This window comes from Lethenteron reissneri, chromosome 31 (assembly GCF_015708825.2).
Source record: "Lethenteron reissneri isolate LAM-NWPU_2019-01 chromosome 31, ASM1570882v1, whole genome shotgun sequence".
Lineage (NCBI taxonomy): Eukaryota > Metazoa > Chordata > Hyperoartia > Petromyzontiformes > Petromyzontidae > Lethenteron > Lethenteron reissneri.
The window spans coordinates 2,744,986-2,889,164 of NC_083809.1; the positions used below are offsets into that span (position 1 = coordinate 2,744,986).

The window sequence follows — 144,179 nt, forward strand, 5'->3', positions numbered from 1 at the left end:
GTTGACTCAGCCCATCGTCCCTCCCTCCGGGGTCGATAAAATCGGGGGAACCAATTTGTGGGGAAGTCAACTCGCCCCCCCCCTCCCCGCTGCGATGCGAATCGCTTGGACTGATTTATACATTTTTAAAAGCCTCCACACGAGCACGTGGGTTAGAATCGTGCAAGCAAAGCGTTAAACGCACGACCGAGACTGTTGTTGTTATTGTCCATTAATTTATATTTGTGGGGGGGGGCGGGGGGGGCGGTTTGGAAAGAAAATGCCGTGACCGATGCCTCGAGTCAGAACTTGGATCAATTTTTGGGCGCAGCGTTGACAATGGCAGGTATTTATCAGGCCCGGCTCGCATTGTACAACAACCGAGAGCTTCGCAGGAGGAGTTTAAGCGTGGACGAGAGGCCACTTTAGCATCGCTCAATGGCGCGCCGGGATTGATTGACTCTTTTTCTTGCTCCGCTTGCAGGCAACCGGGTCTCGTCGGCGTGGGAGGCAGAAATGTATTGCCGATCTGACTTGCGAGAGTATTGTCCCGGTCATAAGATGCTTCCGGATGGTAAGACGCACCCAAAACTTTTTTTTTGCCGGTGTCCGTTAAAGTTATACAACTTTGGGCTCTCACACATACACACACACAAGTAAAGACAAAGATCCCCTTGTATAGCCTAAACAGACTGTTGGGGCAAGTGCTGTTAGATGGTGCCTATGAAGGCAGGCAGGGCACACGAGGGGGTGGGTGGACAGCACCACGCCCGGCTGCCTTCATCTCCCGCGTGGCGATGTTTACACACCGCAACAACCTAAGGGAGGTCCATTACCGGTTCAAATTATGTTATCGTCACTGGTGTTGGCCGTGAGCGGGAATCGAACTCGGGTGGCCGGGGTTCGTAGCGCTAACCGCCACACGACACACACACGCGCGCGCGCACACATTATGCTTGTGTATATATCGCTGTTGTTACCGCATTGTTCCCGATTGTAAGATGCTCGGGAAATTCGACATGTGCAACCGGCGTCAATGAAGTTGTACAATTTACACTATGAGACCTCCTTTACCAGTGGCAAAATATAGTAATAGGTTTTTACCCTTTCATCTGGTACAAAAACTGACACCTTTATACAAGGGATCATATTTGCAATAACCACAACACAAGCAGTCAAAATGCAAACAAAAAGAAACAACTCTGATAATGATAGGTTTTTTCGGTAAAGTCACGTAGGTAAAAAATAAAAATAAAATTAATAAAAGTAATAATAAAAATAAAATTAAGTAATATTTATTTCTATATTTATTTCTATTATTACTTTTATTAAATTTAATTATATTTTTTACCTACGTAAAAAAACCTAAGAGTATGAATCCTTGCAGTCACGAAAGCTTCAAATCTAAAACTGTCCTTTAAGTTGATTGGTCCACACCCGAGACAGCTTTTCTTAGAGCCTCGTCTCCATTGGTGTTGGACCAGATGACTGCTTGTGTTGTGGTTATTGCAAACATGATCCCTTGTATAAAGGTGTCAGTTTTTGTACCAGATGACAGGGTAAAAACCTATGACTATACTGGAGTAGTACAAGTTTTGGTCTCCACGCGCCGACCGGATTCATAAGACGCGCCGCCAATCTTTCAAACACCAGCGCTCGTCTCTCAACCAATCAGGCGGCTCGCTCCGACAGTCGCCTCTCGCGAGATTATGATGACAATGAATACGCAAAGACGACTGTTGCTGCTGCTGATGATGGTGATGATGATCACGGTGTTTATTGTAATGTGTTTGTTGTTGCGGCGTTCTGAACCCATCTGTGGAAAATAAGAGCTTCACAGCTCATCGGATTCCTCCTCCAGAATATTCTCTGCACCGCATAAGGGGCCGAACATAAATGATGTCACGCGATTTTGGACGATGTTTGACCCCCCCCCCTCGTCACACGGCGTCACAAAAAGTCAGACCCCCCACTCAAATATGACGTCACAAAGCTCTGCCCCCCCCCCCCCCAAAAAAAAGAAACATGCTTCCACTCGCTTTAAACTATTGTCATTGTAGTGCGTATTTAATGTGGCGCTGCACTCTGATGTGGTAGGAGAAAAAAATCATTAAAAAGTCTATTTAATTAAGTAGAACGTGTTGTCTATATTTATTTAAAGTTGCGCATTTTGATATTTCTCACCCCCCCCCACCTCGTCACACATCGTCACAAATGTCTGACCCCCCCCCCTCCCCTAGGTGCGTGACGTCATTTATGAACGGCCCCTAAGCTATACGACGGCTCAACCTGAGATATGTGTCGGTCGTGCTCGCTACAAACCCGGCCATCGGAGTTCAATTCCCGCGTGCGACCCAACAGACGAACACTACATCTGTCTTGGTAGCTGCGTCAGGTCTACTCAGCCGACACACCGCACCCGGAGCGGCTGTGCGAACAGCAGCATTGGAGCGATATAGGCGACCGGGGCGTGTTGTGTTGGCCACACTTCATAGGCGCCACTCGCTAACAGCACTCGCTGAACGCACGTGGTATCTTTGTCTTTGTATGCTCGCCGCTCTCTCTCTTTCTCTCTCCCCGCGAGAGCTCAACAACACTCGTCACCGAAACCAGATGCCGACGCAGATTCCGTTTGAGTGAAAAGGTCCACTCCGTGCGAGACATTGCGCCGCGTGCCAACAGCCACGCACGGAGAATGGTCTCACACGAGCGAGAGAGAGAGATGTGGGGGAGGGAGAGATGGAGAGTGTCAGCCGCATGTCACGAGCCCTTTAAAGGACGCCAATTAAAGTGCGAGAGAGAGAGAGCGAGTCTCAGATTTACTTCACCCGTCGGCCCTGGGTCTATAGTCACCGATTGCCATGTTGCCTTCATGCTCCGCTCAATAACTCTCCGTGTGTCCCGCACGTGCGTGTGTATGTCTTTGTCTATGCGGGGAGCGGTGGCGTAGCGGTTAGCGCTACGCTGCACTACGAACCTTGGTGACCCGAGTTCGATTCCCGCTCACGGCCAACACAAGTGACGGTTATCTGAACCGGTCCTGGGTCTCCCCAAGGTCGACTCAGCCTCAAATGCGTAGCCTGCGTACGATGTGTAAACATTGCCACTAGGGAGACAAAGGCGGTCGGGCGTGGTGCTGGCCACCCAACCCCAACAGTCTGTTACATGCTAGACGGGGGATCTTTGTCTTGCTTGTCTATGCGTGCGCATAGGGTATATTTTTTAAGACTATTGGGCAAGTGCTGTTAAGCGGCACCTATGAAGGCCGGTACGGCACACAAGGAGATGGGTGGCCAACACCGCGCCCGGCCGCCTTTGTCTCCCCAGTGCTGCAATTTAAGACTGAGTAGACCTAGCGGAGGCCCAGTACCGATTAAGGTATTCGTCACGAAATGTTGATCGTGAGCTGCAATCGAACTGCGGTTGCCGCATTCGTAGCGCAGTTCGATAAGCACTCGGCTACCGCTCCCCACGTAGACACACACGCACACACGCACGCACGCTCACACGCGCGCACACACACACGCGTGTGCAACAGCAATATTCAAAAACGCGTGCGCACGCATACACACACACACACGTGCGCACGCATACACACACGCATACACACACAAACGCGTGCGCACGCATACACACACACACGCACGCGCACGCTCACACGCGCGCAAATACACGCTCGTGTGCAACAGGAATATTCAAACACGCGTGCGCACGCACATACACACACACGCGTGCGCACGTTTGCACGCACGCACGCATACACACACACACGCGCAGTGGCACGCAGAGCCCGTGGCTCGTGCCCACCGCGCGTGACGTAGTTGATCGCTGCGCGGCTCTCGTCAGTCCGCGTCTCGCCGGATCCGAGCCGAGAGGAGCCGATCCCGACTCGGCGTGTGATTGGGGCGGGGGGATTTATTGAACCATTAACATTTCCCAGCCGCCACGTGAGCGCCGCGACGACCTTAAGCCAGATCCCGCAGGGCACGCGGGCGACGTGAGAGGGAGACACGGCGGGAGTGTTGAGCCACCAGCCTGGGAGCCACCAACGTGGGAAATAGCAGTATGGGAATATAACAGTATGGTAAATATCAGTATGGTGAATACGAGCATGGTGAAGTATGGTCAACCCCCCTCCCTAGGAGAGCATTCAATCCAGCAGTAGATCCAATTCCTATATACACATCGTAATAATCAATTATTATGAAATGGTTACTGATTGGACGAGGATGCACATGATGGTCACACACGCGCGCACAGCACATCCCCATAAACAAATTACAAAGATCCCCCTAATAGCCTTAACAGACTTTTGAGGCAAGTGCTGTTAGCGCGAACCTATAAAGGCCTTCCGTGCACGGCACACGAGGGGCTAGGTGGCCAGCACCACGCCCGACCGCCTTTGTCTCCCCAGTAGCGATGTGTACACATGACACCAGGTAGTCATTTGAGGCTGTGCCGACCTAGGGGTGGCCCCGGGACCGGTTCAGATAATCGTCACCGGTGTTGGTGGGCACGAGCGAAACATCACAGAAATAAACTCCGCTGCTCCCGAATCGGTTGTCCGGCTTGAACACTTTCATGTGAGATCACCAGGTGAGGCCCATCGAGCCACGGAGCTCTCTTTCAGAAGCGACTTGGCCACAAACGATAGCTCGCTGCAGTGGCTCACCACGTGGACATCGATAGCAGCCAAATACTCTGAACGCGTGTTCATTCAAAATGTGGAGAGGAAAACCGAAGAACCCGGAGAAAAATCCTCGCGACCGCGGGGAGAGAGACACGCAAACTCGAAATATACAGCGGCAGGCGTCAGGGTCGGGATCGAACCCACGGCCTCCTGTACACCAGGCGAGGTAGTTAACATCTCCTAGCCACCGTGATGATGAGAGAGACGCAAACTTGAAATATACAGCAGCAGGCGTCAGGGTCGGGATCGAACCCACGGCCTCCTGTACACCAGGTGAGGTAGTTAACATCTCCTAGCCACCGTAATGATGACAGAGAGAGAAACGCAAACTTGAAATATACAGCAGGCGTTAGGATCGGGATCGAACCCACGGCCTCCTGTACACCGCGCGAGGTAGTTAACATCTCCCAGCCACCGTGGCGAGAGCGAGACTCGAACTTGGGTCGCCGCGATTCGTATCGCAGCTTGCGAACCGCTACGCGACCGCTCCCCGCACATCCTCATGGGCCCCCCTCCACACGCGCAATTAGGGGCCTTGGCGCTTGGCACAGATATCAATGGAGGTGGTGGGGGTGATGCGTCATTAAATGCGCTTCTTCCAGCCTCCCCCCCCCCTCTCCTCCGATCAATGCTCGCTCCTCGCCAGGCGCTTCACCTGCAGGACGAGAGAGCGAGCGAGCGAGCGACGTGCATTTCCCAAGTCGCATAGAAAAATAAAATAAAAAAATAAAAACGACTTCTACTCGCGTGCGCTCCACCTCGTACCCCTCCTTCTTTTGGGGGGAGGGGGGGTGGGGGTCACCGTTTCATCGATTTGGCACAATTGCAATGGACGCGCGTTTTCCATTAAAGTCGCCGCCGCCGCCGCTAACGCGATGGCGTGCAATATGTATGTGCGCGAATGCAATGTATTCCCCATCGCCGCCCTCTTTAATCATCCACTCATCCTCGCCGCGCGTCGCCCCCACGCTTTGTCGCCTCGCTAAAGCTGCCCCCGTTTCGCTTTAATTAAAAGGGTTTTAGAGAAATGCCAATTCCCCCTGCGGCTGCAAAGCATATTGGGTTCTACATGCGCATTGTATTGACTCTTATAGGTGCAGGGGGGAGGTGGAGGGGGGAGGTGGGGGGAGGTGAGAGGTGGGGGGAGCGGTGGCGGAGGGGGGGTAAGGCAAAATGCGGCGCGTGCCGCGCTGCTTCGCACGACGTCCGACGCGTCGCTCCCACGTGCTTCTGCAGGAAGGAGCCGTCGGAAGGTGGAGCGAAACGTCGGACGTAGTGCCGAGCAACACGCGGTAGAAGTCGAAAACGTATCGCTGGGCCGTACGGCACAACCGCGAATGGCGACTCAGGAGGGTCAGCGGCGAGTGGCGTCTGTACCAACCGGCGCTGGCGAGCGTGGTGAAGTGTGGTCAATCAATCCTCATTCAGCAGGCGACTGCTAACGGGTGTGTACATGAGCTCGACTGCTACGTTTGCTCAGCGCAAAGTGAACATCTGGCGAGGTGGTTGGTGGTGTAATGTAGTCAGCACCCAAGGTAAAGGTGGCTGAGCGTGCTTGGCACTGTCCCGCGTCATCTGTTCCGTCCGTACGGGATCGAGTGTTGCCCCCTCGCACGCGTGGGATTTCTCCAGGCGCCCCGGTTTCCTCCCCGCACGTGAACGCGCATTCATTGTCCGATAACATCCGAACACGTAGAGGGTCGCAGATCTTGGGCGACTGTTGGTAGCTGCGTTTCCGGCTCCTTCTCCTCCTCCTCGTGCCTCTGAATCCTCGAGAGCGAATACTGGGACGCTCGCTACAAGTTGAAATTCATCTTCTTGGTTCTTTCGGTAAAGTCACGTAGAAGGGAAGTAATAAAATAATAAAAATAAAGCATAATAAAATAAAGCAATTTAATTAAATATTTAATTTATTATGTTTTATTTTTATTATTTTATTACTAAATAAAACATAATAAAATTAAATCATTTAATTAAATATTTTATTTTATTATGTTTTATTTTTATTATTTTATTACTTCCCTTCTACGTGACTTTACCGAAAGAACCAAGAAGATGAATTCCTGCAGTCACGAAAGCTTTAAATCGAAAGTTGAAATTCGTTTTTATTATTATTGTACCATTACATATGATCAACTTCTCGCGTGCTGCCTCGGCCCGCTTGAATAGGTGACTCACCAAGTGATGATTAAAACATCCGCATTACCGACTTAAATCGTGTTCCATCGTTTTGAGTTTTTTTGTTTTGCCCGAGGGGTGTTCCGAGGGGAGTGTTGCACGGCTCCTCTTCATTAACGTCTCGGGCACGGGCAACTCTCGCAGCACGACGTTCAAACGTGCTGCGTCGGTGTGCTCCGTGGGCTATGGGCCTACGTTGAACTTCCATCACACCGCACGTAGCCAACCGCGCTAATCGGAGGTGCGGGAGAAATGACAAACTAAACACAAAAAGCAGCCCTCAAGAAATTCGTTTTCAATCGAGATTTGAAAGTGCATCGCTCCAGTGGCTTCTCAATGCTTGAAGGGAGAGCTGTTACCTCCCCGAAAGTGTGCGATGCAGTGACCGGTGGTGTAGCGGGTAGCGCCACGCTGCGCTACGAACCCGGCCACGCGAGTTCAATTCCCGCTCACAGCCAACACCACGGTGACGATTATCTGAAGCGATCCTGGGCCGTCCTTAGGTCGACTCAGCCTCAAATAAGTACCTGGTGCGGTGTGTAAACATCGCTACTGGGGAGACAAAGGCGACCGGGCGTGGTGCGAACCACCCACCCCCTCGTGTGCCGTGCCGGTCTTCATCGGTGCTCGCTAACGGCACTTGCCCAAACAGCCTGTGAAGTCTACACGGGGGATCTTTGCCTTTGCGGTGGGATGCTACTGTGAGCGAGCCTTCGCGCACTTCTGCACGTGGCTTCGGAGTGCACCTGGCCTGGCACAAGCGCCGTGGTGACACCAATACCGCCACTTAGTTGGCGTGTTGTTGTTGTTGTTGTTGGGACGGTGCCGTGGTGTGCCGGCCAACACAGGATTTGCAATGCAAAGCGGTTGCCGGTGCCATCACTCGGCACACGGCAGTTCAAACAACGGCAGCAGTGTGAAACTTGTATGGGCGCCACGGTGGCTTTGAGATGTTAACTACCTCGCTTGGTGTACAGGAGGTCGTGGGTTCGATCTCGGCCCTGACGCCTGCTGTATATTTGGAGTTTGCGTGTCTCTCTCTCCTCGTGGTCGCGTGGATTTTTTTTTATTCGGGCCCTCCGGTATTCCCCTCTACATTTGGCTACGATACATCCCACGTGGTGATGACAAGCCACGCAGTTGAGCTCCCATTTGTGGCCAGGTCGCTTCTGAAAACTGTCTATACACATCAGCGAGCCTTGCCTGGTGGAAAAACTTTCGTTTCGTTTCTAGTTTAACTGTAGACCACAATTAGTCGATCGGCAGATCGCGTGTAAAGTCTGGCCAGTGTGGACGAGTAGGCCAAAAGCTCTCTCTCTGTCGAGTGGGCTCACTACGCCCCCCCCCCGCCCCTCCCCAGTGCAGGTCCCTTCTGCCAGCAGTGGCGTCAGCAACCGCGATTGCAGGGCTGCGCCTTCACCCCATGCAATAGTCGTGATAAAATCAGCGTTACGATCTGCCTCGTGAGCGACGCTTTTCAATAATCCGCGCGCATCACCCGGCGTGGCACGTGGGGTTGGAGACGCGGACATTGACAGCGGATGAGAGATAGTGGCAAAACATAAAATTACGAAAGGTTCGCAAGTGAAGGCGGAGAGACGCACACCTGGAATTCGCATTCGAGAGGCAACGGGACTGGGGAACGCGTGGAGTATCGGAGAAACAGACGCAAATTCGAGAGGCCACATTGTCTGTCATGAAACGGTAAGCGCGGGCTTGGGCAGGAACAGGAACACAACTAGCAGCGTGGGGCAGGCTGGGGGGGGGGGTGCCTTGACCCCCCCACCACCCCCCCGTGGAGGCAAAAGCTACGAGTCGGACACCCCTTGACGACCACCGTGAGATCTGCTTTCAACAACAAGTGTCAAAACACAACAACTTGTTTTTCCACAGCGTTAAATGTTCCAGACTGTAAGCCTAACGATGATGTGATTAGGCCAGAGGAGCTCCGATGTGTATCTATAAGAATTGCCCCGAGGTGCGACCGTGCGAGACAAATCAAATATCGCCGCACCCCCCAGAGCTGACAACGTCGTCACTACGCCAGTGGGCAGGACGCGTCGCTAGAACGAGGAGGAAGAGGAGGCGGCATGACGGCTGAGAGCCAAGAAGGAGATGAACGGAGTGGCAGGGCCAAGGGTCGCGACGCGTGCGAGGAGGAAGACGCGCACCGAGGAGAACGTCTCGCGTGCCGCCCCGGCACCGTCCGTCGTCTCGTCGCCGCCGCCGCCGCGAGGATCGCGAGAAGTGGCGGCGGATTCGGGAGGCCTTCCTTCATCCAGCAGCTGATTGACCACGTCCGACTACTACGATGATGACGATGATGCTAGTGACAATATCAATATTAACTGGGCTTGGGCAGTTCTGGATATGCGATTAAACACACGCGCGCACAAAAAAAAAAATCCCCGTACAATGAAATAAATAATCATCACCATGATGATGTTGTTGATGGATCATTCCATAACCGATATCCGGCAACGACATTCCTCGTTCTGCTTCGACGCGCGTGGAGAATGAGCTCGAGGGCCGTGAGCTCAGGGCCCGCTAATTGAATTAAGAGCGGCAGCCGCCGACGGCGGCGGCACGGCTCCGTAACGACCCCCAACTGCGCCACCTTCACTGCACGGAGGATCTGGTCATCACCACCACCATCACCACCACCGCCGCCGCCGCCACCAGCCCGAAGCAAGTGGTGGAAATTCTACGTTCTCATGGCGGGGAAGGGGGGATGGGGGCGGTGGGGGGGGGGGGCTTGTCCATTCATAGGACAATCACTGCAGACTGCAAACTGCAAACTTCACGCAGCGGTACTCATTGACAACAGAGGAATGCACGGGGTGAGTCAACGCCCCCTGCTCCACTTGTACGTATGTTGAACTTTTTTCTCACCGTACGTTGCCAACCTTGCGAATCGGACAAGGGGGGCGGGGGGGGGGGCAACAAACCAAACACAAACAAAACAGTTCTGAATAAGTTAGTTTTAATGTTAGATCTAAAAGTTCATAGCTCCAGCGGTTTCCAAATATCGGAAGGAAAAGCGTTCCAGACGGCCGCAGCATCGCACCTGAAAAGCGCCGTGAGATGCGGTGACCACCGCCTTTGTTCGATGGCTCTCAAAAAAGCCGCTGCTTTGTCCTCCACTGGTCTCGATCATCTGCAATTTGATTTGCGTAATAACAGCGCGCCGCACACCCGTACAAAATCCCGCCGCTGCTAAGTGTCTCGTGAATGTTGTTTTAACGTCAGCCCACCCCCCCCCCCCCCCCCCCCATTGTCCATCCGCAACACTCCCGCGCGGTGCACGAAGCGGCGAATCAATTCGGTGCACCTCGCACCGATGAGGGCCACGCGTGTGACCTCCAGACGCATCCTGTCAGCACCGGCAGCAATTCCTGCAGCTAATAATAGTGCGCGATGTCTCCCACCCACCCACCCTCACCCCATGTACAGAGAGAACGTGCTGAACTCGCAATTCTGTTCATATGGAGAAGAAAAAAGAAAGTGGTCCGTATCCCAAAAATTCCGCTGCACTCTGCACCAGTTATTGAGCGCGCGTACGAATCGTACGAGTTTCGACTGAATGATGATAATAATAGTGATCTTCTTGGTTCTTTCGGTAAAGTCACGTAGAAGGGAAGTAATAAAATAATAAAAATAAAACTTTATAAAATAATTCTCACGACGTTTCGGCCACAACGCAAGCAGCCGTCCTCAGGTGAAGAAACAGGTCTGTCGAGAAGAAAGCGTCTGACCTGTTTCTTCACCTGAGGACGGCTGCTTGCGTTGTGGCCGAAACGTCGTGAGAATTTTTTTATGTTTTATTTTTATTATTTTATTACTTCCCTTCTACGTGACTTTACCGAAAGAACCAAGAAGATGAATCCCTGCAGTCACGAAAGCTTTAAATCGAAAAATAATGATATCGCTGCAAGAGTTATGCGTACCAAAACAGAAGTGTGTGCGTTTTAATACATGCCCTCTCAAAATGATTACAGTTGACTTGCCAATTCATGACGAAGCAAATTGGCCACTTACTGACACGCCAAGTATTCGCGTGTTTCCCGTCTTGTAAGATTCACCCCCTCATTCCCAGTGTATTTTAAAGAAACGTTTTGGGTTCATCTTGTCATCTGGTAGGTGTGTGTGTGACCGGATTTAAAGAACCTTACTGGCGTCAGAAATAAGTTTTGTGTGCAGCGTCTAACTTGGAGAATACGATAGTCCATAAATGGACTCATACGTACTCCAAAATTCAAAACATCAGTCGCATAATAGGGTTAATTACGTGAATAGGACGAATACAAGCAATCCATGGCTGTACACGTCAACAGAAAATACCCGAAAACGCACATCTCGGTTAAATGTTGGTAAACCTTCGTTTGGATCAGCGCGTGTCGTATTCCCATTACAGGACGTATATTTCGCCAAATTGTTCTTGGCATTGTCCTTACAAAGTGTCATTTTTGGCCTCAAATTGGCTCAAGAGGGGGGGGGGCTGTCACACGAGATGGGATTTAGACCCAGCAGCGCATCCAGAATCAGATTTGTGAGAGGCACGGCACGGGTCGGAAGAGAATCAAAATGACCAATGCTCGCAAGCTCACACGAGTGCGCACACACGCGGACACAAATGTCCACAAAGATCCCCCATGGGGCCTATGGAGGACTGTTGAGGCAGTGCTGTTCGCGAGCTCCCATTAACGGCGGCACGGTGTGTGAGCGGATGACGTGGTTAGCACTATGCCCGGCCGCCTTTGTCTACCCCCAGTGCTGATGTTTACACACTGCAACAGGTGTTGATTGGAAGCCGAGTCGAGCTAGGGGATGCACGGAAACAGTTCTCATACAACTAATCGCCGATGTTGGGTGCTGCCAAGAATTAAACTCGGGTGACGGGTGAGTTTCTGGCTCAAGCGCATACAGATAAAGATACCCGGTACAGCCTTGGGACAAGTGCGATCAGTGAGCACCTATGAAGGCCAGCATGGCACACGAGAGGGTGTTGGCCAACACCACGTCCGGCCGAGTTTGTCTCTGCATTGCTGATGTTTATTACACACTGCAACAGGTACTCATTGAAAGCTGAGTAGACCTAGGGGAGACCCAGGACCGATTCAGCTATTCGTCACTGATGTGTGGCTGTGAGCGGGAATCAAAAGGGGGTCCCTTTGGGGTTCGTAGCGCAGTGCGCTAACAACTACGCCACCGTTCCCCACCAAAGACAGAAGCGTTTTACACAGAGGAGTGCAGTTTAAACATTTTAATATACAATTTTACACACATTCTATTATGTATACGCTGAAAGTTATTACAGGCACTGGCATCAGCAAGTGCACCATTGTTTAAGAAACACAGGGAAGCTTTCAAATTAGCCGAACACAATCTGAGAAGCAAACGTCTCGCGTCGATACAAATGAAGTTTGCATTAAAAAGAAAAATGTGGACACAAGAGAGTAAAAACGTTTATCCCAACAGAGATATTTAAAGAAAAATGCATTTTCACAAGGAAAATGTTACACGCTGCAACACATGCACGTTATGTATATGAATTTAGTTTGCACGCCACCAACACACAAAGCCAATGTGCGCCGATCAGATGGAACAAGCACATGACACCGTGCGAGCGATTTCCTTTCCGTTGTTTTGTTAATGCTCCGCTAAAGTTAAAGCAAAGAAAAGGTTATACAATCGATGCCTGCTTTAAAATGTCTGTTGCTTCTTATTGATTACCATTTCATTAAATTATTATTATTACTTTTTACCCGCTACACGCTGCCAAAAGTTTGTTGTATTCAGCGACACGGGTTTCAGAAGGCGCAATTTGAGTCAAAAACCCACCAGCTGGGCCCCTGACCTTTCAAGCTCTTACCGAAATACAAGGCCTTTGTTTTTTTGTTATATATAATTTTTGTTTAAAGGAGCACCGTATGAGTACAGTATAAACGCGCGGAGGAATCTCAGCCGTGAACATCGACGGTATTGGATTCCCCCCCCCCACCTCCCATAGGGTGAGAAAGAAAAACCCGGAGTAAATAAGAGGGCGTCTCTCTTTTAATCCAATATATAATAAATAACAAGTTACAGGTTATAAATAAACTCAACGAGGAAATAAACACGTGAATAAAATGCTACACGTAATCCCTAAAACGTCATGGGGTTATTGGACGTGTTACTAGTATGGGTGGCGACAGGGCTGTAAGGCAGAACGATTCGGGGTTTTTTGTTTTAAATCCGGGAGTACACTTCTTCGCTAGTTCATTGTGCCGAGCAATCAGACGGACGCAGGTGCAGACCCAAAACAATTCACCACCAGCACCACCACCACCGTCGTCACTTTCAACAGTTTCCATCAAGTGAAATGGGCCGATGGCCAAGCTATTCATGACTCTGTGGTTTTTCATTCGAAGTGAATTTCAGTGACGATGGTGGTGCCGTGTTTTTTTTATTCTCCAGGCTTTACTTTGCGAGACAAAAATATTAAATTTATGCAGCCAATATCCAAAATACTGTCGGAACGCTCCCGATGCCATCAGTTCTCGTAAGCCGAGCAGCGTTGGGCCCGGATCGTGCTTGGATGGGTGACCACCACGCATTAAACAAGTGCTGTAAGCCGCTGCCTGGCTACGTTGTCAGCATAGGGCTCAGCTCCAACCTTCACCAACAACCGGCAATGACCAGCGTGGCCAAGTCAAATAAGGCCCACGACCCACAGGGCATTGAGGCTACCCTCATCCAGCAGCGGCGGACTGACAGAACGGGCTGTGCACGCACACACACGTTAGCGCGCTTCCAGATGAGAACGTTTGCATTTGCATTCGGAACGCTATGTAAATCCAAACTCAAATCTACCGCATTGCTTGGTCTGCTTTAAATTGAATGGGGGGGGGGGGGGGAGGCTACAGACAGAAGATTTGGGTGGAGAATGGCGGAAGTGGGTGGTGGGCTTGGGGGAGGAAACAGCGCCGTCCGCTTGTCCGAGGCGAGCGCCGCCACCCTCTTAATGGGCCTGGGAGTGCCCGTGTTGGACGACGACCTCCGCAGGGCACACGCATCGATGCGTGAAAGGCAAGTGCCAGTCGGCGTTCGCCGCGAGCGGATCAATTGGCGGCGTTCGACCAAACTCGATGCAGACAGCTCTGTCCCCCCCCCCCCCAACCGCCTTTCGCTTTGCCGTGCGGCGGGGCTCTTGTCCCTCTGCCTGCGTCTGTGTCGACCAGGCGGCCGGCCTTCACCTGTCCGTTCGTGTAAACAACACGAGCAGTTTCGTCTGTAAGCGCGTGTCGATCATTGAATGTTTGTACGTCTGCGCGTCTCGCTCGGCCCGTGCGAGATTCTAGACTTTGACGGTAATGAGCCAACTTTGGCAAACGGCATTCCCATTTTTGAAACCGAAAGATCGTCGGAAGGTAATAAGACAAAGAAACTGGTTGCTTGATAATAAAAGTTCAAGAAACAATACGCGTTTGTAAGAAAATGCATGGCGTTAACCTAATTTCAAGCTTATAACAAAGCAATCAGTGGCTTATTTCTCTTCATTAACTACTTCGTTACCCATAGAGCTGGCATTTCCTGTGTACACTGTCAATTCAGTATGTGTATCAGTCACTCATGCTGAAGCTTCTACACAGCATGGTATTGTATAAAAGATAAAGAAATTCATTTTTTGTCAATGTAAGGGGCCCAAACTTTGACACTTCCCAGAAATTTACAAGGAAATGGTTTTTTTTTGTCTCATGAAATTGTGTACATTCACAGAAGTGGTAGGTTCCAATATACACTGCATATATACACACACCGTACATAAGAAGAAAGTCTAAATATTGACTAGCCAAAAAAAATTATGCAAGCCTAATATGCTAGGCATATTTGCATAAAATTAACATAATTTAAATCATAGCAGAGATGAGCGTTCTGGAAAAGTAAAAATACAAGCCAGCCCTGTGCCGACATTGTATATTCAAATGAAGAGACAAGACTCGTATTGTGTCTTTCAACGAAACGTATTGTATGTATCGCAACACGTCAAATGTGCTCGTGTCAAGCCCTTTCTGTCCCCCATTTAATGACCAAGGAATAAACTAGAGGCTGCGCCGAGTGGTGCTGCTTGTTGGTGTCAGCCGAGTCCTCCGACGAATCAGGCGAGAGCCCAAAAAAATTCGTTATTTTATTTTACACGACAAACCTCGGTAAATCATCGTCGCGTAGAAGCGATTTTTTTTTTCCTCTCTCTCCTTTAAAGTTTACTTAAGGGTCATTTTCAAATGAACGGGCCGGCCATGACAAACCCTGCATTTCATGAAGTGAAAATCGATGGCAGAAAGAGGTTTCACTTTGCTCTTCCACTTGTGTACACACTTCACGGTTCAAATTACCCCCGCATAGCGTTTCGACAGCGCCTACACGCACCTCGCGAGCATGCCGCCTGACGACCATTCAACGCGCCACACTAATCCCCTATCCTCTCTCTCTCTCCTGCGACAAGACCGACGTTCCCAGCCTCATCCACGTGCTAGAGCCTTCTCCCCCCTCCCCCCCCCCGCAAACCGCCAACAGCCGACGTTTCTTCGTAAATCATGACGGACGCCGCGGCCGTCTTTGCGTCTGCGCCGACTCGCCCAGCGAGAAGCCACGTCGCACGCGCGCTACCCAAGTGGTCCCACCGGACTGCTGCCGCGATGTGACCCACTGGCAGGATGCGCTGGAGCTGAAATCAATCTCCCGGCGAAAGGCGAAACGGCACTCGCTCCTAGCGTTGCAAGGATTCAACATCAATTGTGCACGCGTGTCTAGGGCAGGCAGCTTTCGCCAGGTGTCCTCTGACAAGTAACCAATGCATTGCTGCTCTGTGAAACCGAGTCGCGGCACTAATTTTAGTCCCCAATGCACTTAGCGTTCCGGGTTTGGTTTGCACAACACAAGCGAAAACAACAAGAAATGTATATGGCACATCTGCAAGCCCAGGACGATATGTTCACCAGTGAGTTTTGTTTTGCTGATGTAAAATGCGCCCAGACATGAGCAGTTCACTTCAAGAGAACGTCAGCAAAGCTTGCGTTTCGCTGTACTGCGGGCCAAGAGGCTATTTTTTTGTGCTTTAAGACTTTTCATGACCAAGTGAAATTTGCAATGTAGTTGAGTCAATATTGTCATGACGAACATATACATAAACTAAACAAACGCTATCACGGTGGAGCCCACTGCGCAAAAGTGCACGGCGCCTCCACAGAAGCCTGGCTAAAGCTCATGCCGGCACTGTTATGCTGTGGTTGGACACACCCGCATATCACCATTAATTTCAATGACCAAGAAGCAGAAATAACATTAAAAAATCACCTACTTCAAGTGACTCGCAAATTGCTAAAGTATTTGGAACGTTGCCGCAATAAAACGTGTAATGTTATTAAACCAATTTTCGTTTTCGTTGTATTACGTTAAAAGCCTTCATTGCACCACCGAACGAATCCCGACAAAGTCACTGCCGGCTGACGCACCCCGCAGACAGCAAAGTCCGATTTTTCTCAACGCCCCCCGCGCCGACCTACAAGTTCTCCCATCGATGAGCGACGCACCGACCCCCGAAGTCGGTGGAGCAAGTGAAACACTGGTGAGCACCGCCACACCTGGCCAAGTGCATGGCTCTTATTAAAGAAAGAAAAAAAACTACTTTAAAAATCTAATCGCCCCCCCCCCAGCCACAACGGTGGAAAAATCCAAGCCGTTAAATAATGCCCTAAACTGTGCCAGGGTTGCCGAGATGATGAGGACATCGTGCACTGGAAACAAAAAGTAAAAAAATTCTTACATGATCCCTTGTGTTTACGAGGACCCCTTGTGTTTGTTCCATCAAGTAAATGCCACATCCACGTTTTCCCATTGCATAACAATTCAGTTAAGATGCTGCATCACTTGCCAAACCTAAGTAATCAATAAGTTAAAACTTTCAAAGTCTGTTACGCCAGTTATAATTGGACGCAAAATTGATGCAACGGGTTCCCTCGTTTGTCGTAAGCGACAAATACATCTTAAAATGTTTGTACTTTGTGGCCTATGACCTGACCACTTCAATGGATGCCATCAACAACACGACGTGACCAACAAACATAACAAAATCTGCATACGTTTCATCTCATTTCAAACCTATTCTGCTTCTTTCTGACTATGAAAGTGGAAGGCAAGGGAAAAAAAAATCCACTCATCTCACATCTCATTTTTCACTTCAATATGTAATGAGATGTGCAATGTAAATAAATGAGGCTTCCCAGAATTACCAAACGGGTCAATCCAAGATAAATACAAAACGATCGTGAAATAAATGACAAGACTTGTCAATATGATGCTACAAAGGGAGAGTGGGGGACCTCATCATAGCGGTGCTCTCCAAAACGGGCCACACCAAAGCCTTGAACACTCCAATCAAAACGACGCCATGCAATCGGAGCTCAGTAAGAATTGTGGAAGATATAGAAGACGGGGAGGGTTATCCATCCGGATGGCCGGCCCAGGAGGAATATCCTAGCTGAACTCTCACGGGTGGAACGCTGCAGGTAGGAAGTTAAAAAAAAAAGACGCATGTCATCGACAAGGGCGCAAAACAGGCAGGCAGCGTTCGCTTTGAAATGAAACTACGCGGACATTCGTGACAGATGTGAGCCGAAAGCTTCCAACGGAGGGGGAGGGCACGATGAATATTGAGCAGCAGCAGTGGCATTGATAGCGCTTGACCACTTTGAGTAAATGCAGGGCCCATATCTACTGTTGAGGTGTTAACCAGATTCTAAAGCCCTGTTGAGTAAAAATTTAGCACGTTTTCATTTTCGTCAATTTTTTTTTCAAATCATATCCGCCTCCACTCCACGATGGCGGCAATGAAACACATTGTAAAAGTGCAATTTTATTAACAGCGTCCGGAGTTATAAACAGCGTCCTGTTAGCCCCTCACCTATAACGCAATTCGGATGGGCGATTTCTCGTCTCTTTTGCCATATTCTTGACTTAATAAGACGTTCTGAACGAGGGTAAAACATGTTGTAGTTGCTTCTATTTGTTTGTTCCTCTCTCTGCGGCCTTTTAAACTCAGTAATAACCGATGCAGCATGTGTAGAAACGCACGCGCAAAGTCAAGGATCCATTCGAAAAGCAACGTCCGACACGCATGCAGAGAGAAGGCGGTGGCGAGCGGTCACGGAGTGAGCTGAGCTGCACACGGGGCGACAGGCGCCCGTGTCCGGAGATGAAACCGCTTCCCGAGACGTGCTTTGGTGGATGTCGAGCCGGCACAGCAGGGAAGAGCAGACAAACTAAATGGATGGCCACACGTGGAAAAAAGGGTGTTCTTGCGAGGCCAAGAACACCTCGCGCTCTCTCTCGGAACACTTGCAGGATCCTAGAGTTCCACTTGCTGCACGTTTGGACTTGGTGGTCCCGTTTGTTTCGCAGACTGCTTCGCACCCCCCCCTCCGCCCCACTGCTGCTCACGCATGCGTTACAATGAGGCAATCCCGGAGTCAACTTTACCTTCGTTGTGGATTCCTCACGTAGATTCGCATTGCTCACTTGGCTCCACTGGCCGACAATGACCGCCGAATGCGAGCTCCGCTGCTTTTCTCACCGGGCTCCACCACCACGACCGGATGACCACAACCGTGACGGCAGTTCAGGGGGCTCGATGCGAACGCGGCCAGGGCCATGAAGCGAAGCATTTGTCCTCAGTTCGACGCGGCTTCCTCTTTTCTCCTTGCTTATCTTCAGCAATGTTAATACATCTTTAAAAAAAACATACGCTATCGTAGTAATAACAATTTCATGACGAACGAAATTTTAATAACAAAATCCCAGTGAAGCTTTTGTGTCGGGGGAGGGGGGGGGGAAGGGGACACGACGGAGACGACGGAGACGACGGAGGGAGGGAGGAGGAGGAGGAAGGCACGGGCTGAGAGAGCGGGCTCATGCCGCCCTCTCACGACTGCTTTAAGCGCTTGCGAGGGAAGCCGAGCGGCGGGCACTGCGCCGTGGCAAGCGCCCGGAAGGCATCAGCCACCAGGTGCGGGTGAGAGCGGATCATGGCCTTCCAGCCCGGAGTCTCCATCACGTCGGCCGCGTGGCTGCGGGTGGAGGAACAGGCAAGGGAGGGGTGGGGGGGGTCAGGAAAATAAATAACAGCGACCACCTATACGGCCAACTCTTAATGCTTCCCGTGAACGAAAAGGAGCTCATCAAGAAGGCAATCATCATCCAAGTAAGTCAAACGTAATATTGTCACTTCAACGGTGCACCCTGCGATAACTGTCACTTCAAGCGTAATATTACAACACGCAAAAGGTGATCGAGACACCGAAAGTGCCATTGTAACCACCAGATCCGTTCTCCCATAATGCTTTGCATGGCAAGTGACGTCATCGCTATGTGTGTATATAAAAAACACCCGGACTTTTCTTAGGCCACAAAACTCAAGAATAAAATAAAAAGTTATTATTATGGCCAAAACATCGAGACAGGATGGTAATGTCGTGCAACAACAAAGGCACAATGGGAGGACTTATCTTACAGTAACAACTGCTCCTTCAGCTCTCTGGAAATAACCTCTTGCATGTGTTATTATTACTCTTAAAAGGGACAGCTCACACGTGGCACAACAACTTAGCTAAAGGGACCACGAGCCGACTGATCGGTTCCCCAATAACAGTGCTGTTACTTTTCAAGTGAATGTGTAACTCATCGGTTACGCCTATAATGTGCGACATTTAGTTAAGGGGATCACGGCTTCCGATCGCGAATTCAGGTTACAGGCATGGTAGATCATCGTCACCACCACCATCATCATCATCGCTGCAAAACCTCTGGTGGGGCAAAAAAACAATGATCGCCAACTGCCGAGGTTGCTCCACTGCATGGGAAATCAACAGCCGTTATCCTCGACACGGCAAAACATTTTCACCCCGTAATTAATGCACAGCAGCGACGCTCACCAGGCACTAAATGAAGCCGACCGAATAGGGATTAAAGGGTTACTGGCGACGGCGAGAGGCAAATTAAATTGAGACGGCGCGACGCTGAGTGAGCTCAGCACATCGGGGGCGCAACGATGAAAAAGGGAGGGGGGCACAAACACTGGGAAATCGGGCTCCCTGGGGAGCATTCCTCGCGCGACGGTCATCGATCGTGCGTGAGCTATGGACTGCATCCCCGCCGGTCTCCGCACGCACATCAATCGGCAGCGCAAGCTCCACAACGCGGGCGGACAAACGCGCTGCGCTGCTCGCACGCCAAATATAGCCACCGATACCAGGCACCCTGCTGTGAGCAGATGCTGCTCATGAAACAATACAATTACAAGGCGATGCTCCGCGGGTTTGTGTAGCGTCTCGATGCGACGATATCCTCGAGATGCCGTGCAGGAAGAGGGCTTGCATGTTTACATTGTGAGCTTTCATTATTTACCCAGGAAAGTTTCGCAATGTTAAGAGTTGAGCGAGGGTCTTTGCCCGACATGTTGTGCTAGAAACAGACGGAACCATTACGTTTGACAACGTGACAGCCCATTAACGCTCAGGCAAGTGTCTCTGGCACAAATATAGAAATGCCACCGCACAACGGAAAATGTAACCGAAATTTCAATCCATAAGCAAATCATGCGATTGTAAAGAATGAAGAGAGGGAAACACGTTCAACATAACACAAATCAAATGCGATGAAGACTATGTAAGGCCGATTGCGATTGCAGGCATCTGCGTGTGGGAGGGATCTGGAGTGCCTGGAGAAAGCGACATGAATGAGCGACTAACCACACAGGCGCAAGGGTCGGCAAACCTTGCTGCTGCTACGCTCGTCCCGGCCGACACCTTGCCAGTGTGCGTCTCACACACAGTGGCGGCGGCCCAAAGATCCCCACACGATCCACCAACAGCACACCTCAAAGTCACTCGATTACAGGCATGCGCGCCATCGCATGCAGCAAATACATTTACATTTTTGTTATGCACGCAGAGATAATGACGTGACTAATTAGCTGTAACAATTCATTAGCGTGGCTTGCTTAGTGTGGTAACCGCTACGGCCGTTTGCCCTCAAGCATACGCAGCGCATTTATAAAATGTGACGGTATACACTTGTTTGCGGGTGGGTTTTTTTTTTGGTTCCCTTGAAACGTGCTCATCACTGCAGTCTCGCGTTTATGCTCGGAAATAAGTTTCGCGACCTATCAAACTTTCCCAGAGTTTAAACTCTTTGCCTAACGGGTCAGCACGTACCACTCGAGTATCTCTGCATGCCGATTTCGCTGTTATTGCGCATGGAGCGACAGGTCAGCGACATCAACTATCCGCGGCACTTCACTCCGCCCCTTCCCCGCAACAAAATAATAAAAAGACTCGGGGCACATAACCACACAACAACATGCTAGACACGAGCCTCCCACTCACTCTTCATCACAAATTGTAATTCGCGATCCCTTCAGCTCAACTGTTTAACAGTTCCAGAGCTGGCACGGAGTCTCGACGCGACGGACACAATGCACAGCGGAGACCGAACAAGTCGGCACTGCTGGTCAATGTGCTCCTCCAGCTGGGAAAAGAGCGTGGTGGATTTTATAAATGAACCTAATTATTTTTGACCGTGCGCTAATTCATTTTTTTTTTTCACCGACTGCCTTTGAATTATGGAGCTGGGGTGAGCGCGCATTTGTTGTTTTGAGGGGCGTGCGTGAACAGTTTCACGAGTGAAGCGATAAAAACTTGGGGCCAGAAAAGCATGTCCAACGAGGAAACACCGGCCCGGGAAATAAAGATTCACACGTTATTTGTTCACTCAACCGCGCGCATGAAAGACGGCCTTAGTGGTGACACACATGTGCCGGACAAACGCAAAGAGTGGCTATATTAAAACGCCCAGAGGCTACAACTTACACGCACTCTCACCCATGCCCCTCTCGAAAAGGCGCACCACTCCGAGAGTGAGCAATAAGCGCTTTTAATAGACGTCATCATGACACAAATGGCACGGCTTGTTTGCGCAGTGTCATCAAGTTCGCCGCCAATATGCCACGTCGGCAGATTCCAGTCACTAAACAGGGCACACGTTTTGCTGGTCTTCACTGCGGCTCATTAACAAGTAACACCTTCACCACGTCGCTGCATAGAAAGGCGCCTTTTGTTAGACTCCTGTTATTTTTAAAGGATGCAACTCAGAGAACAAATAGGTCTCTTGGATATGTACTCAGGCTCTATGTCCTGGGCTGTCCATCCCAAATGAGACAAAAAAATACTTAAAAATCACAGAAATTAACGATCGTATGCCAGACAAGTCAACGATGTCACTCCCATGCGTTTTAATACGACCATGCAGTGATGTTACTAGAGTGCTACAATGAAGCGCACGATTGCCATTTAAAATCTTCACATTCGTATTCTATTGGGCAGCCTTTATAACAGACAGTCAAGGTAGGAATCCACCGGATAAGTGCTATTTATTCTTTGCGTTGCGTCGCCCTTTGCATCATCGTACCCCCTGTACGAAAACGCTGAAAGGCAACACACTTAACAGACCGTGATGGCAACAAACGCATTTCAAACCCTTACGGCAAAATAAAGCCAAGCTGCCCAAGTCCATCTTTGAGTCAAAGAGCGGCAATATCCTTAATTGCCTGGAATGGGCCCGATCTTAACAGATCTTGCAAGCTAAGCAGGGCAGAGCGTGCATATGGATTGGATGGGCGACCAACACCCTGCACGAAACAGGTGTTCGCAGGGTCACATTGTCAGAATTCTGACAAATGTGCAGGGCCACATTGTCAGAATTCAGCGCGTCAAAATCCATTGTTTTACTGTATTACGCTCCCAAGTCTACAATCCCCGCGACTTCACCAATCTGCACAAACCAACGCGGTGAAGTGTGGTCAAGCAAAACCTCACGAATGGCACGGCATGGGGAGGAGAACCCCCCCCCCCCCCCATCCAGCATTGGATCGCTGCATCGTTACCCGTAAATTTCTGCTCCCAAAGTTGACAAAACGCTGAACAAAATGACGTGAGCGTCTCGGGTTTTTTTCGGGGACACAGCGGCCCCGTCACCCGCGGGGGTTCTAGCGAGCGCGGCGGCGACGACGTCGCTGCTTCTTCACCTGTTGATGAACTCGATGGCCTGGGCCTTGAGCTGCTCGGCGCTGTGCAGGTCGGCGAGGATCAGCGTGTCGGCCACGTTGTCCACCGACAGGTTCAAGCAGAGCGCCTCCTCGCACATCACCTTTAGGCGCTCCAGCGCGTACTGCCGTCGGGAGGGTGGGGGGGGGAACAAAAAAACCGGGCGAGCGCACGTAGGCGGGCTCGGCGTCAGGGACGAGACGGCGACGTTAAGGACGACGCAATGATTGAGCGATGTTCGTAAATCGGGAAAGGGCTTTCATCACAATACCACTCATTCTCCCCGCTTCACTTATTCCCCACCCCACCACCCACTGACTCATCATCATTGCCACCACCATCATGAATTAATACTTTGAATGTGCTTCACATGCCATTACAATTTGAAGTGCATGCAAAAACGATGCATCATTATCAGATGCAAATAAGCACGATAGAAACATTCAGTTTCCGTCTATTTCATCGCACAATGCTCGCAAGTCATTGTTCATAGCCTATTTAACAAGAACTGGTCTTGAGGATGTTTCAGAACATATTGGAACTGATCCATGCTGGGGTATGGTAAGCCAGACTGCCCGTTAACTTCAGCGTGGTCATAGCAAAGGCATTGTACTTCACAGTTCTCATTTAAGCAACTGCCACCATTCGGAGTCACAATTCAACTAATAAGCATCAATTCATTCGTATCATCTACCTTGTTTGTGCTGTCTCGTTCGTTGCGTCGCGAGTTCTAACAAGTCACATTTGAAGAGATATTAACTACCTCGCCTGGTATACAGGAGGTCGTGGGTTCCATCCCGACCCTGACTCCTGCTGTATATTTGGAGTTTTCATGTTCTCCCCGTGGTTGCATGGATTTTTCCCCGGGTCCTCCGGTTTTTCCCCTCCACGTTTGGAAACATGCATTTTAGAATATTTGGCTGCTGTAAATTTTCACGCGATAAGCCACTTTGCTGAGCTATCATTTGTGGCCAGGTCACTTCTTAAAAAGAGGTATATAGTTCAATGGACCTTACTTCGTAAAATAAAAAATAATGGTATCGTTAATAACTGCATACATCGAAAGTAACTGATGTATTCCCACAACCACGAATCGATTCACATATCGCGAGTATACGATTCGATTTTAACCATAAAAATTGTTGCATGCTATACCAAATGGTCCACGCTCCCGCCCCCCACCCTCCCTCTGCCCTAATCCTCACAGCACAGCACACATCATTGGAGCAACACTCTCGCCCGCAGGTTGGGAGTTTGATTGCTTCGCTCGAGTTCAGGTCCATTCATTGAGCACCTATTTGAGAGAGAAGTTGGTGGGGGGTGAAACACCGCACACCTTGTCTGCTGCCGCCAAGAGGTCGTCGGCCATCTTGGTGAGGTTTGGGGCTTTGCCCGTGTAGACGAAGCGCATCATCTCAATGAACACCTCAGGTTCCACGTCGTGAATCTCCACGCGGTTCTAAACGTGAAAGCAAGCGGAGCAAAGGCAAAAAACCTAAATACATGTTTCAATAAAATGAAGTCAAAGTAATGCAAGCTTTTGGAAAACTGTTATTCAGGCTTGGCCGGCAGAGGGATTTACAGTAACGTATGATATAGTGGACATTTGTGAAAAATTTACAAAGCAAACTGAATGAAGATATCAATAACAAACCCATCTGTAGATGATGAGGTTCCCTGGTTCCATGGAAAAACAGAAATTTGTCAACATGCACAATGACCTAATTATTTTTTTTCATCATTCAATGACCACTACCAGTCACTATCCACTGCTGGATGAAGGCTACCTGACACCAAAGGCGTTACTCTTAGTTCTGTGTACATTTCTTCGGAAATGTTTTAATGAAATATCTCGAGAAAGCTGGGTGAATAAAAAATGTGAACTGAACCCCGACGAGGAAAGCTCAAGCTAGAAATGTGAAAGCGTTTAAGCAAATACAAGCAATCATTTTTGTGTACTCAACTCGTGAAATGTGAGAATCCAGAATTCCGCTGTCATGGGAAAAAAAGAATGACCCACAGACCGCCGCGCTTGATATCTCCGTCAAAAAATAAAGGTCTCAAAAACGTCCCACGTGTCGTTGTGTTGGTGCATAAGAGTTGCTTCTTACCAGCTTGCTTTCCTCCATTTCGTGTTCAAACATGGCATTGAAGACCGGAGATCGGGCTGTAAAACAGCATTCAGAAAAATGTATAATTGTGTGGGTGTGTTATTCATATCTGGATGGAGGTCAATTTTGTCAAAAGAAACCACCACCCCCCCTCCCCACCCCCCCCCCCCCCCCCAACATCTTGCTGGGTACAGAATTGAATCTCGCAAGCACACGAGCCTTTGAAAGCTTTAAGTTTGTAGAACTGATCTGCATTGCATGCAGTCAAATTGCAACATGGATATTTTGATTAATATTAATGAAAGCCATAATTCATGTCATTGCATCTTTTGAGTATATTGCATACTTTTAACCTATGAAACACGATATGTGCGACCCACTTTTCAAAGCGAACCGAACCCAGATTAGGCTGTGCAGTTTTGCCGCATGGCAGAGAGCAAGAAAACTGGAGATGATTAAAACTGGGAAGAGTGTCTTGCTTGCAGAAACTGCTGCGAGGTCCTTCCCCACGTACAGCCCATACAGACCAATGGGGTAAGCGCTGTTAGTGAGCTCCTATGAAGGCCACCAAGGCACACCCAGGTAGTGGCATGGCAACCATGAATGCCCGGCTGTCTTTGAAACCCTCGCGTCGAGGTTAACACACCTCACCAAGCGCCCATTTAAAGCTGCGTACCTGTACGCCGCCCTATTTCTATCCAGTTCATTGCATGAAACACCTTACATGTTAATTTTCACACAGTCTGGCAAGCCTGTACTGATATAATGGTGCTTGACTCACACTTGATTACAGGTTCAAATCTCAGTCGGAGCACATCTCAATTTAGGTTTATTCCAGGGGTCGGTAAAATGAGTACAGCTCATTGTGAGAGCTCAACAATCCTTGAGGCTGGCCACTGCTTGAGGAATCTGGACTTTCCACTACAGGCTGAGGGACGTGAATAGATGCGAGCTCTAACCTACGCTATCTTCAGCAAAAAGTGAGCATTGTTCATCAGTCAGTCGTCAGTTTATTTCGTAAGACTCACCGAGCTAAGAAATTAGGATTCATCATCCAAAAATGTACTACTTTCAAAATATCACTGAGAAAATAGTGACTCTGATATGGCTGCAGGAGCCACATAAATCAATTACGTGCAACATTTTGTAATGGGCCTCTCTCCGATGACCATCAAAGCTCAGCCCAACAGCCAAGACTCACCTGCAAGGATGGCCTTGTGACCCTTGAACTCTCGTCCGCTCACGCAGAGCGAGCAGTCGGTGAAACGGGAAGCCTCCCACAGCAGGCCGATGTCCTCGCCCAGCTGGCACTCGGGCACCTTGAGCATGGTGCTGCTCGCGTGGCCCGAGATGTTCACCGAGTCCTGCACCACGCTCACCTGCGGCGGGCGGCGGGCAGACACGCGCAACACCCACGCTTTGTCACAGCAGGCCAAGAAGCCCCCCCCGGGGGTGGCTTCTCCCGGTAGTCTTTAAAAGAGAACCTTTTCTGGCCACTGAGTTTATTGCTCATTGACAAAGGCTCTCCAATTATTTCTGTCGTATATCGGAATCAGGATCTTTATTTATCCTGGAGAAATCCCATGAGCTATGAAGCTCTTTTTCACAGATGTCTAGTGTGTGTGCTGCAGCTGACCTATTGCTTACCATGTGCCTCTTTATTTCCATTGCCCGTAACTGAAGCCTTTGATCCGTTTTTCTCTAGGCCTTACCTGCAATCGATTTCCCTATATCATAGTAGCCAACATAAGTGCTGCAAGTCTTTGATGGTGCATTCATCGTACAATGGACAAGTTGGGGGGAAAAATCACGCATATACATGGATTATGCAATGCTTTTCCATCAAGCGTTTGACAGAAAACAAACAAGTGCCTGCATGCAAAATAGTCTCCTTGGATCTGGTTTTGGGAATTCAGGTTTTGGCCAACCTTTTGGATCAATCTGGCCAGTTTTCAATTAGGCAAATCTGTAAAAGCAACGCAATTTTATGCAACGTAGTGAATCATCTCTACGCAAGTTAGTGCCCTGCAAACCCCTCCATTGCGGACGAACAGATAGAGCGTATGCATAAAGGCTTTCAACCTGAGTTGGCAAACATTGGAGACTCTGGAGGCCCAATTACCCTGTTGGTCAAGGTCCGCTTTGGGCCACATTTTGGAAAAATGTGTCCATTACCAATAGTGGAGTAAAATGCTGAGTCCATGTGCTTTGGCTGTTTCGTCAAGTAGTCAATCGATCCTGATGTGTTACCTCGCTCATATGAGCTTGGGATGGTGCTCATTAATAGCCCCGAGACAGTGGTGCCAATTCCACATTCCTATGGCAGATGGATAGATAACCACTGTTTAACTTCCTACAACACGATTCCCATTTTATTACCCTAAAAAATAATGCTATGTCATGACAACGACAATGCTGCTTCAATTATGGTACTACATGCATTTTTTGTTTATAATAAAACGGCCAGATATATTCTGCTCAACTCTGGGATGACAGACCTTTAAAGAAGGTCATCAGGCAGCACTGGGAGAAACCGACGAATTTTGCATTCATAAGATATCATCAGCATGCCAACCCCATCTGTAGACAACATCAGTTCCCCTGATTCCCCAAAATCAGACAATATATACTGTTACATTATATTTATCATTCTTCCCTAATGACCAGCATTATCATTATTGGCCACCGTAAATCCACTGCTGGATGAAGGCCTACCCACCCCACGTCCAATGTTCATGGTTCTCTGGTGCCACAATTAATCTCACTGCTGCACAGGACTAAACGGAACTATTGCTTTATTTGACCAGGTAAGGCCCACTGAGCTAGCTATGTAGCTCTTTTTCAGAAGCAACCTGGCCACAAATGATCGCTCAACGAAGTGGCTTATCATGTGGAAATTTACAGCAGCCAAATACTCTGTTTCTAAATGTGGAGGGAAAACCGGAGGACCCAGAGAAAAATCCACGCGACCACCGGGAGAACATGCAAACTCGAAATATACAACAGGCATCAGGGTCTGGATCAAACCCATGACCTCCAGTATACCAGGCGAGGTAGTTAACATCTCGCCATGATGTCCAGAATTTGCACGTGTTCCCTGAACCATGGATCCCGGTTCCGTTCCAAACATGATAACATAGAAATTGAAGTAATAAAGTTAATTATGAATCTATCTATCTCTATATACATATATATTTTAAAAGGTCATCACTACGATTCGGAGTGCCTTTTTTTTCAACAGCCGTGAAGACGGACTCAAAATATACAACAGGCGTCAAGATCGAGAACGAGCCCACGACCTCCTGCATACCAGGCAAGGTAGTTAACAATTCGTCACTGTGGTGCCCGTCATGCTCTCAGGCTCATTCGTTCCTTTGGATGCCCCTTCCATCATCGCCAGTCTTGACCATCGGCCATCATCTCACCAAGGGATGTCCTGCCCGATCCCACAACTTGTCTTAGCGGTCAATATGACGTCCCTGAGAAGCGTCTGTTTCCAGATCTGATAATAATTTACTTTCATAAACAAATAAACAAGACAATAGTTTTCTATTTACTTAATTCAACAGCCACAGGATTTAATACCCATCAAAAAAAATCCACCAACGTATCTATCACTCCTGCATCCAGGCTCTTTACATGTACAGACAGGGCAGACGCATAAATGTATCGCCGAACAATTCAAAGACCCAAAGGAGTGTGGAAAAAAATCAAGTTGAGTACAGAATCGTTTAGCACATGCTCCTTTGTAAGAGCGTGTTTACAGAAAAAGCACTCGCACACAGGACGCACAGTGCTTTTAAAAAATGTACCGAGTAGGTGCCAAAATGTGCCCTTTGCTAGTAACATCCAACTCGCTGCCAGTGATCAACCAATGTGCACAAAAAAGACGTAGGCTATTCAACAAAAATAAAATACTACTAACATTCTCCCAGTGCGTCACAACACTTTGGCAATGCTATTTCAAGAGTGTGCTTGTAACTTTTAAACGAACATGCTCCAATGGACAAAGCAAAACAAATTACAGCATGTTATACTTTTCCGCATTTGCGCATGAGGATTTTTTAATTATAACTATGAAATATAAATTCTAAAGTAAGTTTTCAGGATAAAGCATAAGGAATACTTTCAAAATATAATCCTATCTGAACATTCTTTTTTTTGCCCGCAGCCATACGCACTTCACAGCTTAATTGCATCAGACTACAGATACTCAATAATGCTGGGCCTGGTCACTATTCGGATGGGTGCCCACAAAAGGACACTTTCCAAAAATACGCAGCGCCTATGGCTCCACCGGCAATGCATTTCCCAATGGATGCCATCAGTGCGAGAGGTGGAGGCATCGCTGTGGTTTTTCGGTATACACATCAATTTAACTTCCTTTTATGTGATGGTCCATAGAGGCTCATTATCTCGTTGGCAAGAAAGGCTTTGCTAAACATATCTACAGAGGCAAATCTTTTTTTTTATTTTAGCAATTTAATTGTGGGTCATTTGTCAAATGCGGTGCTTAGGCTATGACCTGGGTAAATAATAGCACGCTGCTGCCAAATGATATGGCAGGGTCTTTAACATCTGCTTTACACCACACTTTGGTGATTTTTCGAGTCAATTGGTTTGACTCAAATATCTGCTAAAAACAGATCGCGCTGCATGGTTAAACACAACGGTGAACGGTCCACAAGATGAAACCTGGCTTATCTCCTATGTGCACACGCTCAAAAACGGAATGCTCTAAAAATGTATCACAACCCCAGCACTCGTGTCAATGCACGAGATCCAGTGCATGGTACTTCGTTGACTTGATTTTACTCGGTACAAGATGATGAAATAAAGGCAGATAAACATGATACAGAAAACAGGTGCAAAGAGTGCCATGCAAAAAAAATTAATTGTGGGAGTCGCAATTGCGCGCATTCGTTACTTGCGCTGGCGTGTACCATCTGCGCCGTGGAAACAAGATCTCTCCCGGGACCAGCTTCCGTCGCTTACACGCCAACCGCGGTGCTTTATTAGAGAGCTGCGGTTTTAAAAATCCAACGGCAATAATAATGTCCCCTTTAATGTAAAGACTCAAAGCACTGGCAGGTAGTAAGCCGCTGCGCCTGTGGAGGCCGAAATATTTTAATGGTCAAGAGGCAAAGCGAATGAGCGATAACCTGATCTAATTCTCCACTTCCGTCAAACGAAAACACATGGCGGCTTTGATAGCTTCATTGCAATGTGCAATTAAAGCCGAACGTTTGTAAAAAAAAATGTTCGCTAAACAATTATATTATTTGAAACGACGTATGTACAAAGTTAAAGTAATCTGTAATTCAGTGCCCTATGCTTTCATCATACACATGCTGACATGTCTGTGTATGTGTCAGCCTGAGTGAAGGGTCAGATGCAAGCATGGTGTATTTCCTCTCATGATCTCACTCAGACTGCTCATTATTGAGTCACTACAAATAGATGTGTGCATTCCATTGACTCTCCAAAAAAAAAGGGCCATTACTAAATTCATGGCAAATAAAAACACTGCCACAGTATGGATGTGAATGTGCATTGGGACTTGTTCAAATGAATAGGGCCTGTAATAAAATGTTGGTCAAGTGCATTTGCTCAACCCAGAGTGCCTTTTTAGTAACAAAACAAAGCAAATGCAGCGCATGCTAACCGTCGCAAATTACAACATCATTACGGCAGAGGCACACACATTGTTCGCAACAGTACTGCGAGTAGGTGCTCAAACGCTTTGTTATCGTCATGGCAGAAGGTCTGCATTGGTAATTATTTTGATGAGTTACTAGACGGTGTATTTATGTGAAATTTGCTTTCACTGAACAAACATCGATGTAAATTAAAAGCGGTCTGAAAAAATCCAGCAGGTTTCAGTAGAGGCATAAAGAAACGTGTAACTAGTGAGTATAGTTTTCATTTATAATTTTTATTTCAAAGTAAACCTTGACACTGGAAGGCATTTTCCCATGTGCAATAAATCTAAAATTAACAGCAATAATTGCTCCGACAAAAATTAAATGTGAATGCTCAAAGCAAAGAGCAAAGATTTAATATGAATGGATATAGTCAAGTCCGAAGGATATACTGCCAAAATGTATATGTCAACTAAAAAATCTGAAGCTTGGCAACATTTCAGATATTTTTTAATTATATATGGTACCTTTCGATTTAAAGCTTTCGTGACTGCAGGGATTCATCTTCTTGGTTCTTTCGGTAAAGTCACGTAGAAGGGAAGTAATAAAATAATAAAAATAAAACATAATAAAACAATTCTCACGACGTTTCGGCCACAACGCAAGCAGCCGTCCTCAGGTGAAAACCAGGTCCGTCGAGGCGACAGAGTCTGAATGAAACAGCACACGAGCTTGGAGCATATATATAAGCTGGGCGCATTGACAAAGGAATTTGCATATCAAAAGGAATTTAGCATATTTATGGGAAATGCAGGAATGTGATTAGTACTGCATATGCATGTGCATTATGCAGGATTAACAGCATCAAAGGGAGCTGCAGTTACTGCTGCTGCTGCAGTTGCTGCTGCTGCAGTTTCTGCTGCTGCTGCAGTTGCTGCTGCTGCTGCTGTTGCTGCTGCTGCACTTGCTGCTGCTGCTGCAGTTGCTGCCTTATCCATTTTAATATAACACTATGTATTATTCTACCCACCCTAATGTGTATCACACTGCTATATGTTTACTATACAATTACGACACCATACATTACTCTGCACACTGCACCATGCCAGTGAGTGGAACGCGGTCTGAAAGTCACCGTAAACGTACACAATCCGCAAAGCCATCACTCCAACCATCAAGAAGGATCCTGTTGAGGAGCCTTTCAAGACCATCACCTTACCCTACATTGCTGGGGTCACAAAAAAGATCTCCAAAATCCTGATTAAACACAAGATCCAGGTCCGATTCAACACAGTACATAAAATCCGTGATCTGGTCCCGTCTGTAAAAGATGTGGTTCCAGACATACAGTACCCTGGCGTCTACAAACTAAGTTGCCTCTGTGGTAGCAGTTACATTGGAGAAACCAAACGACATGTCTCGGACCGCATCCGTGAACATAAGGCAGACCTGAAACACGGTAGGACAAACACCTCAGCCGTGGCAGATCACTGTTACAACTCAGTGGGCTCACATGACATTGACTTCTCCAAGACAGAGGTTCTCTGCAAGCCATCTGGCTATCATGAGAGATTCGTTCATGAGGCGATCCACATATACAAACACAGAGACAATTTCAACCGAGAAGATGGATTCTGGCTTAGCAATCATTGGAAGGACGTAATAAACCATTTCGGATCTTAACTGATTGTGTTCACGTTTACGGTGACTTTCAGACCGCGTTCCACTCACTGGCATGGTGCAGTGTGCAGAGTAATGTATGGTGTCGTAATTGTATAGTAAACATATAGCAGTGTGATACACATTAGGGTGGGTAGAATAATACATAGTGTTATATTAAAATGGATAAGGCAGCAACTGCAGCAGCAGCAGCAAGTGCAGCAGCAGCAGCAACAGCAGCAGCAGCAGCAACTGCAGCAGCAGCAGAAACTGCAGCAGCAGCAACTGCAGCAGCAGCAGTAACTGCAGCTCCCTTTGATGCTGTTAATCCTGCATAATGCACATGCATATGCAGTACTAATCACATTCCTGCATTTCCCATAAATATGCTAAAATCCTTTTGATATGCAAATTCCTTTGTCAATGCGCCCAGCTTATATATATGCTCCAAGCTCGTGTGCTGTTTCATTCAGACTCTGTCGCCTCGACGGACCTGGTTTTCACCTGAGGACGGCTGCTTGCGTTGTGGCCGAAACGTCGTGAGAATTGTTTTATTATGTTTTATTTTTATTATTTTATTACTTCCCTTCTACGTGACTTTACCGAAAGAACCAAGAAGGATATGGTACCTTGTAAATAAAAGCAGTAGTGATGAAAAACTAAGTCCTTTCATGGCAATTTAAACAAACACATAATTGGTTTTAAAATGTATGCCTTGTTTTGCAATTTATTTATATTTCAAACGTTTGGCACTTTAATGAACATATTTATGATCTCTTATTGAAATAAAACACCAAAAAAGGATTCCATTGCACACAATGAATCAAAGGAATTCAATTAAACCCTGGCAAGTGTTATGCGATACCCATTGTAACGGGGAAATATTTTTCTAGCGTCAAAACAAATTTTCCCCGTTCCTCCGAACAGCAGCCACGTAATCAACGAGCAATTAAGGGCCCTCCTTCTAATTCTACCACAGCTGCCAAAGGAAACCAAATCAATCAGGTGCCCCCAATGGCCAATATTTACCAATTAGCAATGACAAGAGCACAGTCATCCATCGTTAGAAACTTCCAACCCACGCACGCAAACCCGGTTACAGACACCGCTCACATCGGCGCACGAACCACGGCGAGCGCTGCGGACAGCGCACGCGCTCGTTTCAAAACCCTCGCGAAAAAATACACCACGAAGAAATGAGCCGTTGACAGCTTAGGTGTGCTCCTTGAAAAAAATCATCAAGAGTTCAGGGAATGCAGAAGGAATGGTTGCTCGCTTTCTTAAACCTTTATTTACAGCGACTTGTCACGTGTCTGCGATGCTACATGCGTCGCAGGGACTTCAAACCGATGCGGCCAAATTCGGAAAACTAATTGGACAGATTCACACCCGGGCACGCATCCCACAAACTGCCAGTCCGAGCGAGCGCCGGGAGGAACGCAAAAAAAAAACATGCGCGTGGCTTTGGACGATTTTCTCCCACTCTAGAGGCCCACATTTGCTCAGAGTGAACCCTGGCTGGAATATGAAGTGTAACTCTTGATCACATCGCAGTCCATAAACGCATCTGTTCACGACAGATAGTTTTTGCCAATGCTACGCGATGCACAAAGCGGGAGAAACTAAATCCCGATGGCTTGGCAGCTGTAACACTGTGGCTGCTGCGCTTATGCAGCAAGCAAGGCAGGATGGTGCAGAGGGGCACGGCTCACCTCGCAGAAGAGTGTCAGCTTGTCGTCCGGGAGCAGCCCATTGGCCTCGTCCAATAGGAAGTCGCGTCGAATGAACTTCTTGAAGCCCCAGTCTTTGCCCTGAACAAACCGATATGCCCTCTGGCTCTCTGCATCCACAAGAGGGAAAAGTGACAGGCGGAGAGGGAGGGGGAGAATGAGGCATGGACATGGCACGGTCGCAACATGTGCCACTACACTTGCACTCTGCTGGGATGTTTTTTTTAAGTGACCGGGCCATGGGTGGCTTGGCTGTTGTGTGAGCTTTGGCAAAGCAATTCAAGAATCAATGAACAATTTGGTACACAGCCAGCCATGAGCAAAAGAGGTAAAAATAGGGCAGATATTTGGTAAACAAAAAAACTACAAACACACAGTGAGGAAAGGTGGGGAAGAGAAGAGAGTCACGATGCACTTGCACCTGAATAAATATCAATTCTCTTAAAACAAAATAAGTTTTCTACCGACGTTGTTGGCATGCGATGCATGTGGCATGTTCTCCAAAACAAAATTGCAACCAACATGCACTTGTTTAGTTGCAGTTACTCATTCCTCACCACCCCTCCCCCCCACGGATGCATGCATACATTAGAGGTAGTCGGAAAAAGTGGCTGAAAATGAAATATCGCTAAAACTATTTTGAAAATGCCAATATTGCAGTAAAGTTTTTTTTAAACAAAATGTTACATTAAAACAGCAAAAGCGGAACAGCACGACCGAGCTGCCAAATTAAATAACCATCATCGATTTTCTGTAGCAAATTATTTATTTCTAAAGTGTCACGGAGTCGAAACACATGGGCAGTCACAAATCTCAAAGTGTCAAATGGCTTAGGTTAAAAAAAAAATGACAGAGTTATCTCGGGTCATAAAACCACCCCAGGCATGACCAAGGAATGTCACATCATGAAATAATGGAAGCCTACAAGCTGTTTTTTTTACTTTTTTTCTTCCTGGCCAATTGAATTACTGGAGGAAGAAAGACGGATTCCTAACTGCCAGCGTTGGCAGGGCAGTTTTGACAAAGGGGCATTAAGCTTTGCCATAAGCAATGGCAAAAAACTCTATATTAACTTATTCGACGATGAAATTGTTTTAACGCTCTTCCCCTTTCATCATGTATTGCATTTCTGCATTCTCAAACAGATCCAGTGGCATCTCAATTGAATGCCTGTCCATGGCTGTTATTGTTCACTGTGATTTGCATTGTACTCTCAGCATAGAATTATCTACATACGTTGTAAGTGGTGGGATGTGCTCCCACCTTCAAGTAAGCCACATGGCAATAATTTAGACCTCTACCAATAACTGGCTTGGAAAAAAATGCTCTACTGTCAATGATTAACATAAAGTAGCCCATCATTATCATCAGAAGCAGCAGAGGAACAGTAGCTAGCACACTGCAGTATGAACCTGGCGATCTGAGTTAGACAGCCGACCATGACTAACATCAGTGGTGGGTGATCCAAAACACTCTTAAATGCCTCCAAGCTCTCACTTCACCAACACCCACTGACCATCAAGAAATATGGCCAAACAAGCCCCCATGACCGACATGGCTTGGAGAGGCCTTCATCCAGCATTGGATTTTCAAAAGGCTGCCAATTATTGATAATGTAATTTACTCCGATCAACACCCTCGTCTGTCTGTAAAGAGGAAATGTGTGGTGACAGCCCCCACGCCACAGAGTAAAAAAATCCCAAACCTTTCATCAGGCTACAAGCCTCTGTGCTTCACTCAGCAATCCATTAACCCCAAATAATTTTCGTGACTGCAGGAATTCATATTCTTTGGGTTTTTCGGTAAAGTCTCGTGACTTTACCGAAAGAATAATAATTAGCATCCAATTTGAGATGTGAGCATTGCATCACTTAATTAACATACTTCTTTACCCAACGGTTACAAATGCCTAACAGATTTCTTTTGCATGCAATCTCATAGATATGAGGGTAATTTCTGTTCTTTAAGTTTCCACTAACAGAGCAGGCCTCTCTCTCACTTGCATGGCTCCAGGTCATAGAAGCACATTGGATAAAACCATTGGGGAGACCTGACACTCAATTAGATCCCAAACTTGTACCTATCCAGATCACAACCTTCACCCGACTTCGTCGCAGCCCACCAGGGAGCTCTGAGCCACAACCGTTAGAAGCGGCAAAGCCCAAAGGCAGCAGTGTACTTGTATGACAGAGGGAGAGAGACTGGGAGAGTGAGAGAGCGGCGCGATAAAGGATGTGAACAAAGGTGGGAAGGTGGAAAAAGGGGAATAGCAGTGAGAGATCTTGATCTAAGGCAAGTTGAGATGACACTAGACTTGTCATGATTAAATTTCACGCCAATGCACGAGGGCTTTGATGGCACGAGAGTTTTCAAGATAAAAGAACGCAGCCAAGGGTTTTCGTTTACTAAGCTTGAGTGGCATTGTTCTATGGTGCTGGAGACAATGAAAAACACCCCAGTGAGAACACAGTTGGCTCAGCAGAGATGCAACATTTCAACGTGCTTATATTTCCCTTGTTAATTCCGACATCAACTTATGAAACTGAGCAAAGTGCTCTTCCCATTTTACCATTTGCTCTGTATAGACAATCGTAAATCTGTGCGCCAATGCCCAAATTTGTATGCACGTACGTGCTTGACTTTGCGCTACAAAATGCCTCATTATGCAACATGATGGCAGCTCATCGATGATTGCAAATCTGATTATGTGTAAGTTAACATTGGCAGTATTTTCATTTCTGCTTGTGCATGCAAATGCAAGGGTGCGTATGTGTGTGTGTATGTGCTTGTTTTGCATGCAACGCACACCGACTATGGCATTCTGTAACTCCCGGAAAATTAACTGTAAATGAGAACTTGTGTGGTGGTGTAACATCAACACGAGGTAGACAAAAGCTGTTTTGGTGTGGCCGTAACCCCACCACCTTCTCTCATGCAATAGCATCCTTACGGTCCAAATACACTCTGCAATTTCAATGCAATCAATGGGGGCAGGACCAGATGCATTAGGATTGCAAGCAATTGGAGGCAAACACTACCACAAAGGATGGAAGTTTGGGGAAAATAAAGAATCATATACACTTGCACACACCTACATAAGCAAACACAGAACCCATGCATAACCGACACAGACTATCAGAGCAAGTGTTACAAGCGACCACCAGTTAAGGCCGCCACAGAACACGAGGAGGCCATGTGGCCAGCGACACGTAGGGCCACCTTGGTCTCACCAGTGCTCATGTTTAGTCGGCCTGTATAGGCCCAGCTATTAATTTGCTAAGATATTCATTTGCACCGATGGCAATCGTGGCTGGAAATCGAGCTCAGGTCATTGGGATTCATAGAGCAGTGCACTAACCACCATCACCAAGCCATTTGATATGCCTACATTCATATACACAAATAGCCACACACGCCATGTGCACATACATATTACACTGGTCACACCTTTTCTGGCATAAGGTATTCCAACGGTTTCAATGTAATTTTGGGGTGCCGATTCCAAATCTGGCATCAGTTTTTGTCTATCACATCAGGTTTTTGAGATATCAAATATTGCATTTTCAATAAAAACTGAAGAAAAATATTAAATAAGTGTGGATATCTACATAAAATAGTATTATAAACACACTCTCCTAAAAATACAGCACCATATTTTAACACTAAAGCAGTCACTGACTCGCAACAACTTCATAAGTGATAGAGTTAATTTCGGGTAAAATCAATGAAAATGGGGTATGCCGATAACATAAAAATGAGATGTGATGGAGCAAATCTGAGATCAGATTTGGAATCAGCACCCTGAATTAGTCTAGAACAGCTGCAAAAGTCCAGGCCAGATTTTTTGTTTTTGTTGACCAGTGCTATCTGCGTAGTCACGTAACTCTCACTTACTCACTAAATAGGTGAATATTGGATTGCAATCGCGTCCAATCTAAAAAATTAACAACGCAGATCAATCAAGCGTGGCAGTGTGCGACTGCATCACAACCGATTGCATGGCGCAATAGTCACGCAATAGCGCGTTGAGTCGTGCAATCGGCCGCTCGTGATAGGATCGTACCCCCACCGATTGCACCAAAATTGCATTGTGCATCTAAACCCTTTATAGATTATTGCCAACACCATGTGCATTTAGTCTGCCAGGGCTGAACAAGGGTTAATAGGGCATACTCACTACCTGTGTGTTTACATTGCTGCAAATGCAGTTCTCTAAAATTGGTCTTGGCAGTTAAAATGCAGCTAATTCTATGTACGTTTCGGTATGCTACAAAGTAGCTCCTGTCAAAGGCCCCCCATCTTCAGTGACTTCAGATATATTCATTGGGTAATTTTCTAAATCGCAAGTGTCACGTAGCCAATTCAGTCAAATGTAAAATGACACGCTAAAACTTTGTCACCAGTTCAAAGATGCACTCTGTAAGGAAGCTACCAGCGGTCATATGTGATCTTGAAACGCAGCGTCACTAGTTCACTATCGAGGGAGAAACACTCTCAGTGAGGCCGAATTCCCATACACACACACACATTTACATTGCCTCCATTGCAGCTAATGTGAAGAAGGCTTAGTATACAAGTCTAATTCATCTTATTAAAGTACTCCACTTCAAACAAAGATAACTGCATGAACCAGATTAGTTTCACAGTGCATATATCAAATTCACGGGACGGGAGCGACGTCGCAATTAAAGAACACTTGTTGTAGCCCGATTTTAAATTAATGGGGGCGGGACATTTAGCCATTTTTGTTGGTGTCGTTTGGGGAAAATACTAAATAGCTATTGTTTGAACGCGCAGCTCTTTGAAATGCAAATATTCGGTTGGAATACAGTCGGCTGCAGCTCGGCTTCTGTGCCAAATACAGTAAGTGCACCTCTTAACAGGCGCTATTCCCCGCGCGCCCGCAAGCGCACCAAAGCTGCTAATTAGATCTGAACAAGTGAGCAGCATGCGGCCGAGAGCGGAGTGCTATATCGCAGGAGTGTGCCGTGCCAGGGGAGATGGGGGTCGGGGGTGCGCGGGGTGGCGGAGGATGGGAGGGATGGTGCCAAGGATGAGGTGGGGGGAGGCGTGGGGCCACGACAAGAAGAACTGCAGCCGACTAAATCAACATCCCAGTTGCTTGATTAAGTGCGCATGACGGTGTGAAATCCCGAGAGCATGCTTTTCCAAGAGACGCCTTATTACACAAGCTCTAGCGAGGATAACGACAGTGTAAACCCTTCCTTTAACTCCCTGCAACCCCACCTCATCGCCCTTTCGCTAATAAATGCGCCCCCGACGGAATCCCCGTGGAAATAACTTACGTTATTGTAAAATTGTTTAACATCTCAAATCCTGGCTCCCTCTCCCCCATCTATTGCCACTAATGGCCGTAATGTGAGCCTAATTACGATGAGGGATTTGTCGCGCGGTGTGCAGAGCACTTGTTTGTCAGCAGCCCGTCACGTTGGTTGAGCGACGGGTTGTTTTAGCGCAACTCTGACGTGACTGAACCTGGCAGCGGGAAGCGCTGCTCGGAGCAAAGGTTGTCGACGATTTGCTTGTGCAAAATATTACCATGCAGTAAAACCTTGGATTGCGAGCATAATTCGTTCCGGAAACGTGTTTGTAATCCAAAGCACTCGTATATCAAAGCACTCGTATATCAGTTGTGATCACGTAACGCTCGGCAAACAAAGCCTATACACGTACTACTCGTATAGCAAGACCCCGCTCGTTTATCAAATTAATATTAATTTAAAAAATGTGCTCGTCTTGCAAAACACTCGCAGACCAAGTTACTCGCAATCCAAGGTTTTACTGTATTTATAAAAAAAAAAAGATCTGGCTTCGATTGATTAAGGAAGTGTACATACGACGGGGAAAGGCTTGTAGAAAAATAATTTACAATGTAATGATCCAAGCTGGCAAGATTTGCTGGAATCGTGGGACTCTGCTTTCAGTCTCGTTGAGTGGAAGAGTAATGAGTTTGAATGCAGTTCAATTTGGCCTAACTATCTTGAGAAAAGCCAAAAACAATACACATTATGAGTGTACAAATACACCCTTTTGTCAATCCAATAGGGCTACCCCATGTCATGTGGGTGGTGTGATTGTACTTCACGAAGCAGGTTGGTGAATGTGGGGAGCATATATGGAAGAGCATAGAAGTATAGTACAATGGATTATTCTGCACTGCCCTCTCCTGCCCACAATGTATCCCCACCGCAGCCTATAACCTGTTATATGCAGTGGTCACCCATTGAAGCATTATCCAGGCTCAAATTCCACTTAGCTTCTGAGATCAGACAAGTCTGGGTGCACTTCAGGTGATATGATTATAACGATGGGTCTAATTTATGTTAATCATTGACGGTAGAGCATTTTTTGCCAAGCCAGCTATTGCTGGAGGTCTCAATTAATGCCATGTGGCTTGAGGATGGGAGCACATCCCACCACTTGCAAGTACGTAGATATAAAAATGAGTGTGCAGAGGAAAACGTTTGGTCCAAGGATGATTCGCGAATAACTAATTTAATGAAAATATACCTTCAAACATTTCATGTCGGTATCACAGTCATTACGCTGCTTGCGGCAACAGCTGCGGATGTGGAATTTATTACGGTCTCTAGAAAATGTGACAGGCAAGATTTCCTGTGGATTGGGTGCACGGAATTCCCTTTCCATACGCCGCGTGTGGGGAGACGGAGTCGGCACAACGTCGTTACGCGAGCAGGTGGTGCCCGTCTGTGGGTGGTCGATCGTGGGCGTGTGCTCGCTTGCACGGTGTACAACGAACGGTGGAACAGCGGTAAGCGCACTGCGTTAACAAACCCAGCGACCCGATGTTAATTTCCGGGCAACGGCTAACATCAGTGGCGGGTGACATCTGAACCGGTCCTGGGTATCTACGTTCCCCAACCTGCACTGATCAACATGATCAAGTGTGGTCGAACAAACCCCCGTCGTCACTCTCGTGATGTGGGGATACCTTCTTACACCTCAGTCTTAGGCCTCCGCTAGGTTGACTCAGCCTTACACGAGTGAGTACAAGATTGCAGCGTGTATCCTGGAGCACTGGGGGGGAGGGCAAAAATGGCAATGCTTGTGACCCACCCCCTCGTGTGATGTGCCAGACTTAATAGGTGCTCGCTAATAGCACTTGTCCCAACAGTCTGTTAAAGACGATATAGGGGATCTTTGCCTTTGTGTGTAGGTATGCTGCAAAGAGCACTTGCCTCAACAGTCTAAGAGCTATAGGTGGAGGGCGGTCTTTATATCTGCGTACCATGAACATGCATTGCACACGTGTACTCATGTACATGTATGTGCAAAGAGCACATCGTGTGTACTCGGTGTTGTGTATTGCGTGTTTCGTGTGTGCCGTGAGTGGTGCAAGACATGCAGGACATTCCGTGTGCATCGTACCCCAGGTACGGTGATGCATGCACATAATACAGCGTTCTGGAGGCAAGAGTTTGTGGATCGTGCAGATCCTTGAGATTCCCAAACCCTCTGGGGGTGCTCGACGCCAAGGAGTAGGACGTAGGGCAAATGCGTTTGTGAAACCGTCTACGTTCTGGTCATTCTCCAGGCACTCAAGTTTCCTCCCACAGCCAAAACGCTCCTTAAAATAAAACTGGCTAAACGTCCCTATCGCCCGGACTGCAGCTGATCTCGTCAGATCCCAGAGGCTAGGTGGGGTTGAGCCTGGATAGTGCTCCAAATGGTGAGCCCCAAGCGCAAACAAGTTGCCATAGGTGGCCGAGAGGTTACACTGTGAGCGGCAGAGGGAAGCGTCGCAAACGCCGTCGTTAAATAAAATTATACTCGTACGTCGATGCTTGCTGCCTTCACCAACACGCATTGAAGTACGGCCGTTTAACTTCCATGACACGAATGGTATCGTGAAAAACCTCATGCAGCGGTGGAATGAGTAAAACACTTGTACGTCTCAAAGTACGACCGTGGAAAAAAAAAAGTCTTGAGTGTCTGAGAATGTGTGTGAGCATCAGCATACGCACGGGCATGCGCACGGGCATGCGCACGGGCATGCGCACGGGCATGCGCACGGGCATGCGCACGGGCATGCGCACGGGCATGCGCACGGGCATGCGCACGCACGCAAGCACTCGACGCCATCCTCACCCATTGCCTTGGTCTCCTCTCCCTTCGCGTTGAGAATGGAGAACTTGAACTTAGCCCGGACCTCCGACTTAGGGCAGCTGACGAGCAGCAGGTAAAGCGAGAGGTAGTCTTTGCTCTCCTCATCCAGGCCTTTGGGGTTGACGCGCAGGCACCTGTGCGGAGATGACAGCATCGATCGTCACGCGAGCCCTGCAATCCGTCCCCGCCCCCTTGCCCCGACCAAGCTCCCCTGAACGCCCGTGACGTCGACGAGGATTCAAGAGAACAGAAAGCTTTTTATTGACGGATGGATTGATTGATTGGCCGGACATGGGGAATTCCATTAACCTTGGCAGCAAAGCTCACCGTGGGCGCTCGGCGAACAGAACTGCCGGAGTTTGTTAGCCGAGCAAATGCAGCTTTCCACACACCCAATCAATTTTCAATGAAACCGCGCAGGTTCATCACATCAGTGGCAACGTATTAGGAAGGATGCTTGCTTTTTTTTACGCTCTTAGGCTGTCGGCTACATCAATGCATAGTCTCTTAATCTGAATGGCTTCACCAGCCAGCTGTTTAAAAAGCAACAGAAAAAAACATATGGCACCTAATATACCTCCAACGAAGTACACAGTTCATAAATTCAGTGGAAAGATAGTTTAGTGCCTGAAATTAAGTGTTAACCTAATTAAACAAATGTGAACATAAAGTAGAAATTTTTCTTTGTCATTTTTTTATATAAATATTGTCAATTGGGACATTCCTGGCTCGCTGGTTGGGGGAAAAAAAAAGCTATGGGCAAGAGATGAAATCCTATAACAACATACAACCTACACAGTGATATTTACACAGCGAAACCCACACGTGCCAATTCAAGCTAAAGTTTAAACTCACAATACGCGGCAAGAAAGTATCATAGATGTAATCCGGAAAAGGAGGTTGTGATGGGTGGGGCATGTGTGCATGAATGGAGGAGGGCCGGGTTACCACTGGAGGTTGGGAACAAAGGGCAAGTCCAACAGCCAGATAGGGACATACTGTAAGAGCAGGTCTGGGAAGTCGGGTTTCGATTTTACAACAACGACATCTGCAGACAAAGTGCTTGCCACAGATGAACCGCAATACCTTGCTCATCTCGTCAAGAGGTATAAACCAGCACACGAACTCCGTGCTTCCTCGCAGTGGCTTTTGGATAGCCATCGAACAAAAACGATCACTGCATTGTGCGCTTTCAGATGTTCTTCTGCGACCGTCTGGAACGCTCTTACTTCCAAGATTAGGAAGCCACTGGCGCTATGCGCTCTTAAATCTTGATTGAAAAGTAATTTCTTTACAACTGATTTTTGTGTTTAGTTTGTTGTCATTCCCCCGTACCTCTGATGAGCACAGTTGGCTATGTATGGTGCAAAAGAAGATCGACAAACATAAATACATTGCGATGTGTGGCCGATGACCTCTTGATCGAGACCATGACTACGAACATATGAAGGAATTCCAAAGTGTCACTGTGGACGCTCGGCACTTTATCTCCATGAGATTTTAATCACAAAATATTGCAATGAGCGATTTGCTGCCCCGCGTACGTCGACCTACCATTTCAGCTTGTCGTTGGCTCCCGACGAGAAGGTCGAGCTTTTAAGCACCTCGCCCATCTCCTCCCGCGAGAAGCTGAAGTTGTTGATGGTCCACATGTAGGAGAACTTGACCACTTTCACCTGCGGCCAAGCGCAGCGACGCACAAGGTCACTCCGACTCCGTCACCCCCCCCCCCTCACGCATTTGATGACACAGCCGCGCGTTGCATCACTCCCCGCAGACCAACGCGGCCCAAAGAACGCTACTATCTCCGAATGGAATTCGAGATTATTTTTAAACCGTTTTTCGAGAAGGCTACTAATGGAAGACATTCTACAGCACATGGAGTTTGCTGTGGATATTTTGAGTCGGTATGCATGTTCTTCATTGTTCAGCTTGTGTAAGAAAGTTATGAGAACAACAGATTAATGTGCTGCCATTGTGTGAAATTGTATTTAATTACTTTACAAATATAAAGATGAGTCCTTAATTTATGCAATAATTCCCGAGGGACCCTGCTGCGGATGTTTGACCAATTCCTTAAGACAACATTTATTTAAAATAACATGATAATATAGTAATGAGAACAACTCTAGGCAGTGTATTGTAGTTAGGCAGTATATTGTGATGAAATGTAGTCTTCCGAACGAACATAAATGTACCTCTAAACGAAAGACATGTCATTTGTTGACATACAAAAGTACATATCACACGGTCAAGTGTTTGTAACCAAAAGACTTGCTGTGTAAATGTGCTGACCACACTGCACACACACACATACGCTTACACACACGCGTTGGCTCAGCTCTGCCATACACATGACCTTTTGCATTGAGCCCTGCGCTGAGATTCATGAAACGCTGGGTCAACGAAGACCAAAATGCATCGACTGCACAACAACCCAATTCGCAAAACGACACCGTGAAGAACCAATAATGAAAAGGCAACAAACGAGTGAAAAGAGGGTTTATGTTATACACAAGAGGTGGGGGCAGTCAGAATGCGGTTCACGGTGCACAGGGCTCATGCTAGGGGGCTGTTTGGTTAGTTTGTTGGAGTGAAAGGTAGGGTTAGTGTTAAGGTTCACTAGAGTCTTCTGCCCCTCAACAGTTTGCCCTTCACACCCTGCCCCCTCACCCACGCCCAAGTATGGCCTTTTCACGTTTGTTTGATATTCACTAGCCGATGTTCACAGCGGCACAAACTATAATTTTTTTCTTATTTTACCAGGTAAGGCCCACTGAGCTATATATAGCTCTTTTTCAGAAGTGACCCGCCCACAAACGATAGCTCAACGAAGCGGCTCATCGAAACGCATGTTTCTAAATTTGGAGAGAAAACTGGAGGACCCGGACAAACATCCACACGGACACAAAGACAACACGCAAACTCCAAATGCACAGTCGCCGGGGTCGAGATCGAAACCACAACCTCCTGTATACCAGGCAAGGGAGTCAACATCTCGCCACAGTGGCACCCTCAAGAGTTGCAAATGCGGCCGCTGCTTGCGCACTGACTGCATTTGGAAACTGGAGCATGGCAGCGCGAACTACCAAGCACCCGATTGCAGCACCGCTTCCAACATCCAGTGCATGTTCACTCACCACTGTTGCAAAAGCTGCCATTAAAAAAATGCATGTTTGGGCGTAATAAGCTCTTAACATTGCACACTTCCAATTAACACCACGGTACAACAGCAAAGGAAAACAAATAACACTGATGGGGGTGAACCTGCACAAAATGCATTATTATTGCCGATAACATAGCTGCTGCATCGTGTTTAGGCATGCTGTTAGCAAGTGTTAATGCTGATGTTAATAAGTAACAGGATAAAAAACACATCAGATGGCATAAATTGAATGTTCTGTTGGAAATGAGCACACCATTCAGTGCTGTTGTAGGAATGCGTGAGGAACAAGGGCTCTGGCCAATTTCCCTGAACTCAATGCAAAGTCATCTTGACACTATAAAACAGATGGGGAATTTGTATCTTTGCAATAGAAATAAAAGTTTGTGCAAAATTTAAGTCTGGAAATGTTTTAAATCAGGCAAGTTTAGAAAGTCATCTCAGGATTAATATAGGCATCTTAGCAAAAAGCACACGTGTTATTATTCTTACTACCTTTTTTTTTGCAAACAAAAAAATAGACTTGCTGCAATGAATTCACGATGTCACCTCTGCCGGCCACCGTTTGGCATTATATATTTTAATCACGGTAGGGCTCTCTGTATATTCGTGCTTGTATGAACTTTCAAAAAAAATCGTTCAAAATTCTTGTCAAAACATATTGGAGTGTACAACTGAAAGATTACAATGTAAGTAAATGCCATAATGCCATGTAAATAAAGAAATGCTGAACATTTTCTTTTTGGGGGGGGGGGGGAGCTATTGAGTTTCATACATTGTTAAGAGGTTGTTTCCCCAATGGTGGAGAGGTTTTAAGATTCCATAATTATATGAAAGGTTAAATCATATATTGTTGAACAAATTACATTTCTAAACTCATTTTCACTTCCTAAAATTAACTGAATAAAGAGATCAATAAGCAAGGATTGTTTAGGTTTTTTTTACATTTGCAAAGAACAGTGAATACTGTTTAGATTTATGGCGCTTCTTCATTCAACCGCATCTCAAGAACACATTAAATAATCGACTACAGGTTTCCCTCGCTCTACGCAGGTTCGGTTTGTGCAATTTCACGTAAATGCAGCGAACCAATTCTTACCAAAAATTTGCTATCGGCAATTTGAACTCGCTCATATGCGGTTGGACGTGGGACAACGCTGTGTGTACTGTGTCTACTGTGCGTGTACTGTGTGTGCTACTCGGCAAGCAGCTGTCTCGTGCGGTTACGCTTTTGTTGGAACGCATCTACCGCGTAAAATGAAGAAACCTGTATCTCCATTACGAGGAAAAGGTAGGCATTCCATTAGATATAAATACAAAATGTGTGCATGCATCATAGATGTGCTCACAAATTTCGGGATTAAAACCAAAATCGGACATACACATGAAATGTTGCATCCGAAACTGGAATTGGTGTTACGAACACGACTTCACTTCCACTACTTTCCCACAAAAAGTGCGGTCACTATTGTTAGCAAAAATAAATTTTAAATTAGCACGAAATATAATTACATGAACATCTGAAATATTCAAAAGTCTGTTTTCATGGGTAAATAATCCCCTAGATACATATACATCTAAAGAAAAGAAACAGTCGTAGGCAGAAGAGAAAGTGATTCATCAGCTTGGGGCAGGGAGTCGAAAGCATGAATGGCTGGGGGAGTGGCTCAGTGATTTTGAGCCAGGATTAATCTCCCTGGATCATCAAACAGGCTTTGCAGACTGCCTACATCAGGTGTCACTGATTAATGCACAACCTCGGCAGATAGTTCTCACCACGTTCCATTCCTGGAGTTGCACAGGAATGGAGTATTCTGTGAACCTGGCAGCTACTGATAATGAACTTTCAACAGAGCTCAACCTTCGATCGAGAGGTGCACAATGGAGAATAAGAGAGGCTTGGCTCCACAAATAAAGTCTTACTGAACTGCTACGCAGCAACCATTCATATGCTTATGAATAAGACTTAAAATACTAACAGCCCTTTGTTTATCCAGGGAAGCGTCATTCAATCAAGGATTTTGAAATTAAGATATTACTTGGGATATTCAGGCAAAATACTTTATTTTCTTTCTGTGTGTATAGCGTGCAGCGAAAACCCATGCATAGCAGGGCTCATATAAACATACCATATCTGTATGAATAGGTCAACAACCTATTCTCTATCACCTGCAGAGCAATATCTCGCAAACATGACATCGAAAAAAATCGACTAACCCCTCCTGCAAAGCACCCAGTTAAACACCCGCATCACCAAGATGTCCTCTCTTTTGCCTCGTCACATAAACGACAACAACAACAAAAACTCACATTCATCAACAACACTGCCCCCAAAATCAAAAGGATACAACAGGCGACGTCTCAGGACAATGGCCACTCATGTTGTGCTTTATATGGAATGTATGGTGGTTGACTTCAAAGACTTGAGGAAAATATACAGTGTACTTTTGTTGTACGTCCACATGCACGATATGGCATTAACTCGTGGGCACTGGGGGACGTTATCATGTTCCATTTCTCTTCGGGGCATCAGTAATAGGGGACAATCAGTGGGCAGATGCTGGTAATGTTATCGAAAACAACGGTCGTGCTGTTTGCAGCGTACATCTTTCTGGATTTCTTTTGTTGAGTTTAATATTTATTTATATGCAGTAAATGGAAATGCAATATCAATTTTACCCGCAGGGTCAGAAAATGAAATAAAAGACAAATCAGGCAATAAAAGCTATTATGGGCAGGATAAAAAAGGACCATGGTTTGTTTTTTTTAATAGAGCGCATTTATGATGACATTTGATTAGGCCAAAATGCTGTGTTTTTAGCAAAAATACAAAAAGCAAGCAACGTTTTGTATATTTTGTTTGATCTTTTTGTTCCCCAAGGCTATATTTTCATATATCAAAAAAAGCATTCTGGAAGGTAACCATTCCCACCGTATTATTGCCAGCAATGCCTGAGCTCAGCACGCATTTACTGCAAATTACAACGTGCGTACTTAACACATTATGCTAAGCGCAACCCTGTGTGCCCTCTGGTTGTCAAATGCTGAAAAATCCAATAGCAGATTTGCTTCGCAAACATTACAAGTTGAATTTTAAACGACTTCAATAGCTGCCGAAATACAAGCTCTAAGGAAAAGGAATAATAACGTCAGGCATCAAGCACCAACATTACCAAAGCCCTACCGACACTTAGCAGACAAACACTGCCGTTTTCGCTAGCGGGTCTTAATGAGAAATATAAAGTGCCATTGGCCCACAAAGTCAATTTCCTACCAAGGAATGTTTTTTTAAAAACTATAATTCTACACTATCACTGTAGTGGTTTTGTAAGGGTTAGCCATTCACAATGTCTGACACTGCAAGCTTTATTCATATTGCTTTCAAATGCCTCATTTCCGAACGAGCGGTATGCATTGCACACTGGGAGACATTTAGTAACGGGGGTGCGATTTTGCAGACATTGGCGACAGCACAAGCACAAGATGCCATCGTATTGCAAATAACATCATGGAATATTTTGCCAGTCACAGGACATCCTCTGCAGGGAATGGTATGCGTAATGGATCGTTTGCGCACAACTGTTAAAAACAGTGGCTCGAACCAGGTGAAAGTGCATGCGAGGCTTGAAGCTGAGCGAGCAGAGCACAATATAACTGACACCACATTAATCGTCTGAATATCAGAAGTTTACATGTGCACCACACACCACCCGCCACATCCAACATTACTGGAATCCACCAACGATCCTCATTGCGCATCTGTTTCTCCTTTGACCGCATAACCACTTGGATGGAGAACCACAATCACCTTCAGCTGGCATATCATGCATGCCAGGGCACCCCACTCATTCCGGCAAAGCGAGGCAGGACTGTTAGTACGGGATCTCTCAATGGTTAGAGCGCTAGAGAAAACAAAGCTGCACAATTACAATGCATTAGTTGCTGGGAGGGCATATCCTCTTGCTGTTTGTTTGCAGTGAACGCGCATTAATAATGAATGGCGAAACAAACCCTGGTTCTAGACTTTACATTGGGTCATTGAGATCGTGTTCAAATGCCCAGTGTTGTAGTCAGCTGTTGGCGGGCGTGCTGGATAGGGTGAGAGGAAACAATAAATGTGCCTCACTCCATTGGAGCACCCTGAATTGTCATGTTTTTTCGTTATTGTAACGGCATTGTAAGGTCTGACATTTGACGCCATTATTTTAGCACTTGAGTGCAGCTGAGCTGTAAATTAAAACCAGCATGCAGAGGGTGGAGTCGGGGAGGGGAGGGGGTGGCTTTCCCTACTTAAGTGTAACCGATGCTTGGTGCCAGTGCCAATCACAAACGTGGACACGCAATTAAATGGGGCTGCTGCTGCACGGTGTAATCAGCTTAGTTTGCCATGCGGCAGCTCGCAAAGGCCTCATTCTCATGGTGTCCCTAAGCTGATATAGGCCCGTGATTGCCTTTACCCAGGTGGATTTGCTGCCGAGGCAAAGTTGTGTTTGCTTGCCACAGTAAGTACGTGTGCTGAACCAGGATTAAAGGGAGGCCCAAGTGGTGTTAAAGGCCATTACGAGCAATAATATGTACAAAGCGTAGACCTTAATAATGTCCTCTTTTCAAAGCTATGTCGTGATGGCATAACTATCAAAATATTTGGCTCTTCATGCAGGTTGTCTCAGGGCACAATACACAGTACAGGCAGCTTTTGCTGCAAGGTAGCATAAACGCATTCTAAATAACCAATGTTTGAATAAGATGAGACATGGCTTGTGAAAGTAATTTATCTAAACGAATTATTTCACTGTCAGGCAGGTATATACAACCTCATGACATGTTGCAGGCCACCACCAACCCAGCCAACACAAATGACGTCTGTCTTATAACCAACTTGCCCCGACAGATTTCTGGTTTGTTAGTAGATGAAGTCATATTTCAGCAGTTAGTTTTTCTAACTACATTTTCCACCTCCTGGTATATTCCAGTGTATTTTAAATGGTGTCCTCAATTTTTAGGCTTACTCATTCATGTAAAAAAATATTTAAATGTAAGCTCAGAATATTGGTACATCTCTGATGCAATGCAAGCTATGCTTCACTCTGGTTACATTGCCGTTTAATATGAAATATTTCTCTCATGATCATATCCAGAGAATAATTTAAAAAAGGCATTTGACAAATGCTTTATATGTAAAAGAGGTACTTGGAGGGCACGGGTCAGATATTTAGGATAGATTTAGATACACTTTCATCCATATGAAATCCAAAAGGGGATATTGGATTCATAAAGTGATAAAAGACAAGGGGCTTAATAACGTTTTCTCTCTCCCCAACAACTGCACTCAGCTCTTATCCTGCAAATTATTTTCTTACACTCGAATATTCTACACCAGCTGCAGATTGTAAAATAAGAAGCAATCTTCTCACGTGTTCTACATATAAATAGCAGTTACTGCACACCAATTCTCAAGAATTCCGCTCACCCTATCCGACATTAATCTCAAAAAGGTGACCACCAACTCAAAGATGGATAGGCACCCATGCAGCTTGTGTCTTGGGATCAGTGCTAGCAGTGTCACGATAGTATTGAGGCTTGAGCCAATAGCAATAGTAAGTAAATTATTTATCCAGGAAAGCCACAATGAGTATTAAGACTCTTTCAGGAGCATACTGCATGGGACGTCTGGTCAAATCCACATTGAGCATTTACATGTGTGAGAGAAAATCAGAGGGCTCAGGAGAAGTTTTGAACATGAAAGGATAACACTGGAAAATCTGTTTCACAAATAACATAACAAACAGACAAAGATGAATTTTTACCAACGAAACAAAGTGCCAGACAATATTACAGCCTCTCAGCCAATGGGTCAGGCAGTACAATTTTTCTATCAGGGTTCGATTAAGCATGGGAACTCTGAACCAGTCCCCCACTTGCACTACTGCTAACTCCTGGCCACCTTGTGGCCCCGCAGCTTTGAGTTCTACACACATGAGAAGGCCTGCATGATTTACCCATCCCGCCTACACACAAGCGTGGGATTACAGGCGTGTGCCACCACGCCCGGCGCGTTGGTGGTAAATAATCGCGCAGGGGCTGCCTGCCTGCCCCCCCTCCCGTGTGTGTGTTGTGCGTGTGCTGGTGGTGCCCCGAGGGCGTGGTGCCGCACCTGCGTGTAGCACCAGCTCTCGGCAACGGGGCCACTCGACATGTCCGCCGGCGGGGAGGGGCTCGAAGCTCGAGACATCACGGTTGTCGGGGTGTGGGTACCGATTCACACCGTCTGGAAACGTCAGCGCATGAGAGACACACAAACAGATAAAAAAAAACAGTATGTAAAAAGTGGTAAAGATCCGGCTCTGCAATGGTTTGCTTATGCCACTGCTGCTGGAAGGGCCTACACTAGAGGCAGCTCTAGGGAACACCTCTGGTGGGTCTTTGGTTTATTCTCCCATGCTGGCCACAGGTCTCGGAAGAGGTGGGGGTACGCACACTCTACCAGACCACACGAGACCTGCCAATTGGCTAAATATACACAGATAACAGCAAGTAAGAATTAAATGGAACATCGTTGTGTTTTACATAAAAAATGATGTCCTTTGTACAGCCTCTTGTGAATGCACTGTGGGATGGGGAGACTACCCAGCCTGTGCGGGTCATGGGCATACTTCACCACACTGGTCAGTGCACGGTTGGCTACGTACGGTGCGTAAGAAGTGCAACATACTTACATGTTGAGTACAGTACAAAAAAATTATGTACTGCAACTGTCCCCTGCTGACAATGTAGCCTTGTAAAAGCCTGCAACACCTGTTTCTGTGCATGGTGATCATCCGTACAAGCACTATCCAGGCTCAAACCTGCTCGGCTTATAAGACCAGGTGCACGTCATGTGATTTTGTCACAGGCAAATCCTCATTATTTATCATTTATTAAAAAAAACTGCACAAGTCAATTTTTAAAGGATTCTGCTATGGATACTTGGCAAATTCATGATTGAATATTTAAATACACTATACCAAAAAGATTTCAGAATGGTAATTCATTAATTTGGCTTATTCTTTAACAGTCGCATACAGGTAATGTATTATTTATAGCAGTTTGTTGCAAAAATACAAAATGTCTCAAATGTATGGATACATTGTATTTAGTGTTTGTTTACATTAATAAAAAAAAGAGCAATTTTACAACTTGGGATTATAAATTAACACTGGCTGGTATGCAAAGCAAAGACATTCTTTCTGTTTACTGTACCAGTGATCATGTTTCCAGATGGCAACATGCCTTCAAAATCAAGCTGAGAACACACCCGTTAACGTCATCTGGGCCAGAAAAACATCCCCAGTTCAGTCTTTTTTGCTTTCAAGTCATTGGCAGATCAGACGGTTTGCTGTGCCTCATATTTCAAACACAATAAACATGATGAGGATAGGCTGTTTTTAAAAGTATTGCATATTAAAGGCTTTCAAACAGATTTGGAGATTGGTTTGCAGTGATGTATTAATCTGAGTCTGCATCTGTCCATCAAGAAACGCAAATCCGGCTGCAGGGCAACTTTAACACAAGGATAAACATGATTAACAAACCACAGGAATAAATTATGGTTCGGGTTCATGCAAGCCGCCAGCCACATGCAAATTCACCTACCGACCCGAGGCTGTAGCAATAATTTAAAATTTCCTAAATGTAGATCTATAAATTAATCTGAATGATCCCTCATCAGTTATCAAATAAAACACTATCTAACCACCATGTCTGAAATATCCCTCACCAAGAGAAAAAGCCCCTCTGGCTGCAATCATAAACTTGACATTTTTTTCCACCACATCTGAAAGGAGAAAAACATTTCTGGTGTGCCTTTATTTGCCCTATATCTGAAAGGCCTTGAAAAAGTACACTTTCAGCTTCACTAGCATAGCAACAGAATGGCAATCGTGCACAACGTGATACAATGGGCTGTTTCCCCGACAAGTGACCACGGCTGCTCTGTTTAGGCACGCTGACAATTTTACTGACGTCACATAAATGCTGTTTTATTTAGCAGTCTGAGTATAGTGCAATTATACTGCAAAGACATGTGGCCACTTGTCCACTTACGTGGCTATATTAAACCTAACAGCTAACAACTGCACTGGTTGTTAAAAGTCGCTCTCGACTGCGGTGTCATATTCCGGGTGAAAAGTCACACACGTTCAACATTTCACTTTTATTTCACATTCCAGCTGGAGTTCCATATCATTAACAAGTGTGTGTTAATTTCCGATCAAATGTAGACAAACATGGTTAATGTGTTCCATGCATGTAATGTTATTTAAACACGCAACCAGCCTTTACGTATCAATCGAGTATAAAAAAAAAGAATTCCGTGCAAATTTTCAGCAGATAATAACTAGTGTGCCATAAATTATATACACGCTGTGTATCAAAACTTTAAAATCCAAGTTTTGCTTGTCGACAAATATAGCTCAAGCATTTGGCAGAGATGCCTTTTCAGAAAGACATCAGCAGTGTCTGCAGCAGCATGGCAGAACAACGTAGTCACTACAGTTAATCATCACACAAAAGGGAGTCTCTACCACCGGATTAGTCTCTCAACTGTTCTTTTTACGCTATTTGCATCGCGTTCTGCTGTCGAAGCATTATGGAGCTATATGCCAAGCATCGTGTGCCTCTCACATCCAGCTTAAAAGTAGCATTAGAAAACTCTACTCTTCTTCATCTTATCAATACTAGAAGCCCGTACCGTGAATCTACGTACTCTCTTTGTATACGTGGCACGTATTTTCCCATAAAACGTGTTGCGTCTCGGTTCTGTCCTGTTACAAGACCCTTAAGTGGCGCGTATTGAACCTTCATAATCTCAGCTAAAAAGGACATTTACAGCCATTTGTCAATTCACTTTTGGATGAATGCCTCCCCACAGTGTGTCGGACGTGGCAGCCGATTGACCAGACGAGCAGAGTACTTCACTACGCGCTGGTCAGTGACCCTTGCTGGCTGCGGGGTGGGGACATCATCAGAATCCGTTCAAATGTCAGTCGCCACTCACGTTAACCGTGGCCGTGAATCGAACGATCTCCGGTCACCAAGTTCACAGTCACCGCTCCTCCCCCAAAGGATATTACAGATTAATAATATGATTCAGTAAATATCTCACCAATTACATTCCTCCACTACGTTCCGAGTGAATGCGTTGAACAAAAACCACAAAAGCACAAAGCCCTTTTTGGCGTATTCATACAGTGCTGTAGTGCAATCGATTTAACCAATTTAAACCAGGTCAAACATGACTTACTGCTGAAAACGTAAAAAAATGTATAACCCATCCGAAGCAAGGAGCTTAATCTCATGAAACGGTTTAGTTTAAATTAAACAAAATACATTTCGCTATACCACACTGCGTTGGCTGTAGTGGACAAACGCTAATTACAATGGCTATTCATCTCCCTTAAAGGGCCATTGCCCGAAACGTCGCCTCTTATGCATTCCCCCTCACCTCAGCCACCACCTTTAAGCGGTGTTATTGACGAATGTGTTGAGCTTATGTGAAATGAGCTCCATTAGAGGCACCACTTAACATTAAACCTGACGGACGAGGCGCAACACTCGTGGCTTACTCGGCACAATAGTCAATTCCGACTCCCCCCCCTCCACTCACACTACCCGACCAGGGCCTCAGCAAACTTTACCAGACGCGACCAACGACGTCGGCATGATATTTTCACTCGCTCGGCCTCTTCCAAAAGCCTCCAAACATTTCTTACTTTGTGTTTCTACGTTAACGGCGGCGCTTGTCCAGCAAAAGCGAAAAGACCGAGTAGGCCGCCGCGCCTACGGCCTTGCCTGCGTCGTTCTGCCGGCCTCGCTGCGCCCGGGTCCCGCGGGAAGCCGCCGCCGCGGCCGGCGTTGTTGGGGGAGGGGGGGGGGGTTAGGGATGGGAGTCGAGACGCGATCACCTCACCGCCACAAAGCTCTTTAAAGCGCCGGCTGACTGCTGCGATTGTGTCGCGGGCGGCTGTTTGCGCGTGGTTTGGGTACAGACGTAGTAATTGTAGCCGCTGCGATATGAAGCTTATTGAGCACTTATTTTCTATTCCACAGATCCGGGCACTTCGAGCCGCCGAGCGAGCTCGATTCCGGTACGTACGTCACGCGAGGCGGTGACGTCACGCCGCATGAGCTTTGAAAATGACGTCACGCGCGTAAATTGGGAGGTGACGTCAGCGCGCGTTGTTTGTGTCTGGGTTTTTGGCTTGGAGCGGTATTCCTGGGTGTTTTCAGTTTCATTTATTAGTTCAAGTTCATTTATTAGGTATAGCCCTGTGAGCCATTCGGCTCTTGAATCGGGTGCAACCGCAACAAACAAAAAACAAAAACATGAACAAAAAACATCTTAAAGTGAATATGTGACTATGTGCAAACAGAAAATCCAAGGAAAGACAGCAAAATATTGGAGAAAAAGCACCGTACACCAACACTGTGCAAAAATCCCAGTGGGATGCAAGTCAAACAACAACAATAACCACAAGACAACTTAGATTAAGGCCATCAGTCTAACTCCGTACTACAACAAACAAACATGGCCAAACCAAAACACTTTTCGAAATCACCAAAATAAAGCCATAAAAGCAATGAAACAGGTATATATCCCTGTGAGCCATGCGGCTCTTGACTCGGGTGCAACCGCAACAAACAAAAACATGAACAAGAAACATCTTAAAAGTGACTACACGCAACAACAAAAATACAGGAAAAAACAGCAAAGTCTTCAAGAAAAACACCGTATTTCAACGCTGTGTGCAAAAATCACAGTGGGATGCAAGTGAAACAATAACAACCGTAAGACAATTTAGATTAAAGTTATCAAGCTAACTCTGTACTACAGCAAACAAACATAACATAGCTAAACCAAAACTTTTCAAAATCACCAAAATAAAGCTATAAAATCAATGTAACAGTGATCATAGGAACTGTGATTCAAATGTAACAATAAACGATATACATAACATGTACGACCTAAACTTTGTAACCATATCTCGAGTCCCATTGCCCTCCAAGTGCTGCACCGCACGTAGTTTCGCGTTCAGCTAAGACCCATATAAGACGCACAGCACAGCATGACCAGTAAGCTTCCTTGCCGAGAATGTAACAAAATAAGCAGACAATATTTCAAAGAGGCTCCTGGAATATCTGGCGGAACACCATCAGGGTCGAGCCAGTCTGCCTGCTTGATGACACGCTGAATGGGGGGTACGTTTAAAACATGATTATCACCGTGTGGCCGTCATCAACCGGTCCACGCGTGTTCAGCCTCCATGCATTTTCGTAATAATCGGAACGCCGAAACCGACATCAATTCCCCTGCCCCCTATGTGCCCACGGATATTTCGCGGATGTCCAAGTTTGACTGCGGTTCACCGATTTATAAGAATGCACGCAAAAGCGACAGGCGTGCAAAGTAGGGAAAAAGTAAGCAAGTCATGAAAAATAAATATAATAAAATGAATAGAAGTACACATTGCATAATCAGCATCGGAAATAGAATATTTGTTTATACTGGAGGAATCCGATGAGCTATAAAGCTCTATTTTTCGCAGATGTCCAGTATAGCTACGGTTCACCGATTTAAAACAATGCACGCAAAAACGACAGGCGTGAAAAGTAGAGAAATGGTAAGCAAATCGCGAAAAATATTTTAAAAAGAATAGAAGTACACATTGCATAATTAATCGGCCTCAGAAATATAGTATTCATTTATACTGGAAGATTCCGATGAGCTATACAACTCGATGTAAAGCTTTCGTGACTGCAGGGATTCATATTCTTGGTTCTTTCGGCAAAGTCACGTAGAAGGGAAATAATAAAACAATACAAACAATTCAAATAAAACATAATACTGGTAGGAATCTCCTGGTTACACCAGCCAAGAGGGGATTATTGTGTCAGTCCGTCGTGCAGGGAAGGGGCTGGGTGGGAAGGGAGGGGCTGGGTGGGAGGGGAGGGGCTGGGTGGGAGGGGATGGGTGGGGAGGGGCTGGGTGGGGAGGGGCTGGGTGGGGAGGATGTCTCTGGATTGGGGTGGGAGGGGTGGGGCTGGGAGGGGTGGGGCTGGGTTGGGAGGGGCTGTTCACCCCGTGGTGCCCTTAGACAACTCAACGTTTAACCTACTCACGCCGGCTTGTGCCCGCCCTCACAGTCGGGCATATTTTCGGAATACACCACGTCGCCGTTGACCCTGCAGGCCATTGACCGAGCAACCCAACGTTCCTACCAGCTCCCTCCGCATGAATTTGTTAAAAGAAAATTCTCACGACGTTTCGGCCACAACGCAAGCAGCCGTCCTCAGGTGAAGAAACTGAGCTGTCGGAAAGACAGCGTCCTAAATTTGTCTTTCTGACAGCTCCGTTTCTTCACTTGAGGACGGCTGCTTGCGTTGTGGCCGAAACGTCGTGAGAATTTTATTTTATTATTTTTATTATTTTATTATTTCCCTTCTACGTGACTTCACCGAAAGAACCAAGAATATAGCTATAAAGTTCTTTACACAGATATCCAGACTCACCCCTCCCTGCGTGACAGTTTCTATGCCTTCATTTCTTGGGTTTCGCTATCGGTTTCTTCCTGTCTTAGTTCCGTTGGTGGTGTCCGCCAATGTTAGTCAGTCGGAGTTTCACTGATTTTAACCCCTGGTCAGGGTTGACACGGTTATGCTACCCAATCACGCTCTTCTCTCCCCCAAACCAACTTGGCTTTTAGTTGCAAAGCCTCACTGGGGGGGGGGGGGGGGACAAACCTCAACAAACAAACAACAAACCCGCAGCACTGCCTTTTAAAACAAGCCCAAGTGTCCGGAGGAAGGGATTCGGAGCGTGAAGGGAAAATAGAAATAAGAGACTTCCAATTAAAACAGGAACCAAATGCCACGCAAACCATCTTCTTCGTCAGTGTCCATTCTGATCCGTGTGCCAGATCGATATGCCATAGCAGGTAATACGCATTGATTAAAATCCAGCACTCATTTGAACAAAAAAATTAGGACCCCAGCATTTGTACTGTCATGCCTTTTCAAAGTTTCTTTCAATTATGAATTAAACCCCAATGGACAGGGTCTGTGTAATGCATAAAGTCGATTGCGTGGTTAAAGTGATGCAATCAATAACGTTGCTCGGTTAGAGCGCAAGAAATGGAAACCTCATTACCGAGTAGAATGTCAAACAATACTTTGTTATCCCCCCCCCCCCCCCATTTGCTGCATGCATTCTGTCGAATGCCTTTCGGTGTTACGGCATTAATGTGAAACGGAAAATACAGTGCAAATATAAACACACACCGCCAGTTAAGGTAGCGAGGGCGCTTTGCCGCTTTACGTCCAGAACTGTCGCGGGGTTAAAATTGGTCAATGGCCAATTGTGGCAAAAATGAAACTGAGTTAAAAGCAAAGAGAATACACTACTCAAGGCCAACGAGATAACATTGCACGATGCAATTGTGCCCGATTTTTATGCCAAAATGTGGTTCTAAGCCCGCGGTCTGATCTGACCCAGGATTGACCCGGTACGCAGCACACTACTGCACAATCTACCTTTATTACTTAGTAATAACGCGACGTGCTTTTTAACCACTTCCTGATGCAGAAAGATTTATTTTACCATTCGATGGCAATGGATGTCGCACGCAACTCACTGCCAGCACCTGTGGCGTTCTATGAAGAATATTTTGCTCAGATGTCATTTTAAAGCTCAGGAATCGATGCGCATATTCTTCAGGCACACGTGCTTGCTGTTGGCGAACATCTGGTGGCGTTGCCAGCGCTTTGGCAACTGGTTTTGTTTTCAATATTTATTTACACCAATAAGTGATATATGACCGATTAACAGCCGGAAGGGTGGTGGTGCAGTGTATGTGGTGAACTCGCTGACCTGATTTTAGATTCCAGACCACGGCTAAAATAAGTGCTGAGTGATATCTGAACTCCTACAAACCGACACGGCCAGGGGGAGGCCTTTACCCAGCTGTGGGATTGGCAAAGGGCTACCAATGATTAATTGATAATCTTATTATTTGGTAAATGCTGCTGCGTTGGCAGTGGCACACAAGCACGAAGAACAAATATAACCTCAAGGCATTAGCCAATAGCACTGCCTTTAAGGGCAATGGCTCTTCTTCGTAGCACATAAAATCTAGATGAAAGACATGATACACAGAAATACATTTATATGCGAGCTTTGACTAAAATTCACAAAACCCATTTATTTGTAATGAGAAATGGCTTCGTGTCTCTGCTCTGCCTTACAGGCCAATAGAGCTCTGTCTGGACTGGTTGTTTCTGGAAAACTGCCAATTTCCATTCCATCATTAAAAAAAAATCACACAACTGCAAGTAAAAATGAGTGTAGCACACAGGAATGTATTATGTCTTGCAAAAAAAAACACACAAATGTGTTCATTCATTTTGAGCAGCAGCTTTCAGCAAAGTAATTCAACAATCCGTCGTTTTATGTATCAGCTGGACAGAGAGAGAAAAACATCATTCAGTAGTAAAATTATATAGCATTTTAAAACGTTGTTTAACAAGCTTTGCAATCCATGCAGGGACGTGGACATGCAGAGCAGAATGTAGCATGGTGGTCTTTGTATACTGCACTGCGAACTCAGTGGCCTAAGTTCGATTATTGGCTATGGCTAAAATCAGTGGTGAGTTTTATTTGAACCAGTTCTGGATCTTCCCAAACCCCCCTTCACCAACCTGACCAGTGTGGTGAAGTATAGATAAAAATAATACCGTATAATCTGCATGGCTTAGGGAGTCCTTCATCCAGCAGTAGATTGACAAGTAAGTTGCTATTACATTGGTAGTGTATGATGATAATGAACGGGAAGAGTGCCCGCACTTCACCGCACCGCACGTGACCTGCTAACGGATGAACTTTGGTGTACACAGTAAATGTATACTGCCGGCAAGGAAGAGTACAACAAAATACCCTCTGAAGAGCCTCTCCAGAGGTCCCTCTACTAGGAGGTCTTTCTGCCAGCAGTGGCGTGAGAAAGTAATTGCAGGGCGGCACCTTTACCGCGCGATATTAGAAAAAATAAAGTTTTGCTGGCTGGCGTGCGGTCTGGCGGTTACGTCACCACGCACATCTGCGCGATGACCTCACCCACAACGTCGGGGCCAGGTTCATACGGGCTGACGTCAGCCTCGCCCTCACACACGGGTCGTGTGTCCCGCGTAATTGCGTGGTCAGTGTTAGTTCTTACAAACGAATAACAGTACAATAAAGCTCAGCATAAACCCATATTCAGTACTGTGGTAATGCCAAGATATATCTTCTTATAATTAAACGTAAGTGGTTGGTTTATAGGGCAAAGTACTTGACTTATTTTTACGTATTGCTGTAGCTATAATAAGGTCAAGCACCCAGGCCCCCATCGTCCAGAGGAATGTGTCGTCTGGCTTGAGGTCAAGGCAGTCGAGACTTTTTGGCAACATCGTTGTTTGCCCACTGGCAGCAGTGAGCCACTCAGCGGATCGCGTGCGGTGGTGAGGCAAAGTGTGGGTATCCTCTCTAGTCCAATCCAATTTGTCTTGCCCATTGCGAGGGCATCGATCGTGCAAGATAATAAGTGGAAAGATAAAACCGGCAGGTGCACAAACCGCTGCGTGCTGCATTGATAAAACCACAAGCGGGTGGATTGATCGACGGGGAAGGTGCCAAACGAAAATAATCACTTTACCGAACCTAAATGGAGTAAATATATTAGCAATATAGACAAACAGATAAACAAGCAAATGCGCAAACCAGAAGCGAAATTGATTTAGCAATCAACTGCAAAGAGCGTAATGGATTTGTGTTCAGGCAATTCCATGCCCTGCCAACATTTTACCGCCACAAAGTGCCAGAGACATTTTTACAAAGCGATTCCGGGGAACTTTTTGAAACATTTCAAAACAAGGGCAATTGGCTTGGAAAACTGCCGCTATTACCCGGTCCAAACGTTCGCAAACGTTTATCTCTACGTGTTGCATTCATCATCAGTCGCAATTTATCCACTGCTGGATGGATGAAGGCCTGCGCAGGGGATGAAGGCCATGACATCGGGTCCTCGTGTGCGGGTGGCTGGAGAGATGTACTGGACTGGGATTCCAATGCGACAATGTTGCCTAATGTGAGTGAGGTTCATCTTCTTGGTTCTTTCGGTAAAGTCACGTAGAAGGGAAATAATAAAATAATAAAAATAAAACATAATAAAATAATTTTCACGACGTTTCGGCCACAACGCAAGCAGCCGTCCTCAGGTGAAGTGAGTGAGGTTGCTTTGTTTTCGTGAAACAATAGACGTCTCCCCCACCCCCCACCTCGAATTCATTTCAATATATGCCACATCACCACCATTCGTGTCATGAGATGAAGAATCCATTTAATCCATTTGGAAATCTTGGAGGGCAGCGGGCCGCGGTGGTTCAGAGGACAACTGTGGAAAACACGTTTTACTTCTCCTGAACAACTGTGTTAAATTTCGATTTAAAGCTTTCGTGACTGCAGGGATTCATCTTCTTGGTTATTTCGGTAAAGTCACGTAGGAACAGGGCTGTCGGAAAGACAGCCCTGTTCTTCACCTGAAGACGGCTGCTTGCGTTGTGGCCGAAACGTCGTGAGAATTGTATTTTATTATGTTTAGTTTTTATTATTTCATTCTTTCCCTTCTACGTGACGTTACCGAAAGAACCAAGAAGATGAACTGCGTAAAACACGTCTTACTTCTCCTCAACACCGGTCCCCCTTCTATTTGAATGTTCATCCTCCACAGAGTAGGGGGTAGTCTTTCCCACACACCCTACCGTGGGCTTGTTTGCAGCATGACCATCAAACCAAATGTCTAATTCCCAGAGTTGTAATGTAGCCAAATTCAGTGAGAATTTTTTTTTATATTATGGGGTTTTTTTTGAGCTGTCATTGGTGATAAAGCTGAGGACCACCAACTCTGCACTTGAGACCCAGTTTAACCCGCACCTCTGATTAGCACGGTTGGCTACGTAGGGTGCAAAAAAGGTTCACCGTACACACATACATCATCGCTGGCTGCTGAATTTGAAACCCAGGATCTGAGAGCGGTGCATGCTCGGTTCTGTGACCTCTGAGCCACCCTGTAGCCTCATGCGATGTTGCTTTTAAAGTCCATCTATGAACATATACGACAGCTCTTACTGCGTTACAATACAGATTGGATTGTCACTAATGGCACATTAACACAGCGCACGTGGTGTTTTTCTTTGTAGGCTTAATAGGCATTTCTGAGGAAAGTAGGCAATACCCAGGACCGTATCCCGGCAAAAATGATCTCGGGAAGCAAATAAATCAGGTTATTCCGCCAACAGAAGTATTGCAGGAGGTGTAAACAGATAGTGCTGTATCGAGTTGGACGCGCGTGCCGTACGACAGCTGCCGCACTACATAAGCGCACGATAGGATACCCCGCGGTGCAATTCGTTGGCTATATAGCTGTCTGATTCGCCGGCTTTTAGCATGCAAATGACAGCTAATTGCACTATCGCCAGTTCCTGCCTTGAAAAATCCTCCGGCGTTGGCGGCCTTTCGCCGAGGCTCCGGTAGGGCCCGCTTCTGCCGCGCGCCGGAGGGTGAATTTCGACGCGCTGGCCGCGATTCTCGTGACGGAGCCTTCACTGGGGTGGTGTCGTGGGGACGCCTGGGCACAGACGTCGAAACTCGTGTTACTGGAAACGTTATTAAACTCGCAAGCGATGTATATTCGCGTAGAAATTTTAGATTTCTCTAGTAACGCGGTTGTTCCACTGTGATTTTGTTGCATTTTCTGAACTAAATATTTTTGTTGTCATTTTGTGGTGTTGACGACTGTTTTGAGTGTTTTGCTATTTGTGCTTGTACACCACTGTATCACGCAATAATTAATTTTAATCTTGCAAATGCGACGATCTTGCCTTCTCACCTGGTTAAATAAAATAAAGTAATTTTTGTTTACTGTATTGAAATGCAACAAATCGGTCTTATATATTATTTTGAGGTTGCTTTCAATTCTCAACTTAATTACAATGGTGTTGTAGGCATTCAGGCAATGAGATCATGAATCCATTTGGCAATCTCTAAGAGCGGTACCACCATCCATGTGGCACAGAACGTCCGCAGAAAAGACTTCTGAAATAAACCCTTCAAGTTTCCTTTTTACCATCAACGCCGGCGTGATGCAATTCGTGAGCTTTGGAGCTGCCTTCTTTGCCTTATTTCAGCATGCAAATGACAGATAATCGCACTCTCGACAGTTTTTTCCTTCTAAAATCCTCCAGTCTTTGGCGGCTTCGTTGCAATCCGTCCATCCTGCGCCCTCCGTGCCGGAGGGGCAACTGGCAGGAATTTGAAACTCTGGCCGTGTTCCTTTGGACGAGGCCATTAATGCCGGGGTAACGAGAGTGGCGCTGTGGGATTCTGGGGCTGGGTGGAACAGAGGGCAGGGGGGGGGGGGAGTGGGGAGAGGGAGGCGGTGTGGGTTGCTTTGTTGGCAGGGCTTCATAACAGCCAGGTCTGCTCGGATTCGGCGACCAGAAATATATTTCTGCACCATATCCAGTAATATGTCTTGCTGTATCCATGGCTAATATTAGTCATGCGTCACCCAATCCGGTCTGCCAAGGGGGTCCAACGACAAACTTTCCACATCCGGCACACCACGTCCAGTCTGCCTCTCACTATGGCTGTGGTTGCGAGTGGCGTGCGCGCCGCCTTCTCCAGTTGACCAGCGACACAGGAAATATTCCGTGAGAGACACCAAGCCGTGGCTGTTGCGAAAAAAAAGGTCGCTCGCCCACGTCTAAGCGGGTGAACCCCTCGAAGGGACCCGGGTCAATCCCACTTTTTCCCGCTCAACTCGTAAATCCCCTCCTCTCACTTGCTTTGAAAGCCTCTTAATCCAGGCACCTTGAATGTTTAATACGGGCCAAGTGCTATTGACCAGAGCGTGGGCTGCCACGCAAATAGATATCTGCTTAATGCAAGTTAAGTAAGTATGTTTTTCATTCATTTGTTTCTTTCACAAGCAGAATTCTGCACAGTGTTTTGTAACACAGCATCGCCTCTGCTCGCTCGCTCGCTCGCTCTCTCTCTCTCTACCCTCCGTGAACATTTCCACTGTGAAAATATCCCTCTGCTGTGTGTGTAGTAGATCATACCAGAGGCCGACCTTAATGTACATAACTCCCCTGGTTTGCGTTTCAACATTATGACCCCGCTGTATATTTCCCCTTCCTGATCACCCTTTCGTCTAAGTAATGCCTCCCCCGTTGTACACCATCACGAGATACAAATGTATTTAGATGCTTTATAAATCCAAATTATACAGTGTAATTGTAACCAGACATCTGGCCCCATTTGCATTTTTATCAAATGCGTTGTATGGTTTATTTATTCGTGAACTGTGTTTGGTGGTTTTTTGGGGGACTTCTATAAACACATTCCAACGACGCTGTTGGTATAACCAGGAATATATTTCTCACTCGACATTCTCCTAAATACTGCTACATTGACTTGACTTTGGGTTACGATTTATCGGCATAAGGCACTAACTACTAGAGTAAAAGATATGCCCATTCACAATAATGCTATATTGTTGTGCCCTACATTTAAATGACCGAACATGGATTTGTATTTTTTTTTACGGCAAAAACACAGCACCGAAAATTGTTTATTCTCAAAATAGGTCTCGTAAGAGTGCTCCGGACAGTTCCGGCCGAAATGTCAACGCTGGGTAAGACAACAACAACAATCCCCGCCAGTTCTCGAGGCGCGCTGTCGAGAGGGCCCCTTGCTTGGAGATGTGCGGCGAATTCTGTGCCTTTGTGCGGCGTCACATGCGGGAGGAGACCAGAGCCTTCCAGCACGGATGTGTCGTGCGTCTTCATCGTAAAGAACGCGGCTGTATTTTCCGCCGCCTTACAGCTGACATTCCCAACAACAAAAAACCCTGTTGCTGTAATTTGGAATGCGCCAGGCCAGGCTTCGTCATTCACTCGTTCATCCATTCACTTAATTATTCATGCACTCATTCTCAGGGGCTTCATTTTGTTATAAAGGAGGGGATTATGAAGCTTGCGGATGCAAAGCAAAAAAAATAACGTGGAGGAAAAAAAGGTACCGCCGTGACCTCTGACCTTCGAGTGGTTACAAGAGATGACCCTTAGGCTTTATCTCGGTGAGCCAGCTGACCCTATGGACAAAAGGATCTCCGATGGCCTTCGCTAGCCTGCGGCAATTGTCAGGTGTGTGGCACAACCTGCATCGTTGTTTGTCGTCCCTCCCACCCAGCAAAGGCAAATAAACTGCTGCTAGTAATACGAATAATTTGCAGATACAAATGTATTTAGATGCTTTATAAATCCAAATGTAAAGTGTAATTGTAAGGACATCTGGCTCCATTTGCAGTTTCATCAAATGCGTTGTCTGTGCTTTATTTATTCGTGAACTGTGTTTTGTTTTGGGACTTCTATAAACACATTCCAACGATGCTGTTGGCATGACCAGGGATACATTTATCACTCGATATTCTCCAAAATACTGCTACATTGACTTTACTTTGAGTTACGATTTATCGGCATAAGGCACTAACTACCAGAGTACAAATGCTGCATAATTTATAATAATGCCATATTGTCGTGCCCAACATTTATAAGATGGATGTATTTTTTTCACGGCAAAAAAAAACACCAAAATTTGTTTTTATTGTCAAAATAACTCTTGGAAGAATAATCATAAGAAAATAATAAGAAGAATTTACATCCCTTGGACAGTCCACTGCCAGATGACGGCCTCCCCTTGCTCTATGGGTCGTGGGGAGGGGAGTGTGGAGCAATGCGAAAGTTACAAATGGGGACAGTTATTAATCTCACGGCATGGCGAATCATCATCATCATAATCATCCTCAGCCACGATCGATCCACTGCTGGATGAAGGCATCCTCGAATTGTCGCCATCTCTCGCGGTCCAAGCGATGCAGCAAACCCGCCCAGCATGTGCACACGAGCCAATTTCACCGCTCCGTCTCCGCTGTGCGCGGTGCGCAGTCCATTTCCACTTTCCACATGCGCTCTGTACCGTTGTCACGTGATCACATACAAGTATGTATGGTGAACTTCTTTTGGACCGTACGTAGGCAACAGTCCTAGTCGGAGGTGCGGTGGAAGGACAGCAAACTAAACCCAAAAAGCAGTTCCAAAGAAATTAAATTTCCATCACGTGACGCTGATGGTACAATTGAAATACAATTTTCAGAACAAACAAAAATAATTAAGCAAAAAAAAGACCTATAACATTATACTACCGACGACTTGTTTCGGGTGACAGTCCTTTTCTATGGTGGAGAGGGTAGGGCTGGCAGTACAATTGTTGCTACTCAAACCGTCAAGGGCTTCCCAGATCGGTTGGACCGATGCTGACAGTTGGAGATTCAACTCGCTGCCACGGGATTTTTCTCGCCTGAATCTGCAAATGGCAGTGGGCTACATTCCATCATGAAATACTCTGTTTTGCTCAAAAAAGGTATTGTTGATTGAGTTTGGTCATTACGGCCACGTAGCGTAATGGAGTTTGCTGGGCGACACATTTTCATTGTGGTAATAATAATAATCCCCACTTGGTTGGGGCAGTGGGCCCTATTTCACCTCTCCTATGAATGTTCCCGACGTGCCGATGGGAAATTTCCACAGATTTTATTTTTGTACCTCTCCTATTGAACACCGACGCGTTGTACTCGACCCACGTTTTGTTGCAATAGCAACACTATATATATTTTGTTAATACTCATAATATTACGTGACCAGCGTGGTGAAGTATGCTCAAATAACCCCGACGACCCGCACAGGCATGGGGAAGCCCTCACCCAGCAGTGGAAGATAAAGTTACAGCCGCGCAATTATCTCGCCCACGCCACCGCTAGCAGGTCTTGACAAAAGGGCTAAAAATGTCCTCGTGAAATGTTAGTTATCTCCTTAACTGTCATTGTTAACGGTTTAGTAAATGTTATGAAAACAAAAAAAAACATTCCATAATGAAAGTTCCAAACATACCGACTTATGCATGAACGAATGCATGAATGAGAGAAAAATATCACTATTATCCTGTAATTTTATTTTCATTAGCAAAACTGTCTACAGAGAGACACACACGCACACAACAAAATCAATGCAGTTTTGGCTCAAGGACACGAGATAAAAGCGCGTGTGGGAATGGTCAAATATGGCTCAAGCTCGTTTGGGGCAGTGGGAGTAGGCGATGGTGGTGGTGGTGGTTGGGTAGTGTGGGGGTGGAGGTCGTGAGGAGATGAGTCTGAGAGATGGAGTGAGAGAGAGGGAGAAGGGCAAACAGAGGAAAGGGAGGAAGGGGTTGGTGGTGGTGATGGGGGGGGGGGAGGACACTGAGAAGTTTGGTGCCAGAGGCAAGCGGCCCAACCTTCTGAAGCTTCCGTGGCAGATGCATCCTCGCCTTGCCTCCACGCATCAATTATTCAGAGCACTGCGATCCATCCTGGGCCAGCCTCCCTGCCGCGGAGCAAACTGCAGCCACCTCCAGTGGCGAAAACTCTTAACACGAGGCCCCATTTTTCACGGTTTAAACAAAAAAAATGTGTATCTCTCCGATGCCCCTGTGTTGTTGTTGTTGTTCAATTACGTTCATGGAGACGCTCCCGGCACGTGGAACGAAACGTCGGATATCGTTGCCAAACAACACGTGGGACAACCAGAAAAACAGCAGCGCAACTGGCAACAATTACGCGTTGTAAAATGAGTTTACAGCCGTGTGTCGGTTGTCTTCTCTTTTGTTTTTAATTGTATACACCATGCCCATTATTAAGCAATATAATACTAATCATTGACAGCCCTTTGTCAACCCGCCATTGGATGAATGCATTCACATGTCATGTCGGTCACAGGGGTTGCTACACCAAACTTCACCGCGCTGGTCAATTCTGGTTGGTGACGCTGTAGCTGAAGAACCCAGGACCGGTTCAGGCATGCTTCATAGTCCAGTGTGCTAACCACTGCACCACCGCTCCCCTTATCGAACAATACTGCACACATTTACCAACTTGAAAAATGACCCGAAAATTACTAAATTGGGATTATATACAACAATCATCACCTCTTCTTGGCAGACTATTCCCCCAGGGCACTCTTGCAAATTATACTATCCTGGTTTCTTCTATCACCTGGTTAAACAAAAAAAATTAACAATTTTAAATTGTTTCTCACATAATTTTTAACAAATAGTTTTACTTCTATGCTGTTTTATAGGGTTTTCTCTTACGTTATGGTGTAGATTAGTGGCACAGCGGTTAACATACTGCGGTTTATCGCCAGTGCGAGTGATTTATGACTTGGGCTTGGATGCCACTTTTCACCAACCTTCATTGACCACTGTATGGTCAAAATCATTCTTATTACACATGATACAAAGTTATATGTTTCATTCTTGCAGTCTCAGAACTGAAATAAGCCAAATTAAATGACAAACTGAATTTAATTTAATGGTTTTTTTTTACAGTCATTCGTGACCAGGCTGAGACCATCACTACATTTGAGTTTAATCACTCGTGGCTGAAGCTTAGATTAAGATTTTGCCCACTCAGTGTTTTTGACCGCTGAGCCACTCGATCAGTCACATCTCTGACCTGCTCACGATATGAGGGTCTCGCTTCAGGCTTAATACCATTATTGGGCAATGTGTGGGGTGGATTTTTACATCATAGGGTCCTGGGAAATTGCGGTGGCTTTGGGAAGCTCTGGTAAAGCAGTGGATTGACGATGGCTGATTTATGCTGCTGCTCGTGATGATGTATCTGGAGCCAACCGCGCTAATCGGAGGAGATGACGATGATGATGTTAGAGCTCACTTGATGTAAACCGCCTGCATGTCCAGGTGGTGCGTTGTCACGATGACACTTTGCCTGATTGATGTAGTGCCACACATCATCACAAAGGGGCAGATCGAGTCTGTATATATATCAAACAAAACAAGCACAATAAACAAAGGGAAGTTATATTTGTCGGGAAGATGGCCATTTCAGATGTCCCTGAGTGTATTTAATGAGGATTTTTTTTGTTGTATATGAAACAAAGTCACTGTTGGCCTTCATTCAACACATCGTGCAAATGCACCACATTTACATTCAATTTTGGGCCAATCTTTTTTTATATATATCACGCATTCATTTTGTCATATTTTTTAATACAGAGCAATATGTTTTTTTTTAATTCAATTAATTGTTAGATTTTAACAGGCTTTTTGTTGTTGTCGTCTATTAGTTACTCATTGACAACGAGAGTCCCCAACACCGTGTCCAATTAACATTTTCGTGAAAAAATTCCAAGGGGTGGAGTGGCGGCGCAGTGCTCAGCACACTGCGCGTTGAGCCCGGCGACCTGAGTTCGGTTAACATCAGTGGCGAGCAACATTTGAACGAGTCATGGACAATCTCCTTCACTAGCGTGCGTTGACCAGTGTGGTGAAGTATGGTCAAACAAACCCCCATGACGGAGGGGCATGGAGAGGCCTACGACCAGCAGTGGACCGACTCAGCAGTATAGCGAGCGGCTCGCAATCGAAAGGTTGAGAGGGCAAATGCTTACTCATACTCTTTAGTTTTTTGGGTAAAGTCACGTAGGTATAAAATAAATAACTAAATAAATTGCTAATAAAAAAATCTAAATAAATCAAATCACGACGTTTCGGAAGCAACACAAGCTTCCGTCATCAGGTGGGACAGCCACATCAAGAAATAATTTGCTGTTGTGGGCAAAAAGAGCTGCTTGTGACAAGAGATTATATAAGGTAAAGAGGGGGGGAGGAGCCAGGGGAAAGAGATGTAGATGGCTGTGGCTGTCCCACCTGATGACGGAAGCTTGTGTTGCTTCCGAAACGTCGTGATTTGATTTATTTTGATTTAGTTTTAAATGTTTAATTTATTTAATTTTATACCTACGTGACTTTACCGAAATAACTAAAGAGTATGGATCATTGCAGTCACGAAAACTTAAGATATATGGCAAATGCTGTTTGGGTGTTGACTCAGTCCATCATCCCTATGAGGCCAGTAAATGAGTACCACTCTGTGAGGAAGTCAACAGTGGTCGATCTATAACGAGATTCGCCCTCGCCATAGGAAGGGGGAATTTCCACCGCTGTCTCGGGGTTGCAAACAGGAGAGGAGCACTGCCTCACTGCTCATTTGAGCTACTAACGCTGACGACTTATTGACACAGGGAAGAGCGTTTTCTCAGAAACAGATTGCCTGTTGGATTGTTTGGCCGATTCCTATTTGTGTACAAAAAAAAAGTTAAAAGTCAATGTGGTTCCACTCAATTACGCATTCATCGCGTGGTGCTTGCACCAGGGCCCATTCCAACCGTGGTGCACCACTGACTTTTTCGGTGTAGTGTTGTACTCACACTGACACTCTTAGCTTTTCACCTGTCACTTTACTTACCATGCGTCCCGTGTGGATGCTCCTCACATACACACACACCCTTGTTCCGAACTCCCCGACTTTCCCCGAACCACTCTGTCTCCCCCGCACTCTCTCTCTCTCCCACTCTACACTCCGCTATCCTGCCCTGCTTCCCTCACGCCTCTGCCCTCGTCCCTGTCCCCAGCAGGGGATCAGCCAACACCGCTGGGCAGGACGAGGTGAGGAGGGCGAGGTCCCAGGCGTCTTCTCCACGACTCTTATCCCCTTCATCCCTTTGAGCACCAACCACCGTGTTGCTGGGCACACCCCCTTAAACAATCCCTCCTCATTTGGAGTCCTCGATTACCCCCCCTCCCCCCCTATTAAGCTACCGTCTCCACGGCGTCTCCAGCACGCGCCATCTCCCAATTATCCCTCCCATCTCCCACCTCTCCGGCGCCTGCCCCGTGCCCCGGCGCTCACACCTGCTCGTCCCCAGCTGCACCCGCTCAGTCGAGATGCTTTGCTCCCTCCGGCGCCTCTCCCACGTCCACACGCTTGCAGCTGCGTGAGCTCAGTCGCAGTCCCTCCATCCCTGCCTGCCTCGCCCCATAATTGCTGCCACTCCAGTGTCACGTCACATCATCACCCTTTGCTAACCGCGCGCGTTACGCCGCCACATCGGGACCCTTACACCTATATAGAGACTCGCGGGCTTACAGCGAGACACACGCAGGCGAACGCAGACTTGCACCAGGGCTCGTGCCACAAACAAGACTACACCGGCGCCTTACATGAAAACAAAGACAACACCCCCCGTGTAGCCTTAACAGGCTGTAGGGGCAAGTGCTGTTAGCGAGCACCTATGAAAGCTGGAACGGTACACGAGGGGGTGGGTGGCCAGCACCCCAGTGACGATGTTTACACACCGCACCAGGTACTCACTTGAGGCTGAGTCGACCTAGAGGAGGCCCAACACCGGTTCAGATAATCGTCACTGGTGTTAACCGTAAGCGGGAATCGAACCCGGAGTCGCCGGGTTCATAGCGCAGTTCGCTAACCGCTGCACCACCGCTCCCCTCATAGACACCCACAGACCTACATAGAGGCCCGCTACACAAACACAGAGACTCGCATGAAGACGCAAAGGGCCATGCAAGCTTGCACCAGGGCGCGTGCCGCCGAACAGGCTTACTGCACCACTGACTTACGCAGAGACCCACAGACTGCGACACGGAGGAGTTGTCACTCGGGCTTCGTGCCACAAAAAAAATCACGTTTTGCCATCATCGCCTGAAGATGAAATTCAACCCACGTCAGCAAGCAGCGGGGCGGGGGGGGGGGTTGGGGGTTTGGGGGGCGGTGAGTCCCATCTCGCGGCCGCCGGGGAGATTACGAGGGCCCAATGGGCTGAGTGGGAGCCTCTCCAGCCGGTCCGTGTCCCCGCATTCCGAGAGAGTCACGACTTCAAGACCTCCAAACAATTTACGCGATCGTACGATCAAGCCGAGCCCGAGGAAGCCACACGGGGGGGGGGGGAGGGCGCGTCACATTAATGGCGTGTCAAATTAGAAACCTCTTCATCTGTCAAACCACCTTTTCACCTAAGCCAGCGGTAATGCGCTCACATTTTTCATTGCCAGATATGCTAATTGGCCGGCATCCAGCACCGTCCTCGGAGGTTAAACTGACAGTTGAGTTAAGGAATTTTGCGGAGCGGCGCGTTAACCGCTTGTCATCGTTCGCGATGACGACAATCTATTTCCATCACGTTGTTTGCGCTCTAAAGTGTAAACGATCTCGTTCGCTCTCCATCTCTTTTGCTCTCACCCCCCCGTCTCTCTCTCTCTCTCTCTCGCTCTTTATCTCTTTCTCGCGCGCGCGCGCCGTAACGAGCAGATGCGGCAATTACATTGGCGGCCCTTTTTCACCTTGCCAGCGCGACGTGCGTCTCTGATGTCGTCGTGATTCGAGTGTCATCGCTGACAGAGTAGTCGGAGCGATTCAGGCAAGGGGATAAGATTAGGATCATAATCGGCAATACGGGCAGGGGCAATGATTGAGCCCGAGCTAACATTAGGGTCCGCATTGGCGTTAGGGCCACGGACGTTGCTAATGTTCGGGTCAGTGTTAGGTCAGCGTGACTTGCTGCTCGATTAAGTCTTGAGATGGTTGCTCACGTCCCGTTTACAACATCTGAGCCAGAGGTGGAAGTTCCACATTTCTATGGCCGGGGGGAAAGCCTATCCATAGGACAACCGCTGCGGATTTCTCCACAAAGTAGTACTTATATTTCTAGATTTGAAGCTTTCGTGACTGCAAGGATTCATATTCTAAGGTTTTCGGTAAAGTCACGTAGGTAAAAAATAAAAATTAATAAAAGTAAAATAAAATAAAAAATCACGACGTTTTGGAGGCAACACAAGCTTCCGTCTTCAGGTGGAACCGTCACAGCACGATTGCTGTAACAAGTTAACTTGATACAGCTATCGTGCTGTGACGGTTCCACCTGAAGACGGAAGCTGTATCAAGTTAATTTGATACAGCAATCGTGCTGTGACGGTTCCACCTGAAGACGGAAGCTTGTGTTGCCTCCGAAAAGTCGTGATTTTTATTTAATTTTACTTTTATTAATTTTAAATTTTTACCTACGTTACTTTACCGAAAATATTAGCAACATCAGCAAAGATGAGCGTTTTGAATTAGCTCAATTAAAAAAGAGGGATGACATTGTCATCCTCTCAGCCGACAAAGGCAATGCCACTGTCATCATGGACAAAATAGAATACAACAACAAAATTCAAGAACTACTCAACGATGGCAGCTATACAAAAATAAAAAGAGACCCCACCAACAGCCTCGTCTCCAAAACCAACAACATCATTTCTGCTTCAACCGCATTAATTGATCAGACCAAACAGTTCTCGTTGAAACCTTCTGCAGCCAGGCCACCAAGATTGTACGGCTTGCCAAAGATACATAAAGAAGATACACCTCTTCGTCCCATTGTCTCTACTATCAACTCCCCCACTTACAAACTGGCTCGTTTTCTGTCCAAAATCCTACGGCCTTTCACTGGAAAAACCACCTCTGCAGTACTAAACTCTACTGACCTGGTATCGACAATCAAGGGGATTGCCCTGTCCCCAGACGACCTGCTTGTCAGTTTTGATGTGGTTTCCTTGTTCACCAAGGTGCCTGTGCCTGACACCATCGCAATCATTGAAGACTTGGTTCATCAAGGACTGAATGCTGGGGTACCCCCCCCTGGTGAGACACTGCTTAACCAATACATACTTCACCTGGAATGGAACCTTCTACAAGCAAATTGAGGGCACCCCAATGGGCTCCCCCCTATCTCCGGTTGTAGCCAACATCTTCATGGAGAAATTTGAGACGGACGCCATCCAGACTGCCACTCTACGCCCGACCTTATGGAAGAGGTACGTAGACGACACTTTTGTCATCTGGCCACATGGCCAGCCTGCTCTAGACCAATTTCTCGACCACATCAATTCCATACACCCAGCCATCAGATTCACCATGGAAGTCGAAAATGATGGCAAGCTACCCTTTTTGGATGTCCTAATCAAAAGGAGACCTGATGGTTCAATGAGCCACTCTGTCTACAGGAAAGCCACCCACACGGATGCTTATCTAAAACCGGATTCCCACCACCATCCATCCCAGAAGAATTCCCTCATCAAGACTCTATATCATAGAGCCCAATGCATCTCCGACCATGAACACATTTCCAGTGAACTCAAACACGTACGCCAAGCTCTTAAGGCTAATGGTTACTCCGACTACACAATCCGCAAAGCCATCACTCCAACCATCAAGAAGGATCCTGTTGAGGAGCCTTTCAAGACCATCACCTTACCCTACATTACTGGGGTCACAAAAAAGATCTCCAAAATCCTGATTAAACACAAGATCCAGGTCCGATTCAACACAGTACATAAAATCCGTGATCTGGTATACAGTACCCTGGTGTCTACAAACTAAGTTGCCTCTGTGGTAGCAGTTACATTGGGGAAACCAAACGACACGTCTCGGACCGCATCCGTGAACATAAAGCTGACCTGAAACACGGTAGGACAAACACCTCAGCCGTGGCAGATCACTGTTACAACTCAGTGGGCTCACATGACATTGACTTCTCCAAGACAGAGGTTCTCTGCAAGCCATCTGGCTATCATGAGAATTTCGTTCATGAGGCGATCCACATATACAAACACAGAGACAATTTTAACCGAGAAGATGGATTCTGGCTTAGCAATCACTGGAAGGACGTAATAAACCATTTTGATACACATTAGGGTGGGTAGAATAATACATAGTGTTATATTAAAATGTATAAGGTATAGAGTGGTTTATAGCAATACAGTATGTAATTTAATGTTGGGTTTGCCTATGGCAGTATATAGTACGATATAGACGCGTGTGATGTAAGAGAATAAAGTTTAGATGGAAGCATATTATATAATTTTTTTTTTACAACGTAGAAATGTTTTATGTATTACTTACTGTTAGTAACTCAGCTTATTGTAGAGTATAGTAAGTATACTGATGATACTATGTAGTTTATACTTTAGTTTTTTACGTGGTTGTTTAGTAACTGCAGCTACATACTATTAGCATTCCTTTCCTTTGTTAATGCTACCCCCCCCCCCCTTTGATGCTGCTAATCCTGCATAATGCACGGGCATAGTATTGATTTGGAACCCCCCCCGCCCACCTCCTACGCATTTTCCATATGCTGAATTCCTCTTGATATGCAAATTATTTTGTTTAGGCGCTCTTCTTCCCACCTCCCCCCCTCTAACCCAGCTTAAATATACGCTCCAAGCTTGGTGGTGTTTCATTCTTCGCCTGAGGACGGCTGCTTGCGTTGTGGCCGAAACGTCGTGAGAATTGTTTTATTATGTTTTATTTTTATTATTTTATTACTTCCCTTCTACGTGACTTTACCGAAAGAACCAAGAAGATATTAGAATAGTACTTATATTTTAATGGAATCCAGATGAATGATGGACCGAGTCGAGCCCCAACCAGGATTTTTTTTTACTCGAAACCTTCCGATTGCAGACCGTTCGCTGAGCCTCGTGGCCAGGTGAGCCATCGCTAGAATCCACATTTAGAATCGACGTCACGCGTTTCGAGTATTGGGCTGCTGTTATAAATTTCCACACGATGACGATGAGCCACTTTGTTGAGCTATCATCTGTGGCCAGGTCGCTTCTGAAAAAAAGGTGCATAGCTCATTGGGCCTTACCTGGCAAAATAAAAATAGCATAGCATAGAATGTTTGTTGTTGCTGATGTCAATACCAGCATATAAATAGTGTTGAAGCACGGGCTCAGGTTACGTGTAATGGCACAAAATACAAATAAATACCAGGTAAGGCCCAATGAGCTATGTAGCTATTTTTCAGGAGCGACCTGTCCACAAATGATAGCTCAACGAAGTGGCTTATCACGTGGGAATGTATAGCAGCCAAATACTCATAAATCAAGTTTCTAAATGTGGAGGGAAACCCCAGAAGACCCAGAGACAAATCCCGTAACCACAGGGAGAACGTGCAATCTCCAAATTATACAGGCGTCCGGGTCGGGATTGAACCTACGACCTCCTGTATACCAGGTGAGGGAGTTAATATCTCGCCACCGTGGCGTCCTCGATCATGGTTAGACTTCTAGCCACAATCAAGAGTTAAGGTTAGAGTGTGTAGTTGAATTAGTGATGGTGTTGTCAATTCATAAAACCCTCCGGCTATCTATTCATCTACCTCATTGACACAAAGCCAAGGACAAAGGTCCCCTGTAGAGCTATATAGACTGTTGAGGCAAGTGCTGTAAGTGAGCACTCATTTGGGCTGGCACGGCGTACGAGGGGTGATGCATTGCCTGCGCGATGCCCACCGTCTTTGATGATGTTGAAACATCGTATCAGGTACAAATGAAAGGCTGAGTCTGCCTAGGGGAGGTGCCCGGACAATATCTGATAACGCTTTCCACTGATGTTACCTGGGTTTGTAGCTGAGTGTTGCAGTTCCCCACACAACAACTGACAGTCGCCACGAAATGACGGTGACATCACAACAGCTATTGTGCCAGACCAAGTGCACTTTAAGGCCACGTGAAGTGCGGAATGTTCGCTGTCAGGAGGTCACAAAACAGACCCAGTTGTTAGGAGTCAACTGAGTGAGATGACTGACAGATTTAGCACCTGTCCTCCCCAATGGTGCCATCTTGGTATGATTTAACCCACATACACGCCACATAAAAAGATCCCCCCGTCTAGCCTTAACATACTGTTGGGACAAGTGCTGCTCGAGGGGGTGCGTGGAAAGCACCACGCTCGGCCGCCTTTGTCTCCCGAGTGGCGATATTTACACACAGCACCAGATATTCATTCGAAGCTGAGTAGACATAGGAGAGGCCCAGGACCGGTTCAAAAACCCTTCACTGATGTCGTTCGTGACCAGTGGCAAACACCGACACACACGTGCATTATGCCCCGAAAGAAGAAACACTTCCGTTGGGGATTGGAGCCCTGTTGACGCATGTCCCTTACAGATTTAACAATTTTTGAAAGGCATATAAAGGGGCAGCCCTACAATTCCTGGCTCTCGCCTCTGCTGGTGGAAAGGTCATCCACTAGAGGATGCTCTAGATAACCCGTATAGAGAGAGAGAGAGGACATTTGGAGTACCCACAATTTACCCCACTAAAACACGACCCTGCCTTTCGACTAACTCTGGGGCACCCATGCAAACTCCTGTGTGGACAGGGACAGAGTGGGGGGGGGGGGGGCTGTGGGATTGAATCGAGACGCCGACTCGCTTTTATATAGATCCCAATCCCAGTGTGTGCTAACCGCTAATTTAAACGCACTGCACACAAGATGTGCTGGGGCACGTCGCGTTGTACGAGCGAGAGAGCACGTGGTCGCTGCTGGGTCTCGCTTTGCCAAATCGTTACCCACTTAGCTCTGTTCGAGGCGATTAATCCATCCACTCCGCACTCCTCTATCACCGGCACGGCTCGCAAATTAAAAATTGCAAATTCCTCTCCGCTCGTCCCGGTGGAGCGGTTACGCATTGTCAGCCCCGCGTTGCGCACCAAAGCCACGGGATGAGTTAGGAGTCCCGCACATCGCAATAGTTTTGGAGTGCGGCCGTGTTTAAAAACGTATTTCAAAGCAGTTCGACATGTTAGCGTGGCTCCCATGGGGTCCCGTTTGCTCCTACCGTTGCTGTTGTGTTTTTTTATGTTGTTGATTTGTAGCTTTGTTAATGTTCCCTGTGTGTGTTCTCTCACGCCAGCGTAAATTTGATTAATCTGTGCGGAGAGTGCTTTGAAATGTACGGACTGCAGCGAGTTAGAGCACTGGCGGTGACAACGACCCAGCGGGGGCACCGCGTTTAGCCGCTCGTCGCAGAGGTTCGCGGTTCGAATCCAGCGGCCGCCCTCGTTAACCCTGCGGTGTGCACGGTAACCGTACACGTACGACGACTGCTACTACGTGCCGTCCGTCCGCTTCGCGGCAGACGTTAAAGATCCAATGACGTCATGCCGCGAGAGGAGACCATCGCATGCCAGGCGTCGGCCTCCAAAATTTGACAATCCTGCAAATTATTCAATTGAGATAATGCAGAGACATGATCACCCCATAGTGTGGAAACTTGACAGAACTCTGCTCAGAGAGAGAGTTATGACACTCAGTGATGCTTTCCTGCAGACAATCGTCTTGTCTTAGACCATTAGGTGGTGCTATTGCTGATGCTGATATACATACATTTTTTTCACTCTTTTTATTTTACCAGGTAAGGCCCACTGAGTTATATAGATCTTTATCAGAAGCGACCTGGCCACATACAATATTGTGTGGAACTTTATAGCGGCCAAATACTCTGCACGCGTGATGTTGATTTTAAATGTGGAGGGAAAAACCGGAGGAACCCTAGAAAATTCACGCAACCACGGGGAGAACACGAAAAACTCCAAATTTACAGGCGTCAGGGTCTGGATGAAACCCACGACCTCCTGTATACCAGACGAGGTAGTTGGCATCTTGGCACGGTGACGAGATGCTAACTAATCATTATCATCATTGATTGCCGATCATTGATGATAATGATTAATGGTGAATGACAATGATGTAGATGAAAATAATGATTGTGATGGTCATAATCACGATGGCAATGATTGATGCCGATTGATTGTGATGATGTAGATGATTATTACTGATAAGGTTGTTCAATGTAAACTGGTAAACGGGTAATCGTTCTCAGCCACACAGCCGGAAACCGTTTCTCGAGGGATTTAAATCGTGAACACACGCGAACTGACACATCACGCAACGGTAAAGGTGCGGCCCTGCAATTTCTAGCGAGTGCTCGAGAGTGGGCATCAGGCCTCTACTCTTCCACGCTGACCAGACGTCCTGTGAACGGTAAAGATTACCCACACTTTACCCCACCACATGCGCACGTCCGATCGTCTGACTGGCGTGCACGAGCTACCCATTGCCACTGCTGGGTGAACAGAGATGGTGGCGGTGGATATTCTACAAGCTTTCCCCATCGCTTCGACTGCCGCGCCAGGAGAATGAATCGAACGGGCGACCTCTGGATCGCAAGTCCAGCGACAGTTCCCTTTCGTTTCTCATCCTAAGGAGTCACAGACGTTGTGTGTATTGCTCTATCGACATTTGTATTCGCTGTAGTCTGCGTTCCGTAAGCCGGTTTGAACCGGGGTTTTTTCAATACCAGTTTTGTTGATCGGTTACCGATAATGCAAATGAAAAGATTTTAAAAAACCCCAACTGCTACTCACATTTGATAATTTATCACAATGATGATGATAATGATGGTGATTATAATTGTTGATGAACGCCGATTGTTGGTTGATATTTGATGTGTGAACAATAAAATATTTGACTGACAATGCCGATCGTATATTTATTATGACGACAACGATGACAACACAGAGCGAACACGTGACACTTTCAGGACAGCGCTTTGCCCCCCCCCCCCCCCCCCGCTACCTCTGTGAATGTGTCCCCAGCTCTTTCAGCGGCACGAAAATTGACGGTGAAACCGCGGAGACCGAGAGGGCCCTCTGGAAATGAGGCCTAGGGCCGAGACGCGGACACGCGCGCGCGAGACTCGGTGCTCACTCAGTTTATGAGATCACGTGGGCACCCACCGGCACGTGCGGCCGTCTCGCGGTGTCCTCGCGACAGCCAAGACCCCAGCCCACCGTGGCCACGGCGCCGAGACGCTAACGAGCGCCGGTAAATGCGCGTTGCCCGCGCGTATTGATGATGGGTAGGCGGGTGTGATGTGGAACGCAGGAGCGAGGCTAGAGGAAGAGTTTCTCAGTGAGCGGAGTTTCTAGGGACAGATCGGAGGTCAGAGCACTCAGCTGGCACCGCGGAAAAGTCTGGGTTCTAATGAACGTGGAATTCAACCGCCAGTGAATAAACCGAGTTCTCAAGCGCAGTGAGTTGATGGTGCCAGCCAGGTCACCGAATTACTCACAACACACACGCCCGCGCGTGAAATAACGTTCAGTTTTTCGCTTGATTTGCCAAAGCCTCAACTGTGAGAATTACAAAACTTGGATTTGACAAGCGGCATATGACAATCTCATAGTAGAGTGTGTGGCAAAGAGGGGGGGGGGGGCGGAATGCCACTTGACGGACTGTTAAGTAGTTCCGTGAAACATCTCTGCCGCAACCGTTCTCTGACACGGGGAGAGTGGAGGGGGGGATGGAGAACAAAGAGAGTGGAGCATGGGAACCGTGGCACAAGAATAATGGGAAAAAATCATGCGGTGAAAATATTGTATCCCAGCTGCCTTCTAATTAAATAACAGATTTAGTCCTACATTAATTTCCGTGGTCATGTGGTGATAATTAGCAGGGCGAAAGTAAAATAAAACGTCAAAACACAATTCAGGAACATCGTCAAATACGACTTGTAGAGACTCCGTTAATGGTGATGTACTCGAAGACTGCAAATATTTTAGCGCAATCATCATCATCATCACGAACACCGCTGTATAAATATTATACTCTTTGGTTCTTTTGGTAAAGTCACGTAGGTATATAATAAAATAAATTAAATCACGACGTTTCGGGCGCAACACATTTATTTTATTTTATACCTACGTGACTTTACCGAAAGAACCAAAGAGTATGGATCCCTGCAGTCACGAAAACTTCAAATCTAGATAAATATTATACTTTATAAGTATGGCAGTAAAATTATTAACAGACTTGTGTTAATCCATTGCCGGGGGAAGGAGTCCCAATGCAATGTCATTCGTGAAGTTGCGTGACCATGCTGTACCACGCTTGTCAGTGAGATTTGGTGAAGTGAGGTGGACCCAAGACCAGTTCACTCACCACCGATATTCGCAGTGGCTGGAAATTGAACTCTGGGAGCACGTTCCATTATGTACATACACATTATACGCCAAATGCCTCTTACAGGCTAAGAGAACAAACTCATAATAAACAGGATAGCACAAATGAGAGAGGTACAAGGCGGACAAGTCAGTAAAAGCGAAATTACTCAATTCTTGCATCAAATCGTGACCCGGGGTCACGGTAATTCATTCAATCGCTGCGGGGAGGTAAAGAATGAATAAAACATTATCACGAATTAAACGAGAGACTTCCTTTCTTATTCCATGCTTGGGCTAGATATCCACGATCTCAACTTTGCATTGTATATCCACCACATTGCGACTAGGTAATGTGGATTATGGCTGATGATGTTAAAGATTGTTAAAACCATGATGATGATGACGATGATGACCATTAAGGGTGTAACAATTCACTCCCCTGGAAATATTCCGTTCGTTGGTCCGTTTCTCGGTGGGCTTGTCCTGGTGAGAGTCGCGGCGGCTGCGTGTTGAGTCGTGGCTGTCCACACCTCCCTACCCAAAGTCTGTTACACATTGCGGTGAATGATAGCGCCTCTAGTGGCCATAGGAGTGACGTAAATCGCATGACAAACAACATTTGCGAACTGACCGATTCTTGCAAATACGATTCAATGTTAGTCTGCGGGTAGTGTTAGTCTGTGGGCAGTGTTAGTCTATGGGCAGTGTGAGTCTGTGGGTAGTGTTAGTCTGTGGGCAGTGTTAGTCTGTGGGTAGTGTTAGTCTGTGGTCAGTGTTAGTCTGTGGGTAGTGTTAGTCTGTGGGGAGTATTAGTCTGTGGGCAGTGTTAGTCTATGGGTAGTGTTAGTCTGTGGGCAGTGTTAGTCTATGGGTAGTGCTAGTCTGTGGGCAGTGTTAGTCTGTGGGTAGTGTTAGTCTGTGGTCAGTGTTAGTCTGTGGGTAGTATTAGTATGTGGGTAGTGTTAGTCTGTGGGGAGTATTAGTCTATGGGCAGTGTTAGTCTGTGGGCAGTGTTAGTCTATGGGTAGTGTTAGTCTGCGGGCAGTGTTAGTCTGTGGGCAGTGTTAGTCTATGGGCAGTGTTAGTCTGTGGGCAGTGTTAGTCTGTGGATAGTGTTAGTCTGTGGGCAGTGTCAGTCAAGGTATAACATCCATAACGTCGTAGAACGCCCATGACATTGAGCCAAACAGCCTATTGAGGCCCTTTCTGCTGAACTAAATAAATTGTGAAATCTGAAGTGCATTGACCGACGTCACGTGGCCATCATCTGGGTCATAGCTTGACCTGTACATTACAAATAAATGATCACTTACAATAACAACAAATACAGCGGATGCACCCGTGCGCGCAAACGCACGCACACCCTCGAAAAAACCCTAAATCCAGTTGGTGGCCAAATGTGTCGTTTTACCATCCTCGGCAGCAGCAGCAACAACAGCAACAACAACGTCTGATCAATTAATTATCAGCCCCGGTGCCGGTGGGGAATGCGGTGGATGAGACGGATCCATTAATGGGCGAGGAGGACGTCCGCTTGCGATCCGCTCGGCCCCAAAACGCCACCGCCGCTCGCTGCCGAGGATTTGCAGGAGCAGAATTAGCATGTCCCGAGGTGCGACGTTTCTGAAATTCAGATTAGGGTCACGTGACGCTGTCTGGAAAGCCCAACTGAAGCTAATTTATGTGGATTATGAGATGGCCGGAGGGATTAAAAACAGACAAAGAGAACGAGAGAGGGGTGGTGGTGGTGGTGGTGGGAGGGGGATCGCGTTCCGGGAATGCATGGCGAACGTGTAAAATTGCATTTCTCAGCCACGGAGTAGGGGATCTGAGGGTGCGATTCGCGTACAGCAGCAGCAGCAGCAGCGGCCTCCACCCGAGGTGTATTCAGCCGGCTGTTTCTGTCCCCTAAAATATGGACTGCAATTTCCTGGAGAGGAGTCTTTGCTCCCGACGCTCATGAAAATTGTATTTTTTTTAAGGGCGTACAGATAATGCAACATGACCTCGAGGGGAGGTAAATGCTGTGCGGGCTCTTGTTCCTAATGGAACAAGCCACAACCTCGATTTCTTTTTCCCCTCCCAGGTGTGGTGGTGGCAGCGGGCGATACAACTGCGTTTCTTTCATTTAATTCGAACTGCTTCTTGTTTTGAGCTCCTTCTCCCTCCCCTCACCTTTGGTTGGCACGGTTGGCTACGTACGGTGCGAATGAAGTCCACGCGTAAATACGATTGCGGCGGACAATCCACCCTTGCAGGGCTCTGCGGTGGTTCCAGCAGGTGGGTGTCTGCCCATGCTCGATGCACTGCTGGATGAAGGCCCTCTCCACGCAGTGTCGGTCACGGGGGCGTGTTGGGCGCGGCGTTACTCAGCGAGAGTTCCAAATGGACGCTACGCCACGTGGCGTGACACCAAAAATCATCGTCGTCGTCAACCATCATCGATCTACTGCTGGATGAAGGGCCCCTCCCCCAAGCTGTCGCCATCTCTCACGTCGCTGCGATGCCAATAATACAACGACAACGCCTGCACGCCAGCTGATTTCATCGTTCAATTTCCGTGGTGGAAAGCGTTGTCACCTTGTCTGATGCCCCCTTTTAATATTCATCTCAGCGCTGTCTTCATGCACTCGAGTGACACTAAAAGCACGGTCGACGTCAACATTTGGAGAGAGAAAGAGAGAGGGGGGGGAGGAAATAACGAGAATATGTTCATGAGCAAAAAATAAAGGGCATTTTACTACAATCGAACGTGCTCTGAGATCTGCAGTGTGGTGAGTGGGTGGGGAATGACGCAGTTGCTCATGAACTGTGATTAACCCATCTGGTAATTTGTACTGCATTTTTTCAGATTAACATTATCCATTGTAATGTATATGATTACAATAAACTCCCCACTCATCTATGCTCACAGTCATGACATCATCTTGCTCTATCTATTTAAGACCTGAAGCAGGAAGACTTCTTCACAATTCGGGCAAATCGCCTGATGAAGCTGGTTGTAATCACCAGCGAGACGTCATACTCAAATTGTACATGTCGCCTAAATATATTTCTTGTAATTTTATTAACTATTTTTATTTTACCAGGTAAGGCCCACTGAGCTGTCTAGCTCTTTTTAAGAAGCGACCTGGCCACAAATGACAGCTCAACGATATGGCTTATCGTGTGGAGATGTATGGCATCCAAATACTCTAAACGCGTGTTTCTAGACGTAGAGGGGGAGGGGGGGGGGAACCAGAGGACCCGGAGAAAAATCCACGCGACCACGGCGAGAACACGCAAACTCCAAATATACACGCATCAGGGTCGGGATCGAACCCACGACCAACTTGCATACCCGGCGAGGTAGTTCACATCTCGCCACCGTGGCGCCCCACGATGACATCAGCCCATGCAGCTGGCGGTGACAGTGATGTGGACCTTGGTCCCTGGTGCAAGGGATTAAATGGGCTCCCCCCCTCCCTGTCAAAATCCCACCGGTCCACCTCACCAACACCTCTACTTTCGTAGCCCGTGGGCCCCGCTGCAGTTGCACCGCCTGTGCAGTCGACAACAACCCCATTGCCCTACGCAGATAATTACACAAGTCGGTGGGTGGGGAGGTTTGGGGGAGGGGAGAGGGTTGCCGTACGTTTTGCAACAGCTATTTGCGAATCCGAGAACAGCAGCGATTTTCCGAGAGGAGGAGGGGGGGGGTGTCGGTGACTCGGTTGGAAAGAGTGCGGCGGTGTGGTAGGGAAGAGATGTTGGGGGGGGGGGGGGAGGCGGGGGGAACAGGAGGAGGAGAGGCATCACAGCGAGACAGAGAGAGAGAAGCATGAGCGTGGGCGGGGTCCGGAGATTAAACTTGTAATTGAATGTCAAAAACGAGCGGCGATAATCTTCCATCTTCCGCCCGGATCACGGCCCTCCGAAGTCGACGCGAGAGAAGCGCCGCGAGATGGCAGCAGAAATTAGGGGGGGAGGGGGGGAGGGGGGGCGCACACGCGCGTTCACCGCCACCACCAGAACACGACCACCACGACCACCACAACCACCACCACCCCCCCCCCCCCCCCAGGCCAACCTCGAGGTGTTGGGTCCCTTAATTGTCTCTCACCTGGGCAACGGCCAATTTGCGAATTGATGAATTGCAACGGTAACCTAAGCAGCATGGGTTTTGTTCTCCGGGACAAGGGGTGCGTGGAAATTAATGATCGGCTTCTGGGAGCAGGGTTCTTATATTATTTCCCCCTTTTTTATTTTACGATCTGTGCGCGCGCGTGTGCGCCGCGTGTGCGCGCGCGTGTGTGTGCGTGCGAGCAGAGTTACGGTTGACACACAGCATAGGTGTATATGTAATACTCATCGTAGTCATCACTCTATGCCGTCAGCCTCACATCACTATCATCCATCCGTCTATCTCCAAATCATTGTCAATTCATTATTATTCAGCCATTTATCACGAGTATGATTCTAATTTCTATCACGATCAACTCATTATAAGCCATTTATTATGATCATCATGATAATCAATACGTCAATCATCCCATTTATGACTATCAAAAAACACGTAATTATTATCATCATAACCGACCCATAATCATAATTATGATTCCCTCTATCACCATCATCCATCGTTATGACCGTAATTCAATGTCTCCATGAGCATCATCATCATCCTTTATACTGGTAGGAACCTCCTGGTTACACCAGCCCACAGGGGATTATTTTGTCCGTCGTGCAGGGAGGGGCTGGGTGGGAAGGGTGGGGAGGGGCTGGGTGGGGAGGGCGGGGAGGGGCTGGGTGGGGAGGGTGGGGCTGGGTAGGGAGGGGCTGGTCACCCCGTGGTGCCCTTATAAAACTCAACGTTTAACCTACTCACGCCGGCTTGTGCCCGCCCTCACAGTCGGCCATATTTTGCGGAATACACCACGCCGCCGTTGACCCTGGCCATTGACCGAGCAACCCAACGTTCCTACCAGCTCCCTCCGCAGGATAATGTGTTCACGAGAGCATCAATCTCATGTTTGACCAATGCCTTCACTACTCTGGCCACAAACGTGGAGAATTAACAACTGGGCAATACATTCAACCTTTCCTGAAGTTCAATTCAATTCCAGAGCGTGTGCATTATTTAACAATAAATGAAAGATCACTTTTCTGTATGTATAGTCTATTCATCATTTTTATTGTCAACAGAAATAATTAGATGCGCAATCTAAACGAGAGTAATTGTTTTCCGCTCGCAAATTAACAGTGAGCAACACTAACAACGTAGCGTAGATTGAGTGAGACTTTGTTATTTAAATGATTTTTTTAAGTTACAATTACAGAAATGTTTAAATTATCACTTAATTATTTGAAATGCGTAATGTATTTTTAAAAAATGTAGAAGGGTGGGCTTTGTTTGTTTTGACTTCGGCTGATCAGTGAACTCGTAGCTAACAAAAATTCCCGTACTTGTGGGATGTGAGCTCCATCAATAAACGGGAATGACAGCCCACGTTCAAGAAGAATACTTCTGGACATCCGAGAAACATAGCTCCGTAGCCCATGGGATTCCTCCGATCTAAGTAATGATTCTGATTCTTTCGGTAAAGTCACGTAGAAGGGAAGTAATAAAATAATAAAAATAAAACTTAATAATTGCATATGCGTATGCAAATTATTTTGTCAAGGCGCTCTTCCCCCCCTCCAACCCAGCTTAAAAAGACGCTTCAAGCCTGGGGTTGTCTTTCAGACTCTGTCTTCTCGACAGACCTGTTCTTCACCTGAGGACGGCTGCTTGCGTTGTGGCCGCAACGTCGTGAGAATTATTTTATTTTGTTTTATTTTTATAATTTTATTACTTCCCTTCTACGTGACTTTACCGAAAGAACCAAGAAGATGAATCCCTGCAGTCACGAAAGCTTTAAATCGAAATTTAATGATTCTGACTTCGAATAAGTGACGGAGCGGACACGTGGCCCGTCCCGATGCACAAACTCCGGCGGCAAAATTGTGCGCCCCCATTGACGGTCGACGCCCGAAGTGAAGAGTGCGACCCTCAAAGGGATGGCGCCGCCACCCGTGATGCGTAATGCGTGGTGTGGTGCGTGGTGTAGTGTGCGTGGAGCGTGGTGTGTGGGGTGCGTGGGGTGGTGCGTGGGGCGTGCTGCGTGGTGCGTGGGGCGTGTGGCATGGTGCGTAATGCATGGAACGTTGTGTGGTGTTGTGCGTGGTTTGGTGTGGTGCGTGGTCCGTGGGACGTCGTGCGTGCTGTGTGTTGCGTGGGGTGGTTTGGTGTGGTGCTTGGTGCGTGGGACGTCGTGCGTGGGGCGTGGTGCGTGGCGAGAGCGCTTGATGCGAATGCTGTCGCAAGAAGTCACGCGTGCGTGATGACCTTTGAATCTCTGCACCTTCTGAGGAACGCAGCAAAGACGTCGGCTTCGTCGGCTCGATTCGGAGTTTCTCCAATTGTCTGGTTTGAAGAAAACTATCCTTCCCCATGGAGTTTAGTGAGTTTAACTCGTAGGCTTTCGCGACCAATATCATCCATAAGGTCACGCGTGTCGGCACAACGGCCCTTCGCTGACTTTGCACGGTGCTGGATGAATTAACGATGGATCGCGGGAATCGAAGGAACGGAACATCGTCCGAGAGAGTCCGACCACGTGGGAGATGGAGAGCGATGAGGGCTGTGTGAGATGGCGACCACTTGGGGGAGGCTGTCTTCCAACAGTGGGTAGACTCAGCTACCAGTGTTGATCGCAATCATCGCGGCTGGCTGATGATTACGATCAACACTGATAGCTGAGACGACGCATCGCTTGTAAAGTGTTTTGGTTTCGGCACGAGTTACTCGCTCGACAAACGATTTCGTGAGAAAGAGTTTTTGACACGATACAACTGTGACCCGATATAACGAGCATCTTTTCCTTCTCCCCCCCCACCCCCCACCTTAACGAGGTTGGTATTGTTGAACGTCCCTTATCTTCCTCCGCGCAGAATTTTCAATAATTACGCGTGGAAATTAATTGTCTTCCAAGAACGATGGAATCGCTTCGAACTTATTACGTCAAGCAAGGTCACAGGAGAGCGCGCCGCCGATGGGGATAAGTAAATATATAAAAAAATAAAAAATAAAAATAATTACCCCCGAAATTGCTGCTGTATTATTTATAACCTCGGTAAATAATCTTAACGGCGAGCGCATTCCTTCAGAAAAAATATAATGAAACTAAAATAGTGCGAGTTTTATCGGAGCCAATAAAGAGCTGACACACGGTCATTATAATATTAACATTTGGTTGTAACATTTTCCAGAAGCAGAATAAATAAAAAATTGGTCCTTCTTTTTTACACTTTGGGCAATTACAAAAGCAAAAAAAAATTTGTGTTGAGAGTCCCCGATAATGATATTACTCGGCCTGAAAAATATCGCCAGTAATTGCATGTGCGTTACGTGGGCTAAAAGCTTTGGCCCCCAACCAACGCGCACCATCATTGTGGGTTTTCTCTGAAAATTGGACTTCTAAAAGAAAGAAAGGTCAACGTCTTTGCTTAAGTGTTCACGAGTGCTCTCGGAGCTCGACTGAGATCAAATATATATTTTTTAAAGTTTAAATACTGCCAAAACAACCGAAAAGCTGGGCAATTCCTTCAAAGTTGTAAGACATAATTCCCCCACAACCACAAAAAAGTTTTTTTCAGTCTTCAAACAATTTTGAACTTGCCTTGATCTAAACCCACCCCCACCACCCAAAAATATGTTTCCATAGTAAGTATAAAATAAGTCAATTCCAGTACAGCCACAATTACAGACTGACAGACCGAAAGTAGCGGTCGTGTTATGTGGACAGTCGATTTCACTGGTCAACACACTTTTCCGATAGCATAAAAAATTATGTGATAGAGAAAATCTGAGATCATATTTGGAATCAGCACCCTGAAATTAGTCTAGAACAACTGCAAAAGTCCAGGCCAAAAAAAAATGTTTTTTTTTTTTGACCAGTGTTTGTTACGCATGTACAATGTGACGTGTCGGGGTGCACACTCGACATCCATGCCACTAATGACGCCGCGCGCGTACTCCACCGACCCTCGTCTTCAAATCTCGGGATCACAGACGGGCACACACCACGCATTTCCGCGCGTCTACTCTTAAGTCTCACTGTAAACGTTCTCATCGAGCATGCCACCGTGGTGTAATGGCTAACGCACTGCACTCGCGAGTGAAAGGTCACCGACTCAGTTTGACCTTCTGGCACACGGCAGTTAAAACAATGGGGCAAGCTGCTCACCCCCCACCACATCCCAACCCCACCGCGCCTGCTCCTGTCCACCCTGCAGTGCCAAGGGGCTCCATCACAGTCGATCGGCAGGTGACAGTGTGAGTACCCCCACCTCTTCCACGGTGGCTATGAGATGTTAACTACCTCGCCTGGATTACAGGAGGACGTGGGTTCGATCCCGACGTGTTCACCCCGTGGTCTGGTCGAATTTCCTCTGGACCCTCTGGTTTTTTTTCCCCTCCACATTTAGAATCACGCGTTTAGATTATGTGTTTGCTATACATTTCCACGTGATATGCCACTTCGTTCAGCTGTCATTTGTGGCCAGGTAGCTTCTTAACAATAGCTATATAATAATTGTTTTTTTACCCTTCTATCTGGCAACAAAACTGACAACTTTTTCACAGGGAGTCATGTTTGCATATACCACAATACCTGCAGCCATAATGCAAACAAAAAACATAACTCTGATAATATATGCACTGTCCTTGAAGTTGATTGGTCCACACCCGAGACAGATGACGCCAAAAGGCGCACAACTCAAAAAAAGGTGTCAGTTTTGTTTCCAGATAGAAGGGTAAAAAAACAATTATCATATTTTTTACTGGCAAATGAGGTTCCAATGGAATAGCTATATAGCTCAGTGGGACTTACCTGGTAAAATGAAAATCGTTTAGTTCAGAGTTTCCAATACATCTTAGCCAGCGCGAAGAGTAGACCAAATACCCTATAGAGGGGCTCTCTGTAACTCCTTCTAGGGAAGACCTTTTGGCCTCCAGTTGCTTGAGCAAGCAATTGTAGAGCTGCACTTTTGTTTTAAAGAGTCAAAAGTCAAAGTGATTTCCTGCTGAAAGGAACATTGTCAGCGCCCCTGTCACGGCAAGCCATGTTATGGCACTGGTGGTGGAACGTGACTCATTCCTTACAGCGGAGGGCGAGTTTATCCATAGGATAAGCACTTTTGTCTTCCCCAAAAAAGCGCTAGTCATTTTACCGACCCCAGAGAAATGATGAGCTGAGTAAAGCTCCAACCAGGGCTTGAACTTGCAACCGTCCGAATGCTAGCCGCTCGCTCTACCGCCGAACTACATGGCCGGATCGAACCTTGTGTGCGTGTTTTTTTTTGTGGAACATTTATTTTTTCGATTTAAAGCTTTCGTGACTGCAGGGATTCATCTTCTTGGTTCTTTCGGTAAAGTCACGTAGAATGTAAATAATAAAATTAAAACATAATAAAATAATTTTCACGACGTTTCAGCCACAACGCAAGCAGCCGTCCTCAGGTGGAGAGCAGGTCTGTCGAGTAGATAGACCTGCTCGTCATTCAGACTTTGTCTACTCGACAGACCTGCTCTCCACATGAGGACGGCTGCTTGCGTTGTGGCTGAAACGTCGTGAGAATTATTTTATTATGTTTTATTTTTATTATTTTATTATTTCCATTCTACGTGACTTTACCGAAAGAACAAAGAAGATATATTTTTTAGTTTATATCCCTGAAATGGATTTATTTAGCGGCGCCACTTCCTTGGGGAGACCCCTGACCAACCCCCCCCCCCCACCCTGTAGACCACCACCAAGGGAGAAGTCTCGTGGCTTCCAGCGGCCCGCCCGTCCGCAACTCCGGCTCGCCCACGGCTGGGCGCTCCGTTAATTTGCTCCCCGAATGCAGAGTCAGCACTCGGAAGCCGTGGCCACAGCGCCCAGCGCTCCGAGCAGATGTTGCGCAGTCCATTAGGCACGCGGAGCGACTCTCCCTGGCACGCCGGGAGGCGCCCGGCACCATATGCCCCGGGCTACCGCCCATTCACCGTGGCGCTCTGCCATTAACCCCTTTCAGCGCAGCAGCAGCAGCAGCGGTGGCAGCGAGAAGCGAGCCCGAGGCGATGCGGCCATATCGGAGTGAGTGTAATGCGTGGTATGATGGAGCTCACCCGCCTCCTCCACTTCCCCAATCAACACACCTGGTCATCACGTGTCCCCTACCCCTCTCACCACCACCCGGGTTGCTAAGGCTACAATATTGAAAGGTCAGGTCAGATGTCAAGGCCTCTAGTAGACGCCGTTCGTTCCACGCTGCCCACCAGCGTGTGTCGTGTTCGGAAAGTATTTGTTTTGTGTATTGGCGTGTTTTGTCACTGCAACGTGCCAATCGAGCACATGACAATTTGTCCTGCACGGTATCCTCGCCGCAGCCTGCCCCCCTCACGGGGAGGGTGTCAGGGGGGGGGGGTGGCGCAGATGAGATTGAGAAGCGCTGCCGCAGTGTCGGCCTTGGGGTGGTACCTCCCCATCCACCAGACATTCACGAATCTCACTGAATATGTTCTGGAGGTGCTGGTAGACTGGAGTCGAGGCGGCATGAGATTAACTCGTAACCAATTAACTTTAATTTTTTGTATCCAGCGAAGCCACACCGAGTTGTATGACTCTCCTTCTGGATGGTCTTGCTGCATGGTGGTTTGTTTTATTTTAAGAACTTTACAGGCAATTAATAATGAGCGTTTGGAAACCGTTGCACTTGGAGAAAACGCACGCAAGGGGGCGGGGGGGAGGCAACAATCAATCCCCGTACCGATGGAAACAGGTGATGAGGTCATCACCTGTACCGCCTTCTCCACGGCAAGGGAATTTCATGACATTTGTGTGATCCGCCAAACCCTCGCTGCTGCCTCCACAGTGCTGGACTCAGTGCCGGATTAAGCTAGCTGCCGGGCCGATGTTATAAAGGGGCCCTAAATAAATAATAAAACACAATTTTTTTACTTGCATATAAAAGTAATTGTATTTTTTCATTTGCTATACAGCCAGATAATACGACAACATCGTTAACCTTAAACACCCAGTCGTTCATAAAAGTTGAAGGCGGTATAGTACTACAGTAATAGAGCAAGTGCAGAATCACTAAAACCGGAATTGATAGCTTGAAAGCATTTAGCGCGGGGCCCTTTAAAGTGCGGGGCCCGCAACATATGTGAAGTATTGGAATTGACGGCAGGAACTTCTTGACGGGTAACACACTTTTATTAAATCTTGACGTGTCACAATACAACGGGTGGTCTCTATCCTTTGGACTATACACTCCACTTAACTCGTGTAGACTCTATGCTTCTGACTACACCCAATACACTTGACTCGTGTAGACCCTATGCCTCTGGCTACACACAATACACTTGACTCGTGTAGACCCTATGCCTCTGGCTACACACAATACATTCGGCTCGTGTAGACTCTATGCCTATGGCTACACACACTACACTCGCCTCTGGGTTACACAGAGTCCCGGTCCCATTAGGACAGCGGGACTAGGTACCGCAGGGCCCTAGGTCTTCATCCCCGTCTTCATTCTTCGCTGGTTACCGACTGCCCTTACGCCTGTGTGCATCCCCTTTTATAGCCCCTGCTCACGAGAGACGGAGCTGATGCGGACGTCGATGTGAGCATCGCTCCTTAGTGAACCAATCACGACGCACTCTCTCTACGATCCGTTTTCCCCAGCGCGTGTTAACACTCCTCCACCAATCACACCGCGCTGCCACCCGGTCACTCCCTCTCAGCGCGTCACCGGCCCACAGCCAATCATTACCCCGTAACCCACGACCCCGCGCTGACCCCTGATCCTCCACCGTCAGCGCGTGTCACCACATACACAGCCAATCATTACGCGCTGGCATACGATCCCTAATCCCAGCGCGTATCACCACTACATATGTAGCTACTTTTGCTACGACGATAATCCGGCACTGGCTGGATTGCAGGCCACGTGCGTGGCCACCACAGCCCGGCGAGCAGCAACAGCATTTCGAGGTAAAGGTGCAGCCCTGCAATTGCTCGCTCACCCTCACTGCTGGCGGAACGGCGTCCGCTAGAAGAAGCTCAAAGAGCACCTCTGAAATGGAATTCTTGGCCAATCCTACCACGCTAAACAGACGTTTTGGAAGACCTGCCAATCCCGGGGTATACTGAACGTGGTGTGCTGGGGGTGGAAATAATTTCACGGGTCATTGATGTCGATGTACACGCCCCGAAAACCAAGCGCCGAGTCCATAACTTTAGCGTTGCCCGCGTTCGCCTCTCTCTCTCTCGAGTCCATTCGAGTTGCTCAACCAGTGGTCGACAGCCACGCGTGGGAGAAACGGTGGCGCAGTGCGGATCACTCGAGGCTCTAGGCCACCTGAGTTTGACTCCCGGCCAAAGCCGAAACGTCAGTGGCGAGTGATAATTGTTGAAGTCAGGACCACCTTCACCAACCTGCGCTGACCAAGGTGTGGTCAAACAAGCCCCATGACACGGGGGGGGGGGGGGGGGGTGGGGGAGGGGCCTTCATCCAGCAATGGATAAGCAAAGTTCTGTATGATACACCCCACGTGTTTTCGGACTTCTCACGTAGTCGCGCTCGCGTTCATGACCCTGGAGTGAGCGATTGGCTGAGACAAATCCCCCAAAGTGCAACTTTATTTAGAAATTCATAATCGCCCGAGATGATTGCCGTGCCGGGTGCCGTGTTCGCTCCATCAGCGCCTCCGATGGGCACGGTTGGCTACGTACGATGCAAAGACATCAGCACTGGGAAGACAAAGGTGACTGGGATGTGATCGATGCTGACCCGCCCCAAAATCACCGTGTGCTCTTCCGTCCTTAACAGGCGCTCGCTAACAATGTTTATCTCAGCAGCCTGTGAGGGTAAGGACTAAGGAGGGAGGCGGAGTGCGGAGATGTCTTTAAATATGCCGAAGTGTGCAGATTGGGTGTAAATAATTCAGACTGTAATACGTGATAAGTTGTTTATGCATAGAGGTTGTAATTAATGAGAACAACTACAAGTGCACTTTCAAAAACAAAATGAACTACTTGCTAAAGTTTATTACATTGCTCTTGTTATATAATTTAAATAAAGAATGCTGCCTTAATTGATTGTGCGAAGGAACATTAAGCACAACTTGGCATTTCATTAACATAACGTAATAGAAAAAAACAAGTGCATTTATAAACACAGTGCAAGGAATGATGCACCTACTTAGCGCGTGGCACACCCCGTAGCAGATGCACATCTCACGGAACGGAACAAGGGTATTAGCAATCCACTGCTGGGTGAATGCTTCGCTACATCGCATTGATCGGGCTTGGAGGGGGTTGTTTGACCATACTTCACCACACTGGTCAGTGTAAGTCGGTGAAGGCGATGGAGTGCAGGGAGGAGAGGTGGGCGGCATAGGACTATTTTCAGCTATCGCTCGCTACTGACGTTAGCCGTGGCCAGAGATCAAACTCGGATGGCGTGCTGAGATCCCGGCTCATCACGCGATCTGAACCACCACTGCGTAGAAATGCCACCTGTCCACGCGACGTTACATGTATTATCCTTTTGAACGAAAACAATACGAACTTATAATAACTGAGAAAAGAAAGACGGAAAAAAAAGCTGAATGATATTCACAGCTGTGATCAATGTGAGCCCGTGTCACCACCACAACCCTAACCGCCGGACGCAGATGACACGCTCGCCCCCGCGAAGTAAAACATTCTCCGAGCGCGCCAGTCGATGGCGAGTCGAGAACGAGAGGAGCTGGACCATTACTTATTTCTATTTTTTTTTAACGGAGGTTGTGGGCGGCTATTGACACAGTGGGGTTGGAGGGGTGGTTGGCACGGCAAAGGCTTTGCGTCTGGTCCCAGGATTGTAGGTGGGTACGGATGGGGGGGGGGGGGAAGGCTGGTTTCGGGCGTTGCGAATCGTAGAAAGTGATTAGAGCTCTGCGTTAATTAAAAGTCACGCTGCTCTGCCATCTGCCCACCCATTACCGCCCCTCTCGGCGGCGGCGTCGCCACTCGGTCGCGCGGCGCGTCGCACCACGAAGCCCTCTCTCCTGCGCGCTGGCAGCATTAGCATACAGCACGCACACGAAGACAAAGATCCCCCCACCACAACCACCACCCGTATAGCCCGTACAGACTTTTGGGGCAAGTGCTGTCAGCGAGTAGCACTTCCGAAGAACGGCACGGCTAAATGCACGGCCCGCCGCCGTTGCCTCCCCAGCGGCGATATTGACCCGCTGCAGCAAGTACTCGTTCGGGGCCTAGGACCGGTTCAGATTGTAATTGTTAACACTGGTCAACACACTTTTACTGGCATAAGGTATTCCAACGGTTTGAAGGTAATTTTGGGGTGCTGATTCTAAATCTGGCATCAGTTTTTGTCTATCACATCAGGTTTTGAGATATCAAATATTGCATTTTCAATAAAAACTGCAGAAGAAAAATATTAAATAAATGTGGATATCTACATAACATTGTATTATAAACACACTATCCTAAAAATACAGCACCATATTTTAACACTAAAGCAGTCACTGACTCGCAACAACTTGCAATCATAAGTGACGGAGTTAATTTCGGGTAAAATAAATGAAAATGGGGTATGCCGATAGCATAAAGATGAGATGTGATAGAGCAAATCTGAGATCAGATTTGGAATCGGCACCCTGAAATTAGTCTAAAACAGCCGCAAAAGTCCAGGCCAGAAAAAAAAAGTGTTTTTTTGTTGACCAGTGTAATCGTCACCGGTGGTGACCGTGAGTGTGGAATCTTACCCGGGTCACTACCGCGCGCGCACGCACACTCCGCACGTGCGTGGGTAACGTGCACACGAAAGAGACGGGAAGATTGGAGCACGGCATACTTACGCGGATTGTCGGGGACGAGCACTGCTGGGCATTGCGCGTGGCTTGCTCGCTGTGTCCCAGCTCCACATTTGGCCGCCTTCCTTTGTTTGCCCAGTTCCGACGTCCGCACAGACCGCGTGCGCTGAGGAGGTGCTCGTTTGTGGCTCAGGTGATCTCGGGCAGGAGGCTCAAGATTGATGTTGGGTGTGAGAGTTTAGAGTTGTACTCAAACAATTTAACACGTGTGCTTTCGCGACCAATGTTATCCATAATACACGTTTTTTTGGGGGTTCGATCGCGTAAATAGGTATATATATAATCGTTGTGGCTTGGCTCTCCAACACACAACCGGTGTGCTGTACTAGTGACGAATTGCCATGTTCTGTTTACGTGACAAACCTTACTAGTTGGCTGTGTCAGGTGGTGGCGAGTTTAACGACACAGTTATATATTTACGCGATCTAACCCCCCAAAAAAACCCCGTCTATTATGGATGTAGTCAAACACCCCCCGCCACTGTCAATCATTCACCCATGAAAGTGGCATTGATGCTCAAGAATACTTTTCGGGAGGATCCTGCATTGGGATGTTCGGTACATTCCATTCGTGTAGAGAATTTAATTCGTTAACAAATTCACATTATAGTTGTTGTGGGGGACACCGGTGTACCTGGAGCAACCCCACAAATGAGAGATAAGGCGGTCGGGGTGGGGGGGGCACTAAAGATTCTCACAGCTCCTGGCCGCATCTCACCGCCTCGCGCAAACTACAACACCTGACAAGCCCTATTGGTGGGCACCTTGACAGGAACGAATCAGGCGTTAAAATCCTGCTGCTGAGCTTGCGAGCACGGGCGGGCGGGCGAGCGAGCTCAGGGTGACTGGGTCGCAGGCGATGGCCAGAACACACACGCGCACGCACAAACTCACGCACAAACCCACGCACCCAATCTCCCACTCACGCACAAACCCACCCACGCACCTACGTACCCAATCACCCACTCACGCACAGACCCACCCACCCACGCATCCATGTACCCAATCATCCACTCAAGCACAAACCCACCCACCCACGCACCCACGTACCCAATCACCCATTCACGCACAGACCCACCCACCCACGCACCCACGTACCCAATAATCCACTCACGCACAAACCCACCCACCCACGCACCCACGTACCCAATCACCCACTCCCGCACAAACCCACTCACCCACGCACCCACGTACCCAATCACCCACTCACGCACAAACCCACGCACCCATGTACCCGATCATCCACTCACGCACAAACCCACCCACGCACCCACGTACCTATTCACCCACTTACACACAAACCCACCCACGCACCTACGTACCCAATCACCCACTCACGCACAGACCCACCCACCCACGCACCCACGTACCCAATCATCCACTCACGCACAAACCCACCCACCCACGCACCCGCGTACCCATTCACCCACTCACGCACAGACCCACCCAGCCATGCACCCACGTACCCATTCACCCACTCACGCACAGACCCACCCAGCCATGCACTCACCATCCTTCCCGAAAGAACATTTGTTACCAGTACCATGGCAAATAATACACACTGGGCAATTGCTTTTAAATTGACCGGTGCAATTTGACTGTTTAGAACAAATGGATGCATTACTGTTATTATTTTTTGGGGAAGTGGTGGGGGCGTGGGGATAAATTTCCCACTCCGCTTTTTTTTGGGTTCTGCCATTTGCGAGGAACGGTGCGGTCCGTGCCCTCTGCCAGGAGCGTGGTGCCTTTCTCCCTCCTCGTGGTATCGGTGACATCAGGGCTTCAGTAGCGAGGGATACTCAAAGTTAAATTAGCTTCAACGCAATTACTCGCGCCATATAGCATGCACCACACACACACATATAATAATAATAAATGGCTTGTTTCCAGTATTGTCTACGGAACATTGTTGTTTTTAACTACATTAACACATATGAGCTGCTGCTGCTGCTTCATCAACACATCATCGTTAGTCATCATCAGCCATGGTCAATCCACTGCTGGATGAAGGAAGACCCTCCCTCCCCTTGCCTCCCCCAGCCGTCGCCAACTCTCTCCCAGTTCCTTGACGCAACCATTCACCCACCCATCACCCGCACGTGATTTGATTGCACATGTGCTTGCCACAAATACAAACATAACACAAACAACGGCATTTATATATCTTCTACACCTACTGCAAGTGCTACATAGCAATAATGTATTTATTTAGTCGTCAACACTATTGTCCGTCGGTGAGATTATCAGAAGCCTGATGTAAGCACACCCCCTGCGAGCAAGTCCAGCTGTGCTTCTATCCGAAGTCGAGTGCTTGTGTCACACGTTGCCCTCCACCCGCCAATGCAACGTAAGCATACGTTGCTTATATGCGAACTGTGCTTATACACGGTGTGCTAATACCCACTGTAATGTGACGACACACCTTCGTTGTCCTGGAAACCGTGCGTATAATTGTGAGGGTGAAAGTAGTTTAAACATATATAGAAATACTATCATGTATTTACACCCAGGAATTCCTCACCGAGTCTCAAGTTTTTCGTGACTGCAATGATCCATACTCTTTGGTTATTTCGGTAAAGTCATTTTTATTTTATTTTATACCTACGTGACTTTACTTTATTTTATTTTAAAATATTTTATTTTATACCGACGTGACTTTACCCGACATAGGTATAAACTATTTTATTTTATACCCACGTGACTTTATTTTAAATAAAAATATTTTATTTTATTTTTAAATATTTTATACCTACGTGACTTTACCCGACGTATGTATAAAATATTTTATTTTATACCCACGTGACTTTACCGAAAGAACCAAAGAGTACGAGTCTCAAGACTCAATGTTACCGATGACCCCTGCGACATTAGGGGGTGTTTGCCCAAGTGCATGACGGGAGGAAACCTGAGAACCTGGAGAAAAACAAACCACGCGTGCGAGGGGATATCACGCCCAGCTCCACACAGATGGATTGCTGCGCTTCTATCACCCCCTTACCTCCAGCAGCATCGACCACGCACCCACCATGCTTATTTTCCGAAATATGACGAGGTTTGGGAGCGTTTCGGGTGATTCGCTCATAATTGTGTGCACAGTAACATTCGTGTGTAACAGTGTGTGCCTATTTACGTCCATCGCATTGTCAATTGCGAAATCCTTTAAGTCGACAGAACCGGCGTGGGAGCTGCAGTGGTGGCAGCCGTTCGTGAACCTCGCTACGAACTCGGCGACCTGAGGTCGTTTTACGGTCACGGATTAATACAAACCAGGGATATCAGCGACCAGGCAGGGATATCTGAACCGGAACTTGGCACTCCCCATCCTTGACAAGCCCACGCTGACCAACGTGGTGAAGTATGGTCAAACAACTGAACTGCCATGACCAGAAGATGCAGCGACGCCTTTATCCAGCAGTGGATCGATAAAAAGGCTGTACGTGATATATTCAATATTTTAAATATTGCTAGTGGATGTGTTCACCGACACCCCCAGCAATGCAAATGCCTGCTGCTTCTCTATTTGCGGCTGTTGTTGTGCGTGTGGTTGTCGACTCTGCCTCAAATGAGTGCCTGGTGCGGTGTGTAAACATCGCCACGAGGGAGACAAAGGCGACCGCGCGTGGTGCTGGAAACCCACCCACTCGTGTGCCGTGCCGGCCTTCATCGGTCCTCGCTAACATCACTTTCCCAAACAGTCTGTGAAGGCTTTCTGGGGGATCTGTGTCGTTGTAGATGTTGCTGTCCTCATGCCCAAGAAAGTGCTTGGCAGTCCAGAGCCAGTGGTGGAAAGTTCCATATTTATATGCCGAGGACCAGTCTGTCTTAAATGCGACTGCTACTGATGTCCCGTCGTGTAGACCTTGGCGACGGTGAGTGATGGTGGAGATAGTGGCTATGATGATGGCAGTGGTGGCAAGGGTGATGATGGGTGGCACATGTCATGATGGCAAGGAGTGTGAACGATTGATGACGATGGTGATGAAGGTGTTGCAGGCAACGGTGATGGAATAGTTAATGATGGTGGCATTGGTGATGGTGGACGATCGTTGAGGATGGTCCCAATTCTGGCATTGGTGATGATGGTGACAATGGTGGAGGAATTATGGTAATGGTTATGATGATGATGCTGATGATGTTATTGACATTAATAGAGTGGTGACTGATAATGATGATCACGATTACGACGTCATTATAATTATTATTATTACTACAATGATTCTTTGTCCCAGAAAGATGGTGCGATTGAGTCAGCGATGGCCTGGATTTGAACTCACGTCTAGTGACCTCAGTGGGGCAGGGGGCATAGTGGGTGAGGGGCATGGTGGGTAGGGGGCATGGTGGGTGGGGGCATGGTGGCTGGGGTTGGGGGGGGGTTCTTCTGTCGCATCTCATCCTGGTCGTCATCTCCAGCATGTGCAGTAGCAGCGCAAACGAGCGCATTATAAAAACTATAAAATATATTTTTTTATTTTACCAGGTAAGGCTCATTGAGCTATATAGCTATGTTTAAGAAGCGACCTGGCCACAAATGATAGCTCCACGAACGTGGCTTATCATGTGGAAATGTATAGCAGTCAAACACGCATCCCCTGGAGGTGCGAGATGCCCTTTCTGGGGTGCGAGAGATGGGCAGATGTTTTCAGAAGGTAAATAATCGAAATACAAATTAAGCACGGACACGTAAGTACAGCTACTTTGTTTCATCAAAACCTGCGTTTATTAACATTCCGCTTTTTACGAATGAGAACCAAAGGGGTGCAAGGCTACAGTAAAGATTAATGACGTCTGCTTTAAACGCACGTCGATTTGAAATGTGGAGGGGAACACCGGAGGACCCGGAGTAAAATCCACCCGACCACGGGGGTAGAGATACATGCAGACTTCCAAATATACAGCAGCAGGCGTCAGGGCCGGGATCGAACCCATGAGCTCTTGCATACCAGGCGAGGTAGTTAACATTTCCTAGCCACCGTGATGATGATGATGATGATAATGATGATAATGAGAGACATGCAAAGATACAGCAGGCGTCAGGGTCGGGTTTTAATCCCACGACCTCCAGCATACCACCGTGGCTAGATGTTAACTACCTCACCTTGGGACGTGACCGCGCGTTTATGCAAATGGCCACACACCCACACACACACCCACACAACAAAAAAACGATTTCGACGCCAAGTTACGCGGCGATAATTGATAGCAGCCAAAGACTTGGCGAACCAGGTGGTGTGAGTAAGCACCGACGAAGCTTTTCCTTCCACATCTGCGCGTCACCTGCGCGCCCCGAAACCATCCCTGGGTGGGAGCCCCCATTGTGGGAACCAAGAAGTATGGTTTAGCAGCAGCAGCAGCAGCCATCCTCAATCCACTGCTGGATAGCGCTCTTCCCAAACCCACGCCGCCACCTCTGCTCTCTCTCTCTCTCGGGCTCGGTTCTCGCAATGCATCGTCGCACGTGGCCTCTGCAGACACGGCCCGATGGCATCGCTCCATCTCATCGGTGGGCGCGTCCTCTCGATTTGCGTGAAATTGCAGAGAGTCGAGATGAGCGTTGCGCGAGTCTTTTTTTTTCTTTGCATCGTGAGCGGAGGAAGTCGACGTTTTGTGATCGAGGACTCAGTCGCGTGGCAATCCGAGCGAGACGGGGAGAGAGCGCGAGACGGGGGCGGTGGTGACAGAGCCAAGCTGAGAAGGGAGATCTAAGTGAGAGAGTGGGGTGGGGTGGGGAGATTGAGAAGGAGAGAGAGAAAGGAGGGGAAACCTTCAGCGAGTGTGAAAAAGAAACAGTGACAGAGGGAGACAGAGAGAGCAACAAAGGGTAAGAGACTGTAGAGGAAAGAGAGCGGTGAGAGAGAGAGAGAAAGGCCGAGGCAGTGGCTCAGCTGTCGAGGGCTCGTGGTGACGCGGTGCGCCTGCGTGGGGAGGCCACGAGACGGAGGGGGGCAGACGCCGCGATATTGAGAGCGGGAGGGAGGGGGGGCAGGTGGACAAGGGGACCCATCGATTGAATTCCTTGCACCAGGGCTCATGCCACCAAGTGCGCTACAACGCCAGTGGCTGCGAGCGAAAACGCGGTGCGAGACAGGGGGCATGGCCGAGGAAGGGAAGGAGTCAACGAGTGAGTGAGTTGGGTGAGTTGGGGAGTGCGTGGGGGCGTCGGTAAGGCAGTGGGGTGAATTGGCGAGCAGATGGGTGAGTGGGTGAATAAGCGGGTGTGGGTGGGTGAGTGAGTGAGTGAGTGGGTGACTGGGTGGGTGAGTGAGTGGGTGGGTGAATAAGCGGGTGTGGGTGGGTGGGTGAGTGTTATCAGAGTGAGTGAGTGGGTGAGTGAGTGGGTGGGTGAGTGATTGGGTGACTGGGTGGATGAGTGAGTGGGTGGGTGGGTGAATAAGCGGGTGTGGGTGGGTGAGTGTTATCAAAGTGAGTGAGCGGGTGACTGGGTGACTGGGTGGGTGGGTGAATAAGCGGGTGTGGGTGGGTGAGTGAGTGAGTGAGTGGGTGAGTGAGTGGGTGAGTGGGTGGGTCAGTGAGTGAGTGGGTGGGTGAGTGAGTGACTGGGTGGTGAGTGAGTGGGTGACTGGGTGGTGAGTAAGTGGGTGGGTGAATAAGCGGGTGTGGCTGGGTGAGTGAGTGGGTGAGTGAGTGGGTGAGTGAGTGGGTGAGTGGGTGGGTCAGTGAGTGAGTGGGTGGGTGAGTGAGTGGGTTACTGGGTGGGTGAGTGAGTGGGTGGGTGGGTGAATAAGCGGGTGTGGGTGGGTGAGTGTTATCAAAGTAAGTGAGTGAGCCGGCGGCAGACGATCCAGACAGGAGACATCCACCTCGTGCTCCCCGGAGCCCACGAGCGGTGGGAGTCGCTGCCCCCGCGACACCCCCCGCCCCGCCCCCCTCTCGCATCCCATTCGTCCCCGAACACAAATTAACAGCTCTGAATGTATGCTGAACTTTTTTCGCGCCGTACGTAGCCAACCGTGCTAATCAGAGGTGCTAATCTCTGCATTATCCACCAACCCCAGCTCAAGGTTTGTTGAATTCCACGCACTGTGCAACCCCCCCCCGCCGCCCCCACCACGTGTGTGTGTGTGGTGTACACCGTGTGTGTGTGGTGTACACTGTGTGTGTGTGCACACTGTGTGTGTGTGTGGTGTACACTGTGTGTGTGTACACTATGTGTGTGTACACTGTGTGTGTGTGTGCACACTGTGGTGTGTGTGTGTGCACTGTGTGTGTGTGGTGTACACTGTGTGTGTGGTGCACACTGTTAGTGTGTGGTGCACACTGTGTGTGTGTGCACACTGTGTGTGTGTGCACACTGTGTGTGTGTGCACACTGTGTGTGTGTGTGGTGTACACTGTGTGTGTGTGTGGTGCACACTGTTAGTGTGTGGTGCACACTGTGTGTGTGTGTAGTGCACACTGTGTGTGTGTGTGGTGTACACTGTGTGTGTGGTGCACACTGTTAGTGTGTGGTGCACACTGTGTGTGTAGTGCACACTGTGTGTGTAGTGCACACTGTGTGTGTGTGTGGTGGACACTGTGTGTGTATATGGTGCACACGGTGTGTATGTGTGTGTACACTGTGTGTGTGTAGTGCACATTGTGTGTGTGTGATGCACAGTGTGTGTGTGTGGTGTACAGTGTGTGTGGGGTGTACACTGTGTGTGTGTGTGTGGGGTGTACACTGTGTGTGTGTGTGGGGTGTACACTGTGTGTGTGGTGCACACTGTGTGTGTGTGGTGTACACTGTGTGTGTGTGTACACTGTGTGTGTGTGTGGGGTGTACACTGTGTGTGTGTGGTGTACAGTGTGTGTGGGGTGTACACTGTGTGTGTGTGTGTGGGGTGTACACTGTGTGTGTGTGTGGGGTGTACACTGTGTGTGTGGTGTACACTGTGTGTGTGTGGTGTACACTGTGTGTGTGGTGCACGCCGTGTGTGTGTGGTGCACAAGTGTCTTGGGGTCTCCCTCCGTCGATCCCCGCCTGCTATCGGTTACGACCGTGTGATTTACGCATCTCTGCTCATAACGCAGCTTTGAATAGCCTCGACCCAATTTTCGAATCGGCCTTCATTCTAAACGCGGGGCCGCTCTGTTAATCTTTATGACCTCTGTTCTAATTGTGTGTGTCCTCTGTCCTTTGGCTGGCAATGCATGGACAGCGGGGACCCCGCATCGGAATGGATTCCCCTTCGAAGTATTTACCTGGCTTATCCATTCCGGATTGAAATGCTCACGGCCTGAACCTGGGGGGGGGAAGGGGTGGGAGAGTGGTGGCGCAGTCGTTAGCACACTGCATTACGAGCCCGGCGAACCGAATTCGAAGCCCATGGGCAGCTAACATCAGTGACGAGTTACAACATCTGAACCGGTCTTTGGAGAGAAGCCCCCTCTCTCACCAAGCCGCACCGACGAGCGCTAGGTTTGAGGAGGCCTTCATCCAGCAGTGGATTGACAGATTACTCATTCATTAAGCTGAGGCGTGCCACACGCGCCGAGGATGAGCGACGGACGGGAAGAACGTCCCTTCCCCATGATGCTTCACCAACTTGGAATGATTTAGCATCATCATCTTCGTCGTCAGCCCTGATCACTCTACTGCTGAATGAAGGGCCCTCCAGCACATTGACAGCTCGATGATGAAACACAAGGCTAAGATCCCCCGTATAGGCTTCAACAAACTGTTGTGGCAAGTGCTGTTAGCGAGCGCCTATGAAGGCCAGCACAACGCCGGACCGCCTTTGTTTCCCCAGTGGAGATGTTTACACATCGTACCGGGTACTCATTTGAGGCCGAGTCGATGTAGGGGAAGCCCAGGACCGGTTCAGAAAATCGGCCCTGGTGTTGGCCGTGAGCGAGAATCGGACTCGTGTCGCCGGGTTCGTAGCACAGCGCGCTAACCGTTGCGCCACCGCTCCCGACGGTGTGACAGTCCATCTAGTAGCTGCGTTAGAGCAGATTTCAGTGCTCCATCTCCTTTGGGGCCCTCCCTCTCGGATGCGTTCCGTCTCTTGACTGCCGCTCCGTCCTTCTCGAGCGCGCTCGTGTTACTCAACAGCGCGCACGGCATGCGTCAGCGACGTGTGTTCGCCAATACGCGTGTCCTTCATTCTGTATCGCAGTTGTGCATCTCTATTGCAATTAACACCAGTTGCCTCTCAACTCATGTCCTGCGAGAAATGTAATTAATTGGCCGGAAAGTTTGAGCGCAAATTCCTTTTCATACATTTTCTGCCTCGCCTTGTGTGCGCTTTTATTTTTGTACCAACATGTTTGGTAATTTTACAGAACGTGTAATTGGTTTTAAATGATACAATACCGGTAAGCGTTCTTGTTATTCAATTCGCTTTTCTCAAAATGTCATCTTGGGGAAGCCTTCAGCCTCCGACGGGGGGAGGGGGGGTGGGGACTTTATCCTAGCAGTGGATTGACCATGGCTGATGATGATGTCGATTCTTGCATTTCCATTTGTAATCCAGGCCTCTTGAAATAGATTCGCGCGGTCTCAACGGGCTCTCGCCTCTGCTGACAAATCAAGCGAAGATAATGGAGGAAACGTGATGGTGATGACGGTTGTGAATATTAACGGAACGTGGCAGGGCACCTCACATTAATCGCCACCTTGCTGGTGTGATACACAACGTGGGTCCACGGTTAATTACTCCTTTATTTATAAAAGTGTGCAAAAGGTACATGAAATGTGGAGGAGGAAATGTGATTTTCACATCCGAGTTTGTTCACTAGAAATGGATATATTCACTTATTTATTTATTCATTCATTCAAAACTTCAGTTCTTCGATTCTAATCGCATTGGGATCCTCGGATGGAATATGCATTATACATGTGAATTATTATATTTGTTTGGCATCGTGTTTTTAAATGTGGGCATTTTCACTCAATTGTCACGTCTTTTTTACTTTTGCATATACAAACACTCAGTATTTATCTGAAAACACCACATGTTTGGAGGACTGCAGAGCTTGGGCAACTGTTGGTGTCTGCTCTGTCTGGCGGCTGATGCGTTCCATCATTACCTGTGGTTGCTCAGCGACTGTGAGATGCAATTTGCAATAACGACAACGCTATATATATATATATATAACTATTATTAAACTGAGAATGAATAATGCAGTTCCTGAAATATGTTTTAAATTGGAAGTTTTTTAAGTCGTTATATTTTTGGGTATTATTGAGATGAAAACAATATACTATGTGTATATTGCTAAGTCACATTTTTCATCTGATGAGCAGCAGCATTCTTTTTTTCTGTGAACTTAAACTATTTGTAATTGAACAGGCATTTTAAATATATAGGCTGATAGCTTGGTGGTTAGGTCTGTCTATTGCTAGATTTTGTGGGTGGGGATACACAGGTTATACAGATGATGCGTCGTCATCATCTTCATCATCGTCACATATGTACGTTGGTAAATAACAAATCTGTCCAAAGAAGAATGTTTTCAATCAGTGCATATTCACCTGCGAAGACATATCGCATCAACACCATGGACAGTCAAATAAAATGTAAACAAGATGTAATGCATGGAGAAATGCATTCTAGGAATATCGCCGAAACAAAAAAGGGAAGCACGCGGATTGGAGGACGTAACAATGTTCCGATTTTTTATCTCAATTATTTCTTTAAGTGCACTTTGGACAGGACACATCACAAGAAGGGATGCTGGCCAGTGATCGAGACTAAAACTGGAGTGGCAGCTTAAGGAGGGAACCCGCCTAAAGAGGGGAAGGGGGGTTCATCCAGCAGTGGATGGACAGTGTGGACAGCGGCTGAAGATCATCAGCCATCCTCATACCGTCGCCATCTCTTACAGTCCCGCCATACCAATTACCAAACCTTAATTTAAACCAGGTACAGGACCCACTTACACACAGCACATCATTTGCAAGTAAAGAAGAAGAAAAGCCCTACCCCGCACACCACAAGCAATTGCCTTCCCATCAACGGAATTATTTCCTGCCCCCCCCACCTCCCCCCGAGAAAAGAAACACATCTTTAAAAAAGAGCAATTGGCCACAAACGAGCAGTCGAATTTTGAATTGCTTCGGCACACAAGTGGCGCGCGCACGCGCGTGCGTCGTGCAGCGGCGGTGATCGGTGCAATGGTGCGCTCACTGCGCTTGCAATCGGCAGCTCCGCCAAAGCAATTGGATCTCCTGGCGCGGCAGCTGAAACAATGGGGGAAAGCTTATTACACCCCTCCGTGGGTCCACCACGGTTAATCGATGTTGCAGCTTGCGTGTGTTGCGGGTTCGTTGTTTTGTTGTGGGTGCTGCCACCCTCATCCAAGACCGTTTGGCCAGCGTGGAAGAGAGTTCGCTCTGGCGGAGGCCCCTTCTGCAAGCGGTGGCGCGAGCAAGCAATTGCAGGGGCTGCCCTTTTACCTCGGACAGCGCATGAAGCCACACACACACACACAACAACAACAACCGCCATTCGCCACTAAGTGGCGGTGACGTCACCCCGACGCTTGTGCCAGGCCATGTGCACCTTGAGGCCACGTGAAGTGTCGAACGCCCGCTGGCAGGAGGTCACGGGGCAGACCCAGGTGCCACGGGTCGACTGACTGAGATGACCGAGATGATTGGCTGATGCACCACCTGTGCCCCCGACTGTGCCAACTTGCTGTGCTTTAGTCACCTGGCGTTCCACACACACACACAGACTCACACACACTCACACACACTCAGACACACACACACTCCCTCACACAGACACACACAGAGTCACTCACACAGACACACACACAGAGTCACTCACACACACTCGCACACACGCGCACGCGCGCGGAGGCTTTGAAGAGAAGCGAGCGCGGTGCGAAAAGCTGCGCCCCCTCGTCGAGTTGCTAATTGTTAATGTCCCGCCACTAAACGCGTCAAGATGTTCTCGCACGTCACCCTCCCCAGCCCGTGCCAGAGACACGTTTTTCACACTGCTGCCATGCTCCCAAACTTCGGACTCCCTCTTTCTGCTACTGCCTGCTTTTTCTCTTTCTCTCTCTCTAAATCAAATCAGTCATCATTATTATTATTCGTACGTTTCGTGTTTGCGCGGAAATCTCGGAGTAGTTTCACAGTCGAGGGGGGAGCAAGGGGGGAGGAGGGGGGGGGGCAAGTTGGCAACTGCCTTCAGCCCAATTAAAAATAAACATAAATCATCCTTGCGAGAAAATTTTGAAAATTCCACTGCAAATTTGGACCGTGACGACGACACACATGGGAGACTCTTTTTTTAGTGCAATGACGAATGAGGTCACGGGATCTTTATCGTCCACGGAGCAGCCAACTGGGCACATACATTTTTTATATACTGTATATATGCGTCGTCTGCTTCTCATTCACCCGAGATATTAACCAGGGCGGCCGTCTGGTCCGGAACCGCGAAGCTGCCGCTTGAACATGTCATCGCCAGAGTATTCTCCACAACACGTGCCATTAACAATCCCCCCCCCCTCCCCGTTCAACACGTCAGCCTTCGCGACCAATATTAACCATAAGATTGTTTTGGGGGTTAGATCGCGTAAATATAAATTGTCAATGCTGTGTGTTTTACTCTCCAACACACCGGTGTGCTGAACTCGTAACGAATTGCCATGTTCTGTTTACGTGACAAACCTTACTTAATTCTAGATTTGAAGCTTTCGTGACTGTAAGAATTCATACTCTCAGGCGTTTTCGGTAAAGTCACGTAGCTAAAAATTTTAAATAAGATTAATAGAGGTAATAATAGAAAATAAAATAATAAATCACGACGTTTCGGAGAAAACACAAGCTTCCGTCTTCAGGTGGAACCGTCACAGCACGATTGCTGTATCAAGTAAAGAGAGAAGTCCCAAGAGACCCGACTTTGTATATATACTGGTTAAGGGGGGGAGGAGCAATTGTGCTGTAACGGTTTCACCTGAAGACGGAAGCTGGTGTTGCCTCCGAAACGTCGTGATTTATTATTTTATTTCTATTATTACGTCTATTAATTTTATTTTTATTTTTTACCTACGTGACTTTACCGAAAAAGCCTAAGAGTATGCCACCTTACATATTGGCTGTGTCGGGTGGTGGCGGGTTTAACGACGCATTTATATTTACGTGATCTAACCCAAACAAAACCTATATTGTGCTTAACAATCACGTTCTTACAACCGTTGCAGTGAGCGTCTGTCGGAATGGAGCGCCACCGAAGGGACTCAAACGTAGGAGATGGAGCGATGAATTCAGTTCGTGTGCAGGTGGATTGTTACATCACAGGAGGTGGCGGCAGTGACAGCAGTTTGGGAAGGCCATCATCCAGCAGTGGATTGACCATGGCTGATTACGATGGTCGTTTGTATCGTGCCACGGAGTGGTGGAGACGCATGCCAGTGGTCGAGAAACGTTGAGGTGAGGGGTTGGTGGACCACGCAGAGATGTTCTTTGTAGTTTGGATTAAACCACGACACTGCAAGGTGGCTGTCGACGCTCATTGACTGTGCAAACATCTCGCCCTCTGCTGGCTGATTGAGCCTCCAACGCAAAATACCCGAGGAGTTTCAGAATTCTGGGCAGAACACCGGACCCATCGCAGATCAAGTGGAGTAGTCGGGATGACTTTCTGGAATAGCGGCACCACGTCAATCTGACCTATTGTGTTCAACCATCTGTATATTTACCATCAGTAATATAATAATAACAACATGATTGGACCCACCACAAATACCGCAGCTCAAAGATTTTTGACGAACACTTTTTTTTCAGTTTAACACGTAGGCTTTCGCGACCAATGTTATTCATAATCAACGATTTTTGGGTTTAGATCGCGTTTATTTATAAATGTGTCGTAACCCTCCACCACCCGACACGGCCAATCAGTAAAAAATGTGTCACGTTGACAAAGACAAATAGTTCACTGCTTTAGCCCACCGGTGTGTTGAAGCAACAACATTCACAATTTGAGTACGACGTTTCGCTGGTAATTACAACCAGCATCATCGGGCAATTCGCCAGAATGGTGAGGCTCTCCTGTGTCTCCCGTTCTTATATAGAGCAGCACCGTATTGTATTAGTGGAGTAACGAAGTTGGCTCTTCACTTGACAATAGTGTTTACACCAATGAGCGCTGTTTTTCAGCAAAAGATAAATCATTAGTCCACCTTTCTTTATAAGAGGGGAGGACATGCTCGCGTTGAAGCTGGAACTACGATTGGTGCTCGTTGTAGCGGTGTTGATGCATTCACTAACGTGTGCGTTTGTGTGTCAACCCACCGCCTTAATCTACAAATACACCGTAGTTTCAAAAACTACAGGATAGATAATTCGCACTCAAATTAAGATCTCATACGGACGAGGATGGTGTCTTCCACTCTGAGCAGCGTTGTTAACATTGACAATGGGGTTTAAGGGAGTGTGTGTGTTTTCTTTGATGCCAAAACTAAACAACGCACTTGGTTATTACCTTCAAAATGTCAGATTTGCACCGAAAAAACATGGAACGGTTCCAACCATATGTATATCAGCATGTTGACCTTCTTTCACACCGTGTGTAGCCAACGTCGGCCAAACGTTGCACGTTTACCGGGTAGAGACGGCTTTATATAGTGTATATATATACAGTGTTTCGGGTTAACTTATTTTGTTTGAATGTGTGATTTACTGCAATAAACAATAATTATAAAATATATATATTTTTGTATCCCACTTCCTTATTAAATACAACCTACTGGCAGACGAGGTAATGGTGTAAATATATTTTATATTTTGTCAAATAGTTGGATTTAGGGTGTGGTTTCATTGGTTTAACGTAGGTGAAGTCCTCGCTTAACGCGTGTTCACACGATAATGCGTTTTCGCCATTGCACGGTTCTTCCATTGGGGAACACTTCGCAGAACGTGAAATGCTCACACCTTTATAACGCGGAACGCGCTGGTTATAATGCGTTTTCTGAGATTCACGGTAAAAAACACAGATTCCATAAAATGACTGGAGGCTCCTCGATAACAGACGCATTTCTAATCATAACACGCGGTGTCGGCAGTGACCACTGAAGAACATTAAATTCCTCATTCGAATAAAATAACACAGGGAAATTTAGATTTGAATAAATAGAGTTGCTACTCCGACTTAGTGATGAAAATGCAGATGATGTAACACAAATTAACTTAACCATAAGACCAAGAGAGAAACCACATTGAGACTCAAAGGTTAGTTTTTGTATCAATGCAGAATCCTCAACAACAACAAGAAGACGTTACGGCATTGCTCAAGAGCCATGCCGCGTCTCAACCCAACACAAGCAACCAAGCAACCAAGCAAGCAACCCAGCACAAGCGAGAAGGCGACCAAGCAACCAACCAAGCAAGCAACCAACCAAGCAAGCAACCAACCAACCAACCGAGCAAGCAACCAACCGAGCAAGCAACCAACCGAGCAAGCAAGCAACCAAGCAAGCAACCAACCGAGCAAGCAAGCAACCAAGCAAGCAACCAACCAAGCAAGCAACCAAGCAAGCAAGCAAGCAACCAAGCAAGCAAGCAACCAAGCAAGCAAGCAACCAAGCAAGCAAGCAACCAAGCAAGCAAGCAACCAAGCAAGCAACCAAGCAAGCAAGCAAGCAACCCAGCCCTCTAGCCCTCCCTTCGCTTGCGTCTCGGACAGGAGGGGCCGTGGGGTAAAAACTCTCGCACCGCGTGCGTCTGCGCGGGTTCGGGAAGGCGAAGCGAGCTGCGGGGTCGAGCCAGAGCGAGTCTCGTGATGGCGCGTGACAGCTCGGAAGGGGTGACACAGTCGTCAAAGTTACAAAACGGCATTTGACACTTTGGGGGGGGGTTGTGGGAAGGGGGTGGGGGGGGGGGCACGACAACTCGATACCAGGTCTCCGCCACACGGAGGGAGAAGCATCTCGCGCGGCGAGACGAATGCAAGGAGGCATTCGCGTCTCGTCGACTCGCATCGGTGCAGAGGGGAGCGGGTGGAGAGAGAGAGAGGCGTGCAGAGTAAACGGGAGCCGTGTGATTGAGGGTCACGTGTGCCGTCTGCGTGCGGTGAACTTCTTTCGCGCCGTACGTAGCGAACCGTGCTAATTGGAGGTGCGGGTGCGTGACAGTAAACGAAGCATAAAAAGCAGTTCTAAAGAAATGTGTTCTCAGTGTAGTGTATTGTGTAGCGGTGTAGTATAAAGTAGCGTGTAATGTTGCGGGTCGTAGTGTATAGTGTTCTGTATAGTAGTGTAGTGTATAGTAATAACATAATAAAAATCACGACGTTTCGGAGGCAACACAAGTCTCCGTCATCAGGTGGGACCGTCACAGACAGATTTGCTGAATCAAGTGTGTTGCCTCCGAAACGTCGTGATTTTTATTATTTTATTTTTTTTATTAATTTTAAGAGTATGAATCCTTGCAGTCACGAAAGCTTCAAATCTGGAATTGGTGTATAGTAGTTTGTATGTTGAACTGATTTTGCACCATACGTAACCAACCATGCTAATCGGAGATGCAGTTGTGGTGTAACGATTTTAACTCGCATGACCTCAGGTTCATAGTGCAGTGCCCTGACCGTTGCGCCACCACTCCCCACTACTCCCTATACCTGCCCGATACGGAATCCCTGTCGCGTCTACCTCTGCGGATGCCGCGGCTTCCACGACGAGCGTTCAATGGCACCACTTTTGAGTGACCTTTCGAACCTTCTGCTAAACATCAGTACCTGTGCTCGTGCTGTGGACGGACCCGTCTACGCCATAGGAACGTGGAGGGGCGGCGGGGGAGCGGGGACATCCAGCACTCGCACATCCGTTTAGCACGGTTGGCTACGTACGGTGCGAAGGAAGTTCAACATACACACACATACAGAAATAAAAATCGTGAGCGCTGCAAACAAAGTCCTTCGCACTGCGGAAGCCAGGGACGTTTTGACTTTGGGTAATCATCACAATTTGAAAGGAACCACCACCAACCAACAACAACAACAAAAGAACAAATAAATAAGAACGAGCAGCATCCGAACGGCACAATCTCGCGTGCTGCATCTCGTGTGCCGCATCACGCCCGCGCAAAGCTTGCTGGGAACAGAATGTATGAGGTCATTCACCATCGTTACACGTTCCTTGTCAGCCGTGGGTGTTTCCGTTTCGCGAGCACGCAACGAGGTGATTCGGGGGGGGGGGGGGCACGTTGACTTTCCACGTTTGTTATGTATCGCCATTTAAAGGGAACGCATAGCAACTGCAGGTAGTAATCCTGGCTTCAGGTCGCTAATCACGCAAAACCAGCATCACCTGCACGCGGCCATTCTCCGTCCACTGCTGGACAAAGGCATGCCCACAGCTACGCCGCGATCCACGTCCCTCACCGCTGCTCCCCACTGCTCCATCTCCCGCAGGGTCAGTCCCTGGCACATTTCCTCCTTTGGCTAGCCCCTCTCGCCCCTTCCAGCACCACCACCACCACCATCATCCCTTTGTTCTCCGATCCACGCGCCATTCTTTCTGCTCTCGCTCCACTTCCCCGCGTGAAGTTCTCCACGCCTTCGCTTGTGTACCTTTTGTTCAGCTTTTGCTCCATCCTCTGTGTCAAGAATTGCCCATGTCTGTGTGCCGATGACCGCGCGAATTGTCACAGTGCGCATTTCGTCAGGAACGTGCCCTCCTTCAGCGGCCGATCAATCATCGGTCTCGTCCAGACAGCAGTCGTCGTCCCGTGCGGCTGTTGATTTATTTTCGATTCAGCAAAATATGTATTTTTTAATTACAATTATTAAATATATAAAAACTGTCCCTACCAGCAAAGAACAGACCAATGAGCGACGGTTCAAACCGCACATTTTATCATTTATATTTTATCGGTTTATGTTACGTGAGCGTCATTTAGCAGATTTAACTCACCACTGGTATGAGTCGCCGCTACGAATTTTACTCGGATCACTGGGTTGATAGTGCAGTGCGCAGGCTTCTTTAATTGCTCAAGAACTTTCTTATTTTAAAAATTAATATTTTTTCAAAAGTGTGAACTTTTTTTACTTTGCCAGGTAAGGCCAACTGAGCTATGTAGCTCTTTTACATGAGCGAAATGGCCACAAATGACAACTCAACGAAGTGGCTTATCACGTGGAAATGTATAACAGCCAAATACTCTAATCGCGTGTTTCTAAATGTGGAGGGGAAAACCGGAGGACCCAGAGAAAAATCCACTCGACCACGGGGAGAGAAACACGCAAACTCAAAATATACAGCAGCAGGTGTCAGGGTCGGGATCGAACCCACGACTTCCTGTATACCAGGCGAGGTCGTTAACGTCTCACCACGGCTTCCGTTCCAAACGTGATAAACACATAAGTTCAAGTAATGAAGTAAACTAGGAATATATCTTTATATACATATGTATTTATATATTTTTTTAAAGGTCATTCCTGCAATTCGAAGTGCTTTGTTTTTTCAACAGCCTCGAAAACGGAATGACAAACGACTTCTCTGGATTTCTCCAAACAACACCTTAACGGGACGGGGGGGGGGGGTCGGTTGTTATTTGTTTATTTTTGTTTTCTTCCCGCCAGCGCGCCCGCTGTTAACTTCGTGACGTTCCATTTTGTTTCCCTGGACGGACGCCCTCCTCCTCCCTGATGGAGAGTCGGGGCCGCGTGGGTGCCCCCGTGGCCCGGATCGCAATCACAGGCGTTACACCCAGATGGCCCGCTCCGTTCGCCCTTTGCTTTGTGTCACTCACTGGGGGGGGAGGTGGGGGGTGGTGGGGGGGGATTTGTCGGCTGGGGGGTGGAGGGGGGAGAGTGGACGGAAGTTAATAAATAAATCGGCAGATACATAAATGTATACAACCCTATATCGAGCCCCCACCACCCCCCTCCGCGACGCTTGTGTTCAAAGGTTACTGCAGTTGTTGCAGTCGTGCTCTGCTCCATTGTCTTCAAATGTCTGCACAGCGTTACGTTTGAAAGAAGTTCAAATCCGCACCGTGTGTTGTTGTTGTTGTTTATACAGCAAGGAGGGAGGAGGGGAGAGATGCACGTCCATCAGAGAGGTCGTCCGGTGTAGAGATGGAGCGATGAAATCGGCGCACGTGCACGATAGATTTGATGGCTGCATTGATATCCCGCTCACGGCCAACGCCAGTGGCGATTATAATCGTCACTGGTGTTGCCCGTGAGCCATGGTCAAGAATAGTGAATAGTGCAGAGTGAATGGTGCAGTCAAGAGACGGAACGCATCCGAGAGGGAGGCGCCCAAAAGGAGATGGAGCATTGAAATCTGCTCTAGCGGAGCTACTAGATGGGCTGTCACACCATCGGGAGCGGTGGCGCAACGGTTAGCGTGCCGTGCTGCGAACCTGGCGACACGAGTCCGATTCTCGCTCGCGGCTAACACCAGGGCCGATTATCTGAACCGCTCGTGGTCCTCCCCTACATCGACTCAGCCTCAAATGAGTACCTGGTGTGGTGTGTAAACATCGCCACTCGGGAGACAAAGAGGGTAAGGTGGTGGTGGCCACTCACCCGCTCGCTAACAGCACTTGCCCCAACGGCCTGTGAAAGGCTACAGGGGGGACATTTGTCTTTACTGCATAACACGACCGTGATGGATGGCGATGGCTTTGTAAGACGCCTTGGTCCAGCAGTGGATAGATCATGGATAGTGATAACGACGAAGAAGCTTAAGCCTCGTGGAAATTACTTATTATAATAAAACCACTAAGACATTACGAACACAATGTCCCTTTAACCAAGAAAGCCTCACTCAGACTGACAGTTCTCAGCAGGGGTGGTTGCAGACGGGACTACGACTCCATACCTAGAGGTCAGACACCTACTTGCTGTACTGCATCATTGAAAATGCATCGATTGGCACGGTTGGCTCTGTAAGGTGCGAAAGAAGACAGAGCCATACATCCAAACAACGACAAAGATCCCCCGTATAGCCTTAACAAACTGTTGGGGCAAGTTCTGTTAGCGAGCACCCAGGAAGGCCGGCACGGCACACGAAGGGGGTGAGTGGCCAACACCACGCCCGGCCGCCTTTGTCTCCCCAGTGGCGATGTTGACGCACCGTACCAGGTGCCTATTTGAGGCCGAGTCGACCTAGGGGAGGCCCGGGACCAGTTCACATAATCGTCACCGGTGTTGGGTGCGCATGAGCGAGAATTGAACCAGGGTGGCCAGGTTCGTAACGCAGCGCGCTAACCACTACACTACCGCCCCCCACAACATCCACACTCTCCACAAACACAACTGCCCAGCTAACGACACACACCACACCACACACACAGCATCCGGCATTGGCCAAAACCAGATCCCAATGCCGAGAAATTACCTGCGAAACAACTCAAATGGGGATCACACACAGCAGAAATATCCCCCCACCCCACCCCTATCGCGAGTTAAAACTTGACAGGACCTTCCTGGGGAAAAAGAAAAGACTCGATACTCGGCGAGCCTGTCCTGGGTAAACGCGCAACAAGCGGAATGCAAAGCGCAATAAGCACACCTCGGCGTCCGCAGGTTGGGAATTCTCGCGTGCAAACGGCGATCTCGGCGTGATCCACCAGCCTCTCGCTGACGAGTGCACCGTGTTCGTAGGCGTGCACCTTCGCGCCAGCTTGAAAAAAGGGGAACATCGCGGGGGTGATGTGTGGGGGGAGAAGGAATAAACTCGGTAAGCCACAACATTGCATCGAGCACAACGTGGGCATTTATCGAGAGTGGACGGATTGAGTGGATGAAACAAGTTAAGTATTAAGTGTGTAGGGTACAATAAGGGGGGCGGTGGGGGGGGCGGTGGGATGAGTTGATGGTCCCGGAGATCGATGATCGATGTTCGGTCGCCCGGGTTGCTGACGGCATTGGTCGTGATTTCTCAAATTGACGGAGTGGGCCCCGCGTGACGACTGCTGCCACCTTCAGCTCCGATGATAACAAGAAAAGCGATCAAAAGTGTCTTGTAAAGTGTTTCAATGAAGCCAGGCATGGGGCTTTCTCCTTAACGAAACAATTATCTGGGTGTCAGGGTCGGTCTGCGATATCACCACCGCAAGGCAAAAATTTGGCAACTTTACAAAAAAAAGTTCAGACAGAACCAAGCAGCCAACGTCAAAGGCCGGGACGGAGTGCAGCCACCGTGGGTTGTCAACTTACAGCAGAGCGCCACCCTTAATCACACACTTGCCCGATTTAATATACACTCGCTCACAGCAGAGCGCACTTGGCCAAACAATCTGTTAAAGGCTGTATGGGGGATCTTTGTCTTTGTGTGCTGGTCCAGCCACAGGGGGTTATCATCGTTTCGCTGTAACAACAAGGACCGCCATTCGCCACTAAGTGGCGGTGACGCCACGACGGTGCTTGTGCCAGGCTGTGTGCACTTCAAGGCCACGTGAAGTGTTGAGCTGGAAGTAGCAGGCCACCTCCGACCTCGCTTCTCTAATCTCGGGATTTCTTTTCGATTCAGCAAAATATGTTTTTTTTATTACAATGATTAAATATATAAAAACTGTCCCTACCAGCAAGAGCAGACCAATGAGCGACGGTTCAAACCGCACATTTGATCATTTATATTTTATGGGTTTAGGTTACGTGAGCGCCATTTAGCAGCGGAGCACAAAACAAGCGAAGCAAACTTAACCGTGGCTGTTGGAGTTGTTTCGGAAAGAAACATCAGCACTTTTTTTCTCTCTCAAAGTTTTATTACGTAATAATAATAATTACACATTATTGGAAGCTGCGTGAAGATGTACCGGCCATGGATTATAGTTTCATTAAAATATCCACTCGCTGCTCCGGTTAATTATAAATTTAATTGCAGTGCCGTTCATAAAGTGGCAGCAATGGTCGCAGCGATTCGGACGTTCTCTCCGTTAAAAGATTGAGATCTGAGTGTGCCCGTGTGTGTGTGTGTGTACACGTGTTCCAGGCTATACGGGGGGGGGGGAGGAGGGGGATGGGATCTGTGTTTCTGTGAATGTTTGCAGACTCTCCAGGAGACTGCGTGTGGATTGTGCCACGAAGCAAGAATAACGCGGGGGGGGGGAGGGTTAATGAAGTGACGAACCACAGTAATTATTAAAGTCTGCACATTTGCATGCCTCTCTCAAAAAGTCGAGCCACGAAAGCACAGCGGCGAACACAACATCAATCTGTGCACACCAACAACAACCAATTGCAGATGAGCAACGCAATAAATGCATCAGTCCACTGCTGGATGAACACCATCCCCCCTCCCCCGTAAGCCGATGAAACAACATCGCTCCGTCTGCCCGGATGAGACAGCCGCACAGATGAATCCCATCCCTTCGCTGGCACAACAACCTCGGAGGAATAATAGCGTAGGGCTAGAGAGAAAGATTGGAACTGCGGTGACAGCCCACTTAAAAACTACCACGATGAGTTTAAAACATGAAATACCGGCTGCAGTTAAATCCTCTTCAAATGCTGAAGTGTGTCTCCCCGTCTTACCGGGTGCTTAAGAGATACGTGGGGAACAGCTGGCGATGATACACGTGGGTCTGGGTTTCGTCTCTTATTGACCTCAAAAATACCAAGTGAACAAAAACACTGAAATTAGACAGAGCCATCGAGGAGTTGTTCCAAGTAATCATGGTATTGCACAATGCGTGTCTCTAAATTAAACTGGGTTTGCTTCTACTCCAATGACATAGCGACTGTGTGACGAGTAGCCATGGCATGAGACGAGTAGCCATGGCATGAGACGAGTAGCCATGGCATGAGACGAGTAGCCATGGCATGAGACGAGTAGCCATGGCATGAGACGGGTAGCCATGGCATGAGACGAGTAGCCATGGCATGATACGGGTAGCCATGGCATGAGACGGGTAGCCATGGCATGAGCCGGGTAGCCATGGCATGAGACGAGTAGCCATGGCATGAGACGAGTAGCCATGGCATGAGACGGGTAACCATGGCATGAGACGGGTAGCCATGGCATGAGACGGTTGAGACGGGTAGCCATGGCATGAGACGGGTAGCCATGGCATGAGACGAGTAGCCATGGCATGAGACGGGTAGCCATGGCATGAGACGAGTAGCCATGGCATGAGACGAGTAGCCATGGCATGAGACGGGTAGCCATGGCATGAGACGGGTAGCCATGGCATGAGACGAGTAGCCATGGCATGAGACGGGTAGCCATGGCATGAGACGGTTGAGACGGGTAGCCATGGCATGAGACGGGTAGCCATGGCATGAGACGGGTAGCCATGGCATGAGACGGGTAGCCATGGCATGAGACGGGTAGCCATGGCATGAGACGAGTAGCCATGGCATGAGACGGGTAGCCATGGCATGAGACGGTTGAGACGGGTAGCCATGGCATGAGACGGGTAGCCATGGCATGAGACGAGTAGCCATGGCATGAGACGAGTAGCCATGGCATGAGACGGGTAGCCATGGCATGAGACGAGTAGCCATGGCATGAGACGGGTAGCCATGGCATGAGACGAGTAGCCATGGCATGAGACGGGTAGCCATGGCATGAGACGAGTAGCCATGGCATGAGACGGGTAGCCATGGCATGAGACGGTTGAGACGGGTAGCCATGGCATGAGACGGGTAGCCATGGCATGAGACGAGTAGCCATGGCATGAGACGGGTAGCCATGGCATGAGACGAGTAGCCATGGCATGAGACGGGTAGCCATGGCATGAGACGAGTAGCCATGGCATGAGACGGGTAGCCATGGCATGAGACGAGTAGCCATGGCATGAGACGGGTAGCCATGGCATGAGACGGTTTAGACGGGTAGCCATGGCATGAGACGGGTAGCCATGGCATGAGATGGGTAGCCATGGCATGAGACGGGTAGCCATGGCATGAGACGAGTAGCCATGGCATGAGACGAGTAGCCATGGCATGAGACGGGTAGCCATGGCATGAGACGAGTAGCCATGGCATGAGACGAGTAGCCATGGCATGAGACGGGTAGCCATGGCATGAGACGGTTGAGACGGGTAGCCATGGCATGAGACGGGTAGCCATGGCATGAGACGGGTAGCCATGGCATGAGACGGGTAGCCATGGCATGAGACGGGTAGCCATGGCATGAGACGGGTAGCCATGGCATGAGACGGGTAGCCATGGCATGAGACGGGTAGCTATGGCATGAGGCGGGTAGCCATGGCATGAGACGAGTAGCCATGGCATGAGACGGGTAGCCATGGCATGAGACGGGTAGCCATGGCATGAGACGAGTAGCCATGGCATGAGACGAGTAGCCATGGCATGAGACGAGTAACCATGGCATGAGATGAACATATTTTGATGAGGACCTCTCGCAGCTGTTCAGTGCACCGTCGTGTGTTCAGGGAGCTGTTCAAGGTAGATGACATCCCAGATCTGCTTCTACTACTGAAGTCCCATTATTATTACTAGACCCGATTCATAATGGTTACCTTTGGGTTAGACCGCGTGGGTATATTGTCAACTGGAGATGTGTTACCCTCCGCTACCCACCAAACAAATACAATCTCGAATGAAAACCGATTTCTTGAGAACTGCTTTTGGGTGTTTAGTTTGTTTGTGCTCATCCCGCACATCCGATGAGCACGGTTGGCTATGTACGGTGCGAAAGAAGTTCAACGGACACAATATAAACACAGGTTATTACATCGCCACATGTGACAACTTGATTCGTTTTTTTGCTACGTGCACGGTCTAACCTTAAAGAAACCAATAATGATGGACACTGTTGGTCGTGACAGCCCACGTGTTGAAGTTAATAGACCTCGTCGCTGACGAGCCTCCTGCTAGCGGTACTCTTCACATGACAATCACAAGAGTAACATTTTCGAGTCGGGAATAAGCGGAATGAAGTCACACGCCAAGTATTTTGTGATGGGGTTTCATTTTTTTTGCGCAGAAATTTTGTCGACCGGACTGAAACTAATGACCGTCGACGCTCCGTTACTCCATTTGTGTGTTTGTGTGTGTTTGTGTGTGTTTGTGTGTGTTTGTGTGTGTTTGTGTGTGTTTGTGTGTGTGTTTGTGTGTGTGTTTGTGTGTGTTTGTGTGTGTGTTTGTGTGTTTGTGTGTGTGTTTGTGTGTGTGTTTGTGTGTGTGTTTGTGTGTGTGTTTGTGTGTGTTTGTTTGTGTGTTTGTTTGTGTGTTTGTTTGTTTGTGTGTTTGTTTGGAGTGTTCACAGCTGCTATACATTTCCACGTGATAAGCCACTTTGTAAAGCTGTCCCGTAGCGGCCAAGTCGCTTCTGTAAACGAAGTTCATACCTCAGTGGGCTTTAACGGGTAAGATTTAAAACGTTTAGTTTCATTTGTAGATTTGTAAGTGATTTGATTATATTTCCTATACTTTGCACTGCTATCGTGTTTTTGTATTGTTTGTTGTTGTAACGTTCTGACCCGCCCCTATTGGACATATGTGAAAGAGCTTTATAGCTCATCGGATTCCTCCAGTATAAACACAGATTCTGATGATCGTGAGCGGCTGAAACCCGGACAATAATCCAGGATTTCTCTGCACTGTTTGCATTCGCCACCTGAGCCACCCAGTTTCACATCTTTGAGGGTTACTTTTAAAGCAATTTATTCTTTCATATTTACAAGCATTTGCGTGTGACTGCATATTCACGATCGTTCTATCCCACAGCGTTCCAACTACTAAACGTTGAAAATTGGCAATTTCTCCACGATGCTCCCTAATACATAGAATATATCTCTTACATTAATATATCTCTTTCATTAAAAAAATATCTTACGTAAAAAACATATTCACCTGTCTCTCCTATTTGAATGGACTCTTTAACTTCATCTTGCTTGGGTCAACATGAACGTGAATGCGTTTCCATAACTCATTTAAAATGGACTCGGACGTGCACCGCAATTTTCTTAATCCATCGATTCACTGCTGGATGAGGCCCCCCCCCCTCCACACCTCCCAACCGCACCATACTTCATCGCGCTAGTCCGTGCGGGTTGGTGAAGGTGGGGAGCATAGATATTGGAGCATAGTACGGTACAACAACAGGTGTTACTTCACTGCCCTCCGCTGAACAGCAGTAGTCCCACAGCAGCCTGTAGCAGCTGCTATGCACGGTAGTGATCGCCCATCCAAGCACTGTTCAAAGTCCAAACCTGCTTAGCTTGAGACCTCATTAAAAGCAATTTTTCAAGAAATTGTCATTGTATTTAAAACTTTTTGTATATATAATTCATATATAGATTCATGTGTTTGAACAGTTTCTTGATTGACTGACGGTTATACCATTATTAGCACGAAGACAAGCAGAGGCACACACATACATGCAATCACATTCACGGGTAGGAATTTAAAGCGTCTATTTTAAATACCATTCGTGTAACTCGCGTAATTAGGTGCTAAATTCCCAAGGGTGATGTGTGGGTTTTTTAACGTATGAATTATTGATGTATTAATAGGGTCCATAAATTCAAACATCCATCACTTAATAACGGTGTTGAAGACTCCTCGGCATCACAGGCGAACTTAGTTACAGCTCACTTCAACACGCGCACGCTTATTAACGACTTGCCGCCTCTCTTCTGCTCCAAGCCAATTATGCAAATCGAGACGCGAATTTTCAATTAAGCAATTCAATTTGGTTTCACTGCAAGTTCCACGTTCCAGTGTTCTCCGCTCGCATGCCTGGATTTTCTCCGGGCACTTTGCGTGTTCTGCTACATGCGGGAGGATAAATAGCAAATACTGACAAAAGGAATCGGCCAGAGAATTCAGCAAAGGCATTTCTGGATAGTTGAGACTCTGACGTCGCATACCGGGCTGGCTTGGGTCTGAGGTCGAGGCGAATTTGTGCACAGATCAGATTTGTCAACGTGACACTTTTTTACTGATTGGCCGTGTCGGGTGGTGGAGGGTTACGACACATTTATAAATAACGCGATCTAAACACAAATACGTTGATTATGAACGGGTAGTTAATTTATTTTGTCAGAGTGGATGTGTGATGGTCAGATATGCGCCGTTGTACCGCAACGCAGGTTTGTCATAAATCATAATTTCCAATTGCAATTTATTTTGTTGTTATTGTTGTTGGAAATTCACAAACACCACCTTACGTCCTTTGCAAAGTATTTTTTACGCGGTCAAGAGGCATGCGTGCGATTAGCGACAAGATTGGCACTGCCAGTGATGTATTCACTCAACCAAATTGTGTGACCACTCGGTTTTATTAAACGGACAGAAGCCCGATTAAAACACAAACCAAGCTGTAATGGAAATAACCAGGTCAAACAACAGTACCTTGGAATTGTGTTAAATGCCTTCAACTTCATATTTCATTTCATTTTTTCCCATCATGTTTCCATTATTCAGTGAATGGCGCTGCAAATGGTTAAATCTATCGGGTCGGGGACAAAAGTGGCGATTAATCCGCAGCTGCGGGGCCCGCGGTGTCGCTCACGAGGCCCCTTCAAAGGCCCTGGCGTAAATTAAATTAATTTTTATCGATCCTATTCCACCCCACGGGGCAATGGGTTTGAGGAGCAGTGCGTGGGGTGGGGGGGGTGCAACGGGTTATGGTGCAAGAAGCAAACGAGATCCCAGCTTGGGGTTTATTAGGAGTCCAGTTTAATTCCCAAGTGTGCTGTTGTCACATCATGTCACGAGATGGAGAATCCATTTGGAAAGATCAACGAGCGCAATGCAACCCCCCCCCCCCCCACGCCGTTTGTCAGAGAATGACCCCCCCATTGAAGAGATTATTTCAAAAGACATCTGGGAAAAAAATAAACTTTTTTGGTGGCTGTTTCATCAGTCACCCAGGAGGGGGCGCATTTGCTCACACACTGCTACGAGGTTGTTTGTCGCATGGAAGTCAAAAAGTTTTCTTTTTAATTCCGAGAACTGGAAATGTAGCCAAAATAAGTGCGGTACCAAATGTAGCATGATGCTCTCTATACTCTTTGGTTGTTTAGGTAAATTCACGTAGGTAGAAAAAATAATAGATAACAACGTTTCGATCGCAACACAAGCAACCGTCATCAGGTGGGACAACCACAGCAAGAAAAAACTGCTAAAGTTTGCAGCCACAGCAAGACAAAAAACTGCTAAAGTTTGCAGCAGTTTTTTCTTGCTGTGGTTGTCCCACCTGATGACGATTGCTTGTGTTGCCATCGAAACGTCGTGATCTATTATTTTTCTACCTACGTGACTTTACCGAAAGAACCAAAGAGTATGGATTCCTGCAGTCACGAAAGCTTCCAATCAAGAATGATGCACTCTATGTTGTGCAGTCTTCGGTATGAATGGGCTGAGACGATCAACTCGCTCATCTTGAGAGAGGTCGCGCTTTCATTGTGGGTGGCTGCCGAGATCCAAAACCCAGCATCTGAAGAGTCATGGCTCGGTGCTCAGACCTTTGAGCCAACTCTTAAAACACAAAGGGGAAATTCAGCCCGGTCACTGATAATTGCATGGGAAAAACATGATTCTACCAAGTTAGGTTTCACTTATCTCACCATTGGCCCAGCAGTCAACTAAAAGGACTCAACCCCACCATGCTGTGGAATTTACATCACTGGCTCTCGCCCATGAATAGTGATGAGCTACATCCTCGCATAGAGTCGTGGGAATTACATTTTATTGTAACGTGTATAACAAAAAAAAGCGTGTCATTAGGAAAATGTATTCTAAAATGAAATGAACAAGCTATTTAAATAAATATTCATAATTCGAGTTCACACAAAACAACACCATCATTGCCAGTGTTGCATTATTTAAAATGATCGTTATAGCTAAGCAATAATAGATTCCAACACTTTGTCAATCCACATCTGCTGATTTGTAAGTCATGGGAGGGGGGGGGGCAGAGAGGGGAGGGGTTGTTTGGTCATACTTCACCACTGGTCAGTACAGTTTGGTGAGTGGGAAGAGGAGGGGGTGGGGGACGTGCATGGTTAGAGGCAGGACATGTTCACATGGCCTGCTCCACTTCGGCGAGCCGTGGCTGGGATCGAACTTAGGTCATCGCCGGGTTGACCGCGTGCGGTGTTGTGCATTAATAACATGCACCCACGATTCCACTCCAGCGTATTATCAACAATTAAAGTTATATATTTTTTTCGTACATAATTTTTGTCTCCAAATGTGCAGCCTCAATTAGAGTTCTGCAGTGGAACAACAACAACAACAACAACTGTTTGGCTTGAAGTTAATATCCTCGCACTTAAACGGTGAATACACTCCATGCAGTGTATTCACTGCGGAGCTTGTAAAACACTTATGAATACATTATCGAGAGGTTACTAATATATGAGCACGTTAAGGATGCGTGAATTAAACATTCGCCCTGCTTCGAGATTGTAATTAATGCGTTATTAATACTGAATGCACACGTTAGTAACGTGAGGCGTTACTGGCTAATTAGGTATCAAAGTGGGGGGGGGGGGGGGGGTGCAAGCGTAATCGATGGTCAAAAAAATAAGTCGTAACTGGCTGTGTGAACTGCCCGTGAGAAATATTAAGCGGGCGTATTACCATACAAAGGGCAACGTGTTTGAAGACTAAACAAGCTACAAAAAGTATTTTCCATCCGTGAAAAGTTCTCTCTCTCTCTCTAAAGGACGTTGTGTGTGTGTGTGTTCGCCGAGACAGCCGGTGTTTGATCGATACCGGCAATTTCTGTGATCCAAATGCCACATCACATCACGGGCACCGCACGCGTGGCTCGCGGCGCGGGGATAGTTGGGGGGGGGTTTCCATTCCCCCACGCACTCCGGGGTCGTGGGCAGGCACAGCGCCTCCTGTGCCGCGACGCACGCGACTAAGATGATGCTGCGTGGAGCCTTCACAGATTTAAAGCTTTCGTGACTGCATGGATTCATCTTCTTGGTTCTTTCGGTAAAGTCACGTAGAAGGGAAATAATAAAATAACACGAATAAAACATAATAAAATAATTCTCACGACGTTTCGGCCACAACGCAAGCAGCCGTCCTCGGGTGAAGAACAGGTCTTCTCTTTCCGACAGACCTGTTCTTCATATAATGTTTCATTTTTATTATTGTATTATTTCCCTTCTACGTGACTTTACCGAAAGAACCAAGAAGATGAGCCTTCACAGACTTTTGGTGGACGAAGTGCTGTGGCCGGCACGGCACAACAGCTGGTGGGGGAGGGGGGGGGGTTTCGGCCAGCGCCACGCCCGGCCGCCTTTGTCTCCCCACTGGCGGTGTTTACACACCGCACCAGGTACAGTGCTCGTTTTAGGCCGAGTTGAGCTAGATGGAGGTCCAGGACCGGTGGAAATAATCGTCACTGGTGTCGGCCTTGAGCAAGAATTGAACTCGGGTGGCCGGGAGTTCGGAGCGCAGCGCGATAACCACTACACTACCGCTCCCCATAAGTATACAAAGACAGGGATTTCCCCGTCGAGCCTGAACAGACTGTTGGGGCAAGCGCTGTTAGCAATCACCTATGAAGGGCGGCACGGTACACGAGGAGTTGGTCAGCCAGCACCACCCCCGACCGCCTTTATCTCCCCAGTGGCGATGTTTTTACACACCGCACCAGGTACTAATTTGAGGCTGAGTCGACCTAGGGGAGGCCCAGGACCGGTTGAGATAATCGTCAACGGTGCCGTCGGTGAGCGGGAATCGAAATCGGGTCACCGGGTGTTTCGGAGCGCAGCGCGATCAGCAGCACGACACTACCGCTCCTCGTGCAGGAAGAGAGACACTCACTCGCTCGCGCGTGCAGGAAGAGAGACACTCACTCGCTCGCGCGTGCAGGAAGAGAGACACTCACTCGCTCGCGCGTGCAGGAAGAGAGACACTCACTCGCTCGCGCGTGCAGGAAGAGAGACACTCACTCGCTCGCGCGTGCAGATGCGGCACGCACGGCACCGCCGCAGGATCGCAGCTCTCTGGCTAATTAAACAAAACGAGAGCGCCCGAGACGGCGAGCGAGAGCTAAGTGCTGGGTCAAGAATGGCTTTAGTGCGTCAGAGCCATAAATTAAGTGACCATCAATCCATATAACGCTCTCTCGCTCGCTCGCCCCGTGTTTGGGGAATGTCTTGGAACTACGGAGACATTTCCATCAAAACAGCCAACACCCCCCCCCCCCCACCGCTCTCTTCCCTCGACCGGCAAATCTGCCCCCCGTCCCATGTTAACCCACGGTTCCTGGTTCTCACGGCCTTCGTACTAACGGAGCTGTGGGGAAACTCGACGGCCGCCAACCACACGAGACTGACGCGCTTCGAAACCCCCACCCCCCCAAAAAAATGGCATTCACCTGCCACCCGCGAGCATCTTTAGCGGCACTAATTGGGCACTGGACGGGGAGAACATTTTAAATCTAGCGGCACGATGTCTCCAACTTCAGCGCAGAGGCCCGTCACCTATGTCACCGGAAGATGTCCTTGCAGTGACAGAAGCAAGCACAGCAGCAGCAGCTGCTGCCAGTGAGCGTAGCTGCTATTCGAGTTGCCACGACGATGTCGCGTCCCAAGAGCCGACAATCACCGCGATGATGTCAGATTCTCACGACTGCTGGGTGCTGCACGTCATGCCGATGGGAGGGTTTTGTTGAGAATGTTTGCTCTGCTGTACTTTCGGTATGGTCACCTGTGTATGCCTACTTCATCTCTACCTTACTGTACGGAGCCGAGACGCAGATGACATTCAGGAGACATCTCAAGAGCGCGAGAGAAGTACAGTCAACGCTGCCTGCGGAAAATCCTTAAAATTATGTGAGCAGACAGACGCACTGCTAACATCAGCGTCCTCTCGCAAACAAACACCACGAGCACCGAGGCCACGATCGTTCGACATCAGCTTCGCTGGGCCGGCCGCGTCGTCTGTGTGTCCAACTCCAGACTCCCGAAGCGGCAAAGCCTTCCAAACTCCCAGATGAGTCGGTGTGTGCCTTCAAGAGGCGGGCAGAGATAGCGCTTCAAGGATGCCGTCCTCATGGCCAACACGAAGAAGTGCTCCATCGACACCAACTCATGGGGGACCACCTCAGCTGGAGACAAACACAGAAAGTTTAGCTGCTGCAGCTCCTTACTATTAAAATTCCTTCCCTCTATTACTGCTAACCCTACTCCCTCCCTTTGGATACTGCTAATCCTGCATACTGCATAATGCACGGGCATAATATGACTTTGAACCCCCCACCTCCTACGCATTCCACAAGTAGTGACTAATCCCATATCTGCATTTCGCATAAATATGCTAAATTTCTCTTGATATGCAAATTCCTTTGTCAAGGCGCCCCTTCCCCCCTCCAACCCAGCTTAAACATACGCTGACAAGCATGGTGGTGCCCATTCAGACGCTGTCTTTCCGACAGACCTGTTCTTCACCTGAGGACGGCTGCTTGCGTTGTGGCCGAAACGTCGTGAGAATTATTTTATTATGTTGTATTTTTATTATTTCCCTTCTACGTGACTTTACCGAAAGAACCAAGAAGACAGAAAGTCTATTTCAAGGATCCAAACATTTTTAAACTCAACAGCGGAAACAGCCGGAGGAAAAGCGGGGACGGCGGAAGTAGCAACGCTGCAGCCCGACTAACTAATGCAGTTCCACACCGCCACTGCCCCCTCCTCCTCCTCCTCCTTCTCGACAAATGTGCAAGAGCTGCGGCAGAATCGGTGGATCCCAGATCGGTCTCTTGAGCCATCTTGGGACCCGCAGATAATCCAACTTCTCTATGGAAGACAATCATCCTCCATTGCGAGGGAAAGCCTATGATGATGATGTCACTTAAATGTTAGCTGCATTCACTGCCAATACGTCTTGTTTAAATGTGCAGTGATTATTAATGTATATAGCACTGGGATGTTGGCTATCAACAACAAGGCAACTCCTATGACTAATTGGCAATGGGACGCAAGCGTAGGATTTATCACCCTGTCGCTGGCCGCCTTTGGGGAGGGTGTATAGTGTGAAAGGCCGAAACACCCTAGGAACCAAAGGTACACTACTGACGATGCGCTCTCCAAATTTCACCAGGCTCACTGTTCATGAACTTTGGAAGTGCTTGCACAAAGGATAGTAACATCTCATCCTGTGTTCTTTGGAATCAAACTTACAACGCACGTGCTGTCAGATACAAACTAATAAATGAATTCAACTGCTACAACAGCTTCGGTTTTAAAGTCGTGTTGCAGGAAAACGCATGCTTACATGTAACGAATTATTTGCATCTTTAATTATCGTGTTTGTCATTCACTAATATTCGCATGAAGGAATCTGTCCGGTATCGATGCACGATCTGTATCGGGGTGCGTTCCAACATGCCGGTGTTAACCGTACAGGTGTGTTCCTCGAGATAGACGTGTCATTGCAACAAGGTGTGCATGTGCTTTTTGTTTACTCCAGTTAAAATTACACCTCTGCCGATCTAACCCGAAATCTCATCGTAATTCAAAACTGTATTCGTGGTAACAGCTTCCATATACAATCTTACAAATAATATATTTCGGACCGGTTATCGTACGAGGAATCGTAGTATCGATGTATCCGTAGTGCCGTGTGTGTATAGACACAGCGGCACACCTACTCGCTTGGGTGTGCAGGCGGTGCACCTGCACCGGGGCACGTGGGGCTGTAGAGGACCCAGATGCCGGGCTATGGAGAGAGAGAAAGAGTGGAGGAGGGGAACGACATTGGATCGAGGGGCTCCATTTTGTCCCTTGACCCCCCCCCCCCCCCCCCACGTGGCAAGACTTTGTCTTTGTTTGTGAATAAAATTGGCCAGTTTCGATTTTGTCTCCAGCCAAGTGAGTCGGTCAGCGTCCTTTATTTAACTTGGATGGAGCGACACCGGTGGCTGCTGCAGCTGCTGCTGTTGTTGGGAACGAAGGTGCGATGCTTTTGCCGTGCGCTACCGGGAGCTCCAAACGCAGGCGCGAGTTTTTCTGGCGCCTCCCGACACTCGAGGCCTGATGCGCATGACATTTAAGTCGTCCCCCGCATGTGCTTCGCCCTCGGTGTCATTTCGCTAAGCCCCAGGGTCAGGCCTGCCACATATCACCCTGTATACAGCAGCAGCTACTGCTGCTGCAGCAGTTGTGCGGTTTTTTGTGAAATGTGTAAATAAAAAACACACACAACCGCACACACTGATGTATTGGCCAAACATTTTTTAGCAAAAACGCTCTTCAAATATATTTCAAGTTCGCCGAGACCTTCGTGCACGTGACATACATAGCCTTTTGTCAATCCGCTGCTGGATGAGGGCATCTCCATGCCATGTTGACCGTGAAAGTTACTTTGACCACACTTCACCATAACGGTCAGTGTGGACGGGTTATTGAAGGCGAACAGGATACTGGCTTTCTCTTGATGCAGATGTTGCATCGATATAGGTGTGATCTTTAAGACGTGTTTACAATACAGGTGTGTTCCTCCATTCCAGGTGTGTCTATCCATTCAGGTGGCCACCTTCATATACAGGTGTGTTCCTCCATTCCAGGTGTGTCTATCCTTACAGGTGGCCACCTTCATATACAGGTGTGTTCCTCCATTCCAAGTGTGTCTATCCGTACAGGTGGCCACCTTCATATACAGGTGTGTCTATCCATACAGGTGGTCACCTTCATATACAGGTGTGTTCCTCCATTCCAGGTGTGTCTATCCATACAGGTGGCCACCTTCATATACAGGTGTTCCTCCATTCCAGGTGTGTCTATCCATTCAGGTGGCCACCTTCATATACAGGTGTGTTCCTCCATTCCAGGTGTGTCTATCCATTCAGATGGCCACCTTCATATACAGGTGTGTTCCTCCATTCCAGGTGTGTCTATCCATTCAGGTGGCCACCTTCATATACAGGTGTGTTCCTCCATTCCAGGTGTGTCTATCCATACAGGTGGCCACCTTCATATTACAGATGTGTTCCTCCATTCCAGGTGTCTATCCATTCAGGTGGCCACCTTCATATACAGGTGTGTTCCTCCATTCCAGGTGTGTCTATCCATACAGGTGGCCACCTTCATATTACAGGTGTGTTCCTCCATTCCAGGTGTGTCTATCCATTCAGGTGGCCACCTTCATATACAGGTGTGTTCCTCCATTCCAGGTGTGTCTATCCTTACAGGTGGCCATCTTCATATACAGGTGTGTTCCTCCATTCCAGGTGTGTCCATCCTTACAGGTGGCCACCTTCATGTACAGGTGTGTTCCTCTATTCCAGGTGTGTCTATCCATACAGGTGGCCACCTTCATATACAGGTGTGTTCCTCCATTCCAGGTGTGTCCATCCTTACAGGTGGCCACCTTCATGTACAGGTGTGTTCCTCTATTCCAGGTGTGTCTATCCATTCAGGTGGCCACCTTCATATACAGGTGTTCCTCCATTCCAGGTGTGTCTATCCATTCAGGTGGCCACCTTCATATACAGGTGTGTTCCTCCATTCCAGGTGTGTCTATCCATTCAGGTGGCCACCTTCCTATTACAGGTGTGTTCCTCCATTTTAGGTGTGTCTATCCATTCAGGTGGCCACCTTCATATACAGGTGTGTTCCTCCATTCCAGGTGTGTCTATCCTTACAGGTGGCCACCTTCATATACAGGTGTTCCTCCATTCGAGGTGTGTCTATCTATTCAGGTGGCCACCTTCATATACAGGTGTGTTCCTCCATTCCAGGTGTGTCTATCCATTCAGGTGGCCACCTTCATATACAGGTGTGTTCCTCCATTCCAGGTGTGTCTATCCATTCAGGTAGCCACCTTCATATACAGGTGTGTTCCTCCATTCCAGGTGTGTCTATCCATACAGGTGGCCACCTTCATATTACAGGTGTGTTCCTCCATTCCAGGTGTGTCTATCCATACAGGTGGCCACCTTCATATACAGGTGTGTTCCTCCATTCCAGGTGTGTCTATCCATTCAGGTGGCCACCTTCATATTACAGGTGTGTTCCTCCATTCCAGGTGTGTCTATCCATACAGGTGGCCACCTTCATATTACCGGTGTGTTCCTCCATTCCAGGTGTGTCTATCCTTACAGGTGGCCACCTTCATATACAGGTGTGTTCCTCCATTCCAGGTGTGTCTATCCATTAAGGTGGCCACCTTCATATACAGGTGTGTTCCTCCATTCCAGGTGTGTCTATCCATTCAGGTGGCCACCTTCATATACAGGTGTGTTCCTCCATTCCAGGTGTGTCTATCCTTACAGGTGGCCACCTTCATATACAGGTGTGTTCCTCCATTCCAGGTGTGTCTATCCATTCAGGTGGCCACTTTCATATACAGGTGTGTTCCTCCATTCCAGGTGTGTCTATCCATTCAGGTGGCCACCTTCATATACAGGTGTGTTCCTCCATTCCAGGTGTGTCTATCCTTACAGGTGGCCACCTTCATATTACAGGTGTGTTCCTCCATTCCAGGTGTGTCTATCCATTCAGGTGGCCACCTTCATATACAGGTGTGTTCCTCCATTCCAGGTGTGTCTATCCTTACAGGTGGCCACCTTCATATTACAGGTGTGTTCCTCCATTCCAGGTGTGTCTATCCTTACAGGTGGCCACCTTCATATTACAGGTGTGTTCCTCCATTCCAGGTGTGTCTATCCTTACAGGTGGCCACCTTCATATTACAGGTGTGTTCCTCCATTCCAGGTGTGTCTATCCTTACAGGTGGCCACCTTCATATTACAGGTGTGTTCCTCCATTCCAGGTGTGTCTATCCTTACAGGTGGCCACCTTCATATTACAGGTGTGTTCCTCCATTCCAGGTGTGTCTATCCATACAGGTGGCCACCTTCATATACAGGTGTGTTCCTCCATTCCAGGTGTGTCTATCCATTCAGGTGGCCACCTTCATATACAGGTGTGTTCCTCCATTCCAGGTGTGTCTATCCATTCAGGTGGCCACCTTCATATACAGGTGTGTTCCTCCATTCCAGGTGTGTCTATCCATACAGGTGGCCACCTTCATTACAGGTGGGTATGCCCATCTGCAGAGGTGTGTTCCTCCATTACAGCTGTGTTTAGAGCTACACGCTTGCGAGCAGCGATAATTCACTGAATTTTCCGACGTGGAGCGAACCGTTGCTCCCCCTGATAATCGCGTACTGCCAACCATCACAGAAGCGTCTACAAAAATTAATCAACGTTCAAACAGTGGCCAAATGAACCTTCTCAGAGCAGAGATCGGCTAAAAGAGAGGTTTGGTTGCCACGGGGAAGTTCACTTAGCAATGTGGTGACGATTCGAAGTGACGGCTGCCGACCGAACTCCCCGGTGAGATGCGCTCCGTCGGTGGAGTAACGGAGCCGCGGATTCGAGCTCAAAGTCGTTTCATTTTTTTTCACATCCGAATTCGCACAACCACTCCCCCCCCCCCCCCCGCACAACCCAGCTGCCCCCGTTCTCTAACAAGGCCAACCCGTCCGCTAAATGTTAAATTGATTTAAATTTCTAAATAAATATATTTTATCTATAAGTATCCTGCACAATTAGCTGCTTGAATAAATCCGGGATGATCGTCCGGCGCGGCTTTGAATTTAACCCATGCCTTGCCCTAATGCGAGCTCCCAAGTCCCAGCAAGGTGCTAGTGACTGTCTGCGGGGAGCGGTGACGCAATGGTTTAGCGCACCGTGTTACGAACTCGCGAAGCCTGCGTTCGATCCCCGGCTACGGCTAACATATCAGTGGCGAGTGATACTTGAGCCTCCCAGAGGTCAATTCAGACCAAAATGTGTAGCTGGTGCGGTGTGTGAACATCAGCGCCCTTGGGAGGTGGCGGCGGCCAGGCGTGGTGCTGGCCACTCCTTGCGCGGCATGCGGACCTTAATAGGTGCTCGTCAACAGTCGGTGTGGGTTATATGGGGGACATTTGTCTTTATTAGCATACGTCGTTAAGCAGGTGGCAGGCCTGTGAAATAATTTGTTTTTTTTAAAGGCACACGTAACATTTACTGTAGATATACTCACCGCGTGCATTGCTGCTGTGTATATATTTATGCCAGAAAGTCTAAAAAAAATCTCAGACTTTTTCAAACCAGAATAATTTCTGATAGGGATGTCTGGCGACTTGAAATGATTTTTGTTTCGCGTGGGGATAAGCCTCGGGGGGGGGGATAATACTCCCCACAAATAGTTAGCCTCTCAAAAAAACTTCACAAGCATAATGTGTATCATCTGAAATTAACTTAATTGATGATGCTAAAAGCAATGTGGAGAAATAATAATATCGTCAATCCAGAGTCTTGTGTCAATCCACTGCTGGATGAAGGCCTTTGACACACCGTGCCACTCTTGGGGGTCGTTTGACCAGACTTGAAACCACGCTGGTCCACTGTGTGTCGGTGAATGAGGAAGCTCATGGGGACCCGCACCGATGTCACTCACGTTGGGCCATGGCCAAGACTTTTGACTCAGGGACTCGGAGTTCACAGCGACCATACAACTCTACCCCCCACCCACCCCCCATACACAATCCACGCAGCCTATCCGGAATAATGCCCCCCCCCCCCAATCTCCCTCGGCAAACTTGACAGCGACTCTCATTTGTTACGCTCACCCGCGCTCTCGAAAGCCATTCTATTCGTTCGTCGTTTTATATTTTGGAAATAAAATTCTAATGTTGTCAGAAAAACTTTATGGACATAAACGTAACAATGTATCGCGCCATTTCAAAATAAGTTAAATTACTTCGCAAGCAAAAATATGTTTTTATCTATCGCATTATAAAATGCACTTTATTTTCCCAAAAACAACTTCAACGAGTCTCACTACTCACATGCTTTGTTTTATTACTTACCGAGTAAGGCCCACTGAGCTACATGGCTCAGAGGGCCACAAATAATAGCTCAACCAAGTGGCTCATCATCAAGTGGAAATGTAGAGCAGCAAAATACTATAAACGCGCGATGTTGATTCTAAATGGAGCGTAAAACTGGAGGACCCGGAGAAAAATCCACGCGACCACGGAGAGATCATGCAAACTCCAAATATACAGATGTCAGGGTCGAAACCAAACCCACGACCTCCTGCATACCAGGCAAGGGATTTAACATCTCGCCACCGTGGCACCTATATGCATGTCCCGCACTGGGATATTTGGCCAATTTTATTGGGTGTTTTGGCTTCAAGTGAGAACGAAACCAGAGTACCCCAAATTGCCACCACAAATACAAAAGGCATAACACTTAAAGCTCTGCACAGATAGTTTAAAGAATCCGATAATGCACTTCCATCTACTGGCCACCTCATCTGTGCATCCGCGAGGATGACCGTGCAACGCTACATTACTACAATCGTAATCTTCACCGAATCTAACCCAAGCAAATAAAGACTGGGAACACAAATTGATTTATGTAGCGGGGAGGGGGAGGCAGTGGGAGGTTAAGAAGCAGCTGCTACCATCACCTCTCGGCGAGACCCCGAACGGGTCACGACCTTTCAGCCGGAACAGCCACGTGTGCCCCCCCCCCCCCCGTCTCATCGATCCAGTTCCCCACCCCGAATCCCCGTTCCAAAGCGACCCGATGCTCGCCGACCTTGTGCAGAATAAGAAAGAAAAAAACTGCAGCGTGTCTCTCACTCTCTCGCTCTCTCTCCCGGGCGGCAGATGCGTTAAAATTCACTTGCGGCGTGAGTGCGTTTGCTAATGAAACGCGGAGCTTCGTCGAGATTATGACCTTTAAAGCGCGCGTCACACCGCGTGAAGGCGCCACCCCGAAGCCTGGGGGGGGGGGGGGGGGGCTCACGGCACGCACCCTTTTCTCTCAGCGCCGCAGTTGCGGACGCACTTTCCACGCGCGAGAAGCCACAGACGCAGAACCCGGCCACTGGCGCCCGCAGGCCTTCAACGGAGGATCAGCGAGACGACGATGAACTCTCTCTCTTTCTTTCTCTCCTCCTGAAGCGATCTCACGGCTAGCAGGCCTTCAATGGAGGGATAGCAAAACTACACGAATTGTCTCCAAGTAAAACTGTGTGCGAGGAGGAGGGGGCCTCGTCAATGTCGGGTTAGGGTTTAATTTCAGTCGGTTGTGACCAAGTCTGCAATTAAATTTCGATGTAAAGCTTTCGTGACTGCAGGGATCCATCTTCTTGGTTCTTTCGGTAAAGTCACGTAGAATGGAAATAATAAAATAATAAAAAAATTACATAATAAAATAAAATTCTCACGACGTTGCTTGCGTTGTGGCCGAAACGTTGTGGCCGAAACGTCGTGAGAATTATTTTATTATGTTTTATTTTTTATTATTTCCCTTCTACGTGACTTTACCGAAAGAACCAAGAAGATGAAGTCGGCAATTCTTGAAAATGTTTCCACGGCTGGCAAACCACCAACCTCTCGCTATGTGGTTGTGGCTCGCAGTCACCTACCCAACTCCAGTCCACCAGCGTTCCTGGAACATTGAGTGGGTAAATTAAGCACTGTGTGGAATTAATGTTTATTCTTAGGTTTTTTCGGTAAAGTCACGTAGGTAAAAAATGTAAATTAATAAAAGTAAAATAAAACAAAATAAAAAATCACGACGTTTCGGAGGCAACACAAGCCTCCGTCTTCAGGTGGAACCGTCACAGCCACGACAGCTGTTATTATGTTTTATTTTGTCGTGGCTGTGACGGTTCTACCTGAAGACGGAGGCTTGTGTTGCTTCCGAAACGTCGTGATTTTTTATTTTGTTTTATTTTACTTTTATTAATTTACATTTTTTACCTACGTGACTTTAGCGAAAAAACCTAAGAATATGAATCCTTGCAGTCACGAAAGCTTCAAATCTAGAATTTATGTTTACGTCAAATGCTTGTCAGCTCTCGATGGACGCTTGTTAACAACACAACAATGTTGTATTAATTCTGTATGCCGCCCGAATTTGTGGTCAAAATAATTGCACCTACCTGACTGTCTATCTCCTCAAGTGGTGTTGTTGTTGTTCAGGGGGTCCATTCAGATGAAACGGAGACATGGATAGAAAGATTGCAGCATAGAGAGCACAACGCAAGTACAGGAAATGTGTGCAAATTGTTTACCAAAACGAGATTTGACTCTAAATATTAATAAAAGATTAATCTAATTCAGAGCAGAAAATAAGTCCACATAGCCTTTGGTGGAATTCAACTAAAGCCTCGAAAATCACTGCACAAGGAACCACACAATTTAACAATCGCATCTCGTGTACACAATAATTGTTGTACATGCTATGTACTAGCTACACGGACACGAGGTGCAATGATGTATCAATTCATCAATAAATATTGATTATTAAGCTCATGACACATGCATTAAATCGAACGTAATAATGTTTTTAAAATGTTATACGTGTTGTGTTCAGGTAGCCACCTCCAACCCACTGGAGGCCGCTAATTAACACAATCAAATCTGTCATTCAAATGAAGATGCGACAATTAATGGCGTCACCCAAGTGTCGTTCCCGTGTTTGTAAAGAAATACAATTGCAACTCGAGCAACAGTAACAACATCCAAAAACGGAACAACAACAAAACAGTCGATCTATTGTTGCGGTTCAGCTCCTGTCACCTTGCCTTTTGCCGACTGCCACAGCCACGATCCAAGTGTTGCTGGCATCGGCCAAATAACAAAAAAGGTGGCAGCAGCATCAGAGGCAAGGACTTGCGCTTGAAAGGAAGAGTGCCCAGGAAAAAAAAGGCTTTAAGCCTCCACTTTGCCACATTAATCTGGCCTCTGCGCTACTGTGACACATTCAATTATATACCGCCGTGACTTTTGGGAGCGCTATGATGGATGTCTTTGCAGGAATCGCCCCTGCCCTTTCCTCATCAGCATCTTAATACTTTCCCCACCTCTTGGCAACCATTTGTCAGGAAGCCCGGCCCATCAATCTGTGGGAGATGGACAAAGAGCGATGGGTGGGTAGGTGGGGAGCTTTACCACGAAGTGGGAGAGGTGTGTGGAGAGGGGGTGGGGGGGAATGGCGAGGCCTTGTATGTGGTGGGGGAGCTCAGACATTTTTGGACGAGAGAGTCGCTGAGGTTGGGTGGTTGGGGACGGGTTGCTTGGGGGGAGGGAGGGAGGTTGCAAGGTGGTGGATGACGGAGGCGGGTGGAAGGTGGATTGGGAGGCTTGAGGCTGGCCAGGAGAGACACTTGGAAAATGGCAATAAAACCTCGCAAAGCGGATGGGCCTGCGCAATCCATCACGCGGCCGCTTACGCAGAATGTAGCGGCAGAAAAATGACAGCCACCGGCACTGAGGGTTGTTTTTTTTGCCTTTTCTTGCCATAGGCTTCCCCCACACCCCCCACCCCCGCCGGCATCGCGGAGACCGCGTAGATTTTAAGTCGGTAGCCGGGGACCTGACAGAATTTTCTGTACAGCAGCAGCAGCATCTTCTTGCAAGCAGCAGCAGTATCGGGTTAATGCCAAATTGTGTAGAATCCCAATTTCAAAAATGTAGCCTAAAACCCCGAGCCACTCGCCGCCACCCCACCCCGTTCTCCCCTCCTCCAAACCCACCTCCGGGCAGTGAACATAAGAAAAAAATATTTTATGCGCGATAGCCACGGCACTTTAGGTCCTTCGGCACGTTTTTACATTTAAATCGGCCATAATAAGGTGGCGGGCGTCCACGCAGCTTTTAATAAAGTTAATACTTTCTTGTGCCCGAGGGCGGCTATAAAGCTAGAGATTTCATTCCTGGTTAATGTAAAAGATGCTAATAAAACATTTTTTTCTCCCTTGTTCATGCCCGGTACATCCGATGAAAAAGGCTACGGGTGCAGATACTGTAAAACAAGTTCAAGACCTGCCTGTGCTCACTTAAGAGTACATGGTATGACTAAAGGAGCAAAAATCATCGCACGCAAGCACAAAGTAAAAAAAAAGCCACGTGCATCAGTGGGTTAGTGCAGTGCACGACAATGCAAGTTACCTAGGTTAATTACAGACTGTACACACACGCGTAACAAGGAATGAGCTTTGTTTCTTATTAAAATGTTCAGATCCCAAAAGGACAATTTCGTCATCTTAATATTTGACGTCAACTTGAATGCGTCTTCCAGGCTCACAAAAGCGATATCACCCAGATGCCATGTGCCACCGACGCCATTTTCTCTGACATCATACATTGTGGAGCAATCCGAAAAAACACGCAATTTTATCAGAAATTTCAAATATATTCCTGATATTTAAATGTTAACTTTGAAAAGCCGTATCATGTCCCTCACTCGCAGTGGCAGATCTAATGGAGGGTGAGGCGGGGGGGTATCACCATTCCTCTTGAGACTCTCGAAAACTGGTGTTTTATTGATATTTACTGTACCAGACAAAATAACATTGCATGTGTGTGCTTTGTTATTAATATAGGGCCCTTGGGAGGTGTTTAGATTCCCCTCTAAAGTTATCCCGGACTATGCCAGGGTAATAATGGAGCGAAGTTATTTCGAAACTGGGATAATTTATATCGCCTTGGTAAATCGTCGAGTCCTTTGCGAGAAGGTTTAATCACGCGCGTTTATGCATATCTTTGCAATTTCAGAATTAAGCGGGTTTTGTTTAAGCTTTTAACGCAACATGCAAATCTGTAAAATATTTAATCAGAGCCAAGAAGCGGGCACCTCTTGAGATCCCGAATTCCTTGAGGACACAAATACAGAGAGGGGGGGAGGAAATACCCCAAACAATAATAGCAACCGCGACACAAAAGACCAAATGCTGTTCCATTTGCTTTGAAAAGGTTCTCGTATGCAGATTTCCTGAAGCACAGGAATTCGACTGATTGCTCCGCAGAATTATCATTCAATATAAAAGGACCGACAAACAGCATCAAAGGTAATTAAAAGTCACGCGCGAGGAGCCTTGCGGGGTTAGGAATGTGCCCTGGATTAATGCCTCCGCCGCTTATTTTAAAACACAGGATGATCATTCTTATATTTGATCTTCTCCCCTCTGCCGCGAAGATGCCGGGGAGGGTGATGCGGCTTGGAGACGTGGCGGTCCGGGCTAAGTGTGGGTTGAGGGGTCACCTCGCAATGTCCCCCCACGCCCCTCCCCCACGGACCCCCCCCCCCCCCCTTGTCCTGCGAGAGCCACCGCTCGATAGATTAGCAGGCAACTGACAAGCGGAAATATTTACAGAGCTTTTAGAGAAAACACAGAGGGGGGAGGGGGGCGCAAAGGGGGTTAAGGAGAGGGGGAGGAGGGTACAGCCATGTGAGTGGAGGGCAAAGTGTAAAGAGATGGAGAGATAAACAATGCAGAGGACGAAGTCGCCGAGTAGATACAAATTAATAGCCAACCTCGAGTCCTCCATCGCAGCACCTCTGATAGGCTCCGTCGGGTGCGAAACAAGTCCAACATACAAACAACAGACGGTGGCAGCTTGGGGAGGGGGCTTCATCCAGCAGTGGATTGCTCATGGCTGCTGCTGCTGCTGACGATGATAATAAATAAAAGCGAGTTTAGAACGCCAGAAGGGAGCGGGTCGGCGGGGGAGGTGGTGGATCAGTGTTGAATGTGCTTATGACGGTGGCACCTTGAGAGAATCTACGCGCTGGTTCGAGAGGTCACGTTGAGTGGAGAGAGACGTGGCTTGGAAAAGGACACCGCAGGAAGGGGTCGTGGCCGGTGGTCACCGCTAACGAACGAAGTGGCAACCGGGGGGACGACGCCTGCCCCATCCCAGAGGGTGGTGGACAACTGCGGAGATGGGAGCTCTGAAATCGACGCTTACGTGAAGGCTCGATGAATTACACTGGTCACACGTTTTCTGGCATGAGGTTTTCCAACGGTTTTAAGGTAATTTTGGGGTGCCGATTCCCTAATCTGGCATGAGTTTTTGTCGACCACATCAGGTTTTTGAGATATTTAATATTGCATTTTCAATAAAAACTGCAGAAGAAAAATATTAAATAAATGTGGATATCTAAATAAAATGATATTATAAACACTATGCTAAAATACAGCACCATATTTTAACACTAAAGCAGTCCCTGACTCGCAACAACTTGTAATCATAAGTGACAGAGTTAATTTCGGGTAAAATCAATGAAAATGGGGTATGCCGATAGCATAAAAATGAGATGTGATAGAGCAAATCTGAGATCAGATTTGTAATCAGCACCCTGAAATTAGTCTAAAACAGCTGCAAAAGTCCAGGCCAGAATTTTTTTTTATTTTTTTGTTGACCAGTGTTATTGCGTTGCAAGACCGATGGCCTTTTTTGGGAGGGGGGGAGGGGGGGCTGTTCAGCCAGCAGTAGATTGATCATGACTGATGATAATGAACGGTGATCTTAATCCAACGGGAACGATGCAGGGGGTGGAGTGGAGGGGGGACGACCACGCACCCCGGGTGGACTTGTGTCAGTGGAGCGGCGTCTCGATGGACGAGGCTGCATCGACAGCGGACTCGTCGATGAGCTCCCTCGTGCGATTGACAGAGCCCTTCCCCTCCTAGCCGCCCTCATCACATCCCCTTAACCCCTCGCGTCTCGCCCCCCTTCGGGACCCCGGACACCGTTGCCCACTTACTCAGTGTCAGCGAGCAGTGAGAGCACCGCCAACCATTACAAATCGTTGCGGACAGATTTATTTTTTATTTTCTCCACTCAAAACTACTTTGTGTGTGTGCGTGTGTGTCCACACACCCCCCTCCCCTCATCTTGCTCTTTTCTGTCGGACTCTCTCCTCCCGATTCTTTTTTTTGTGAACGCCGGTGCTGCCACATTTATCAATCAGAAAAAAACTGACGGGCGATGTTTTTCTTTCTTCTCGATTTGAAACAGACAGAAGTGGGGGGGGGGGGGGGGTTTCAACACAGAAAATATCACCGGAGCGCATTGGGTAAATCATTTCCTTGTGTCCGATGCCTGCGAAGTGTACGGCGATAATGAAGTGCCCTTTTAAGGTGTCCCTTGACGTGCGCGGCATAAAATAGTGCGCCGCCCACGATTTTTTTTTTTGGGAAAAGTTAAATGTAATTTACAGATTTGACAGTTTGTTAATCTCGCGAAGCCGACTGGAATTTAAGCAGAGACTCTCTCTCTGTGTGTGTGTGTGCGCCCGCACAGGCGGCATTGTTAAATATTCGGAGGGCGCGCGCGCCCGCCCGCCCGCCCCACTCACATGCTAACCGCACAGTCCCATCTCCTTAATCCAAACGTTATTTTGTGGGATCAGAAATCGGTTTATTGCGGAGAGCCAAGGATGAAAGAAGTCTCATTTGTCACTTTAAAGTAGACAAAGGGAAAGGGATTTTTGTTAAGTCTCTGAGACTTGTGGAATGCTTAGCTTGTGTGTGTGTACGCGCAAGATATCACATGAATAAAAATAAAACGCAACTTTATCAAGCCACTGCTGGATGAAGGCATGCCCCATGCCGTGTAAGTCACGGGGGTTCTTTAACCGATGAGAGCGGTTGGCTACGTACGGTGCAAAGGAAATTCTACATACATGCGTACATATGCTGATGAGTGTGGGATGGTGAGGGTGAGGAGGGAGGGCTCTGGACTGGTTCAGATGTCATTCGCTACTGATGTTAGCCGTGGTCGTCAATCTTAACGTAGGTTACGAGATTAACAATAGTGACCTAACCACTGCACCACTACTCTGCCCCAGATATGTAAATAGTACATCATCTCGATGGCCTTTCCGAGATCAGATTGATTCATTTATAACGTTTACTTGGATTGTTCCTCTCTAGTAAAGTCGTAATAACAATATATGCATAGCGTGAGCATATACAAAGTCCAGTTGGTCATATATATTAATGTAATTGTGCCGAAACGCACAATGCTAAGTTAGTAGAGAAGCAAAGACCTCGTTTCTTATTGCATGGCTTCAGGTCCCAGAGTTGACTCAATCCTGTCGTCCATCCTCCATCATCATTACCACCACCACGATCATCATTATTAATCATCAAATTAGTCGTCATCATAATGAATCACCTCACTATCATCATGAGCGATCACCTTCACCGCTATAATCAATCATAATGCTTTATTATACTCACCATCACCACCAACAATCAAATGCATGAACATCAACAACATCGAAAAGTTTTATGCAAATTATCATCACTCAATCATCACATTCCTTCCATAACAGATATAATGAGTACCACCTCATAAGGCTGGGCCAACAGAACGTTTGTGGACAGACGAGAGCCACTGACTTAAGGAGCACAAAACCTGACTGCCTCAGTTCGATTGCCGGCCATGACTTACTTTTAAAAAAAATCTACACCGAAGAGCATGATGAAGGGTAGTCAAACGCCCATGACCGGTAAGGCCTTCATCCAGCAGTAGACTGACGAAACAGCCGCACATTGGCATTATATAATGATTATTATTAGTAGAATAACAGACAAGCATCTGCCTCAAACTTTTGTTCATTCCAGGCCTCTCCCCCCCCATCACTCCCCGTGGCTTTACACCGATGCCACTTAATCTGGACCCGCTGTCCAGTAATGAAGATAAAATACAATAATGTGCGGCCCATTAAATTCTAATTAAAAACCTAAATCACGGCCCCTTAACTAACCCGCCCCGTTTATCTGTACACGGCTACCAATCAGGGAGGCATTGTTTCATTTCGGCTCGTCTATGTTAATGTCAGCCCGCTGCTGCTCACTCAAGAATTGTGGGGAGGCCCCCGCTCGCAAATTGAGTGGAACCCAATGCTGCAGAAACTATCACGGAAATGTACCGCGATTAATAAAACATCGGCAGCCCAACGAAGGGGAAAATAGAAGTCGCTTCTAGTTTTCTTTTAACCCTCACGAATTCAGCTTCGATCGACTCAACAAGGCCCCTTTTGTGTCAATCCACCGCTACACGACGGACCTTCCCCCGCGCCTTGCGGGGCCCCTCGAGAGACATGATTTTCACCATACTTCACCACGCTGGTCAACGTGGCTTAGCGGAAGGTGGGAGGAACGCAGAGGAACGATGGAGTTTCGTTGCGCTGCCCTCTGCCGCACGCAACGCCTATTGCTCCTGCCCTCTGCCGCACGCAACGCCTATTGCTCCTGCC

The 144,179-nt window shown here is 47.6% G+C and overlaps 1 protein-coding gene across 4 annotated transcripts; it reads right to left on the reverse strand.

Annotated features, from left to right (window-relative positions):
* Positions 1 to 11,862: 11,862 nt before the first annotated feature.
* Positions 11,863 to 68,009, reverse strand: LOC133349665 (speckle-type POZ protein-like). Of its 4 annotated transcripts, none has more exons than XM_061563297.1 (10): positions 67,893 to 68,009; positions 51,591 to 51,704; positions 43,828 to 43,949; positions 42,256 to 42,407; positions 34,108 to 34,235; positions 26,296 to 26,473; positions 25,095 to 25,150; positions 24,320 to 24,442; positions 22,965 to 23,107; positions 11,863 to 18,951 (listed from the first exon to the last, which is right to left on the reverse strand). In XM_061563297.1, the coding sequence occupies exons 2-10, from the start codon at positions 51,666 to 51,668 to the stop codon at positions 18,807 to 18,809; spliced, it is 1,125 nt and encodes a 374-aa protein (XP_061419281.1). In that variant the 5' UTR covers positions 51,669 to 51,704; positions 67,893 to 68,009; the 3' UTR covers positions 11,863 to 18,806. The 4 variants fall into 4 exon arrangements, with proteins under 4 accessions (XP_061419281.1, XP_061419280.1, XP_061419279.1 ...); XM_061563296.1 differs by lacking the exon at positions 67,893 to 68,009 and adding an exon at positions 55,383 to 55,556; XM_061563295.1 differs by lacking the exon at positions 67,893 to 68,009 and adding an exon at positions 55,265 to 55,556.
* Between the last annotated feature and the right edge of the window lie 76,170 nt (positions 68,010 to 144,179).

Bases quoted from the DNA above. Each gene is read 5' to 3' on its own strand.
- LOC133349665 (XM_061563297.1), bottom strand. From the start codon at position 51,668: ATGTCTCGAGCTTCGAGCCCCTCCCCGCCGGCGGACATGTCGAGTGGC. The intron at 43,950-51,590 runs GTGCGGCACCAC...GCTTGGCCGCAG, and splicing joins AGAGCTGGTGCTACACGCAG to GTGAAAGTGGTCAAGTTCTC. The intron at 25,151-26,295 runs GTGAGTCTTGGC...GCTGTTTTACAG, and splicing joins TCACAAGGCCATCCTTGCAG to CCCGATCTCCGGTCTTCAAT.